Below are 144179 nucleotides of genomic sequence, written 5' to 3'. Positions count from 1 at the left end.
CTATATGAAAATTATACAGTTTTGATACATAATTTATATAATAACTGTACATTTACACTTCAAATTAAACTATTTCCTTGAAAATGACTATGGAATTTAAATTCCACTTTGTAGCCATTTTAATTTACTGACTGGTTCTATATCGTTTTTACACAACCTTTATATAGGTTTTATACAAATCTTATAAATAAATATTCTATACGAAAATTATACAGTTTTGATACATAATTTATATAATAACTGTATTTTTTTTTTACACGTTTTATACAACAATTATATAATTTGTATACACTTTCTATATATTGTACATATACATATTTGATAGAACTATATAATTTCTATACATATATCTTATATAGATTCATATTCTATTTAATAATTATATCATTTTTATATAATTTAATTATTATTTCTAAACAATAAAAAAAGTAGAATATTTGATCAATTTAAAAATTTATAGTAAAAAAAGATTGAAATATTTTTAAGAAGGTCAAATTGCCCAAGTTGAATATTGTGTCAGTATTGTATATAGACTGTATCAGTATCGTATATGGACTGTATATGAACTACGTGGATCAAAATGATCCAAATTGAGAAAGATTAGGAAATGACCATAAAATGACATTTATTCAGCCGACTAGACATTATTTGTCCAAATGCCAAACTTGGGCTATAATTGGGCTGTTATTTTTTTTAAAAGGTCATAGAGTGTCATTTTCCCTAAACAATACAAGCTATAAAAAACAATACAAGAATTAAATTGGGCCTTTAATTAGCCGAACAACAGAGCTGCCCATTTTTTGGGCTTGGGATTATGGACTTCAGTCCACTTTCTGAAGTGTATATTATGTGTATATCAGCCTCCTTTTCTTCCTGCATTTTTGTATATCTAGTGTATATCTGCGGAATACACGCATATACAGCCTTGCTTTTTGTCTCTCGATCCGTTTTTTGGACTTTGGTTGAGGCTCGGACAAGTGAAGTTCGAATGTGAGGATAAATGGAGTCCAAGTGGACTCGGATTCATGTCACATGCATCAAAGAAAAGATTAGAATTAGTAAACCATGAGGGAATGGCGCCACACACAACATGGATACACGTAAATTGCAACTACCATTCTTATGATAATATAATAGTAATGATAATGATAATAATAACAATAATGAAATTTAAACACCTAAGAAAATTAAATTATGTCATTAACAGGTCAATCCAAATGAACACTTTATGGGATAGAGGTGATATGAATTAGATATACCACGCTATCATTCCCCGTCTCAATATAGGTAACAAACAAATCTTTCAAGGGACCTAACTAAACTTACTTAAGTAATTGCATCAATTTGAGAGGTAAAGAATTACATTATGAATTATATCATGAGTGAATATGCATACTAAAGGTGTTAGTTCATCGTCATGCAGTATATGATAAACATGGGAGAATGGAGGCATCTATACAACAAACTACTATTCTTTCTTTTCAAAATTTGCGCATAATGGAATCATTAACGCCGATTTGACTGAATCCAAACAGTCTCGACCAATCCCGCTAATTAATTTACTTTCCCAACAGACAATTTGGAGTAACGAAACCATATAAAATAAGGGTTAACAGTAGTAAAGCTGGCCATTATTTGAATATCTGTGGGTTTTTCTCGAGGATAAATTTTGACATTTGCAAAGTTTTAAATTAGTCTCAAGGAAGTTAGAAGATGACTCCATGGTTTTACACAGGAGAGCAGGGAAATCAATATCAGCAGAGTCCAAATAAACACATCCTCTAAAACAACAAGCAACTAATTTGTTAAACACATAAACACACATTTATTAATCAACTCTATTCTAATTTTGACTATAATCCAAGCAAATCATACGTGACATTCCAAAACACATAGTCAATCATTGAGAATATAATACCATGTCAATTTCCCCATTCCACAGTAATATATCGATGACCAATAAGCAATTATATCAACGCCAGAAGTTGCAATCAGGATCACATCGAAGCGAGATGATGAAGAAATTTACCTTTTTTGGGGCCCAACGAACCCGAACAACGAGTTGACGATGACTTTCAACACTAAATTTAACTTCAATACGCACGAATGCAAAATAATTTCATCGATATTTGAATTAAGTTTCCTCGAATCTTTTGGTTTACGTAAGATTAGAAGCACGCGCCTCCCGAATCATCAATTTTCCCCCAAAAATCCTCCCATTTCCTCTATCCCTCAACCTCTATTTATAGGAGAAGCGATTAGCATTCGAATTTCAAAATCAATTTAAGTGATTTCTTGAAAAAATTTGAAGTCCACTATGGGATAAAAAAAGAATGTTGGGCATTAATTATTACCCGAAATGGTGTAGCATAGCTGAAAAAGATGACAATCGTCTGTTTTTTGGCCATTTTTGGCTGTATAGTGAGGGCTAAATGGTAAAATCGAGGGGACGGTCGAAGCTGTTGTTGACGTGTTATTCGTTGAACGCTGCTATGTTATGAGGTTGAACTTGTTGGTTTACTGTTGTCGATTGCAGTTGCTGTAAACGCGGAGGCTATTGTCGTCGGTATTGACTGTTGGATTTTTTTGTTGAAATCGGGTATGGGGGTCGACTGGTTTGGGTCGTTATTGGGTTAGGGTCGGCTTTTGGTTGAAGTCATTGCTGGTGGTCGTTTGCTGCGTTGAAATTGTTGTTGTTGGGGTTGGAGTTTGTACGGTGTTTGGTGATAACGTTGAAGGTTATTTGTTGTTGATACAATTATTGTGGCTGTTATGTTATACGGGTTAAGAAAAGGAGGAGGCCATTAGGCTGGGTCATCAGTACTGGGCCGGTGGGTTGGTTTTGTGAATTGGACTATTAGGTTAGTTGAAAGATTTTTTTTTAAATAATGGAATGGGTCCAACTAAATACTATAGTCAATTTATCTTAATAAAACGGCCATGACTGAATATATTTGAATAAAGTTGAGATGCAATTAATTTCTAATTAATTTGATGAGTTTCTCAAATTCAATAATTTCAAAATACCTATTAGATAAAACACAATTGTATTTTATACCTCTTTTTTTAAAGATAATAATAATAATAATAATAATCATAATCATAATCATAATCATAATCATAATAATAATAATAATAATAGATGAAAATTAAGAAACTAATTATGTCATCAACTTCTTATTTTCAATCGATCTTGAGAAAAGTAGAATACTTGCAATTTAATCAAACTTTTATTCTGAATAAATTCTAAGCATTTTTTAACTGATTATATAATCATGTATAATTAAATACTAAATATATTAATTTTATCTAAATTCAAAGGGTAGGGTTGAAATTTATTTCAAAAAAACTTAAAATTAACATTTTAAAACTATTTAAAATTGAGAAATTCAAAAATTAATTTGGAATGTGGAAGACAAAAATTGGGTATCAACAATGCCCCCTTTCTTTGGTTAGGGTGGATGGAAGTAACTCTAGGCAAAGGGAGTTTGACGTTTCTAATTTTTGTCCGGCCATAGATTCATCTCTTGGAAGAGGTTGATTTTCGCATAAGTTTTGGGAGCTATGGCCGAACCTCGGTATCAGGTTTCCTACATATCTTAGGTTCATGAGAATTCAGGCCACTTGTAGTTCATAAAACTTGATTTTAATGCACGATTTTCAATGAATTCACTAGCTATTTTGAGTTTCAAATTTTGGTGATATTGAAAAGTCGTGGAATAAGAGGATTGGGGGAGGTTGGAATGCAGTCGAGTTTTCTACATAGAGCTCAGCCTATATATCCCAATAATTCAAGAAATCAGACTACTTGTATTTCGACTCGATTGATAGAAAAGATATTCTTTTATTTTAGATAATCTTTGTCTTAGGAATGAGTGACAAATATATCGGGTTATGGAAAAGAGGCTTGCATTTATCTCAATCACAAATGAGGCGCCCCTTACACCCGCAACTAAGAGCTACATGGACATAATTTCCAAAGCTCTAGATATGTTGTCACTAGATTTTCAAAGAAGAGGAAGACTACCTCTTGTGCTGATTTAGAACTGCCCCAGAGGTGAAACTAAAACTAAAACATCCCAAGATACCCACATGCCTTCTAAGGGGTGTGGTCTGATGGTGGTGAAAGTCGTCCTTTAGCTCGCGTCCAAGGAGTTTGATATTCGTCTTTAGACTATGTCCCAGTTTGCTGCTAAAAAAAAGTTCCACGTTGTGCTGCGTCCCTTTTGGAGTCGTCCACACCTGTGGTTTTGATTTGAGAATTTCATCCTTTTGGATGCTCTCCACAACAACTCAAACAAATGATCAGTCGTAAATGTAATATTACACAAATGTAAATTAGTGCAAACCTATTTGAACATATTATGCAGAGGTAGTTGAATCAATTTTCACAATCACTTTGAATGAAATGATGGTCTAACACGTCTCATTGAATGACGGACGACCTATTTTAATATAATATGTCACTTTGAATAGAGTGACGGTCGAACGTGCCTCATTAAAAATGTAACGTGCCGCTTGAATGGGGTGACGACCCAACGTGTCTCATTAGAAGGTGGATGACCTATCTTGAATGTAATATGTCACTTAAATGGGGTGACGACCTAACGTGTCTCATTGAAAGAAGGGCAACTAATATTGAATATAACATAACACTTGAACAGGGTGACGACCCAACATGTCTCATTGAAAGGAGGACGACCAATGTTGAATGTAACATGTACTTGAACGGGGTAATGGCCCAACGTGTCTCATTAAAAGGTGGACTACCTATCTTGAATATAACATGTCACTTAAACGGGGTGACGATCCAATGTGTCTCATTGAAAGGAGGACGACCAATGTTGAATATAACATGTTACTTAAATGGGTAACGACCCAACGTGTCTCATTAAAAGGAGGACGACTAATGTTGCATCCAATGTGTCACTTTGAATGGGGTAACAACCTAAACATGATGAACTTTATCCTTTGAATCAGGAGTCCTTTAAAGTACTTGCGCATATCGTGAGATTCTAGATTGGATCCTCAAACTTTGAGAAGATAATTTTGCGTAATTTTTGAGGTGGTCTTGTATAACGTCACCTGTACAACTTGAACAACACTCATTAATAATGGAACAATTTGTTATAACTAGGTCAGGAATGTAACAAAAGGTAGAGTTTAAAGATAAAGAAGAAGTTGTTTGACTCATGGAGATTTCGAGATAGTAGTTTGGGTAATATTTCCATATCTTCGTTATTATGCCGGATCATTTCCCAATAAAATCAGAGAAAGTATTAGAGACCATAACGAAGTAATGGAAACATAAATCAAGATAAAAATGAGAGAGAGAAATTGTCTGGATTATTATGACAAGGTCACAGTGGATCTGATAATACCCTGTGTCATGCTTTAACGTTGTCAGCTTTGTGACTTCACTATTCCTGCATTTAAATAAAAATTCTTAGTTTTGAGAGACTGACTGTTTTGATTTTGTCTTGCTCTCCTGATGCACTTTGTTGATCATTGATTTGTAAATTTTTCTGATCTTGCAATACAGCTTCTATTGAATTTTTGAGGGTCTTTCTCAAAGATTCTGCCCTGATCTATAACATAATTCCCAAACTTTATTATAACATATAGTATGGAATTTTTGAGATCTTCTAAAAAATTCTGCTCCAGTCTAGAATGCAAAACACTTGAGTTGTATCCGACATAGAGTACTCTCAATAACGTCTGATTTTCAACTCTGTAGCACATGTGAAATTTTTGAGACCTTCTTAAAAATTTCTGCCCTAGTTACATGCTTTAATGTCATCTTTATTCAACTTGGGAAAGGATCCTTCTGATGAATTTTGAGATCTTCTAAAAAAAATTATCATAGTTACTATGAAACTTTTACGAAAAATATGACCGAGCCAGTGTAGTACCTACGCATTCCATTGAGGTAGGAAATGTAGTTCCAGCATAAAATGAGAAGTTAAATCTTCTATAGGGTTGACCGAAGCCGACATAGGCCACCAACATATCCCTTTTGGGAATTCAGGTCAAACGTAGTTAGTTCATACATATAATGAAAGGATAAGTTTTCTAAGGGGTTGACCGAAGCCGACATAGTCCACATACGTATTCCATAAGGGAAATTAGGTCGAACGTAGTTCATTACATATAATGAAAGGATAAGTTTTCTAAGGGGTTAACCAAAGACGACATAGGCAGCCTACGTATTCCACAAGGAAAATCAGGTCGAACGTAGTTCATTACAACAAAAGGGTGCGATTATAAGGAAATCAGATCATAAAGTGTGATTACAAGGAAATAATGTGATTGAAGGAAATAAAACAAGAAAGTACGATTACAAGAAAAGAAAGCAATGACTTCCAAATGCCGGGTAAAAGAACGCCAAAAGTGCGCCTTTTGAGGAAAATTTATATTTTTTCTCATGGATGACTCCGATGACTATTTCTTGTGATTGGGTAATGGATTGTTTTTAACATTAGCCGGATCTTCTTCAAGAATTATCACCTTGTTGTCAATCAGATCCTGAATTTTATGCTTGAGAGTGATACATTTCACTGTAGCATGTCCAGCAACTCCATAGTTGTAAGCACATCACTTGCTTGGATCATACCAATTAGTAGAAGTGTTCACAGGATTTACTTTTACTGGATGAAGTAGTTTTTCATCTTTCAACTATTCAAAAAATCGAGTAGAGATTCTGCCAACGGCGTGAAAATTCTAGAAGGCTTTCTTTCCTGATTGTCACGAGGAGCATTATTTTGATAGCTTTATGGAGGAGGTGGAGCATGATATGTCGCTTATGCATTGAAGATCGGATAGTGAGCATGTCGAGTATTGAGTTGATATCGAGGAGGTTGTTTCTTGTTGGAAGATTTTTCTTGAGTCATCACTCCCATTACCCCCTTCTCTTTTTTCTTTCCAATTCTGAAAGAGCCAGTCTGGAAGACCTTATAAGTTGATTGCAGTTTTGTCGAGTTTATTATTCTTCCTGTCTTGGGGCCATCCTCAATCATTTCTCCAGTCTTGACAAATACAATAAATGTTTTTCCAGCCATTGTTATGCGATCAAAATATTTTGGATTCAACGCATGGATGAAGTAACTGATCATTTCAGCTTCTTCCATAGGAGGATGTAACCTGGCCGCCTCTTCTCTACAGTGTATGGCATATTTACGAAAACTCTCATTTGATTTCTTCCTTAGCTTAGTGATAGGGATGATATCGATATGAAACTTGTAGTGATCCATAAAAGCATTTTCCAGGTCATCCCAATTGCGCCACTTAGTTACATCTTGCTTGGCATACTATTCTAGAGCCTTTACACTCAAGCTTTGACTAAATAGATTGACCCGTATTCCTTCATTCTTGCCTACACCAATCAACTTTTAACAATAAGTTTTCAAGTGAAAGAAAAGATTTTCGGACCCATCAATCTTTCAAACTTTGGGATCTTATAACCTGGAGGCAACTCGATCTCAAAAAATACACACAACTCTTCATACTTGACACTTTGATTATTCCTAAGGCCCCAAAGGCTTCTCATTGAATCTTCCAAGACCTTGAGCTTCCTGTTCACCATCTCATTAGTGGACACTCTCGGATCATTCTCTGTTTTAACATTATGATTAGCATTTAAGCGGTAAAACCTTGGTGTTTGTATTACTAGCGGAGTGAATACATAGGTATACACTGGCGGAGCATGGTGTGGTATGTTCTGAACCTTTGGACGATCAAATGTGTACCCAGAAAGGGCATTCTGAGAAACATGAGCAAAATGACTTTCCTGATCAACTCTTTCTCGCGTTGGAAACATAGGTCCCTTTTGTCGAGTATCAGGAGGCAAAGTCACGTTTAGAGGAGTCTGAGAAGGTGTTCTACTTTACATCACCATGTGCCTTAGCTCGGTAATTTGTTTCTCCAAATCGAAAATGAGCTCTGGGGTTATTTCCGTTCCTATCGAGGCACTTGGGTCCATTACCACAAAAAAAGTAGGAACTGACTCAGATGAAGTATTTGTGTTAATCAAACTAGGATCGATAGTTGAATGGGTCCTTCTATTAGCCCAAGCAAGAACTGATGAATCTATAGTTACCTTCTTAACCTTAGGCCGTGTGAAATAATGATGTTCTGCCAGCGATTACTTTACCTTTGTGAAACAAGCAAGTTTTGACTACCAATACAAATCAGCCTCTCTCTAAAAGGAAAGAATGATGATTGGCCAAAGTAATATACAAAACAAAAGACATATATTTGACTTGAAACAACCTAAGTACAGAATTTGAAGGAGAGGACACTTGAGAAAGTGTTCGAATGATTAGAACTTTGATCATTTAACGGATCTTGAATTTGATGGGAAAAATAGGACTTCGAACAAGATGAAATAGTTGATTTGAATAAACATACTAAAAGGCTTACTTGAAAGCTTTAAAGACAACATAGTCTTTTTATTAATAGAATGTCTAGATAGTTTTGACTATAATCAAATATGGAAAAATCAAATTGTGAGGGTAACATGATCAATGTGACTAGTCTTGTATGCCTATTAATGCTTTAGAACTTCGAAATAGGAATAATGGACTAGTCTTGTTTCAAGCCAAGCGTACATTCTTTAAACACACAGACAAGCAAGCATAGACAAGCAAAACAATACAACATTTTAGCACATAAACAATCATTACGCGTCCTAGCACACGTGGGACCTTTCAAGCCAAAGGTAAGCCTCGCATTAAATATCAATTTGAGATTCTGATAAATTGATTCAAGCTTCAATTAATAACCTTTATCGAGTTTGGAGTTAGATTCCCGAACTAAATTTGGTCAAATTTTGACTTAGATTAATTTATCATTATCTATGCACATAATATGAGGATCTTCAATGGGTCGTAAACCTAGTTGACATAAGGGCATTTCCTAAATTCAAGGGAAGATACCTTGGGTCAAACCACCTATGACTTATGCATGCATGGCCTAAATCAAGGGTGACAATGCTCTATCTTAAGTTTTGCTAAGATTTGGATAGACACGGACTTAGACTTCCTATATGAGAAGATACGTGGTCCCACAGCAGTAAAACTCCCGCTTACCCCACATATGCACCGACTCTCTAAAATAGGTGATTTGAAAGAATTTTGGAAAAGTACAATGCAAAATCCACATGTATAATGTGTGTGAGTGTCAATTTTCTAAAGTGGAGGAAATATGAACGAAATGCCAGTTTATATAAAATCAAAACAAATAAACACGTAATAATTAGCCATAACAAGTTAGAAAGTTTTTTTTTGGTTAGAACCTCGATAAATCCTCAGCAGAGTTGCCATTTCTGTTTTATCCCTTTACGAATTTTATTTGGCGAGAAAATGGTTTTGATCTTAAAACTATTTCAAAAAAGTTGAGAAAATTTTGACGTAATTTTAAGAAAATTTACAGAGCTGCCACTTGATTTTTATAGAAAAAATCAAGAAAAATTTTAAAGGAGTTTCAAAGGTTCAAAAACAAAAATAAACCTTTAAAACTAGAGATTCTGAGTAAGGGTTAAATTAGCGCCCTAAGAAGGTTTCTAAGGCACTTAGGAGCGTCCATTTAAAATGGTTTACCAAAAAAAAAAACTAACTTGACTAATTAAAGTGGCTGATTTTTGCATAGACTTGATTTTATAGAAAATATTAAAATTATTTGTTTAAACATTTAAAAATGACATTTATTTATTCAAATGAGAAATCAAAGCCATTTGATTATTGGATTGAAAAAACTATTATTGTAAGTAAACTCAATGAGACGTAAGAGATCATTAATTACCTTTAAAGTAAATTACAGAAGATCTTAGCATATCCTCTAAAGTTTGAATTTTCTGCTCTACCTAACCATCTATCTACAAGTGAAAAATTGTGCTAAGATTAACTTCGGTATAAAGACTCTTCTGAAATGATTTCTAAAGCTTTGGTGTGTACTAAGTACCCTTATTTGAGATGATAGATAAGGGAACTCCATGAAACCATACCAAATCTCTTATGTAAAGCATAACATAATCCTAGGTTGAATATATAGTATTACTGGAAAGAAATATGCTGACTTAATCTTTCAATCTACGACAACCCATATTGAATCATTCTATCAATGCGCGCCAGGTAATCCTGTGATGAAGTCCATATTTATCTTTTCCCGCTTCTAAGTAGGAATGCTAATAGCCTGAGTCATACCTCCCGATCTCTGGTGCTAAATCTTTATGTGCTGGCAGTTTAGTACAATCTACGATATCTTTCTTTATGTCATTCCACCAATAAACTTCCCATAGATCATGATACATCTTAGTGTCACATGAGTGAAAAGTAATGCCAAGAACTGTGAGAATATGTTAGCATCTATTATCTCAAATCATTAATATTTGGAAGACATAAGTGGCCCTGATAACGAAGTACACTATCTCTCTTGGAAGAAAATTGTAATGCCCAGATAGTACACTCTAGATGCCACATGGTTCTTACGGTCATGGAAGACTACAAACTAACCCATGAACAGGTAACTGATGTGAGCACTAAATAATATACTGATAATAAAAGATATTCACGAAAATAACTGATAATTCCATAAGGTTTTAGAAAAATAGAAAACAATACTGAAAGTATAACTGAAATCACAAGTCTAAACACATCTGCAAAAAGTACTGAAACATGAATGGTAAAACTGATAACTAACTGACTGTCTGAAAGCCTCTAACACTGGCTGAAAAGAATTGATGGAAAAGGCCCCAACTAACTCCAACTGACAACTGAAAGAAAGTACTAAAGTAAAACTGAAATAAGGTACCATGTCCTCGATAGATGAGGACTCACCACTACTACTGCTGCTGATAGGTTAAACTGTCTATGCACGGTCAGGAGCTTGAGTGTCTGAACCTATGATATTATAAATCATAACACAAGAAAAGAGTATGTGATCAGTACTTTGAACGTACTAGTATGAGAGATAAGATTAGGCATATATGCATGGTTTCATGTGCATAAATAATAACTGACTGAATGAATAACATGGAATGACTGAACACAAGTACATAAAAACTGTAAAATATAAGAATGCATGACCAAACATAAAACATACTCTGAAATAGTCTATAACTGAAGTACTGATAACTGATAACTGTATGCTATGGACAAACAAACCTGAATCTGGATTCTAAACTGAATACTAAACTGAGAATATAGGAGGTATTATTTAACTGACATTCCCCAATCTAAGCTAATTGGGGTCCAACCGGTGACCTAGTTGAAAGGGTGTTAGAACCGTGCCATGGGTACTAATACTGGCTGTGCAGATCCACTAAAGAGTCACCCTCAACTGGCAGGTGCTCTAATGAGATATGCGTCAACCCTCAACTGGAAGGTTAACATCTCAAACCTACACTGGCTACGTAGTTCTGGAGCACATAGATTGCTACTAAGATCCACACCCTCTACTAGCAGGTGAGCCCCCATCCCTGGGTTCGCTCGGTGCTAAATCCTACTCCCAAATGAACTTGTTACTAAGATCCACACCCTCTACTGGCAGGTGAGCCCCCATCCCTGGGTTCGCTCAGTGCTAAATCCTACTCCCAACTGAACTGACTCGGATTACTGAATTGATCTAAGCTTAACTGATTATGATAACTGTCTGGTTGGATAATGCTCATACATATCTAAAATCATTTTGAAAATACTGTAAACTATGTAAACAGCTAAGTTTTGGGTAATCATAACCCCCAACAGTGAATGTAATTAACAATATGGACATATGAAAGCTTTGAAGAACATGATAGGGGAACATAATTCAAAATTCATCTCTTAGGCATTTCATCAAACACTTGAAATTCATGGGCTTAAACATAGGAACGATTTAAACAAGTGGGGATAACATAATTATAACACTAAAACCATAATTTGGGGATTTAACATAGAATTTTCTTCATTCAAACATGTAAAGGGCTACTTTCAACGAAGATCACTTACAAACATCATGTATAATTTAAATTCTAAAAACTTCACAAAGATAACTCATTGTAAACATGTAAATTCATGAATTTTAACATAAAAATAGGTCTTGGACTCCATGGGTGAAAAGGGCCCATGGATGAACATCAAACATACCTTAAAACTTTAATCTTGATAGAGAATTAACTTTCTTGACAGTCCTTGGGTAGTGAAGCTTGAATTCTTAAGCTTTCTTGAAGGGATAATAATTGAACTTGATGAATTTAGGTGATGGTTGGGGTTTATTTTAGAGAGAAATTGAGGAAATTAGGCATATAATGCCCCAAATGACGACTTAATCTCGAATTTCCATGAATTGGGGTGGTGGGAAAAGACAAGATTGCCCCTCTGGATTTTTAATTCGTAACTGGAATGCTGATTAAGGATTCACCACAACACGCCAAGGGCCTCATCGCTATAAGCGGTGCAACATGATGCAATCGCATTGAGCTGCTGGAATTAAAATCCAAACATGGCCCAAACCTCGTCCAAAAAATCCAAAACTTCCTAAGACATGTTCCTTACACCCTTGAACATAAATTAACTTAAAAAATTACATCTCAAGGTTGGGAAGGTTACTTTAAAAATCATCGAAGTTAAAAGTCCAAGAATAAAACTAAGTCCTTAAAACTTAGCTAAATTTTCAGGTTCTAAGCCTCTTATGCAAGCACTATGGGCTGAACTGAGCTAAGACTAATATGAGTTATTACAATATCTCTCCCTTGGAAACATTCATCCTCGAATAAGACAGGTTAGGCTGAGAGTACTATACCGAAGTAACTGAGATCATGTACAAAATATGCATGACCTGGAACATGATTGCATAACTGATTCTAAAACATGATACATGAATTACCTGATTTCTTGAATACATGTAATGACATGAGACCGGTTACAAATATGAGATAGTAATGAGAGAATCAACTTATGAGTAACCCTTACCTCAAGCTAGATATGGTTTCGTAAAGAAAGTATGATAGGTTTAGGATATGAAAACTCAAGGTAATATCTCCCCCTTGGGATATTTCATCCCTTGAATGATAATGTCTTGGTTAAAATACTAAGGAAAAACTGTGATGATGCATGGGACACTTACAAACTGAATCATGTCTGAATATTTGAATTTGAAACACAATGCACAATGTATGAACTGAGCTAAATTCATAATTTACATGGATGCGATTAGTTTACCCCATGGAATGACCAATTCATGAAACTTCGGATCGTACGACTAGATTGAAGGATGGAAAAATCATAGGAACTTGCTTGTCTGACTGCTAAACTGAATTGTTGGCTATACGGACTGAATCATACTGAAAGCCTATTCTTAACTATACATTCCACTTCAAAACTGTACTTCACTTGAGGCTACTTAAAATATTCACTTGGGCACTGATAACTCTACCTGCTGAAGTCTGAGCTGAACTTAATTCTCCCACTATGTTCAAGCTTACTCGAATCAACAAAGTACATACATAACACTGTAATACTAGTTTGAATCATGAATTTAATACACCCTACATTTTTTCATAACTTCTCATCTCATAAATAACTCGTATTACCATTCCAACAACTACATTCCACCCTTACTAGATATTCACTGACGCACAATACATCCATTCACATATATATAAACAAGCCTATCATTATAACCACCTATGCACTTCTAAGCAAACACCTATAAAAGCATCTTTCTTATATCCTCCAAACCTTTATCATCAACAACTTCCATGCACTACCTCAAGGTAACACTCATAAAATTTTCAAATAACCAGGACATACATAAAAAACCTAGCCTCAATCTTACCTCACACTTACGCCTTATCTAAAAAAGCATACAATAATCTTTCATCAATAAGAAATATTTATTGTCTCCCATATAAACAACCATTCATCATCACTATCTTAATATTAAGGAGAGTTCACTAAAAGGTTAGAACATAAGGCTATGAAGCATGAAGGAATACTATGCATAACTTTGACACTTAACTAAGGTGTGATTAATAGAGTATTTGGAGCATGAATTCATAAAAGAAGATAAATTGAGGATATACATGACATAATCTGAATTTTGCTGTTTATTAAGAGTGTATCATAAATACCTGGAACTGCACATACTATAAACCATGACTACATAAGTCATGAGCTGCATGACCTGAATTTGGAGTTCCTGAATTCATGGAACATGATTCGTACTGCTGAGTGAACTAAAACTCCTCATACTAGGAACTGAGAGAGCACATGATTTTCTATAAGGTGCATGAATATGAGCTATGATCATAGAGTTGACATGTAAGGCCTGAGTAGACATTATGATAGCTGAAGTACAAATACTGAAATAAGCATGGGTCGGGCATCATCCTCCCTAATATTGTTCTTCAACACACTGGCATCACAACTAGCATCTGAGAGCCTCACTTAGTTACTGGTCCTATCATCTCCCCCCTAGCTTCAATCCATCCTTCTAAGTCAGTGGTACAGTAATATGCATAAGGATAAACTTACCTTAAAAGACTATGCCTGATAATATAAGACCAATTACTGGTAATTCCTTCTGATATACAAATTTCTAGATTTCTATAGCCCTAATAATCATCATACAATAATTTAAGCACTAAAAAACTTAGAATTTTCAAGAGTATCACCATACCATGAGTTCACACCATCTAATGCTTCAAATCTACTTTCTATTAGCTCAATCTTCAAAGATTCAACTTGGATTCTAACACCTAACATGGATATCTCCAAACCTTAATGAGCCATACTAACCTCCATCATAGCGTACTAATTTTACATCTTTAAACTTATCTTTCTCCCTAAACCATGCGAATTACCATTACAACTGGACACTCAATATCAAGATCCTATATCCCCTAACTTAGCTGATAAGAATGTTAATTATTACATTACTAGCGCCATTTAAAATTATCACTCAAGGGTACTACATAAGCACACCTACCGTTAAAACTTAAAAATAATACAATCCCATATCACCTTGGGTATACCACTAGATCATACACATATAATCATACTTAATTTTGAATCATAACTTAAATTCTTGCATGCACCATTTCAAGCCTACTGATTTCATCTTCATACAACTAGCCCCATGGATACATAATCTACTCAGTTTAGATAACACTACCCCTACTTTACTGCTGCTAAACTTTTGGGCTCATGCTTCTAACTCTAGATCATATGCTATTATAGGATTTTAAGAAAGGATCTAAAAATACATCTAACCCCTAGGAACTGAGTTACTACCCCTCTATTCAATGACTGGTTTATTAGGGAATTGAAACCAAATGACTCTATTTCTTCTATCAACTGAAGTGATTTTTTTGGGATACTGTAACAGACTTAACCACTAGGTTAGATGCTAAGAAAGGCTCTTCTAACATTTTTGGACTTACATCAAAATTGACAGCTATATAAAAGTTACAAAAGAAAGTGAAGCTTCGAGATCTAATAAAGCTTAAATATAAAGAAAAGACGTGTAACGTATATGTAGCCACATCAGGAGAACTTTTCTAATGAAGTTGGGACTGGAATGCACATAATTTGTTTTGGCATTGACCACTGGGTACACTGGGAGTGGTGCCCTACTGAGTCGGGCGACAGGCTGTAACTTGGGAACGACTGTGCTAACTATGCTGACCCACCTGCGGGCATAAACTGACTCTATGGCCTGGATTGATAGATCCCAAACACAAACCACTACCATCCCTAGACATACCCTAATGATTCCTACCATATTTCTAGCAAAGAGGATTAGTACGACCGCTATTCATTCTACCCTGGGGCTAGAGCCTAGCGCTTATCCTGATTATTATTCTTGAACTTTGGCACTTACGTACTAGCTGAGGAAGGAGCTGGGGCTGAGAATTTATTTCAAGATTGGGAACGAGTACCACTCTCTAACCATAACTTAAAACTACTAGTTTTGGCCCTCTTATTCTTTCTCCCTTTCTTTCTAAACCTTTCTCTCACTTTGCTAAGCATGAACCATAAGCCTAGTGTAAGACCCCACAAAGTTCCCTAGTAGTCTGAGCATTAGAGCATGCCGAATGAAGTGTAATTTCGACCCTAAAAGATTGAGAAGAGACTTCCCAAGTAATTAGTGTTTTAATTTTGTTAAATTTTCTTGAAAATGACTTCCTATAGTATGGAAAATGAGTTATCTTTCCAACGATACCTTTTTTGGTCAAAAATTAATGTCGGAGTAGAAAGATATAGCCTTTTCTAGAAAGTAGTAGAATTGCCCAGGTGCGACGGAGAGGGTCAATAGACCGTCGGACTAGCGACAGGCCGTCGCATCTCACCATTGTAAGGGGGTAAAAGATCAACTAACTAGCTAACTGCGATGGAGAGGGCCGATGGGCTATCGAACTAACGACGTACCATTGTACCCCACCATTATAGTCGAGACAAAAATTGAGTTTATGGACCAGGTTCGACGGTTAGGACCGACAGTCCATCGGGCCTTCGACGAACCGTCGCATCCCGCCGTCGTACAACCTGATCAAATTTTTAAGTCATTTTAAAAAGGGCTTTTTGGTCTTTTCCCACCCTTTTAACATTCAGATATATTCCAACGAAGCAGATGGCTTCATTCATCATCCCAACATAAGAAAGCTAGGGTTTTTCTCTCAAGAACAATCTAAAATCCTTCTCCAAAAAATTCAAGAATCCTTCATAGATTTTACAAGTTGAGTTGAAATTCAAGTTCCCCAAGTAAAGAGTTAGAAGAACCCTCTCTCAAGAGTAGGAAAAAGAGTTTAAAGCAAGCTTGTTCATCCAATTTCATAATCTAAGGTATGTGGGGTTTTGAACAAGGGTAATCCTTTTACCCTTGTGCCCAAAGGCTTATTTTAAACTATAATTTTCTGCAGTTTATGAGATTTTTACATGAAATTGAATTAGAGGTTTTCACCCATTATTATTGGTTGCAATATCTTAATGTTTCCCATGAATTGAAAGTCAAATAGCATGATTTTTACATGTTTCCTTAAGAAATTGAAGCTAGGTTTATACCTTATGTTGTTATTCCTTGAGAATTTAATAGTTTCAATGTTCTAGAAATTGAAGTACATGAGTATGTTGAGATTTTAAGGCAAATTGCTGTAACTTCTAGATTTCTACATGATTTATGAATCTATATGCTATCTAGTATGCATTTTGATGAGTCTTAACTTGAGGTTGAATCATGGGTCATTAAGCCCTACTTGAGATTTTAGTTTTATGAGATTTTGTGCTATAAGCACCCATGATATAAGTATTTTGAGAACATTGAGAAAGTTTTGACCTAATGGTCATAGTAGCTTTGAAATCCACTTTACTACATAAGATTACAGATTTGATTGTTGGGTTCTTTATGAACCATGAGATTATTTTAAAAGTGGATTTCTAATGAGATGAGCGAGACAAACTAAAGGGAGTAGTATTTAGAACTGAGTTGGGTAAGTCACTATGGTTTCTTACCCCAGAACTACGTGCCACCGTAGGATTGATATTTTGGGCCTGAGGTTGAGATGAGTATGCTCGAGGCTGAGATAAGTGATCACTGAGTTGAGGTTTTACTCCCTAGCAAGAGTATAATACCCCTCCTCAATGTGAGGTTTCCTTCTTAGGAGGACAAGACGTTGGACTCCATATAGCTCGTATGGTTTATGTTGGTTAAGAGAACCTCCCTAAAGTATTTTCCCTTGAGATGAGATTTTTCTAAAGTAAATAAGCAGTTTTTGAGTATTTTCCAAAGAAGAAAGTAGTTTTCTCTACTAATGAGAGTTGATCATCAGTTTTTAAACGAAAGTAATATAATTCTAAGTTCCAAGTGTTTTGAGTCCAAAAAATTTCTAAGTTCTTGAGCATTAAAGAAGTTTTACTCTCCATACTCTCCATGAGATATATGCATGAGTTGAGAGTATTGTTTAAAGTTTCCTTTAGCCTATGAGTAATGAGAATAAGAGGAGAGTACAAATTTTAAAGCTAAAGTATAATGACTCACGAGATTTGTGTTGCATGCTACATTCTACATAATTTACGAGCTTGACATTTTTGACTTATTCATGCTATGTGAGTCATTTCTAATTGCATACATGATTTGATTAAAGAGTATTGATATTTTTTTACATAAATTCATACACCCCCATGTACTCAGTACATTCCCAAGTGCTGATCCACATATACGTCTATGTGCTACATTGTCTTATAATGTCGGTTCAGGTGCTCAGTCCCAGCCTCGTCAGTGATTTTTGAGTACCTTTGCCTACATCTCTACCGTGGTGAGTCCTCATTATTCGAGGACCTAACTTCAGACATTTCAATATTTGAGTGGTTATGTTATTGCTTTCAATTTAGTTTGAGTCAGTTAGGGACCTGTCCCAATAGCTCTCTAGTTCATGGAGTAGTAGAGGCTTTGTCAGACTAGTTATCAGATTGTTGTTATGTTAAGATTTCTAGTATTGTGGATGTTTGGGCCAAGTGTTATCTTCGTATTTCCTTTCATTTGATATGACAATTCCAGTGTTTTGGTTTATTTCATCCTGAAATCAGTTATTATAAGTAGTAATAGGCTCAAAGGGTTATCTTGTGTCTACTTGTAGCCTTAAGCACCGTGTGACGTCTCAGGAGATAATTTTGGGTTGTTACACCTAGATAGGACAACAAAATATTGATCATTCTATACAACTATTGAATGAGCTAAGGTAGTAAAAGTAGCTTTGAATTCGGCATGAGAGACATGCTCATTCAAGGGATTTTCCTGAACAGGCAAAAGTACGGGCTGATTTCCATTCCTTCTTCCATTATTTTTTCTGGGAGGAATTTTTTGTAACAAAACAAAGGATGGATTAGAACGAGAGTATAAATTTAGCTCATTCTTATTCACACAACTTGAAAACTGAAAAGGGTAACTTTTTCTAAAACATTTTATAGACTCCTGTCCATAAGTATGGTGCACTTCACACCTATGTACAAGACTTTACTCAATGCAACCTTCTGACTTCCTAGGATACTTTAAAATCTTTGGCTATGATACCAAGTTTGTAACACCTCAGGAGTACACCTTGGATGCCACACGGTGCTTACGACCCTAGAAGACCATAAACTAACCCATGAACTAGTACCTGCTGTGAGCACTAAATAATATACTGATAATTAAAGACATATGCAGAAATAACTGATAATGCTATAAGGTTTCAGAAAAAATAGAAACAATACTAAAAGTATAATTAAAATCATAAGTCTGAATACATCTGCTAAAAGTACTGAACCATGACTGGTAAAATTAATAACTAACTGACTGTCTAAAATATCTAAAAGCCTCTAACACTAATTGAAAAGAATTGATTGGACAAACTGAAAGAAAGTACTGAAGTAAAACTGAAATAAGCTACCATGTCCTCGATAGATGAGGACTCACCACAACTACTGCTGCTAATAGGCTTAGTTGTCTATGCATGGTCAGGAGCCTAAGCATCCGAACCTATGATATTAAAATTCATAGCATAAAAAAAGAGTATGCAATCAGTACTTTCAATGTACTCGTATGAGAGATGAGGTTAGGTTGATATGCATAGGTTTATGTGCATAAATAATAACTGACTAAATGAATAGCATAGAATGACTGAACATAAGTACATGAAAACTGTAAAATCTGAGAATGCATGACACATAAAACATACTCTAAAATAGTCTGTAACTAAAGTACTAAAATACAGATAACTAAATAACTGATAATTGTATGCTATGGTTAAACAAGCTTGAATCTGGATTCTATACTGAATATTGAACTAAGACTGTAAGAGGTATCATCTAATCGACATGCCCTAATCTTAGCTAATTGGGGTCGAACCTATGACCCCATTTAGAAGAGTGTCAGTACCGTGCCACGGGTACTAATACTGGCTATGTGGATCTACTAAAGAGTCATCCTCAACTGGCAGGTGTTATAATAAGATATACGTCAACTCTCAACTGGCAGGTTAACATCTTAAACCAACACTGGCTACGTAGTTCTATAATGCAGGGATTGCTACTAATAGATACACCCTCTATTGGTAGGTATGCCCCCATCCCTAGGTTCGCTCGGTGCTAAATCCTACTCCTAACTGAACTGACTCGGATTACTGAACTGATTTAAATTTAACTGATTATGATAACTGACTGGTTGGATAATGCTTATACATATCTAAAATTATTTTGAAAATACTATAAACTATGTAAACAACTAAGTTTCGGGTATTCATAACCCCCAACAGTGAATGTAATTAACAATATGGATACATAAAAGCTTTGAAGAACATGATAGGGGGCATTGTTCAAAATTCATCTCTTAGGCATTTCATCAAACTCTTGAAATTCATGGGCTTCAGCATGGGAACAATTTAAAAATATGGGGATAACATAATTATAACACTAAAACCATAATTTAGGGATTTAACATGGAATTTTCTTCATTCAAGCATGCAAAGGGATACTTTCAATGAAGATCACTTGTAAACATCATGTATAATTTAAATTCATAAAAACTTCATGAAGATAACTCACTGTTAACATATAAATTCATGAATTTAAACATTAAAATATATTCTTGAACTCCTTGAGTGAAAATGGCCTATGGATGAACATCAACCATACCTTAAAGCTTTAATCTTGATAGAGAATTAACTGTCTTGAAAGTTCTTGGGTGGTGAAGCTTGAATTATTGAGCTTTCTTGAAGGGATAATGATAGAAATTGATGAATTTGGGTGATGGTTAGGATTTATTTTAAAGAGAAATTGAGGAAATTGGGCATATATTGCCTTAAATGATGACTTAATCTCATGGTTTCACTAATTAGGTTGGTACGAAAAGACAATACTGCCCCTCTGGGTTTCAAATTCATAATAGGAACGCTGATTAAGGCTTCGCCGCAATGTGCTTAGGGACTCATCACTATAAGCATCACGACACAATGAAATCACATTTAGCTGCTGGAATTGAAATCCAAACACAACCCAAACCTCATTTGAAAAATCAAAAACTTTCCCGAGACATGCTCCTTACACCTCTGAACATGAATTAACTCAAAACCCTATGTCTCAAGGTCGGGAAGGTCACTTTAAAAATCATCAAAATTAAGAGGCCAAAAATAAAATGAAGTCCCAATGCTCAGCTAAATTTTTAGGTTCTATACCTCTTATGCATGCTCTATGGGCTAAACTGAGCTAAGACTAACACGAGGTATTACAAAAACCTCCACTTTCAAATTATGGGCAACTTTCTTCAGCTTAAGCAAAATAGGATAACTATCCTGCTTTACCTTCACCTCCATTACTAATGAATATTTTGAATGATTATAAATTATAAACCTATCGCCGACTAAATCAACAAGAAGAACTCCCAAGAAAGTAGTCTATGAACATCACAAACTAATTCTATCTTTTCATCCTTTACATGGGCAACACTATTCATAAATAGTCTATTGAGGGCATCGATCACTAGATTGGTGTTATTCAAATGGGACAAAATGCTTATGTCATAATACTTTAATGACTCTAGCCATATCATCTAACAAATATTTAGATACTTTTAATTGAACACATACAAAAGTCTTTTGAGATCCATTAACAAATCCACATAAACTTTATAGTGCGTCCAGATCTTTAAGGCAAAACTTACAGCTGTCAACTTAAGATCATAAGTCAGTTAATTCATCACAAAAGCTTTGAGTTATTTATATGTATAAGTTATGAGCTTACTTTGTTTCATTAACACACTTCCAAGGTTAACTCTAGAAGCATCACAATATACAAACGACCCATTCGAACCCTATGGTAAAGTTAAAATTAGAGCAGAATTGAGTCAAGTCTTTAACTCATGAAAACTTTTGTCAAAAGCATCAGACTACTAAAGCTTGACTTTATTCTGAGTAAATATGGACATTGAAAAAGTAGTAGATGGAAAACCTTCTACAAACCACATGTAGTAACTGGCTAAGACAAAGTAACTTCTAATAATTGATGAAGAAATAGGTCTAGGATAGTTTCTAATTATTTTGGTATTTTATGGATCAACCAGAATGCTCTCACTGGAAATGATATGGTCAAGAAAGGCTACTGATTTCAACCAAAATTCATACTTGGTAAACTTAGTATATATCTGGTGACATTTAAAAGTCTGCAAATGGTCCTTAAATAATCTGCATGTTTTCCTCACTCCAAGAATAAATGAAGATGCCATCTATGAAGACAATGATGAACTTGTCCATATACTATTTGAAAACCCTATTCATTAAGTCTATAAAAGATACAATCATTTATTAGTCTGAAAGGCATAATAATAATGTTATAGTAACCATACCGAATTTTGAAGGCTATTTTTGAAATGTTATATTCTTTGACTCTGAGATAGTGATATTTGATTTTAAGATCTATCTTTGACAAAAAACTAGCACCAGTATCTGGTCAAACAAGTCATTAATCCTAGGAATGGGATACTTATTCTTGAGTATGAATTTGTTCGACTAACGATAATCCATGCATATTTTGATAAAACTATCTTTCTTATGCATGAAGAAAATAGGAGCACCCCATGGAGAGATTTTGGGCCAGATGAAACCTTTTTCAAAGAGGTCTTTCAATTGATCTTTGAATTCCTTAAGCTCAGGGTAAGCCATTCTGTAATAAGGAAAAAAGATATATTATGCATCTAAAGAAAGGTCTATTCCAAGATCTGTTTCCCACATGGGATAGAGTCTAGGTAGATGCCCAAAAAATACTTATAGATACCCATTAACAACTAGAACTGACTAAAGGGTTGGGTTCTTAGATTTAGAGTCCTTCACCTAAACAAAATGATAAGTTTAACCTTTAAAGATAATATTTCTCGCCTTAGGGTAAGAGAAAAACCAAATTATATGTAACGCCCCAAAAATGGGTCCCAAGACATCACACGATGCTTAGGATCACTAGTGATCCCAAGTTAACACTTCTACTGTCATAACTCATGAGCAACTGAAAAAATACATAAATTTGAACAAAATAAGCAAAAGATAAATATTTTATGAATCTAATCATTACAAAACTAAATTAAAATGATCACAACTCTGCTTTTACAAAACAAAACTTGCATTAAATACATTAACTCTACTGACTGTCTATGAAGCCTCTACTAGTATTGACTAAAGGTAGACAGGACATAAACCCCAGCTATCTCAAATTAATATGACTGAATAAAGAAAAATAAAATACTGCTCAAACTATATGACTAACTCGATCCCTTGAATTAAAAGGACTCATCACCTGTTGACTGGAAGCTGCAAACTATCTGAATATGGTGTGTGTGCTAAAACTCGTTCCTATATTATGAGAAAATGTAGCACATACACATATATGTGGATCATTAATTTTGTAATGTACTTGTAATGCCCCGAGTCTGTACCCCGGATACTACACGGTGCTCATAATTCTGAAGGACCACAAGTTAACCCATGACTGGTACCTGCTGTAATAGCTGAATAATAATACTGTAAATATGCAAAATTTAGGCGGAAACTTGCCATAAGGTTCAATACTGACATAAACCTGAATGCGGTATAGCAATACCAAAACTAAAATATTTGTCTAAAAATATGCTAGTCTGAAAAGCCTCTAAGTTGTCTGAAATATGGAGTGGATAGACAAGCCCCCAACTAACTCCAACTACTGAAACTGTAATAATAAAGAAAATAATCCTATCCTCAAACTATGAGGACTCACCACTAACTTTGACTGCTGAAAATCTGAACTACTAAGGGTGCTCGGGAGCCCGTGCGTCTGAACTTATGATATAAGACATCATAGTACAAGAGAAAAGTATGCGTCACTACTTTGAATGTACTGGTATTCTAAGTGAGGTAGGCTAAAATACATGGGTTCATATGAATGAACAATACCGGTGGAATGACATGAATAAAATTAAATGAGAGTACATGCATGAATACATATACTGTAACTGAAATTGTGACAGCTGAATAGTGATTGACTGATATCTGAGTTTACTAATAGTACACTACTGATAATTGAATGACTGTAGCTGACAGTCCTAATTCTATGGAACTATATTGAATTTTGTACTAAGCTGAGTAACTGTGTCTAACAGTCATAAATATGTAGAACTAAATTGAGTTCTGTACTGAGACTGAATCTAAAACTAAGACTTAGATGGTAATCATCTAATCGATATGCCCCTTTCAGAATATATTTAGGTCCAACTTGTAACCCTAGTCGAAAGGGTGTCAATACGGTGCCATGGGTAAAGACAAGCTGTGAGTTAACCCTCTCTAATAGGAAGTTCTTTCACCAACCCTCGCTGGCAGGAAAACTCGAATGAGATGTATCAACCCTTATAATATCTGGCAGGAAGATATCTCAACCTATGATGGCTACGTAGTTTGGTAATGCAGGGATTTCTACTAAGGGTCAAGACCTCTCCTGGAAGGAATGCCCTCATCCCTAGGTTCGCTCGATGCTGAATCCTACTCCCAACTGATGAACACTTCACATATATTGGTTGCTAAATTCTTAAGATTAATATTGGAATCTTGAACCTTGAATTTAAAATCCAATCACCTAGTTTTTTTGTTCTTGAGCAATTTGTGAAATAATGAGTGCATGTAGCAAATAGAGGGCTAGATTTTGTGTTTTTGGGGGGTTGAAGGACGTGGAAAAAAACCCAAATACCCCTAAGGACGTGGCTTCTAATGACTAAAAACTGAACTTTCGACATGTAGATCGACGTACTGCATTGGTGGGATCGACATGATAGACAGTGCGCTACATCGAGTTCATATTGGTTTATTGGAAATTTCACTGAGCTGAGCGAAAAATTATCTTTCCTTGTGATGGATGATGCGATGCATCGAGATCGCGTTGACTCACTGTTTTAGTCATTTGAACATTGTCTAAATGAGGTTCGAAAAATTTAAAACTTGTTTGAAAATACCTTATGACATTCCTGATCATGTATCAACCTAAAGATTGATATTTCAAGGTCAAAAGAGTTATGACATAGAGTTAACAACTTACGAAGGCTAAAATAATACTAAGTTTGAATACTTAGCTAAAATTTTCTAAGTCTGGGACCCCTTAATAAGTTTTTATGGACTGAGTTAAGCTTAGGATTTTGTGGGGTCTTATAGTATCTCCCCTTGGGAACATTCGTCCTCAAATGAGACTGACTAAGTTGAGAATACTAATAGACTGAATTTAGACATTGGACATGCACAACTAAAACATTACTTCATAACTGAAATTACTGATATACAGAGTTTATATACTGAACATGTATATTTGATGCATGAGTACATAGATGAACATAATTCATGGATGCATGGCTGGGATTACTGATAAGCTAAGTTTATATAATGAACATGCTTATCTGATGTATGAGTACATGACTGAATTAATTCGTCAATACATAACTGAGTATGTAACATTAATCGATACTAAGTTGGTAGCTATATTTGAATATGATACTGAGTAAATTCAAAGAAAAACTGTGACCTTTGGATGAGTCTGAGTTTGTAGAGTAGAGGTAAGGATACTTGGTCCACACGTCTGCTTCTGCTTCCCAAGTAGCTCCCTCAACGGACTAATTCCGCCAAAGAACTTTGACTAGAGGAACTTCTTTGTTCCTCAGTCTGTGAATCTGATAATTAAGTATTTTGACAGGGATCTCATCATAAGAGAGGCTATTCTGAATATCTATGTCCTTTATAGGGACTACGACTTCTGTGTCTCCTATGCTTTTCTTAAACAAGGAGACATAGAACACTGGGTGCACTAAAGCTAAGTCTGAAGACAACTCAATCTCGTAAGTTATCTTTTCAAAATGACTGAGAAATTTGTGAGGGTCGACATATCGGGGACTGAACTCCCCCTCCTTGCCAAACCTCTTTACCCCCTTCATGGGAGGGATCTTTAAGAATATAAAATTACCGATCTTAAACTTGAGATCCTTTACTGAACATACGTGAATGAGAATATGAGAATATAACTGAGTCTGTAACGTGATATATAAAATAAATATCATAAAATGAACTGAGCCCCTGGATACATAGCGTACGGCTGAGATTAGGATTGGAGGGTCAATTTATAAGTACCCACTACTCCAAACTAGATTTATTATGTAAAGAAGAGATGAAGGGTTTAGGTCATAAAAGCTCAGGGAATTATAGTATATCTCCCCATTGGAACATTATGCCCCTTCAAGAATACTGACTTGGCTGAGATACTGAGGAAAACTAAGACGATGCATAGGGCACCTACAAACTGAATTGTGATTGAATATCGGGGATCTGAAACTGAGGCATGCCACCTGAACTGAGTTGAACTCGCAACACATGGTTGCTCGGTCTTGGAATAATTATATTCCTGAGACTTCGGATAGTGTGACTAGATGGAAAGATAGGAAACCAAACCATGCGAACTTACCCGCCTGACTGCTAAATTAAATTGTGGGCTTTGCAGACTATCTTATGCTGAAAACTTATACTTAACTAAAGCCTCTCTTTGACACTCTTTCTATCGAGTTCTAGTGATTTTAGGGAGCAAGGAATCTTGACATGGGCTGAATAAAACATCTGAATAAGAAAATCATATCCTGGCTAAAATTTTGTAATATAAGGCGAGGCCTACAAATCATTATCTATGATAGAGTGACTAAGTCTTTTTGCACTGTCACTATAAATTTTCAAGCTTAGACATATTCCTCGAATACTCTCTCAACTCTACTCTCTACCTTAGTAAAACACATCACCTAAGACTACTAAAAATATTCACATGGGTGCTAAGCACGAGTGCATAAACACTAACTTATCTAATTATCTGAATGGCTAATAGCTGAATACTTGGTCATGGAATATTGAACTGTACTTAGTCTGAATAACTGTACTAGAACTATTGAGTATTATGCGTGTGAGAAAGAAACTGACTGAGTAACATGAGATAACTAAGCATGAATTCACAAAAATTGTATTATTTGAGAATGCAAGACCAAGAGTATAACATGATTCTAAAATATCCTGTAAACTGAGGTACTAAAATATTGATAACTAAATAATTAGTAACTCCACGCTATGGTTAAGCAAACCTGAAACTGAACTGAGTTACTGATCTGATTACTGAACTGAGACTGTGACTGTAACTAAGACGGTAACTGAGACTGTTACTGAGACTATAACTATGACCGAATGCTGGGCTTTGATAGCTATGTGATAGGAAATAACATGAATCGAAGATCTGAATAGACACTCACACTTTGTATTTTTTTCAACTTCTCATCTCATAAAAAAACCTGATTTCCCCCTTCAGCAACTAAATACAACCCCTTTCTGGCCATTTACTTGCACATTTCCCTGAAATTCAAGCCTATCTTTATAGCTATATCCTCATGTAAGACAAGCATGCAAAAATATTTTTGTATCATGAAACACTTACTCTCTCCCATATAAGCAATCGCTCATCACTACACCATTTTGTAAGAAAAGTCCACTGAAGGGTTAAAACATGAGGATCTGAAGTATGTATGAATACAATACAAAGCTCGACGCTTAACTGAGGTTGGAGAAATAGAATATCAACACCATGGATTTATCAAAAGATCTAAACTGAGGGTATGCATGACATAATCCAAATTTATCTGATTGCTAGGAATGTAACATGGGTCATGGGAACTGAGCATACTGTAAAGTATGACATGAGTACATGAGTCATGAGCTATATGACCTGAGTCTGAAGTTTTCTGTATTCATGGAACATGGTTCATAACACTGAAAGAACTGGAATTCCTTATACTAAGAACTGTAATCGTACATGACTTTTCAATAATGTCCTTGAATAAAATCCATGATCATAGAGATGACATAAAAGACATGAATATATATCATAATAACTAATAGTTTCGAGAGTTGAAGTATGATTCAGAGATGAATCTACATGATCATCCTCACTATGAAAATAGATAAGAATGTCATCGATAAAGAATATGATAAACATATCCAAGTTCCATGTCCAAGTTCTACTTGGACACGTGACTTATTAAGCCTATGAAAGCTACTGGAGCATTAGTAAGATCAAAGGACATGACTAGAAACTCGAAGTGAACATACCGAGTTTTGAAGGCTACTTTCAAAATGCCATATTCCCTGACACTAAGCTGATGATAGCCTGACCTGAGGTCTATCTTAAAAAAGTGACTGGCACCCTAAATTTGGTCAAATATTTCATTGACTCTAGAAAGTGAATACTTATTCTTGACCGTGACTTTATTTAACTGACAGTAGTTAATAAGCATTCTAAGATAATCATCCTTATTACACATGAATAGAGCTGGTGCATCCCATAGGGACACACTAAGTTTGATGAATCTCTTCTCTAGGAGATCCTTCAACTTCTCTTCTAACTCCCTAAGTTCTATTGGAACCATTCTGTATGGAAGAATATATATGGGCTGAGTATTTGGGAGAAGATTAATTCCGAAATCAATTTCCCTTTTTGGAGGAATTTTGGGAAGATCTTTGGGAAACACATCTGTGAATTCACATACTAATGACACTGATTCATGATTAGGGGTTTCTGAACTAGAGTTCTGGACTTGAACTAGATGGTACACATATCCCTTAGATATTATTTTTCTCACCCAAAGGTAAGAAACAAGCTGACCTCTAAGTGTTGAAGTACTATCCCTCCACTCTAGGATGGGCTTATTCATAAATTGAAACTGGAAAATTCTATTTCTAAAGTCGACTGAGGCATAGAAGGAATGAAGCGAATCTATGCTGAGAATGACATCAAAATCAGTCATCTCTAATTTGACTAAGTCTGCTGAAGTAACTTTCTGCGATACCAAAATTGGGCAGTTCCTGTATACCCACCTGGCTATGATGGATTTATCCACTGGGGTAGAGACTGAGAAAGGCTCTGCTAGAATTTTGGGACTGGCTCCAAAATCAATAGCTATATGGAGTAACAAAGGACAAAGAAGCTCCTGGATCTAGCAAAGTGTAAACATGCGAATGATAAACTTTTAACGTACCAGTGAACACATCAGGAGAACTTTACTGGTCCTTTTAAGACTGAAGAGCGTAGAGTCTATTTGCGCGTTGCCCACTGGTGGCACTGGATGCGGTACCCTACTGATTCGGATGACTGGACTAAGCTGGGGGATGGTTATGCTGACCCTAGGAACTTGACTTGGGATAATCTCTAACTCTATGACCTAGATTTCCATACCCAAAACACATATCACTGCTAGCTCTACATATATCCTGGTGGTTTTACCATATTCCTGACAAAAGGGATTTGTTCGGGTACTCTTTGACCTTGACATTTTGGCCCTCTTATTCTTTCTTCTCTTTTTCCTACGCCTCTCTTTCTTACTCTGTGGATCATGAGCCATAAGCCTAGATAGGATAAAAACCAGATGATTGTTATGAGAAACTATTAAATGAGTTAAGGAAGTGAAAACAGCTCTAAACTCAGCGTGGGAGACATACTCATTCAGGGGATTTTCTTGAATATGCGGAGGGGCTGACTGGTTTTTGTTACCTCTTTTGTTAGCTTCTCTGGAAGACATGTTCTTGAAGCATAAGGAAGATATGAATTAGACTAAGATTTTAGCTTAAGCTCATGCTCACTCGCATGACTTGAATACTTAAAGAAGGGAAACTTTTCCTAAAATACCTCATAGCCTCCTATTCATAAGTGTGGCATGCTACACACCCATGCACAAGACTACTAGATATGGATTTAAGACTTCCTAGGACTCTATTGAACCTTAGGCTCTGATACTAAGTTTGTAACATCCCGAGTCTATACCCTGAATGCCACACGATGCTCATAATCCCAAAGGACCACAAGCTAACCCATGACTGGTACTTTCTATAATAGCAGAATAATAATACTGTAAATATGCAGAAATTAGGAAGAAACTTACCATAAGGTTCAATATTGAAATAAAATTGAATACGATATAGCAATATCGAAACTGAAATATCTATCTAAAAATATTTTAGTGTAAAAAGCCTCTAAACTCTCTAAAATATGGAGTGGATGGGACAAGCCCCCAATTAACTCCAACTAATAAAACTATACTGCTAAACTAAAATTCTGAAGAAAATAATCAGGTCCTCAAACTATGAGGACTCACCAATAACTCTGACCGCTGAAAATCTGAACTGCTAAGGGTTCTCAGGAGCCCGTGCGTCTCAACCTATGATATAAGACATCATAGCACAAGAAAAAGGTATACATCAGTACTTTGAATGTACTGGTATGCTAAGTGAGGTAGCTTAATTTTATGGGTTCATATGCATGAACAATACCGGCTGAATGGCATAAATAAATTTAAATGAAAGTGCATGCATGAATATGTATACTATAACTGAGATCGTGATAGCACTGGATACTGAATCTGAATACTGATTAATTGATATCTGAGTTTACTGATATTGTACTACTAATAATTTAATGACTATATCCGATAGACCTGATCTGTGGAACTATACTGAGTTCTGTACTAAGCTGAGTGACTGTGTCTGACAATCCTAAATCTGTAGAACTAATCTGAGTTCTGTACTAAGACTAAATCTGAAACTGAGACTATAGGAGATAATCATCTAACCAACATGCCCTTTTCTGAATAGATTGGGTTCCAACCTGTAACCCCAGTTGGAAGGGTATCAGTACTGTGCCATGGGTAAAGACAAGCTGTGAGTTAACCCTCTCTGATAGAAAGCTCTTTTCGTCAACCCTCGTTGGCAGGAAAACTCAAATGATATGTATCAACCCTCATAATATCTGGCAGAAAGATATCTCAACCTACGCTGTCTATGTAGTTTTGTAACGTAGGGATTGTTTTTAAGGGCTAAACCCTTTACTGGCAGGAATGCCCCTATCCCTAGGTTTGTTCGGTGCTGAATGCTACTCCTAGCTAAATGGACACTGAACTGATTTTCTAGTTCATACTAGGCTTGACTGAACTATTACTGAGTTTAATGATTTTTTGTTGAATAATGGAATACTACTAAATTCTGTTAGCTGACTGAGTTTATTGAGGTTTGATATGAATACCAAACTAGACTGGACTAATACTGAGTCTACATAGTTTTCCTGAGTCCTGTAACTGACTGAGAGTACTATTGATTATGACATGACTAAGACTATTTTGTAACTGACACTGGCTCTGGGTAAACAGCTAAATTTTTAGGTCTTAAATACCCCCAGGACTCGATAGCATGAAAATAAAGCATCACATGAACTTGCTTAACATAAAATGCACACTTGATTCATAATGCATCTATAGAGGCATTTTATCAAACACTTGAATGGCATGAAATAGTATAATGCTAACATGATATAATCTTACTATTACATTCACATGAACAACTCATCAAACCCCTTGGAAGGCAATGTATATGCACATAGTACTAATCAAGACATGCGCATCACAATTTCAACACCAAGTTCACAATTTCAAGAATTCAACATGAATCCACATGATACTACATACGTAATAACTGTTTTACACATATATCTTGCACTTAGTCACGGATTTGAAACTCAATCAACATTATAATCGTGAATACACTTGAATCCAATCATAAAAATCATGAAATCACTTTGCTCAAAGTTTTAAAAAATTTTCTTGGACTCCAACGGTGAAAGGAACCCTTGGATGAACACTTCACATACCTTGGTTGCTAAATTCTTAAAGATTAATGGTGGAATCTTGAGCCTTGAATTTAAAAGTCAATCACCAAGGTTTTTTTTATTCTTGAGCAATTTGTGAAATAATTAGTTTATGTTATAAATATAGGGCTAAATTTCATGTTTTTAGGGGCTGAAGGACGTGGGTAAAAACCCAAATACCCCTAAGGATACAGCTTCTAATGAATAAAAACTGAACTATCAATGTGCAGACCAAAGCGTCGCATCGATAAGATCAACACGATGGACGACGCACCGTATTGAGTTCACATTGGCTCACTAGAAGTTGCACTGATCCAAGGGAAAAATTATCAGTAACACGATGGACGATATGACGCATAGAGATCACGTCGACACACTATTTTGGTTATTCAAACATGGTCTAAATGAGGTCTGACAAATCAAAAACTTGTTTGGAAACACCTAATGACATTCTTGATCATGAATCAACCTAAAGATTGGTACTTTAAGGTCATAAAAGTTATGAAATAGAGTTGCCAACTTATGAAGGCTAAAATAATACTAAGTGTGAATACTTTGCTAAAATTTTTTAAGTCTGGGACCCCTTAACAAGCTTTTAGGGACTAAGTTAAGCTTAGGATTTTGTGGGGTCTTACAGTACTGAGCATGTGGGAGTGAATGCATAAGTAAAACTGTAACTAATTTTGCATATAACTTGTAAAGAATACTTAATAAGTATAAATGACTCACATTGGCTTGAATAACTGAAAGCTAAAAATCATGAATCATGAATAATAAAGCATATTGAATAAATCTTGTGAGCCATAGTACTTAGTTCTAAAAGCTGTACTTTTATATTTTTGCTAGTGGACTAAGTAGAATTGAGGTTAAGTCTGTTTTCAAATCATGCAAGCTAAGTATAAAAGGACTCCCATTTTTCATCTGTAAACTAAAAGCTAAAATCTCATGGCTAATGATCTGTGTAAACCAATATCTGAATAAAACCGTGAGCCTTTACACTTAGTTTCTAAAAGCTTTTCTATTATTCTTTTCTATTAGGATTACTCTGTTCTGTAGGGAAATTCTTTAAAAACTATTCTTCAAGGATTTTCTATTAGGGATTTTCTTCTAACCGACATACACTATGTGAGATGTCATAGTGTCCAATGCCTAGTTCCCTTATGGGAAAAACTCATGTTGGGGAGAGGTGACTTACTCTTTCCAAGAAGTATAACCTTATCTGAGTGATCACATCTATAACTATCATCCATATAGAAATGGAAATAATCTAAATCTATACCTAGGTTGGCTCATAGTTTTGGGGAAGTAGGATGCACTAAACCCACACTTCCTGCTCGGTGTTAAATAGTACTCCCTTTAATCTGTATGCTCAATTTGTAGGAAATCTACTTTAAAAGCTAGCATAAAGGTTTGTAATGAAAAAACAATTTTTTATCTGTCTATTTTAAACTGTAATAAAAACTAATCTATTTTCTGTAAACTATAATAAAAATTAAAATGGGATTTCATACAAGCATACAATAATCTTTCATCAATAAGAAACATTTACTCATCACCACTATCATTACATAAGAAGGGGTTATTGAAAGGTTAGAACATGAGACCTTGAAGCATGGAAGGATACTATACGTAACTTGACACTTAACTGAGTCCTGATGAATAGAGGATTAACATCATGGATTCATCATAGAGATTTGAATTGAGGGCATACATAGCTATAAGCTGAATTTTGCTGATTATTAGGAGTGTAGCATGAGTTATGGGAACTGAGCATACTATAATGCATGAGTATATGAGTCATGATCTACATGACCTGAGTTTGGAGTTCGTAAATTCCTAGAACATGATTTGTACTGCTGAATGAACTAGAACTCCTTATACTAGAAACTAGGATAGTACATGATTTTCTATGATATGCATAAGAAGAACTATGATCATGGAGCTGACACATAAGGAATGAGTAGATATCATGATGACTGAAGTACTAATACTGAAATAAGAATGAGTTGGGCATCTTTCTCCCACACTGGCTTCATTCTAGAATCTGAGGATCTAACGTGGTTACTTATTGTATCATCTCCCCCTTAGCTTTAAGCCATCATTCTAAGTCTCTGAAACCCTTTTACTAAGATCTAACTGAACTACAACCACATTACTCTAGAGCCTGGGGTATAATAATACACGTAAATAATAGTACTTAACCCGAAAGACTACACCTGAAAGTGTAATACCCACTGCTAATACTTTCTTCTGAGATACAACTTTCTCTTTCTGTAGCCCCAATAGTCATCATATAATACTCGAACACTTACTGACTTATAATCTTCATAAGTATCCCCTTAGCCGGAGTGCAAACCATCTAATGCTTCAAATCTTATTTTTATTAGGTCAATATTCAAAGACTCAAACTTAGATTCTAACACTTAACATGGATATCACCAAACCTTTAATGAACCATACTACTTTCGTCATAGCCTACTAATATCATGCCTCTAAACTTATATTTCTAAACTATGTGAATCAAGATCATATCAAAAGGCTCAACATCATTAATCATAACTCCTTACCTTAGCTATTAAGAACACCATGTACTATATAACTAGACTTCTTCCACTTAGCAACTCAAGGGTACTACTAACCACACACGACATTTAATAACCTTAGAAAATAATGTAACCTCATATCACCTTGGTCGTACCTCTACATCATACCTACAACATCATAATTAATCTCAAATCAATAAACTTAAATTCTTGGATTCACTTTTTCAAGCCTATTAGTTCACCTCCATATAATAGCATCACTAACCAAGCAACTATTATATCCACCTTGATGATCATCCACTGTTCAAACTTAGATTCTAGGGCTAGGCATGATTAACAACCCAACCTCACATACTATTCTCACTTGGAAGTTATAAAACAAGACATCAAGAAATACTAGTCCACTAGAACCCTATAATAACAATAATTGATCATGAGCATATGTCCTATCTTATAATAATCCATTACCACATCCTCTATCTACACATCATTACTATTTACCCATCTATGCACCTAAATTTCTTTCATAGTTCTATAAGTTTCAACTAAAATCCTTCTTGCAACCTCAAGGAAAGCCTAAATTAACAATACTAAACAAACAAATACTTTATTAATAATCTATACTTTTCTAATACAATAATTATCATCAATAACTCCTTTTATACTTCAAGAAAACAATAATTCACCTTAACTTATAACTCCTTCTCTACCTTTCACTAAATTAACACACCAGGACATATCACTATAATGCAAAATCTATAACATGCATAAGTTTATCTCTATACTTTCTATCAATGGTCATTCCCACTTTTCTTGTCACTATATTTCTATACCTATACTTCCAACTATAAGAAGGTTCTACTACTTATGAATCATAACACTCCAGGTTGCAATATCCCTTAAATGCAAACTCTATTCAACAATCTAGGTTCATACTATTTTCTCTTATGAGCACTATCTGTATTGAATGAATAATAAAGAATCTGAATACATATCTTATTCTGTCTTAACTGAACAACTCATATGGATGAGGACATAAATTTCAATTTGAGGAAATTATAACAAACTAGTGAGTTTCTCTCAAGCCCCTTGTATGACTTCTGAAGTTACTAATAGTAAATCTAAGAGCATCATCTTAGGATGAATTGGAACTTGCTAATCATGTGATCTCAAGAATATAACATACATGAAGAATTATGAAGTGACATACGAATTAACAAAAGTTTCTGAGAGAAGAACTTTACAACATGATCTAGAGTATGAAAGAAAAGAAACTTTTCTTAAATGCCCCGTAGCCTATCAAAGAAAAGTATAAACGTCTCTGTACAATTCCGCAAGACTCTACTAGACACGGCTTCATAGACACCCTTGGACACTTGAAACTTGTGCTCTACACCAAGTTTGTAACGCCACAAAAATAGGTCCCGAGATGTCACACGGTGCTTAGGAGCATAAGTAATCCCATGCTAACCCTTCTACTGGCATAACTCATGAGCAATAGAATAAAATACATAAATTTGAATAAAATAAGCAGAAGATAAATCTTTTTTGAATCTGATGTATACAAAACTAAATTAAAATGATCATAACTCTGCTTTTACAAAATAAAAATTACATCAAATACATTAACTCTACTGAATGTCTATGAAGCCTCTACTGGTATTGACTATAGGTAGCTAGAAAATGACCCCTAACTATCCTGAATCAGTACGACTGAATAAAAAAAATAAAATACTTCTCAAACTATATGATTGACTCGAGACCTTAAATTAAAAGGACTCACAACCTGCTGACTGGAAGCTGCAAATTGTCTGAATATGGTGTGTGTGCTACAAATCGTACCTACATTATGAGATAATGTAGTACATAGACATATATCTAAATAAGTTCTTTTGAAATATACTGAGCATGTGGGGGTGAATGTTTAAGTAAAACTGTAACTAATTTTGCATATAACTTGTAAAGAATACATTCTATGTGTAAATGACTCACATTGGCTTTCATAACTGAAAGCTAAAAATCATGATCATAAATAATAAAGAATATTGAATAAATCTTGTGAGCCATAGAACTTAGTTCTAAAAGCTATACTTTTTCTCTTTCTGCTAGTGGACAAAGTAGAATTGAAGTTATGTCTATTTTTAAATCATGCAATCTAAGTGTAAAAGGACTCACCTTTGTTTTCTGTAAACTAAAAGCCGAAATCTCTTGGCTAATGATTTGTGTAATACAATATCTGAATAAAATTGTGAGCCTTTACACTTAGTTTCTAAAAGCTTTTCTGTTATTCTTTTTGTTAGGATTACTCTATTTTGTAGGGAAATTCTTTAAAAACTATTCTGCAAGGCTTTGCTATTAGAGAGGTTATTTTAACCGACATACTCTATGTGAGCTATCATAGTGTCCAATGCCTAGTTACCTTATGGGAAAACCTCATGTTGGGGAAAGGTGTCATACTCTTTCCAAGGAGTATAACCTAATCTAAGTTATCACATTTTTAACTGTCATCCATATAGAAATGAGAATAGTCTAAATCTATACCTACGTTGGTTCATAGTTTTGGGAAAGTAGGATGTGCTAAACCCTCACTTCCTGCTCAGTGCTAAATACTACTCCCTTTAATCTGTATGCTCAATCTGTAGGAAATCCACTTTAAAATCCAGTATAAAGGTTTGTAATAAAAAAGTAATTATGTATCTGTCTGTTTTAAACTGTAATCAAAACTAATATTTTTTTTGTAAACTGTAATAAAAATTGAAATGTGGATTCCATATCTAAGCTGAGGATCAAAAGATCAAATCTTTTTCGAAGTTTGAATATAAGCTAGTCATAGGGTTCTTAAAAGCAAAATCTTCTCAAAATATCAATACTTAACTTAGGGCTTCAAACCAATGCTTTGAAACACATATCAAATCATCACAAAGTTCATGATCAATAATCTTCTTGAAATACTTCAATAATTTCAGTCAATATAATGAAATCAAAATCACAATATGAACCTTATGGATCAAAATATTAGCATGCAAATCTTGATGCACTAAAGCCTTTGAATCTCATACTTTCTTTCATATAACTTGCAACATAATATCATGCTTAAATCTCAATTGAAAATATTTAAATCAAGCATAGATAGAGGAGAACAAGCATGCACTTTAACACTTAAATCACATTACAAATCAATAAACTCAAAACAAGATAGGTTGGGTATGAACCCTAAATTGACATTCATGTAAATTCCATTTTAAAGACTAGTTTTGGGCTCAAGGATGAAAGAAGTATCCTTGTTCATAACTCTACATGCCTTATTTGATTAATTGGATTTAAAAGCTTGATATCTGAATCTCTAATGGTATTCTTGAAGCTTCTTCTTAAAGTTCTTGATCCCATAACTTTGGATTATAAGATTTCTTTGAGTCGGACTTATGGGATTGTTCTTGAGTCTTGAAGATAGGACTTTATTCTTGGAGAAGAAAAAGATGAATAATGAAGAATCTTAGCTCTTTGGGGATAAAATTATGTGTTTTGGGTAGATTTGGGTGAGGGTAAATGACTCAAATGCCCTTAAATGACTCAAATGCCCCCTATAACCCATATTTAACACACTAAAATTGGCCATTAATGCGATCAGCGACGCATTGCATCGCTCACTACGATAAGATTAGCGATGCATCGCGTCGTATACATTGATACAACCATAGACACAGCATAGCGATATCGCATTGAGGTTCTATTTTGGCCAACCAAACATGTCCCAATCGTTCTTCGAAAATTTTGAAACTCACCCTAGAGGTACTATGGACTACCCTGATCATGAAATAACTTAGAAATTGACATTCCATTTTCGAAAAGGTTGAGAATAAAGTCATCAAAGTTTAGAGGTCAAAAGTGAAACTAAGTCTTCAACACTTAGCTAAAATTTTAGGCCCTAAGTCACTAATGTTCCTTTTTTGAGCTGAATTGAACTAGAAAGAATATGGGGTATTACACTATATGTGATGAGGTACTACAATTCTATTCTAGGACTATTTGTCATGCTCTGATTTCATAAGTCACGATGGCACCTACTTTATCCCACCAATAGGTAAGCCAAATCATAGCCCAAAACTACATGTAATGGGCTAGTTAGTGGAAAATAGAATAAATTCTAGAATTACACAAGTAACTAGATAAAAACACATAATACATAAGAATATTCATATAACTAAAGAGAAAGAAAAGTTTGACAATATCCCATGACCTAGTAAGGTTGGTACAAGAGCCTCTAGCAAAAGAACAAGAGTACTATCAATGTCAAATATACTATAGTTTTGAAATGGAAGGACCATTAAAACCAAAGGAGAGAAAGTCAACTTTGACTCTAAAAGATTTCCCTATATCCAAACTAAGATCTACAGTAATACAATGTCAATGACTATAGATGGTTCTTAGATCCACACCAGAAAAGGGTATAGATGTATAGTATGATGTAATGCCCCAAATTTGGTACCCAAAACATTACATGGTGCTCTTGACCCTGAAGGACCACAAGCTAACCTATGACTGATATCTGTACCTGTATACTTCATAATATATTATAAAATGTAAAAACATGAACTGAAAGGCCATAAGGTTCAAACTGTGACATAATATCTAATTAAAATAAAATATCTGAGTGGGGTATAAAATACCGAAAACAACTAAAATACTGTCTGAACACGATAGTCTGAAAAGCCTCTAAAACATCACTGTCTGAATAAGGAGTTTATGGGACATGTCCCCAACTAACTCCAACTAATAAATTAATTAATGACATAAATTAGTAATGATCATGTCCTTGAAAGATGAGGACTCATTTCTAACTCTGACTACTTAGACTAGAATGCTACTGATACTTAGGAGCTCATATGTCTGAACCTATGGTATAAAACACCATAGCGTAAATGTGTCAGTACAACTGAATATACTAGTATGCATGTGAGGTAGGCTAAATACATTAGGTTCATATGCATGAATAATAGTAATAACAGATTAACTATCATGAGCGTGAGAATACATGCATGAGACATAATAACTAACACTAATACTATGATAACATGATTACTGAATCTGAATACTGATAACATGAGTGACTGTATCTAGCAGTCCTAATTCTAATAGAACTATCTGAGTTCCGTACTAAGCTAAGTTGACTATATCTGACAGTCCTAAAATCTGAAGAACTATCTGAGTTCTTGACTGATACTGATACTGGAACTATGAGAAGTAGTTATCTAATTGACATGCCCCAAATGCGCTATAATAGCTGAGTTGGGATCCAATTATCCCCTGATTGGAAGGGTGTCAATACCATGCTACTGGTAAGGACAACATATGAATGACACTCAACTAGCAGGTTACTCTAATTAGAATGATGGAAAACTTTAACTAGTAGGTTAAGCTACCTCATCTACCCTCAACTAGCAAGTCTGATGTCTCAACCTATGCTAGCTATATAGTTTTAGAATGAAAGGATTGCTTCTATAAATCACACCCTCTACTGGCAGGTGAGTTTCCATCCTTGGGTTCACTCGGTGCTAATTTCTACTCCCATCTGAATAGACCCTGAACATGGAATTAATGAACTTGACTGAGTTAACCGAGTGCTATTGACTAACAGAATATTATTAAGATATAATAACTGACTGAGATTACTGGGGTTTCTAAATTTTTGCTGAGTTTTCTTGAGTTATATAACTAACTAAATTCTACTGAACATGGCTTGACTGAGGATATCATGAAAATATGGCACTGACTCTAGGCGCACAGATAAATTGTTGGGTACAAGTACCCCTAGGACTCGATGGAAAGAAACTGACAAAGCATGACTTTCTTGAATACATGACTAGCATCATAATCCATAATTCATTCATTGAAGCATTTTGTTAAACATGTGATATGCATAAACTTGTACATAAATGGGGATTTCATAATATCATACTAATTGGGCAATTTTCCTTCATATAGGCATTTAATCAAACACATGGTAGGCGTAGTATATGTAGACAACATTATACAACAATTAAAGATCATGATTCAATTGTAATTTCATCATTCAAGGGGTTAATCATAGGTTTACATGAACCTACACCTAAACTAATCAATTCCACATGAAATTTATCACCAAACATGGATTAGAATTTAATTAGTCATTATCAACATAAAAAACAACAACCCAACATGAAATTCATAAAGAAAATCCATAAACTTGAACTTAGAAAAGAGATTCTTGGGCTTCATGGATGAAAAGAGTCCATGAATGAACACTATACATACCTGGTAATGAGTTTCTTGAAGTTCTTGAACTTGAAGAATTTAAATCTCTTATTTCTTGGAGAAGATTTAGATTTTGTTCTTGGGATTAATCTTAGAGAGAAAAAAAACCTCAATTTTAATGTTGTAAATGGATAATAAATTTTTGAGCTTTGGTCGGATACTATTAGGTATATAAACGGGTGGTAAAAGGCCAAAAAATACCTATTAAAAATAACTTAAAATAATTGAATGAGACATACGATGATGGGGTGCGATAGTTCATCTCTGGGTTGACGGTTTGTCAGAATGACCATCGCACTGAGACCAGAGCTAGAGCATATTGCCTTGGTGTGATGGTGGGGTGCGACGGTCCATCGCTATCTCAATGGTCTAACGGACTTCTACATCGCACTCAGCTAGAGAGTGAACTTACTAGCTCGATGCGATGGTGGGGTACAACGGTCTGTCATTGGGTCGATGGTCCATCGCTGGGTTGATGGTCTGTCGGCTTGCTCCATCACACCTAGGTGATTCGGACTGCTCTCTATAAAATAGCCACAACTTCCTCATTCAATACCAGATTTTGATAAATTGGTATCAATAGAAAGCTTATTCGTTTTCCCATGTGATAAAAAGTGAAAACCTTAATATTCTTAAGATGATTTCAAGCTAGGAAAAGGTATGGGGTATTACATATGAGTACTAAATCAATGGGTACTTAGTAGGCATCATCGACCCACTGAGCTGAATCATAATATAAATATAATAAAATATGAGATAATAATCTAAGTTAGGGAAAAGGGAAAACCTAGATAATGCTGCATATACTGAAAGTAACCAGCCAAAATAATAATATTTAAGAGAACATAGCTATCTCTAGTAATACTGTGCCCTAATAAACCCAAAAGATGCAAATAAAAGTAAATGCTCCAACATGAGCCCGCATAAGCCCGATGGATAAAATCAAGAAGAACTAACAAAAGTAACTATTCCAACCATCCTAATCTTAAAATTATAGTCGTACATATTTACTTAACTTAAACACCAAGCTTAAACCGATTCCTAAACCATTACAAACAACCTCTGAATGTCAAACTTGAACTAAAAATAGTATCTCATATACCGAGCTTGAATCAGAAATAATATCATGAATAAAGGACTTGAACTGAAAGTAATATTATCATAGATGTTGGATTTGGACCAGTCTTGGTATCATAATTTGCCAGACTACAATTGGTCTTTATATCTCCCAAGTACAAATCAGAATCAATCCATACTATGCCTAAAACCTCCTTGGCTCAAGAATGTAAATAGGAGAACATGAGAAGGCCCATTGAGACTACAAGTAACTAATAATAATCTTGGACTAAGGTGGGATGAAGAGGATCACTTTTAACCCCAAAAGTCTATTCTAAGGCAATTTCTACCCCGATCCAGACTAAGGTTCTAAAATCCTGCTACAAGATTCTTCATAAGTGAAACACCCTGGATTTTGTCCCTAAAAAGTTCTTGAGATTTGGGATCATTTCCATGGACATGACTCGTGCTGACGAGTTGTGAGATATGGTTACGGGTCGAAGGACCCTAGTCGTAACCAAATTAGAAACTTAATGAAAAGGTTCTTCTCTGAGTACGAGAGGCTTAATATGAGCTGTGAGGATATGTTATAAGTTTCAAGCTTAAATTATGGGATGTCTAGTTTTCAATCTATTTGGGGTTCTATTTTGCTCACGACTAGACCTTACGAGTTATAAGATCTCATTAAGGGTGGGTTGGTGGAGTCATATGGTGGGTAGTGTATGGGGTTCATAGTCACTGTCTTAGTTATGATTCATGGTCATGAATCGTAATATATGGGTATGAGTCAAGGGGGTGACTAGTAACCAAAGATGGCTTTTTCCAGTTTTTAAGTTAAGGGCATTCTAGACATTTTCCCTTTGCTCAACTTAAAACCCACATCTTATAACTTCTTTAGGTAACATTAGCTATAATAAACTCATAAAATAACCTCTTAGAACACTCCCAAAGTTTCAAGGTCAAGAACACTTAGAGTTTTTATCAAACTAATCAATTGGGGCTTCTAAGGGCAATTTCTCTCTGTATTTCTTGGTGTTTAAGACATGTTACTCTTCCCTCAATGTTAATTTTTTTAAAAATATGCTATTTAAAGTTTTTTTCATAAAATTATTGTGATGGTTTGAAATAAAAGGTTGGGGTTTTTGAATGTTATAAATGGAATAATGTTTCTCATGGTTTATATATATGATTCTTATACTTTTGATGTAGTTTTGAACTTGTGGGTGCATGGGTATGGTAAATACACTTGAGAATTGTAATTTTCCCAAACTTGTGGCTTTTGAATTAGTTATAACACCAACCCCATAATGTAAAATTGGTCTTAGTTATGAGATGTGGGAATTTGTAAAATTGAACCAATCTTTAACTATCGTATGACATAAAGAAGTATTCAAAATACAATGGTATAATTTAATTAAAAAAGGGAGTCGCCCCAATGTGTATTGATGAACAAAGGGAGTTGTTCTCCCTCAAGTTAATGGAAATTATTTTGGCATGATGTGTTACCTTACAAATATAGTTGGTATGATGATACCAACATTGTATGCCTAAAAGTGTATCGTGGTTCATTGAATGAGAATGCATTCTAAATATTTTAATTAGGCTCTAATTAGGGTTGTGTATCTGAGTAGTAAAAGTGGAGGTCTGAGTGACCGATACTGGAAATTGTATTTGCCGATGTAGGGTCAAATTGACCAGGGATGTTCAAGTTTCCCTTATTGTTATTTAATTATTAGAAAGGTATGAGTACCCCCTTAACTCATTATATGATCGATTACTTAAGTCACCTTGGTATATGTTGGAGGGTTTGAGTCCTTTATGTGCATATATATGAGATTATTCTCTAGTTTGTGTGGCTACACGCTTTTGGGCCCGACCAGGGGGTGAGAGTTGGGGCTCATATATCCCGTGGGTATTATTATAATAATAGTTGAGCTACACAATCTAGGTTAAAGTTTTGACGAATATGTTAAGAGTTATTCTCTATCCCGACATGTGATATGTATATAATTATGTATATGTATTTGATTATGTGTGTTGGCTTTTGAATGATTTTAAACTGTTGATCATATTATTATACTATCCTCATCCTCGAGTTATATTCTAGCGTTCACGCTGCAAATCATCTTCAGATGTTGTATCCCTATGCGAGGCAAAATTGGTCATACTTCTACTTCTTCTACTCAGAGACTTGGATTTGGGATCAACTAGCGAATTAGATTGAAGTGGTGAGCTTCAATACTTCGAATGACCCAATTTCATGTTTATGGTTTTCTTTGTATTTTGACTGTTCCTTTGGTCTTAGTTTTTGGCTATAGTTGGGGCATATCCTAATTGGATATTCTTTTGTTTTGATTAGAGGATTTGTTTGGACTACTATTGGCATGTGATATGTTGGTATCGATATTGGTATTCGTGTTGGTATTGGCATTGATACTGGTATTGGTTGGCTTTGGTTGTAGACTTATTTTAATGTTTTTAAAATAGTATTCCCTTATCTTGTTATATGTTAGAAATTCTTCCTACTTTGGGGTGTGGTGTGTTAGGTTTGGTAAGGTATAGTGGGTGATCTCCGATCCACGTGGGACTTGAGGTACCCATCATGGCTAGGCCTCGATTTGGGTCATGACAAAGGTTGTATCAGAGCCTAGGTTTAGTGTCATTGGGTGTTCAACAATACCAGGTTGAGTAGAGTCTCTTTTATAGATGTGTAGTGCATCACACTTATAAGGGTGAGGCTATGAGACATTGTAGAATGTCTCCCTTTCTTGTTGTTTTGTTTCAAGCTATAGAGTCTAAGGTCTTGATTCTCTTTAATTCTCATTTGTTTGCCTTACAGTTCATGCCTCCTAGATGATTTAAAGATCATGGAAACTCATCTGTCCAACTTGAGGACAGTGCTGATGGGACACGCTCTGCTTACGGGGTATAGACCTAATCTAGGGGTCTAGTTCTTGCTCACCCTCCCAAAGTTCCACCAGTACCCTCTAATCATCCTCGATCTCCTTAGGCTGATTTGTCGAATGCAAAATTTTGTTAGTCTATTCAAATGTTTTCTCAATTGGCAGCTTCTTAGTTTGAGCATGTAGCTTTTATTATTCCTTCTTCCGAGGCCACAACGGTTAGCTACTTTATGAGGTTTAGCCTTTCTGTGTTAACTAGTGTTATGGTTGAGGAGGATCCTCAAGGTTTCATTAATGATATGGAGAGGATCTTCTGCGTTATGCATGCTACTAATATGTAGGGTGTAGAATTTGCTGCCTATCAACTGAAGGATGTAGCATACCAATTGTATGACGAATGGGAACAATCTAGGGGTGATGATACTGAGTCATCCTTATAGGATGATTTCTATAGTGCTTTTTTGGACCTCTTCTTTCCTTAAGAGTTGAGGGAGGAAAAAGCAAAAGAAAGTATTAATATGAAGCAAGGCAGGATGATGGTCAAGAAGTATGCCTTGAAATTCCATCAGTTGTCTTGATATGTTCCTGAGTTAGTGTTTAGTATAAGGGATATAATGAGAAAATTTACGTTTAGGTTGTCCTGTGATTTAATTCTAGAGAGTAAGTCTACCTTGTTGAACAAGGACATGGATATTTCCAGATTAGTTGTGTATATGCAACAGGTTGAGGAAGAGAATAAAAAGTAGGTTAAAATTGGGGAGAGGTAGAATAAGAATTTTAGATTTTTTAATTAGGGCGGAGGTCAACATCAGAGTGGTAGAGATGGTGGAAAGTGGTCTAAGAAGAAGTGGGAGAGTTCTGGATCTTATTCTATGACTAGTTCTCTTGATTCGAAGCCGTCGAGTGATCATCGTTCTTAGTATGATAGTGGATTTAGGTCACGGGGTGCCCAATCTGATGTTGGTGGGGCTCAGTCTACTCCGTCATATCCTCTTTGTAGATTCTGCATGTAGGTGCACCATGGGTTTTGTGAAAAAGAGAGGAACATGTGCTTTAAATATGGTTAGAGTGGTCACTTACAGAGGGATTGTTCTTCTAAGGTTACTACTGGGGAAAATAAGGTTTCTATTTCCACTTCATCCCTATACCAAAGAGTGCTGCTTCTGCTTTTAGTACTGGCACAAACAGAAATTGCTTGTATGCTCTTGCTACCCGTCAGGACTCTGAGGTATCCCTCTATGTCATGTAATATTGATCTTTGATTCGGGTAAAATTAGTTAAAGATTAGGGAGGTTTATATCCCTAAGTCTGACTTTCGAACCTGATATGGTCAATTTGAATTCTTAGTCATGTCTTTTGGTTTGACTAATGCCCCAGCGGCGGATGCTGGATGTATTTAGGCACTTTAGTGTTGCTTTCCTAGCTTATTTAACCTTGTTTTGAGGACTTCATGAGTTATTTATGTGTTAATAATGATATAAATAAGTATCAAAGTGTTTAATAAGTGAATTACAATGTGTAAAGGTGTTTTCAAGCAAGTTTGTACATAATTGGATCATTTAGAGTTCAAACGAGAAAACTAGTTTACCAGCTTGAGCTAGGTGTTATTCTAGTCTATTGTGATGGATTATAAGGTGTTTAATAAGTACCTATGGTTATATTGTGTAATTATATGTGGAACGACTTGTTTATAATGTGCAAAGTTCAATTGGATCAAGCAAAGAGTCGAAAACATGAGTTAAAGATCAATGTGGGCAAGCCTAGTCTTAGCTTGTGTTTTTAGTTAATCGTTGTGAATGTTGTGTTGTTTTGACCTCTTCTATTTTATGTTTGATCATTTAGGATTCTTGGTGAGTTGATTATGGTGACATATTGATGAAATACAAGCTGAAAATTGAGCGGAAACAACACCACAAGGAAAGGTATGGAAGGAGCAACACTTAGAAGAATATAGGCATCAAGAGGAAATTTCTGGTGATCCTACCACTCCCTCTATGAGATATACAACTACCCATTATTCTCTTTCCATGAGATATCCAATGCAATGTACCACTCCCTCCAGTAGGTTTGACCAATGCGATGCATTGCAAATCTCACACACGGCCAAATTGGTCTTTTATAAATAGGACTTGCTGCAATTATCCTATATACTTTTGGATGTATTTAGGAGATTAAGGAGGATCCTGAACACATTTTTTAGGGTTTATATTTTTTAAATTAGACTTTTAACTAGATTTAATCATTTATTCAAGTACTTGGATTACAATTATGTCGATTAGTGGCTAAATGCCCCCTTTCCGGGGTTAAGGCCAAGAATATGTTTGCTATCATTATGAATCAAATTTTTTTGGATTGCTTATCATATATGGTTTCATCTTTATTTTAACTATTTGAGGGTTCGTGACCCTTAGAATATATCTATTATATCTATTATAGACCTTGTGATCTCGGTAGGGGGAATAAGAAGATTGAACGTGGGGATGAATAGAGAAAGGTTCTTATTCGTTTATAAAATAAGGAAATTGAATTAGAATCTAGGACAAGGATGTACCTTGAAGCCTTTATTGGTTCACATGTATGACTATAAGTCCTTACATTTAATTGGATTATTACATCCCCGCTCAACGATGTAGTTATAATGTCCAAGTTAGGTAGACGATTAGAGGTCGGGAGACCATGATCATGCGATACACCCTACGAATCAATAACCAAGATAAGCAATCTAATGAATGAAGTTCAATAGCATAGCTGATTGTTTGAAGTGCCTTAACCCTAGGATATTCTCCATTTATTGTCTCAAGTCTTTACTTTAAGCACTGTTTATTTTACTTTTAGTTTATCAATTTCAAAACTCTTTTGGTTACGCTTGCACTAAGTTAATCTTAATAGTGAACTAGAATTTTACAGTTGCTTAACACTAGTCCCTGTGAGATTGATACTTGGCTTGTGAAAGGGCCACTATATTACTTGGTGATACCATGTACACTTGTATATGCGTTTGGGCATAACAAGTTTTTGGCGCTATTATCGGGGACTTGTAAATTGGCAACTGTTTTGGTTTTAGTGTCACTTTTTTGATTTATTTGGTGTTTTACACTTGATCTTGGTTTTGTAGTTGCAAGAAACTGGTTTTCAGGGTAGTAATCTAGCACGAGATAGGGATTTGGTTGAACCAAGCTTCAAATTCGAGTATGCTTTCATTAACAAAGGAGAGAAGCAATCCTTCTCCCCCATATTTTGCTAATAGATTAAGAACAACATGATCTTTCTCTCATGGATGAAGAACAATAAGCCCAAGGACAGTTTGAGAAGTGGAAATCCCACTACCGATAAATTTGACCTCCCCATTTTAGAAACCAGCTACTGTAGGTAACTTTGAGCTGAAGCAGAATATGGTGCAACTTTTGATAAACAATAGATAATTTACCGGACTTTCACATGAAGATCAACAAGTCCACCTGCAGAACTTTTTGTTGATTAGTAACATATCATCCCTATGGGTGTGTCAACTGACTATGTGAGGTTGACGCTATTCCCTTTTCACTATTGAGGGAAGTGAAGAAGTGGTTAAATGCTGAGCCAAAAAATTCAATCACTACCTGGGATGAATTAGCCCAGAGATTCCTCATATGATTCTTTGCGTCTGGCAAGACTTCGAGACTTCGCAGTAAGATTGTGTGCTTAAACCAGAAGCTAGATGAGAATTTATATTATGCTTGGGAGTGGTTCAAAGATCTTCTTCAAGACTGTCTACACCATCAGCAGCCCAAAGAGGTATAAGCTCATACTTTTGTTGAGGCACTTGATCATAACACAAAAATTTTATTTGATTCAGTTGCAGGTGGCCAAGCTATGAAGATGACTTATGATGAGCTATATACCTTATTGAACCAAATTACACAAAGTTGTCTTGCATGGCATTTAGACTCAGGAAGTGCTACAAAGAAAGTTGCTGGTGTGTTAGAGGGGACTATTTTACTGTTGTATCCGCTCATCTTGTTGCTCTAAAGAATAAAATAAGCAATATGAAGTTGGGGGTTACATTGCCTCCAACCATAGTTAATGCACTTTAATAGACTACAGTTTGGTGTGACGTTTGTGGTAACAATGGGTATTCAGTGGAAATGTATGATGCGAATCCTGAATCCGTGATATTTGTGGGCAATGCTCAAAGGATAAATTTATGGGAACACCTACAATCAAAAGTGGCAGAATCAGCCACTAAATGCCCTATGGAACAACCAACAATAGTTTCAACAGCTATAAGTATAAAATAATTAGGCCACAACTCAAAACAACAATGTGGAAGAGATGCTGAAGAAAATCATGGCTACCCGAGCACAACTGGCAGTAGATATAAAGAGCCAACAAATAGCTACAAGGAGCTTAGAGTTGCAAATTGGTTAATTTGCTGAGGCAGAAAACACCAAGCCTCAAGGTGGCCTGCCAAGTGATAGAAAAAATCCTAAACAACTAATAGCAATCACTTTAAAGAGAGATAAAGAGATTAATAAAGGACCTCCAAATAAAACTAAGAAGGTAAATATAGAAGAGATTACCGCACTGGTATCTGACCACGTTGCTAAAAATTTGAGAAAGTCTAAGTACTAAAAAACAAAAGTTGTTGAACAAGAAATGCCCAAGTACGCTAAGTACTTGAAGGAAGTGGTCACTAGAAAAGTTAAGCTGTAGGATATTACGACAGAAGCACTCACTGAGGAGTGTAGTTCTGTAGTGATACAGAAGATGCCATAAAAACTTAAAGATCTTAGAAGTTTGACTCTCCCCATTGAAATTAGCAGTAATGAGGTAATCTATGCACTAAGTGATTTAGGGGCAAGTGTTAATTTGATGCCCCTCTCCTTGTTCAATACTTTAGGCATAGGAAAGCCAAGACTGAGCTCCGTGATACTCCAGTTGGCAGACTGGACCCTAGTCCATCCTAAAGAAATTATAAAGGATGTTCTCATTAAGGTTGGTAAGTTTATTATTCCTACTGACTTTATTGTTTTAGATTTTCAGGCAGACAAAAGAGTACTAGTTATCTTGGGACGTCTATTTTTAGTGATGAGAGGAGCACCTATTGATATGAGAGAGGGCATAATCACAATGAGATTGGATGATTAAGATATGGTTTTGAAAGTGTAGAAACTGCTCAAGACACTATCCTACTACAAAGATTTATGCATGATTACTATGATTATAGGAGATAAGTGTGGGGTGGTAGAGTCTATGCCGCAAAAGACCTCTTCAGACTTCCTCATTGAGCAGACCAAGCCTCTAATACCTAAGCCCAACATAATGTAGATTGATGATCCTGAAAAGGCTAAAGTTGAGAAAGCTTTTGACCTTGGGAGTTTACACTAAATAGGTTAGAAATAAATAAGAAGATGGCATCTTAGAATTAGAAAGAGAATGGAGGACAATGATTGAGTCAGAGATTGTGTCATGCCGCGACACTAAATTAGGCTCATCTTAGGAGGCAACCCAAGTTAAGTAAGTAGGTTTTATTTTTGGTATTATAGTTTTTACTTCATTACTTTTTGTTATTATTGAGTCTCATGTTGATGGAAGGTCTGTAAAGAAAAACATGAGCTAAGGAGCATGTCAAAGACTAAGTGTGGGGTCCCGGGACTCTCCTGATGTATAAATATGATACTATCTAGGCCTAGAGGCCTCTGGGAGTATTTCTATCTCTACTTTTAAGTATACTTTGGGGACAAAGTAGATTTTTAAGTATGTGGTGGGGAAATTCCTATTTCTAGGGTAATTTTTTTGTTAGGAATAAATGTGGGATATTCTTGTTGGTTATATAGTTGATTACATGATGCAAGTGTTTTGGTTATAAAGAGCATGTTGATTGTGTGAATTGCTACTGTTGAGACTCTGAGGCTCATAATTATGACTCTTGTACTTTTTGGCTTAAAGTTGAATTCATGTGATTGTTTGGTTAAGAGTCTATGATGAACCTTCTTGAGTTGAACATGTGCCATGTGTGTGTGAGGTTTTGTATATTCCTTGTTTCATGTAATGTCTAGAACTTTCTTGGTGTGTGTGCAAAGCAAAATAAAGAGTGTGGGTTTAGGAGATGATATAGGCATTTCTTTAATAGCCATGTTTTATACCTTGTTTTAACTAACCTTGTGCGTAATCCTAGTTAAACCTCTATTAAGCCTTTAGCTTTTTCTTTAACAGCCTCATATGTAGCCTAATTCCTTCTTTGATTGACCATAGTTTTATCCAAAGCTCCTAAGCACTTTAGTGTAAAATTAATTGAGTTAAGGAGTTGGAAATTCAAGAAGAAAAAGGTGAAATTGAAGCCCTATTGATGTTTAGAAAAAAATTGATATGTGTTGTGGTTGGGAGTTAAGTAATGAAAAAAATAAAAATTTGTTCAATTTGAATAAATTGTGAATAAATACTCCCACCATAGTGTATGTGAATGAGCTTAATAAGATGGGGAAAACAGAAGATGTGGTATATAAAAGTGGTTTAATGTGGTTGTTGAATGTGAATTTATTAAAAAAATGTGATGTATTAAAGTGATTAGGGAAGATAGTCACTATTACTGGCCAGAATAGTTCTACCCATCCCTTAGCCTACATTACAACCCTTAAAGACCTATTTGATCCTGAGCTTCATCATTCCGATATTAGTGGAGTACTACATTAAGGGCAAGCCTATGGTTCATTATGTGCAACTTGTGAATTCCTTGTGAGAGTGAGCGTAACTTGATTCTTCTTCCCATTGAGTTCAAAATTGCATTTATATGAGGGATTATGGGTAACTATGATATTGTGAGAGCACATGTTTGATGAAAATGAGTGATTTGTATGATTTCCTTGAAACAATATGCATGAGTTTGCCAACTAGGTGAGTCAATTCTTGAGGGTAGGATGTTTTTAAGTAGTGTTCCTGGACTTTCAATTGTGTACATAACATGCTTATTCTAGAAACTTGCATTCTATGTAGTCATTATAGTACTAGATTGAGTGTCTTGCGTGTAGCAGAAGTGTGGAGTCTCCTCATCTTATTATTCTTAGAGTAAAAATTTGTTTGAGGACGAACAAGGCCATAAGTAGGGGTGGTGATGTTGGGTGTATTTATGCACTTTAGTGTTGCTTTCCTAGCTTATTTATCCTTGTTTGAGGACTTCTTGAGTGATTTATGTGTTAATAATGATATAAATAAGTATCTAAGTGTTTAAGTAGTAAATTACAATGTTTAAAGGTGTTTTCAAGAAAGTTTGTACATAATTGGATCATTTAGAGTTTAATCGAGAAAATTAGTTTTACCAGCTTGAGGTAGGTGTTGTTCAAGTCTATCATGATGGATTCTAAGGTGTTGAATGAGTTACTAAGATTATTATTATGTAATTATATGTGGAAAAACTTTCTTATAATGTTCAAAGTTCAATTGGATCAAGAAAAGAGTCAAAAACATGAGTTAAAGATCAATATAGGCAAGCCTAGTCTTAGCTTGTGTTTTTGGTTAATTGTTGTGAATGTTGTGTTGTTTTGAGATCTAATATTTGGTGTTTTATCATTTAGTATGCTTGTTTATTTGATTATGGTGATATATTGATGATATACAAGCTGCAAATTAAGTGGAAACAACACCACAAGGCAATGGATGGAAGGAGAAACACTTAGAAAAATATAGGCATCAAGAAGCAATTTTCAGTGAGCCTAGCATTTGGGCTGAAATGTGCCACTCACTACATGATATCTACAATACCCCATGCTTATCTCTCCTTGAGATATCCATCACGTTGCGCCACTCCCTCCAGTAGGATTGACCAACGTGACTCGTTGCAAATCCTATGCATGACCAAATTGGTCTCTTATAAATAGGACTTATTTCACTTATTCTATAGACTTTTGGACGTCTTTGGGAGCTTGAGGAGGCTTCTACACACAGTTTTAGGGTGTATATTCTTTAAATTTAGCTTTTTAATAGATTTAATCATGTATTCAAGTATTTGGATTACAATTATGTCGATTAGTGGCTAAACGACTCTTTTCCAGGGTTAAGGCCAAGAACATGTATGATATCATTAAGAATTGAATTTGTTTGGATTTCTTATCATATTTGGTTCTTTTTTCATCCTTTTTTAAAACTATTTTGAGGATTCACGAACCCTAAAATATATATATTATCGTCCTTGTGATCTCAGGAGGGATAATAGGAAGATAGAATGTAGAGATGAATAGGGTAAGGTTTTTATTCTTTTATAAAATAAGGAATTTGAATTAGCATCTAGGATAGGGATTTACCCAGAAGCCTTTCTTGGTTCACATGTTGGATGATAGATTCTTGTATTTAATTAGATTATTATATCTCAATCAATGATGTAGTTGTAATGTTCAAGTTAGGTAGATGATTAGAGGTCGGGAGACCATGATCATGCAATAAACCCTATGAATCAATAACCAAGAGAAGCAATCTAATGAATGAAGTTCAATAGAGTAGTATGATTATTTGAAGTGCCTTAACCCTGGTTTTTCCTCCATTGATTGTCTTAAGTCTTTACTTTAAGCATTGTTTGCTTTTCTTTTAGTTTATCAATTTCAAAACTCTTTTGGTTACCTTTGCACTAATTTAATCTTAATAGTGAACTAGAATTTGATAGTTTCTCAACACTAGTCCCTATGGGATTAATACTTGGCATCTAAAATGGCCACTATATTACTTGGTGAGACCACAAACACTTGCTTGTGTGCTTAGGCGCAACAACGACATTCATGGACTTAATGAATAAGGTCTTTTGTCTGTTTCTAGATTTGTTCATTATCGTATTTTTAGATAATATTCTGGTGTATTCCAAGAGTGAGGCAAATCATGTCGATCACCTCTATATTATGTTATAGCCGTTAAAAGACTAACAATAGTATGCTAAGTTTTCAAAATGGGAGTTATGGTTGTAGGCCATTACTTTTATGGGACATGTCATTTCTAGTGAAGGGATCATGGTGGATCCATAGAAAGTTACAGTGATTAATAAGTGGCCTAGGTCCATAAGTACAACTGATATTCAGAGCTTCTTGGGTGTAGCCGGTTACTATAGAATGTTTGTGGAGAGTTTCTCAATTATAGCTTCCCCGTTGACTAAGTTGAACTAGAAGAAAGGGAAGTTTTTATGGTTTGATACTTGTGAGGGTAGTTTTGAGAAGTTGAATGATAAGTTGACTTCAACTCTAATTTTGACTCTTCTTGAAAGAACTGAGAGTTTTGTTGTCTATTGTGATGTGTCCTGTGTAGGTCATGGTGATATATTAATGCAGCATGATAAGGTGGTGGCTTATGCTTCTAGGCAGTTAAAAGTTCATAAGAAGAATTATCCACTCATGACTTAGAGTTTTTAGCTGTGGTCTTCTCATTGAAGATTTGGCGTCCCTACTTGTATGGAGTCCATGTAGATATCTTTTCTAATCACAAGATCCCACAATATGTGTTTACCAAGAAAGAGTTGAATCTCAAGTAGAGGAAGTGTCTTGAGTTGCTGAAAGATTATGACATGAGTCTCCATTATCACCCAGGTAAAGCTAATGTGGTTGTTGATGCTCTTATCAGGTTATTCATAAGGAGTCTATCTTATGTGGATGAGGATAAGTGGGAGTTAGTGTAGGATATTCACCATTTGGATAACCTTAGAGTTTGTATCTTGGACTTTGAGGATGGCGATATATTTATGCAAGAGATGACGTTGCTGAGATAAAAGAGAAGCAAGTACTGGATCCTATCTTGATGAATACTAAGGGGGATGTGGGACAACAATAGGTTGTATCCTTTAAGATTGGTGGCGATGGTATCTTGAGGTACCAAGGCAGATTATTTGTTGAGGCTCATGAGTCGCGTTATGTCATTCATCCCAGTTCAATAAAAATGTATCATGATATTAAGGAGATCTATTGGTGGAACATTAAAAAGTGAGATATGGCTAGATTTATGGCTAAATGCATGGTGTGTCGATAACTGAAGGTTGACTACTTGAGGCTTGGTGGGTTGACTTAAGAGATTCAACTGCCTGTGTGGAATTGGGAAGTAATTAATATGGATTTCATTACCAGTCTTTCTCTATCTTGGATGACTAAGTATGCCCACTTTTTGTCAGTGAGGACTAATTTATTGGTAAAGAATTATACGAGGTTGTTCCTCTAAGAGATTGTGAAGTTGCATGGGGCGCCTATTTTATCATGTCATATCTTGGCACTCAGTTCTCATCACCTTTTGGCATTCATTTCAGAAAGGTTTGGAAACTAAGGTGAGCCTTAGTACTGCTTTCCACCCACAGTCGGATGGGTAAGAAGAAAGGGCTATACAGACATTGAAAGATATCCGTTGGGATTATTGACTATGGTGGTAGTTGGGTTGACCGTTTGCCTCTTGTAGAGTTTTCATAAATAATAGCTACCACTCTAGCATTGAGATGGTTCTATTTAAGGCATTGTATGATAGGAGGTGTAGGTCTCCTATTGTGTGGTTTGAGGTTGGTGAGGAGAAAATATTGGCTCAAATTTGGTTCACCAAGCGATACAAAGGTGAAGGTAATCTGTGATAAACGTAGAGCTGTACAAAGTCACCAAAAGTACTATATGGATGTGAGGTGTAGGGAGTTAGAGTTTGACGTTGGCGATTGGGTGTTTCTAAAGGTATCTCCCATGAAGGGAGTAATATGGTTTGGGAAGACGGGAAAGCTCAGTCCTCGGTATGTTGGCCCATACTTGGGTTGAAGAGGGTTGGTAAAGTTGCATATGAGTTGGAGTTGCCTAATAGTTTTATCTCCATTCATCTGGTATTCCATGTGTAAATTTTGAGAATGTTTTTGTGTAATCTGTCACTTACTATGCCTATAAGGATATTGGTATTTCAGATTCTTTATCGTATGGGGAAGGCCCGGTTGAGATCTTAGATCAGTAAGTTCGTCGATTGCAGATGAATGATGTAGCTTCGGTAAAGGTTATATGGAGGAACCACAAGGTTGAAGAGGCTACTTGGGAATCCGAAGAGGATATGAAGTCCATGTATCCATTCTTCTTTCCGCTCCAGGTAATTATACATAAGGTATGTGTTATTCTTAAACTGACTTTGATAATGGAAAGAATGATTTCCTTAGCATCTTTATTTTTTGTCTTTGTTAAAGGTAAGAGTATAGGTATATGGAATCAATTAGTGCCGATAGATGCCTTGTACCATTATTCAAGGACGAATGATCCAAGTGTAGGAAAATTGAAACACCCCAGATTTTGGCCCATAAAAATTCTTTAAATTTAGGCTCACTGCCTTAGTCACAACTCATGGTGACGAGTCATGAAATGTGGTTACGGGTCATAGAACCCCACTCATAAACAAATTAGAATCTTAATGGAAAGGTTCTTCTCTGAGTACAAGTGGCTCACTATGAGCCGTGAGGATATGTTATGAGTTATAGGCTTAAATCGTAGAATGTCCCATGTTTAATACATTTGGGAATCTGTGTCGCTCATGACTAGACCTTACAAGTCGTAAGATCTCATTATAAATGGGTTGGTAGAGTTGTAAGGTAGGAAGTGTGTGGGGGGTCTTACTCACTGTCTTGGTTACGACTAGTGGTCACGAGTCATAATATTTAGGTATGAGTCAAAGGGGTTGACTCGTAACCGAAGACGATTTTTTCCAGCTTTTAAGTAGAGGGCATTCTGTACATTTGCCCTCTTGCTCAACTTAAAACCCACATCTTATAACTTATTTAGGATATCATTAGCTATCATAAACTCATCAAATAACCTCTCAGAACACTCCCAAATCTTCACAATCAAGAACACTTAGGGTTTTCATCAAGATAATCAATTGGGGCTTCCAAGGATGATTTCTGTTCATACTTCATGGTGTTTATGGCATGTTACTCTTCCATTACTGTTAATTTTGTAAAAGCATGTGATTTAAAGTTTTGTTCATGAAATTATTGTGATGGTTTTGAAATAAAACGTTGGGTTTTTTGAATGTTATAAATGGAACAATGTTTCTCGTGGTTTATATATATGATTCTCATACTCTTAATGTGGTTTCAAAGTTGTGCATATGTTGGTGAATGAACTAGAGAGTTGTAATTTTCCCAAACTTATGGCTTTTGAAGTGGTTATAACCCCAACCCCATAATGTGAAATTGGTCTTAGTTATGAGAACTATGAAAATTTGTAAAATTGAACCAGTCCTGAACTATTGAATGACATAAAGAAGTATTTAAAATACAATGGTATGATTTAATGAACAAATGGAGTCGGTGTTCCCCAATATGTATTAATGAACAAAGGGAGCTGTTCTCCCCCAAGTTAATGGAAACTATTTTGGTATGATGTGTTACCTTCCAAGTGTAGGTTGTATGACGATACCAACATTGTATGCCTAAAAATGTATTATGGTTCATTGAATTGGGTTGTGTGCTAAATGTTTTAATTGGGGTCTAATGAGGGTTGCGTAGTTGAGTCATAAAAGTAGAGATCCGAGTGACCGATACTGGAAACTACTTTTGTCGATGCGGGGGTCAAAGTGATCAGGGAGGTTTGAGTCCTTCTTATTGTTGTTTCATGTTTAGGGAGGTTTGAGTCCTCCGTAAATTATTATATGATTGGGTTCTTAAGTCACCTTTGTATATGTTGGAGGTTTCGAGTCTCCCATATGCATATATATAAGATTATTCTTCGGTTGGTGCGGATACACGCACTGGGACCTGACCAGGGGGTGCGAGCTGGGGCCCATATAGCCCATGGGTACTATTATAATAATGGTTGAGCTTTACAATCCAAGTAATGTTTTGAAGAGCATGTTAGGTCTTTTTTCCTATGCCGACATATGATATATATATATATATATATATAATTATGTATATGCATTTGATTATGTGTGTTGACTTTTGAATAATTTTAAAATATTGATCATATCATTATGTTATCCTTATCCCTGAGTTGCATGCTAGCGTTCACCCTGCTAACCATCTTCGGATGCTATATCCCTATGCTATGGAGGAGCTGGTCATACTTCTACTTATCCTGTTCTGTAACTTGGATTTAGGATAAGCTAGCGAGTTAGATTGAACTGGTGTGATTCCATAATTTGGAAGACCCTATTTCATGTTTATGGATTCCTTTGCCTTTTGACTATTCCTATGGTCTTGGTTTTTGGCTATGGTCGGGTGTATGTCACGACCGGATATTCTTTGGTTTTGATTAGAGGCTTTGTTTGGACAACTGTTGGCATGGGCGTTGTCGGTATCGTTATTGGTATTGGTATTGGTATTGGCATTGATATCAGTATCGGTTGATTTTGGTTGTTGACTTATTTTAATGTCTTTACAATAATATTCCTTTATCTTGTTATATGTTTTAAATTCAGCCAACTTTACGGTGTGGTGTGTTTGGTTTGGTTAGGTATAGGGGGTAATCTCCGATCCACGTAGGACTTAGATATCCATCACAGCTAGGCCCTGGTTTGAGTCGTGAAAATATGTCTACTTAAAGACTAAGATAGTTATTTATCCTAAAGACCAGTTAGTCAAGTCAAATGCCCAAATTACAATCCGTTAATTGTCTAAATAAACCAAATTCTAGTAGATGTACCTCTAAATCTTGATTCCCAATCCAAAACTAGCATAATATCAAATCTATAATATAATTAATCTCAATCTAAGGAAAGGTAAGCCTAGCCTACCTGGACGTCGAAGAAAGCCCAATAAAGTCTGCTAAATTGGGATTTTACCCTTCTGGGAAGCCTCCGCATGATGACACTCTGTCAAAATAGTGATATACGTATTAATATAAGAATTATGATACCCATATTACATTTTTATGCTTTAAATCCAAAATCAAGTCAAAATCTCATGTGGGGCCAGCTTACGAACTTGCACTTTTGAAACTATCAACACATCCCTCTATGCTGAGCATTATTTACCCTAAAAATGGGTAAATTTTGAGCTAAAACGATACCAAAATCGACTCTCAAAGATAAAGGGATTTACGTCTAAATTGGAGAACTAATCCTAGAATTAGGTGAAAACTTACAAGGATTAGAACAAGGAAATGATATTCCGATCTACCAACACCCCACAATCACCCTACAAATTAGTCTCCTTCCACACTCTTTAGGTTTTTATGGCTATTGAGAATTGTGAGAAATGGTAAAAAATCAGGTAAGGGCTAAATTTAATTCCCTTTCAGGTACCTCTTAAGTGGTAACTTGGATGCTTAAGCGGTCACTGCTAAAGTGGCTTTTGGACCGCTAAAGCAATTCACAGCTAGGGCTGGCCTTTGCTAAAGCAGATAAGATGTCGGTTAAGCAACATCCACTTTAGAGGTAGGCATCCTCTAAATCAACTAAGGAGAGACTATCTTTGGCCGCTAAAGTGGCCTCTATTTAATTGACAAAAGGCTCGCTTAAGCAGATGCACCAACCGAGTCCACTCACCAGTTGAACTTTGTTTTTGCCAAGTCACCACCAATCCTTCGAGATTTAATTGGAATATCGTGAACACAAATAAACTATGATACCCTATTACATTTGACATTCTATACTCAATGACACCATCAAAATTTTTATCTAAATTTATTTTGATGACATATGGGCCCCACACCCAAGGGCTACTTTGACCAATTTTCATCCAATATCCCAAAATGAGTCCAAAGTCTTCAGACCAAAACCAAAGGTACCTCTAACCTATAATTGATGTTTTGGAGCTGATGGAACTGTCAAAATTGGCATATGAGGTCGTTAACCTAAAGTTTATGCTTGATAGCCAATCCTTACCAACAAAGACTTCAATAATATCAGGTAATCCATAGCTTTAAAAAACAAATGCACTATCCGGTAACTGAATTGTCAGCTCCACAAGTAACAAATGACTTGTGGAAACTATAGGAAATCTCTAATGGAAAAGAAGTGTCGAAAAGCAAAAATTAACATGGAGGGTCATTATAATATCCACTACTAAAAAGGACTTTTGTTTGCAAAAGTAAAGGGTTAAGATATACCTGAAGACTCCAACAACTAAGGATATTGGGTTTGTATATCACTCTTAATCTACCAGGTAGACTTCTCAACTGGGGAGTATTTCCATTGAACCTTTATAACTGGAATCTCCTTAGAGCGCGGCCTCCTGAAATCCTTGCCTAATTTGAGAACTGGCTCCTACACGAAGATCACTATGTAATCCAACTAAATCGAGTCCTATTGAAGCATATTTGACTCATCATGGATGTAATGCTGCAACATAAAAACATCAAAAGTGGATGAATCTCGACAAAATCAGAGGGCAAGGCAAACACATAATCCACCTCTCTAATTATGCAAAGTATCTCAAAAGGCCTAATATATCTGGGGATAAACTTTCTTTTCCTCCCAAACCTTATCATGCCTTTCATGGGAAATACTCAAAGTAATACATGATATCTAACTCTAAACCTCAAGGCACAAAGTCTACGATCTGCATAAGCCTTCTGCCTACTCTGAGCTGCCCTCAACCTATTCTATATAACCCTGACTCTATCCAATGACTCCTGAAGAAAGTTAATACTATAGGGACTAACCCCGGTGATCTCTAACCATTCTAGAAAAGATAAAAAATACCTACCATAAAGTTCCTCAAAGGGTGCTATCTCAATACTCAAATGGTAGCTATGATTATATGTGAACTCCACCAATGCCAAATGCTACTTCCACTAACCTCTAAAATCCATAACATAAGTTTGTAACATATTCTTAAGAATTTAAATAGTTCTCTCTGATTTCCTGTGGTTCTGAGGGTTAAAAGAGGTACTAAGATCTTCGTGAGTACTTAAATCCTTTTGAAAAGACCTCCAAAATCTAGAAGTGAGTATCAAGCTCCTATCTGAAATAATAGATATGGGCACTCCAAGCAGGTGAACTATCTCTATAATACCCTGCAAGATCCTAAAAAAATTTCCAGTTATTCATCACATGTTTAAAGGCCCCAAAGAGATTATAATAAACTAGAGTCAAGCGCTATGTCCTTTATAACACCCTAAGAATGATAAGCATTTTATTTTTTTCCTTCTCGTGTTTGAAATATTGATTTTTAAGTTATAATGTGTTTGGACTATTAAAAGTGTCATCGAAGAGAGTTACAAAATTTTCAAAAGAGGTTTAGGGTAATTTTGGACCATGGAGGTAGTGTCCCTCCGCAATTTCACCATGTCACAGAGGCCACCCTCTATGATAGGCAACGTGGCATGGATACTGTGGGCCTTAGTAATTCGTAGCATGTAATAGAGGCTACCCTCCATAATAGATAGCGTAACACAGACACTGGCCTCCGCGATAGGCATCATGCCATACTGATAGGTCAAAGTCGTGTAGTCCCTTAATGTGTAAGGACTTTTTAGTCTTCCTTTATTCTTTAAAGACCCCAATTCACGATCAAGAACCCTAAATAAGCATAATTTTCCCTATTCTCAATCAGCTAACATCATTTATCCCTTCCCCACTCTCAAGAACAAAATCAAGGGTTTCTTCCAACAATTAACCCTCCTAAGGTCTCAAATCCAAGTTCTCTTCAAGGATACAAGGAATTTAGGTATGTGAGATATTGATGAATGGGTTTCTTTCACCCATTGAGTCCTAAAGTTTCTTAAAATTCTCATATGTAATTCCCTTTTTAATTTAGAGTTCTATGACAATTATAAATTCCATGATTCCTCCTTGTAATTCTTGAATTAAACCATGAACAAGTGTTTTCTCTTGAATTCAAGAATTCTTCCATACTTTAATCATGATAATTTGTTACATTGATGAAATTGTTGGATTCTTGAGTTTAAGTCATGAAATTTCTTATCATGTCATTGTTTCAAATTATCAGATGTAACTATAGTTTTCAATACCGGTGGGTTATAAACACTCGATACCTAGATGATCATGCATGCTATAGTTTTCAAGATTTCAAGTTAATCATATCATTTTTATCCCATAAAGTTTATAATATTTTCGTAATGATCACTCACCAGTATTACATCATGCTAAATGTTTGAGTTTACATGTTCATGATTACTTTCAGATTTTGCATGCACTGTTGTTTTCAGAATACCATGACTTAATCATATTCATTATCAGTGCATGTACAGCTTATGCTTCAGTGTCTTTCAGTTGGGAGTAGAACTTAGCACCGAGTGAACCTAGGGATGAAGGCTCACCCACCAGTATAGGACTGAGACATTTAGTAGAAGTCCCTAAGTTCCAAAACTATGTAGCCAACATAGGTTATGAAAAGTCACCAGCCAGTTTAGGACTGACACTCTCTTAGGGGTCACCCACTGGTTTAGTACTGACACCCCACTTCTTCGGGACATCAGCTTAATGGTTCCACATATCTAGTGTTGGTACCAATGGAAAGGTTTAAACACCCTTCTAAATAGGGTTACAGGTTGGACCCCGATTTGCTCAGATTGGGGAATGTCATTTAAATGTTAGCTCCCACAGTCTCAATTTTGTATGCAGAACATATCAACTTAGGTTTGAATAACCATGGGATCAGATTATTAGTTATTTAGTTTTACAAATTATTTTAGCACATGTTTTAGTCTTGCATTTATTTAAAAGCCCAATATCATTTCCACAAGGAATATCATAGACATAATTCAAAGGTTATAATCTCGAGAAAATTATTATAATTTACCAATTCATTTAGTAACCTCATACTAAGGTTTACTAGTCTCAACTATGCCTAACATCCACAACTAAGTCCACAAGGCTAACACAAGTCTTGGCCTAAGTGGGTCGGACAATCCTACTTCTAATGCTCAACTTTCATATTTTGAAAAACTACACCCCAAACATGGAATTTTTAAGATTTTCACTTTTTTGTTGAGTAGAAAATTGAATAAGCTTTCCATCGATACCCATTTCATCCAAATCTGATATCGGAAGAGAAATTTATGGCCGAAATACAGAAAGCAGTCAAAAGTGCCCAGGTGCAACGTGAAGGCCGATGAACCATCGAGATGGTGACAGACCGTCACCCAAACCATCACAATAGGGGTAGTGAGACCACCTTCTACCTAAGAGAGATGGCTCAGGCCAATAGACCGTCGAGCTAGTGATGGACCATCAGCTAAGTGGTCATAAGAGAGGCAGTGAATCCCTATTTTACCAAGGTGTGACGGTCAGGACTGATGGACCATTGACCTAGTGCTGAACCATCACACCCACCATCGTATATTTCATTCGGTGATTTTATGTCATTTTTAAAAGGGCTTTCTGGTCTTTTCCCACCCTTTTTATCTTCATATAAAAGCCAAAACGAAGAACATATCTTTATATTCTTCAAAGACATAAAAAATTAGGGTTTTCTCTCTAAGATCAATCCACAAGAACAAGATCCAAATACTTCTTTAAGAAACTAAGAAATTCAAGTTCTTCAAGTCTAAGAACTTCAAGAAACTCATAATCAAGGTATGTCATGTGTTGATTCATAGGTCTCTTCCACCCATGAAGCTCAAGAATCACTTTTCAAAATCCAAGACTTGGGTATTTGTGAATGTTCATGATTTAAATTGAATTGAAATTCATGTTCATTATGTTGTGTGGTTTTGATTCATACTTTAATTTACATATTCCAATGATAGATCCTAGTATGTAAAGATTTGTATAATAATCATGATAATCCCCTTAAATTTGTAAATTTGTTTATGAAACCATAATATATAGATGCATTAATGATGGTATAACCAAAGTATGCTCCTCATGTGTTTGATTAAATGACTATGTGATGGAAAAATGTCATAATAATATGATAATATGAAATCCCTGTTCATGTACAAGTTCATGCATGTCAAGTGTTTGATGAAATGTCTTATTCAATGAATTATGGATATATGTGTGGCCATTGTGGTGCTTTAGAACTTGTACTTTATGAAATATCCAACTTATTGTATTATGGATTGTCGGTGTTGGTCACATTTTCAAGAATGTCATATTTTGCCAGTTTCCTTCTATTGAGTCCTGGGGGTACTTATACCCAAAAAATATAGCTGTCTGCCTAAAGTCAGTGTCATGTTTTTCACTATATCCTCAGTCAATCCATGATCCATAGAACTCAGTCAGTTATGTGACTCAGGAAAGCTCAGTAATCGAGTAATCTTAGTACTATTTTGTCAGTCAACGGAACTCGATTAATTTAGTCCAGTTTAGTTCAGTAATCCATGTTCAGTGTCTATTCAGATGGGAGTAGGAATTAGCACCCAGTGAACCCAAAGATGGGAAAACACACTGTCAAATGAGGGTGAGATTTTTAGAAGTCATCCTTACATTCTAGAACTATGTAGCCAGCATAGGTTGAGACATCAACACTGTCCGGTGAGGGTTGATGAGGTGGATAAACACTGTCAGATGAGGGTCCCACCATTTTAATTTGGGGACACTGTCAGATGAGGGTCACCCACAGCTTGTCTTTATTAGTGGCGCAATATTGACACCCTTCTAATTAGGGTCACAGAGTAGACACCAACTCAGCCATAATGGCGTATTAGAGGCATATCAGTTATATAACTACTTTCCATAGTTTCAATTATAGATCAGGACTATCAGATACAATCATTCAGTCTCAATAATAGAACTCAGATAGTTCTACAGAACTCAGGACTGTCAGACACAATTAGCTCAGAACAGAATGGAACTCAGCTAGTTCCACTTGAAACTAGACTGTCAGATACAGTTACTCATTATCAGTTATTTAAGTTATACAATTATCAGTATATTATGTTATCAGTACTCAGAATCAGTAATCATGTTATCACGACCTTAGTTATAGTTATTATGTATTGCTGCATGTATTCTCACGTTCATGTTATTCAGTTAGTTAGTATAGTTCATGCATGTGAACCCTGTTGTATTAAGTCTATGTCACATGCATACCAGTACATTCAATTGTACTGACACATTTGCGCTATGGTGTTTTATACCATAGGTTCAGAAGCAAGAGCTCCAGAGCATCAGTAGCATTCCAGTCTCATCAGTCAAAGTTAGCAGTGAGTCTTCATCCTTCACGGACATGATCATTTCTTTATTATTTCATTACTTTGTTTATTTTAGTATTTGGAGTTAGTTGGGGACATGTCCCATCAGCTCCTTATTTAAATAGTTCAGTTAGTTAGAGGATTTTCAGACTACAGTATGTTCAGAAAGTTTATTTTAGTTGTTTTAGGTATTTCATACCCCACCCAGATGTTATATTTTTTCAGATATTATGTCTCAGTTTTGAACCTTATGGCCTTTCAGACTTTATTTTTGCATTTATATAGTATATCATGCAGTATATAGGTACAGATATCAGTCATAGGTTAGATTGTGGTCCTTCGGGGTCATGATCACCATGTAGTATTCTGGGTACCAGATTTAAGGCATTACACTATGTTAGGAACTTCGACTAGAAACAAGGGTACTCATGTCAATTCTACCCAAATTATGAATTCAAGGCCACCACACTAGCCTAATGGAGTTAATTATACTAATTATGTTTCCAATACAAAAACCACATCCTAAACCTAGATTTGTATAATATCTATACTACAAACTAATCTAAACTAAGGAAAAGGCAATAGGATTCTAAAAGGTTATATGCATATTAACTTACGGATCCAAAACCCTCATTTAATCCCCACACATCAATAATCAAGGATAAGTTATTCAATTCATAATCAAGCCTCATATCCAAATTCACACGCAGTATATATCACACATCATCTATGAAGAAAAGTAGACGGAAGCTTACCTTAAAGCCGAACCACATAAGCATATATTATGCACCAATGCTCGTCCTTACTTTAAAGCCCCCAAAATGCCATTACAATATCAAAATAGTAATCTACTGATCAATACGAGTCTAACAATACCCATATTACACCATTGTGCTTCGGGTCCAAAAATGACACCAAAACCCTAAGTAGGTCCTACTTATGAAAAAATCATTTCCGAAGTAAAACCAATGTTCACACATGATCAAGGAATCACAATCCTCAAGAAACATGTAAAAACCAAGCACACTTCGAGATCAAATCAATCCCTAAGCTAAATTGGGGTTTTGGGTGCAAAATAAGGAATTCAAGCATGAATTCAAAGAATTCTTACCTTTAATTCAAAGATATTAGCAATAAAATATGATAAACAAGCTCCCACGTCTCCCACCATGATCAATTTTCAGTTATTATTCCTATGTAGGGTTTTAAGCTCTCAAGGGTGAAGAGAAAATAATCCAAATCGCGACTATGGGATCTATTTATAGACCCCCAAGAAAGGAGATGCCGCGATCGTCGAGAAGTGAGCTACAATTATTGTGTCCATGCCATGATCTCCGTCGCACTAGAATAACAATCTTGGAAGATTTCCAAGTTTCCATTGATGCCTCGGGATTCATTCAAAATCCAATTTTTGCAAATGAAATATGTAGCCACACTGAATTTGATGTTACGGACATATTGATGAAGTCGGATTTTAAATTTGAGATTGTTTCAACCAAATATGGATCAGACACCTAAACTTTTAAATTTTTAAATTTTTGATCGATAGGTCGAAATGAGCTCAAGTGCATCAGGAACCAAATCAAAGGTATACCTAGCCTAAAATCAATATTCTGAATCTTCTGGTGTAGTTGGAATTTACATCCAGGACTATTTCACTAAAGTTTTTGCTCAGTGGCCATTTAGAACCAGCTAAAACTTCTAAATAGGGAATTGGCTCTAAAAACCAAATGAACTAATTGATAACCTAACCTTCAGTCCCAACAAGTCATAAATGACTTAGGACAGCTATGGAGAAGTTCAATGTCATGACCCGAGAGTACCTCTGGTCACAGCAATGGTGCTTACTGCTATAAGTGAGCACAAGCAACCCATGGGCTGGTACCCACTACGAGCAGTGAATATAATAATAATAAAGGACATGTGACAAAATAAATTATATTCTATAAGGTCTAAATAGTAAAAATACAACTAAATTCACAAGTCAGAAATATCTATCTAGCTAACTGTCTGAACGTCTGAAAACCTCTAACTGACTGAGGAGTTGATGTGACAAGCCCTCAACTAACACCAACTGAATGAAAAATACTGAACTACTAAAATAAATGAAAAAATCAACCATGTCCCTGATAAATAAGGACTTACTACTGTTGCTGTTGAGTAATGCTGAAATATCTAACTGCGGTAGGGAAACTGAGCATCCAAACCTATGATATTAAACATCACAGTGCAAAGAAGTGTAAGTGATTAGTACTTTGAATGTACTGATGTATGAGATGAGGTTTGGCTGAAATACATGGTTTAACTTTATATGAATTAATGATGACTGAATAACATGAGATAACTAAACATGTGTGCACGAAAATTGAAATATCTGAGAATGCAAGCATATAATATTTCTAAAATAATACATAAACTAAAATATGTAAATCTGATAACTGAATATCTGGTAATATGTATGCTTTGTTCAAATAGACCTGAACTGAATTCTGTACTTAGTACTGTACCGAGATTGTGGGAGGTATCATCTGACCGACATGCCCCAGTCTGAGCTAATTGGGGTCCAACCTGTAACCCCAGTTGGAAAGGTGTCAGTACTATGCCATGGTTACTAACACTGGCTATGTGTATCCACTAAAAATTGGTGTCCCAAAGTACTAGGGAGTCATTTCTAAACTAGCAAGTGATCCCTAAAAGAGTGTCAGTCCTAAACTGGTGGGTGACATCTCATAATCCTACGCTGGCTACATAGTCTTAGAACTTAGGGACTGCTATTACGGACCCAATCCTAATGGACAGGTGAGCCCCCATTCATAAGTTCGTTCGGTGCTAAATCCTACTTCTAACTGAACTAACACTGATTAGTGGACTGATCTAAGCTTATCTGAACAAACAATTGATCATATATAACTGACTGAATAACAATGCTCATAGTTTATCTGAAATCATTCTAGAGATACTGAAATTATGTAAACAACCAGGTATATGGTGTTCATAACTGACCAACACTGAATGGAAATAATAATAAGGACATATAAAAGCTTTGGAAAAAATAACAGGGAATAATTATTCAAAACCCATCACATTGGCATTTCATCAAACATTTGAAGATCAAGACTTTAACTTGGGGATGCTCTTAAACATGAGGAGATAGCATGATTACATGACAAAAATCATAAATTAAGGATTTATTCTTACTCGTATAATCTTGATACGGGAACTACAATATTCAAAACATAATATAATCCATTCCACTTGAAAACATTAATAATCTTAACTTGAAGTTGAAATAACAAAAAGCTTCATGCAGATAGTTCAACATTATCATGTAAAAACTCATAATTTAAAAGTAAAAAAGGGCTCTTGGACTCCATGGGTGAAAAGGGACCATGGATAAACATCACACATACCTTAAACCCTTAATTTTGGAAGAGAAACACTAATCTACATGCTTCTTGGAGGTTCTTGGATTTAGGAACTTGAATTCTTAGTTTTCTTGGAGAGAAAGTAATGGAATTAATGATCTTGGGGGATGAGTAGGGTTTCTTTGAGAGGAGAATTGAAGAAAAGGGTTAAATAATGCCCTAACTAGAGATATAAGTCATGATTTGACAACTTGGCTTAAGATAAAAAGATACAATTTCTCCACAAGCAATTAAATTAGTAATTGAAGTGTGTTTTAATGCTTATCGTGATGCAGTGTATGCGCCATCTTTATAAGCACCGCGACACGGCACTATTGCAGTGAGCTGCTGGAATTATGATCCAAATATGACCTAATCCTCTTCTGAAAAATTTGAAACTTCTCTAAGACATGCTCTTTACACCCCTGAACATGAATTAACTTAAAAACCAGTATCTCAGGGTCAGGAAAACCTATTTAAAAAATTCTCAAAATTGAGATGCCTTACAAATGACTAAGTCCCCAACACTTAGTGAAATTTTCAAAATTTAAGTTTCTTATGTATGCAACTAGAAGTCGAACTGAGTTAAGAATATTACGGGGTATTGCACACAAATGGAAAAACTAAGCAAAATTATGGAAAATAACCTAAAGGGTCATTACAATATTTTAGGAAAGATTTCCTTCTTCTAGTATTCATGTCATGCGATGGAGCATGAGCTCGATTGAATTTTCTTTTTTCTAACTCATCCTTCATCTGTTTATAGAAAATATCTCCCAAAAGGAATAATGAAAGGAGAAAATGGGACCAACCCACCCACCTTATCCCTAAAAACCCTTTGAATAATCATGTCATCCATGTAGAATTCAGGACTGCTTTCATAGTTTTGGGCTAGTCTATGGCCACTCAAAATAATTAATAGCCTGTTTTCCTCGCTAATCTAGTAGTGAACATGGTAGCCGCTAGGATTTGTAACTTTACTCGAATGAATCCCCTAGTTTTCTCTGGATCCAAGTATGAGGAGGATCTCCGAGAGTTTTTTGATTGTGTGTAGAAAGTGACTGATATCATGGGTGTTACTCAGAGTGAGAGTGCTGGCTTAGTTGATTACTAGTTGCATGGAGTGGATCATACTTGCATGAAGTAGTGGAAGAAGGACAGAGGTACTGATGCCGGGCCTGTGAAGTGGGATGAACTTGCTACTACCTTCTTGAATATGTTATTCTCACTCTAGTTAAAGGAGGCCAATGTACAAGGGTATATGAACTTGAAGAAAGGCAAAATAAGTGTCAAATAGTACTCACTCATGTTTACAAGTTGGTGAGGTATGCTTCGACTATGGTGGCTGATTCTAGGGCCAGAATGAGAAGTTTATGTTCAAAGTTTTGGAGAATGTGGTCAAGAAGTATAGAACTGTTACATTGATTAAAGAGATAGACCTTTCTAGACTGATGGTTCATGATTAGAAAATTGAGAAAGAAAATCTCAAAGAAAATAAAAGGTAGAATAAGAGAGCCAAGACTTGTAGGTTCAACTTTTCTCAGCAGAAATCAAAAGGCGGTAATCATTCCAAATTCTACTAGAAATCTTCTGCCAGTGCTCCTATGCCTAAGTTCAGGCAGGAAAATCAAGATAAAGAACCAGGATCTAAGTCCTATGGGAGTGTGGATAGTAGCCATACAAATCCAGTATGCAAGAGGTGTGGTAAGGACCGCTAGGGTGAGTGCAGGGCAGACAGTGATACATGTTTTAGGTATGGCAAGTTAGGCTACAGAATTAGGGAATGCCTAGTGATTGCCCAGAAGGTATAGGATTTTTGTCAATAGGATCAGTCTAACTTCTTATAAGCTACAATAGGTTGCTCAACTCAGCAGGGTGCCACTTTCGGTGCCACTAGTGGGCAATGTTAGGATTGACTCTATGCCCTTCAAACTTGATAGGATCAGAAAGGTTCTCTTGATGTGGTTACTGGTACATTGTAAGACTTTTACCTTCATGTATAAGTATTATTAGATCCTGGAGCCACACTTTTCTTCATGACTCCTTATATAGCTGTAGACTTCGGTGTAAATTTTGAGATTCTTGTAGAACCCTTCTCAGTGTCTAATCTAGTGGATATTTCTATTACATCTAGACATGTATAAAGAAATTTCCCAGTCTCAGTGTCTCAGAAACTTACCTCAGAAGACCTTGTAGAATTAGAGATGACTGATTTTGATGTCATTCTTGACATGGATTGGCTCTACTCATGATATGGCTTAGTCGATTATAGAAATAGAATTGTCCAATTTTAGTTCCCTAATGAGCTCATGATAGAATAGAGAGGTAGTACATCAGTGCCTATAGGTCGATTTGTCTCTTATCTTAAGGCAAGTAAAATGATGTCCAAGGGTTGATCTACCATCTCGTCCAATTAAAGGACTCATGTTTTAGAACCTTGAGTCTTGAGTCAATCCCTATAGTTAATGAGTTTTCAAAAGTGTTCCCTAAGGATCTTCCCAGAGTCCCACTCGAGAGGGAAATCCACTTTAGAATAGATCGCATCCTAGATACCTAACCTATCTCAATTTTGCCTTAAAAATAGCTACAACTGAGCTCAATGAATTGAAAGAGTAGTTGAAAGACCTTTTATATAAGGGATTCATCAGGCCTAGTATTTCCCCGTGGGTCGGTCCAGATCTCCTTGTGTGTAAAAAGATAGTTCTCTCAAAATATGCATCAACTACCGTCAGTTGAACAAAGTCACAATCAAGAATAAACATCTTCTCCCTAGTATTTATGAATTATTCAACCAATTTTAGGGTTCAAATTATTTCTCTAAGGTAGACCTCAAATCCAACTATCAACAACTCAGAGTCAAAAAATATGACATTCCAAAGACAACCTTCAGAACTTGGTATGGTCACTTCGAATTTGTAGTTATGTCTTTAGGACGAATGAATGCCCTTGCAGATTTCATGGACTTGATAAATAGAGTGTTCAAGCAATACCTGGATATGTTCTTCATTGTCTTCATAGATGACATTCTTCTCTATTCTTGTAGTGAAGTTGATCATGCAGACCATTCGATAATTATTTTGCAAACCCTTAAGGATCACCGATTATTGGCTATGTTCAACAAAAGTGAATTCTGTTTAAGATAAATAGCTTTCCTTGGTCACATCATTTCCAATGATAGAATTCGAGTTGATCTTCAAAATACTGAAGCAGTAAAAAACTGGCCTAGACCCATCTCTCCATCATACATTTGAAGTTTCTTGAGTTAAGACGGTTACTATAGATTGTTTGTTTAGGAATTTTCTTGTATTTCTTCTCCCATTTTTGGTTGAACCAGAATAAAGTCAAGTTTAAATGGTCAGATTTTTGCGATAAGAGTTTTCAGGAGTTGAAGACTCGAATTACTTTTGCCCCAGTCTTGAATCTACAAGAGGGTTCAAATAGGTTTGTTGTTTATTTTGATGCTTCCAGAGTTGGTCTTGGTTTGTGTTAATACAGTGAGGTAAGGTCATAGCCTATGCCTCTCGACATCTCAAACCCCATGAGAAGAATTACTCGAATCATGACCTTGAATTGGCAATAGTTGTTTTCTCCTTACTGATTTGGAGGCATTACCTTTATGGGGTTCATGTTCATGTGTTTTCTGATCACAAGAGTTTGTAGTATGTATTGACATAGAAAGACCTAATCTTTGTCAGAAAAGGTGGCTTGAATTATTGAAATACTATGATATGAGTGTGTTGTATCACCTAGGTAAGAAAAATGTTATGGTCGATGGCATTAGTAGGATATCCATGGGAAGTGTTACTCATATGGAGGATGATAAGAAAGAATTAGTCAGTGAAGCTCATCAGCTTGCTAGATTGAGAGTTTGGTTAATTAATTTAGCTGAAGGTAGCATATAGGTTTAAAATGGTTTGAAATCTTCTTTGGTTTCTGAAGTAAAAGAAAATCAAGATAGAGATCCTATCTTGGTTAAGTTGAATAAGGCAGTTCAAGATTAGGAAGTTGAGGTTTTCTCCCAAGAGAAGATGGTGTGCTTCGTTGTCAGGGCAGGTTATGTGTTCTAAGTGTGGGCAATTTAAGGTTACAAATATTAGTCGAATCATTTGGTTTGTGATTTTATATTCATCTAGGAGCCACTAATATGTACCATGATTTTCGGGAAATCATTTGACTGAATGGTATGAAGAAGGATATTGCAGAATTCGTGGCTAAGTGTTCAAATTGTCAATAGGTTAAGGTTGAGAACTAAAGGCTTAGTGGTATGTGCCAGGAGTTTTGCATTCCCACTTAGAAGTGGGAGGAGGTGAACAAGTATTTTGTTATAGTATTACCTCATATGCATCGTCAACATGATTTGATTTGGGTCATTGTGGATAAAATAACCAAGTCAGCCCATTTCTTGCCAGTCCATACTTTATATTCAATCGAGGATTATGCTAGACTCTATCTTAGGAAGCTAGTAAAGTTGCATGAAGTTCTTTTTTCTATCATTTCAGATAGGGGTACTCAGTTTATCTCTTATTTTCGAAAGGCTTTTTAGAAGGGTCTTGGTACCCAAGTTCATCTCAGTACAACTTTTCATCCCTAGACAAACGGTCAGACAGAGAGGACCATTCAAACTTTAGAGGATATGTTGAGGGCTTGTGTTATTGATTTTAAGGGTAGTTGGGATGACCACTTACCTTTGATTGAGATTGCTTACAACAATTTCTATCACTCCAATATTTAGATGGCTCTATTAGAGGCTCTCTATGGTAGGAAGTGTACATCTCCTATTTGTTTGTTTGAGGTTAGTGAGGCTGCTTTGGTAGGCACAGATATAATATATGAGGTGATATTTAAAGTTCAATTAATTCGATAAAGGATAAAAACAACCCAAAGTCGTCCAAAATCCTATATGGATGTGAGAAAAAGAGTGATTAAATTTGATGTAGCTGATTTTGTGTATCTGAAAATTTTTCCCATGAAAGGGGTGAGGAGATTTGGTAAGAAAGGAAAACTCAGTCCCTATTATATTGGCCCATATAAGATGTTAAGCCGTTTTGGGAAGGTAGCTTATGAGTTAGAGCTGCCTGCAGAGTTGGCATCAGTGCATCCAATGTTCTATGTCTCTTTGCTAAAGTAATGCATTGGTAACCCAACTTCTGTCATTCATTTAGAGAATATGGATGTGAAAGATAGAATTTACTATAAAGAATTCCCAGTTCAAATACTTGATCATCAAATCCGTAGGTTGAGGAATAAAGAAGTTTCCTTGTTAAGTTTCTATGGAGAAATCAGTCCGTTGATGGAGCTACCTGGGAAGCAGAAGTAGATATACAAGCCAAGTATCCCAATATTTTTTCTACAAATTTAGATTCAACTTGAGGTAATGGTTTCCCTTAAACTAATTCTCTCATTTTCTATTTCATCTATCCCACCATTCTCATGTCATAGCATGCATTCATGAATTCAGTTCAGTCTATGCACCATGTTTTAGATTCAGTTATTTAGTCATGATTCTGCTCACAAGTATCTAGTCCATGATCTTAGTCTTCCTAGTATTTGAGTTTAGACAGTTTCATTCGGGGATGAATGATCCCAAGAGAGAGATATTATAATACCCTACAAGATCCTAGACAAATTTCCAGCTATTCGTCGTATGTTTAAAATCATTTGCGACACCCTCCAAATGATGAGCATTTTATTTTTGCCCTTTCCTTGTTTGAAATATTGATTTTCTAAGTTGGAATATGTTTAGGACTGTTAAAAGGGTCATCCAAAAAAGTTTCAAAATTTTGGAAGAGGTTTGGTGTAATTTTGGACCACGGAGGCACTGTGCCTCCGCAATTTCACTATGTCATAGAGGCCACTCTTTGTGATAGGTAGTGTGGCATGGAGGCAGTGTTCCTCCGCAATAGGAAATGTGCCTTGGAGGATACCCTTCACGATAGGTGGCGTGTTATGAAGATTAACCTCCATGATAGGTAGTATTTTGTTGCCTTATTCCACTCTTTATACATGTGCCAGATCATGGGTTAGATTGGGGTCACTTGTGTCCCTAAGCACCGTGTCACGACTAGGGGTAGTCTCGGGTCGTGAAAATCTCACCAACATAAATATGACTAACCTCTCGACACTAAATGACATCTAAATAGGAAGTAATTGTGCTAATTTGGTCAACTGATCTACAATGACCCAAATTCCATCAGAACCACGGGAGTAGGGAGGAAAACTGCTAACAATTTCCATGGTGATCCGCTCCCATTTCCACTTGGGAATAGGCAATCTCTAAATCAGGCCACCAGGACTTTGGCGCTCGGCCTTCACCTACTGACAACATAGGAAACAAGCCACAAAATCCTCTATATATCACTTCATGCCACTCCACCAATAATGTTGTCTGAAATACCTATACATCTTAGCTGTCCCAGGGTGAATAGGGTATCTGCAGTTGTGAGCCACACACAATATTCACTAAAATAAGTCACCAGCAATCAAAACATAAATGTGGCCATCATATCTAGAATACCCCTAGAATCTATGGTAGCTCTCATGGGCTCACTCCTCACCAACTTATCACGAATGACATAAAGTCCCCTATCCTCAAAGTGATGACTCCAAATTTTCTAAAATTAGGTAAACTTGGCCTCCACACTAGCAAGGATCCTTCTAGAGTCTGAAATATCAAGTCGCATCATCAAGTTGGTTAAGGACTAAATGTACCTCGCCAATATCCTCTCAGAAACCAAAATAAAAGCCAAGCTACCCATACTCACCGCCTACCGGCTCAAGACATCCACCACCACGTTTGCCTTGCTTGGATGGTATAGAATAGAGATGTCAAAATCCTTCAATAACTTTATCCATCTGCGCTACCATGAATTAAGCTCTCTTTAGGTCATAAGATGATGAAGACTATGATGATTGGGGTAAATGTCACAATGAATGCCATGTAAATAATGCCTTAAAATCTTAAACGCGAAAACTACCACCGCAGACTCTATATCATGAGTGGTGTAGTAGAACTCATGCACCTTCAGCTACCTCAACACATAAGCAATAACTAGCCCCTGCTGCATCTAACACAACCCAAGACAACATCATAAGCATCACAATATACAGTAAATACCTTATCCTCATTAGGGAGAGCCAATATAGGAGCTATAGTGAGGAAATCCATAAGCCTTAAAATGCTCAACTCACATTCCTCAAACTACTGGAAAAAAACCTACTTTTAGGTAAATTTGGTCATTAGAGTTGCAATAGTAGAAAAACCCTCAATAAACCGCATGTAGTAACCTACCAATCCTAAAAAGTCAGGAACCTTAAACAGATATAGGTATGGCCTAATCACGAATAGCCTCAATCTTAAACGGATCCACCATAATCCCATCCTTAGACACCACATATCCTAGGAATGTAACTAACTCGAGACAAAACTTACACTTTGAGAATTTAGCAAAAAGTCTATGATCTCTCAAACAGTGGAGCACAATCTTTAAATACTGCATATACTCCTCTTTACTTCAAGAATACAATCTTTAACAAATCTTGAAGGCTATATTTGCGATGTCCTCAACCTAAATCCTCAAATAATAGTAACCAAACCTTAAGTAAATATTAGAGAACACCAGTTCTTTCTAAAGATGATCAAATGAGTCATCAATACAATGCATAAGATATCTATTCTTCACCGTCACCCGATTGAGCTACCTATAATAAACACACATACACAAGAAACCATTCCTTTTATTCAAGAATAAGATAGGAGTGACACACTTGACCTAATAAAACCCTTACATAATGATCCTGAAGCTGAAAATTTAGCTCCTTAAGCTCAGTAGGAGCCTTTTGGTAAGGTGACATAGAAATAAATTGGGTGACCATCTCAATATGAATAATAAACTTAAAATCATGCTCAAGAATAAAACTAGGTAGATTGATAGGAAAATCATTAGGAAATTACTAACTATAAGAACAGAGTCAAGTGATGGACTCTCTACATTAACATCACAAATATACGCAAGATAAGACTCACAACCCCTAAATATAAGTATCCTAGCCCAAATATAATAAATATTACACATTTGCGCGTGGATAATAGATCTCTACCACATAACCAGAGGTATGCCAAGCATATCTAAGGTAATGGCCTTGGTAAAACAATCTAATACCATATGATATAGGGATAACCAGTCTATGCACAAAATTATATCAAAGTCCACCATACCGAATATAATAAGATCAGTCTGAGTTCAAACTCTTAAATGGTCATACCACATGATCTATAAACTTGATCCACTACTAAATAATCACCCATGGGAGTAGATATAAATAATATCACAATTAAAAAATCCAGGAAAACTCTAACCATGATGCATAATAAGTAGACACATAAGAATAAGTGAATCCTAAATCGAATAAAGAAAAAGTTTAATAAGGTACACTGAGATCATACCTCTAATAATAGCATCCAAAGACTTTGCCTCCAGTCTATCAAGTATAACATATAAATAACCTTGCCACCACCTGACAAGGCACCTAACTGATCACCTATCCTATCTGCCAGAGAATCTCAATAAGAACCTTGAGAACCAACTCGATGACCTTACATACCATCTCTCGCTGGGGTTGACATTGGATTAATCGGTGAAACACTCTGTACTATAGGCACAACTACCCCACACTGGGGACACCCTCTAGAGAAATAGCTGAAGGACCCACTTTTATAACATTCCCCTAGTGGAACACTGTATCTAGAAGATCTAGCTGGCCATAATAACCGCTTTGGATAGGAAACCTCAAACATGCCTCTCTCAAAGGCTTACCCCTACACTGGCCAAGATGATTATTATATATGGGTTGACCCCTATTAGTAAGTTAAAGTGTGACATGAATGGGACTACTAGACTTACCCTGATATTGATAATACTTTTATGGATATTACCTACCCTGTGAACCTCTACCTCTAAACCGTGAGCCACTTTAGCTCCCACTAAACCTACCCTGATAATATGACCTCATATTTCTTCCCCCTTAGTCCTCGCAATATATATCCTTCATGATCTAGTTATTATCAGAAACCTCAAAAAAAGATCTGCCTATGGCAACCAAACTCTGTGTAGCCATATAAAGAGGAAGTCTCGATCTCTAAACAAAATATTGAATCTGCTCATATAAAGAGGAAGTCTCGATCTCTAAACAAAATATTGAATCTACTTATACTCGGATAGAAAATAGATATAACTTGCCTGGCCAACTCAGGAAATTAAGCCTCATACTAAGAAACAATCATAAAACCCTACTCCAATCTTGAGAACTGATCTCTGAAGTTCTCTCTAAGGCTATGGGGCATAACTTCTCTAGGAAAACCGTGGAGAACTGAGTCCATGTCAAAAGTGGATATCCAGTTGTCTTGGAAACAAGATAACATCTCTACTAATGTTGAGTTGGCAGATCCAACTATGAGTAGTTGACCCCATGAGTCTCTACTAGGCCCAAATTATAGAGCGTATTCTAACAAGTAGTCAAGAACTTAAATACATCCTCATTTGGTTCCCCAAATAACCTAGATGGGGGTCAATATTAAGAATCTATTCAATGTATTCTGCTTCTCAATAAACATAGCAGGTTAGGGAACTATCAACTGAGAAACTATCAATAAAGAAAGGATATCAACTCTAGAAGCTGTACCCTTGCCTCGGTACCACTCTGATCCATAAACTGAGCACTATTGGATGGTACACCACTAATAAAACCTAATAACTAAATCAAAGCATCTATGAGCAGTGATAAAGAAATAAACCTCATTAGAGCCTGGGCTGCCCTTGGCCCACCTATGGTTGGGGTGGAGGAATCTCTAGTGTGGGAGAAGGAATAAAGCCTGGTGAAGGCTCCTTATTAGTATCTCTAGTTAGGGATGTAACTCTTATTAACCCTCGACCTCTAGGTTATCCACATCCTTATAGTAGTAGCTCATGTCCTAGCCATCTGTAAAAGAGTAAAACCAAATGATTCTTAGAAACCAACACATAATCTTACCAGAAAATAAGTGAAGAAAGTAAAGATCTCCTAAAAATAAACTATAGCCTCCCAAAAATAATAAACAGACGTCATTGTTCCAATCTGAACGACTCCAGTAGACACTTGATCTTATACCAATAGTACTATAGAACCTAGGCTCTGATACTAATTTGTCACGACCCAATTTTATGAGTCATGATGGAACCTACTTTATCCCACTTGTAGGTATGGCAAACCATAGATTGGAACTTCACATAATGGGATAGTTGGTGGAAATTAGCATAAATTCTAGAATTATGCAAGTAATTAGATCAAAGTCCAAAATACATAAGAATAATAGCATAACTAAAGTGAAATAAAGAGAAGAGTGACAATATCACCATCACTACTAAGGTCGCTACAAAAGCCTCTAGAAAAAGAATAAGAGTACTATCAGTGCCAAATATACAATAGTTTTAAAATGAAAAGACCATTAACAAAGAATAAGGAGACAAAGTCAAGTCCAAATCCAAGAGCTCACCCTCTCACCAAACTCTAACCTACACAAATATAGATGTAATAACCCGTATTTTTGGCCTAGTCTATGAACCATCATTCTTATGTGTATAAGCTATAATCCAAGTGATTCCAAGGTAAGTACAAGTTTAAAAATATTTATCCTCATGTTTTATTTGCTTTTGAGGTTAAAAGTTTTTATAGGAATCACTTAGAGCCAAGTGGAGCTTAGATCTTTTGATTCGCCCGAAATTCGATATTCGATTCTACAAGGGTATACTTCAAAAGTACATAACTATTTATATACAAGGAATTTTTCATTCCAAGACCCACAAAATTTCATATAATTGAATTATCTTTCCAACGATACCAATTTTTCAAAAATCTGATACCCGAGCGAAAAGTTATGGCCATTTTCATGAGAGAGGCAGTAGCTGTGCGCGATTAGCGTCCGACGCCCTCTTCGTTGCACGTACCCAATTTCCAGGAGCTTCTTTCCTATTTTTAAGGGAAAAAAGGTCCTTTAATTCACCTAAACTCATCCATAATAGATAATTAAAGCCCCCAAAATATTATTTACAACATTATTCAGCCTTTTCTCTCCAAAGAAAGCCCTAGCCCCCAAGAACACCAAGAAACTCCATCAAAATTTCTTCATGATAGTCAAGAATCTAAGTTTTCTTATTCAAGAACATCAAAGATTTAAGAACACCATTAGAGATTCAAAAGGTTCAAGATTTCACATTCAAAGCATCATAGGAATCCAAGATTCAAGCTTTCTCATCTAAGATCATCAATTAAGGTATGTGGGGGTTCAACAAGGACAATCCTTTTGTCCTTGTGCCCAAAACTTATTTTAACTTATAAATTACTGAATTTTATGTGGTTTTTCATGAAATTTAAAGTTAAGGTTTATACCCAATTTATATTGTTTGAAGATTATGAGTTTACAAGTGAATGAATATTGAATTGCATGACTATTTTTATGTATTTATGCATGTAACACAATTTTCTAGATTTTCAAAATTGAGTTCAAGTATGATATTGAGATTATTGATCTTATTATTTTGATGGTGTTGAAGTATTTTCAAGAAGCATATTGAGTTGGATATTTTTCTATGATTTTGAATATTTATATATGAGTTCTAAATTGGGATTCATACCCATTATCACTATTTACATGATTTTGAGTTTTTGAGAGCTGCTGAGGATAAATTTCATGAATTTGTTTATATTTTCATGAGCATTGCTGAAATTTCCAAATTTTAATATGATTTATGAATGTTTATGTTATCAAGCATGAATTTTGAGATATTTTGACATGAGTTTGAAGCATGAGCTTTAATCCCTCATGATTAAGACTTTCTTATGTTCAATTTATGAATTTTACATGTTTTGATAAACAACCATATCCTATTTCACGTTAATTCCATGTAAATCCTCAAATCATAATTTTAGTTATGTAAGCATACTATGCTCTCATGTTTTTAAGATATTCCCATATCCAAGTATTAATCTCCGTGTGCTTGATAGAATGCCCATGTGAATTGAATAGGGTAATCATGACATGTTACCATGTGTTCTCATCTATGTACAAGTCCATAACCTCCAAATGTTTGACAAAATGTCTAAATAAAAGCATTGTTGACAATTGACTATTGTTATGCTATTATGATAACCATATGCTTCATGAAATCCCCAACTTATTGTATTAGGGATTGTTGATGTTGGTCATGTATTCAAGAATTTCATTCCTTGTTAGTTTCCTTCTATCGAGTCCTTGGGGTACTTTTACCCAAAAATTTAGCTGTGTGCCTAGAATCAGTGTCATGTTTTCAAGATACTCTCAGTAAAGCCATGATCCATAGAATTCAGTTAGTCTCATGACTCAGGAAAACTCAGCAAATTCAGTAATTCCAGTAATCTCAGAGATCTCAGAAATTCAGTAATCTTAGTAGTATTTCGTCGGTCAACAAAACTAAGTTAACTCAGTCTAGTTTAGTTCAGTTAATCATGTTCAGTGTCTATTCAGATGGGAGTAGGATTTAGAACTGAGTGAACCCAAGGTTGGGAACTCACTTATCAATTTAGAGTGTGATTCTTAAAAACAATCCTTGTGTTTCAGAACAACGTAACCAGCGTATGTTGAGACATCTAACCTTTCAGTTTAGGATTGATGAGGTGTCTTAACCTATCAATTTAGAGTTCCCACCATTCTCATTTTTAGTACTTGCCAGTATAAGGTTCTCACAGTTCCTTACCAGTGGTGTGGTATTGACACCCTTCTAATTGGGGTTATAGATTGGACCCAAATTCAGCATTATTTGCTTAATTGGGGCATGTCATTTAGATGACTACTTCCCAAAGTTTCAATTTCAGACTCAGTTGTAGAACTCAATTCTACAGATTCAGGACTGTCATATATAGTCACTCAGCTCAATAGAGAACACAGTATAGTTCCATAAAAATAGGACTTTCAGATACAGTCCCCTATTTATTTGTAATACAGTTATTAGTAATCACAGATTTCACTCACTCAGTTATCAGAAATCAGTATTCAGTTCCTTTTTGAGTCTCAGTTATAGTATTAGTCACAGTCTTAGTCTAGTAATTAGATCAGTAACTCAGTTCCTTTTCAGGTTTGTTTGACCATAGCATACTTTTATCAATTATGCAGTTATCAGTATTTCAGTATCTCAATTTATAGACTATTTCAGAATCATGTTATATGCTTGGTCTTGCATTCTCAGATAATATAGTTTTCACGAATTCATGCTCAGTTACCTCACGTTACTCAGTCAGTCCCTTTCTCATATGCATAATGCTCTACAGTTACAATCCAGTTATTCAGACTAAGTACACTTCAGTTTTACATACCTAGTATTCAGTTTTAGTTATACTTATATCATTAAAGTAAGTTTTACAGAAACTAAATATAGAAATTCACCAACTTATCAGATCATGTTTGTTACTCATTTTTAAAGTTATGTCAACTTTTAGTTTACTCCAGCCTATTGGTGAGTCTACTTACACTTAGAATGCATGTTTTACTATTATATATGAAATCAATTTTACTTATTACGTCACCCCTACATACTCAGTCCATTCCATAAGTATGGATCTACATATACGCCTGTGTGGCTATATTTCCTCATAATGTAGGTACCGGTTATAGCCTATGCATCACGATCAGACAGTTGCAGATTCCAACCAGCAGGTGATGAGTTCTCCTACTTTAGAAACTCTAGACAGTTGTAATTCATGTACAGTTTATTTACTTTCAAGTGTATTGATTAGTGGTAGTTGGAGGCATGTCCCAACTATCTATAGTCAGTATAGTAGAGGCTTCATAGATGTCAGTCAAAGTCACTTACGCAAATTATAGTTTCATCCTTCAGATTTATCAGATTGTAAAGCTTCATCAGTATTGTATCTATTTTAGGTATTTAGTATGACTATGTTTCTGCATAGTAAACAATTATTTATTATGCCATAATTTAATTGCTTAATAGTATGCGAGTTCATGGGTTAGCTTGGGATCACTTATGATTCCAAGTGCCGTGTGACGTCTCGGTATAGATTTTTGGGGCATTACAATAGCGTCAATAGCGACAGCTATTACTCGAATCTACACCAAAAAGGGTATAGTAGTGTTGTTTAAGTATCAAAACAACGGGTACTCAGTAGACATCATCAGCCAATTGAGCTAAATCATAATATAAATATTATAAAATATAAAATAATAAGCTAAGTTAGGTGAAAGGGCAAACCTAGATAATGCTCCATATATAGAAAAAACAACCAAACTAATAATATTAAAGAGAACATAGCTATCTCTAGCATAACTAGGCTCCCATAATCCTAAAAGGCGCAAATAAAAGTAAATAATCTAATGCGAGGCCCCATAAGCTCGATGGATATAATCAAGAAGTAGTAATAACAGTAAACATTCCATTCATCCTAATCTCAAAATTATAGACATGGATCTCCCATAAGGTAAACGTCAAACTCAAACTGATTCTAAAACCATCATAAATAACCTCTCAATGCTAGATTCAGACAAAAATAATATCATGAATACCGGACTTGAACCAAAAGTACTATTATTGTAGATGCTAGAGTTGAACCAGTCTTGGTATCATAATTTACTAGACTTGAATCAGTCTTAATATCTCCCAAGTACAAATCTAGAATCAAGCCATAATATGCCCAACACCCTTTCTGCTCAAGAATGTAAATAGGATAATGTAATAAGGTCTATTGAGACTACAAGGAACTAATAGTAATCTTGGCCTAAGGTGGACTGGAAGGCCCTACTTCTGACCCCAAAAGTCTAATAAAGGTAATTTCTACCCCAAACTATAATAAGGTTAAAAAATCCTACTATAAGCTACTTGGATAAGTCTTCTTAAGCACTAAGATAGATATTCATACTAAAGAATGGTTAGTCAAGTAAAATGCTTCTAATTACGGTCTCTTAATTCGCTAAATAATCCAAATTCCACTAGACATACCTTCAAGTCTCAATTACCAACCCAAAACTAGAATAATATAATATCAATACTATAATTAAGTTTAATCTAAGAGAAAGATAAGCCTAGCCTACCTGAACACTAAAGAAAGCCAGATAAAGTTTACTAAATTGGTGATTTTCCCTTTTGAGAACCCTCTGCACGATGCCACACTATCAAAATAGTGATTTACGTATTAATATGATATAATGATACCTATATTTCATTGCTATGCTTCAGGTACAAAATCAAGTCAAAATCTCAAGTGGAGCTTGCTTGTATATTTGCACTTTCAAAAGCATTAACACATCCCTCTATGCTCAAGGGTCATTTACCCTTAAGAATGGTAATTCCAAACTCAAATGATACAAAAATCAACTCATCAAATAACTAGGGATTTATGACTAAATTAGAGAATGAATCCAAGAATTAGATGAAAACTTACAAGGATTACGACAAGGAAATGATCATTCCGAGCTCACCAATACCCCATAATCAGCCAAAGATTAGTATCCTCTAGGGCTTTATGGCTCTTGAGACTTGTGAGTAATGGGATAAAATTGGGTAGGGGATGAATTTAATGCCCTTCCAGGTGCAACTTAAGTGGTCACTTTTAAAGTGGATTTTGGACTGTTAAAGTAATCCCCGACTTGGGTTTACCTCTGCTAAAGCTAAAAGGATATCACTTAAATGACATCCACTTTAGCTTTAGGCATCCACTAAAGTGACTAAAGAGGGTACAGCCTTGGCCGATAAAGAAACCCTTTGGCCGCTAAAGCAACCAAAGATCTACTTAAGTGGATGCATCAACTAAGTTAATGCACCAGCTGAACTTGGTTTTGTCAAGTCTTCATTGACCTCTTAAGATTTATTCGTAATCCCATGAATGCAAAAAAAAACTATGCTACCAAATTAAATTTGACATTCTAGACTCAATAAAGCCATCAAAGTTCCCATCTAGAGTCATTTCAATTAAATAATGACCCCACAAAAAAGGGCCATTTTTAACAATTTCTGTCCAATAGCCCAAAATAAGTCTTGAAGCTTTAGGGCCTAAATTAAAGGTCCCCCTAACCTAAAATCAATATTTTAAAGCTAATAGAACTATTAAAATTAGCATACGAGGTTGTTAGATAGCCAATACTTACCAGTGAAGACTTAAAAATAAAAAAATTAGAATAAAAAATTAGCTCTAAAATCCAAACAAACTGCCCGATAACTGAACTGTCAGCTCTAGCAATTCATAAATGATTTGGGGTTAGATATTGGAAATATCTAAATGGTGACTTTATAAATCTCTCTTGGTACTTTTTTTGAAAATTAAGACTGGTCAATTCCTCAACCTTAGTTTGACTCAACTCATAGAGAAAGAACTTATCTAGAAAAGCTATTATAAAGACATCCTAATCTACTAGGGTTATATCTTAATAATAGATAACTTTTTACTTCTTAAACCATAATTGAGACATCCCTTTTAACTGATAAGAGGCCAAGTATGCACTCTCAATTAGTGTAATACCCATGACCCATACGATTTTTTGCACCTCATCTATAAAGTCTTTTGGATCTTCATCCATTCTCAAACCATGAAATTCTAAAGGTTTCATATGAGTGAAGTCTCAAACTCTAACATATATTAAATTTTCATTTGGATTTGCGGGTGCAACCATTTGCTGATTAACCTGATTGGCCATAGCATGAGCAAGCATCTGAAAAGCAGCCCTGAACTTTATATGGGTGACTTGTTCATTCAGGAGATTTTACAGGTGTTGGTGGGGCCATTTGATTTTGTTTCTTATTTCATTGGCTTTTTTATGAGGCATATTTGTAAATGTGGAGAGCACAAACTAGAAACATAAATAGAGTTATACAATAGTGCACAATATAAATATAAAAGATGTAAGGTTTACTTACAAAGTTTTTGACCTTCCTCTAATAAGAATGACATGCTTCATACCCATGAAGAATACAATATGTAAAATAACTTTTCGACTTCCTTGGACACTATAAAATTGATGGTGTGATACCAAGTTTGTCACGAGCCTAGTCTACACCCTCTACATAACATGGTGCTTAGAACCTATTAGAGGGTATTAATTTGAGTTTATGGGAGGGTATATTAATCGATATAAATTGATGCCTAATTAGTGGGCTAATTAAACTTATAGTGGCATGTACTTCTGGAACTTTGGATTAATTGGGTCCCTAGTCATACTTGGTGCTAAGTACTACTCTCAAACTAATAATATACTGATAGCAACTATAAAATTTATGTTCTTAAAAATGCACCAGAACCTAATAAATTTGAATGGTTTCTAGAAGATTGAATACTGAAAATTGATCATGCTTGTTCATACCAAAATTCTAATAGTCTGAAATATGCTTTGAAAACATAGATGAGACATATAAAATTTACTTAAAATCATACTAGTATTCAATTCATAATAGGTTTATATTATACTGGATGTAAAATCATAGAAAGCATATCACAAAGATATATAAATCATGAGAAGACTAAAATTTAATGGAAATCATAAAATTGAGTATGAACCCTAAATTATAATTCATGGATAACTGGAATTTATTGAGTTATTTTAGGACACAAGGGTGAAAGAATACCTATTGAAAAAATCCCAAATACCTGGAGTCTTATATTTTATGCTAAAGTCTTGAAATTTTGAACATGAGAAAAACCCTAGGTTTCTTGACATTAGGAGAGTTTAATAGCCTTTTGATTATTTTTCCTAAGTATTTAACAATGAATGGGGATAACGGATCGAAAACACCCTTATAATACTACTTAAAATAACCCCAAGTGATGTAGTTTAGGATTAGAATTTAAGGAAAACTTAAAAGTACCCTTAGTCAGAGTAGCTAAATTTCTGGGTTCACTCACCACGGGTGTATAGTATGAGTTGTACCTTGAATCCATGAGTCTTTCCTTGTCTTTTTGTTCATGGGATAAATTTGTTGTATTGTGTCATGACTCCATCTCATGACTCATGATATTTACCTATGATTCATGACAAGGACTATATCCTTGGAGATAAAATATTATCCCTTAGGCTTCTCTTTGGCACAAGTCACTTAACGGCTCGTACTCTGGTTCTATGATTGATGCCCCTAAATCATAGCAACTGGATGAAATATCTATTTTTTTGGAATATGATTTAGCTACTCAGAATGAGTCATCCCGAGACCCCTGACATCACTATACAACTCATACAATGATGTTCTAGTGCAAATTTCTAGAACCACTGACTAGTCTTCCAAATAAACCTCAGTTTACATACTAGAACTTTTGGGGTGTTACAAAAGGTTGAATGTGGAAAATAACCATTGTTAAAAGATCTTAGAGCCTTAGTATTATTAAGTATTTGAAAAATTTCCTAATCTCTTGGTTGATGTTTGGTTTCTAACATGAGTTCCTATTGTCATTATTTTGTATTAAAAATGAATATTTGACCTTATAGGAGAAAGAGCTGAAGCTTTTAAGAAAAAACCTTCCACTTTGGGTATTCAAAACAAGTCTCTTCTTTGATATGTTTCTCCTATTTGATATATTTTCTTTATGAGTTTATATGTATTTCAAATTACCCTTGAATTCTTATACTCTAAATTCCCAAAGTATTCATGATAGTTGCTGCCTCCCAAAACACACGTGTATGTTGTTTCAAATAAGAAAGTAATACTAAGAAATCAGGTATTATTGATCTCTCCTAGACTTAATTATTAATAAGCTAAATAATCTACTATTGTAGTTGTTAGAACATGTATTATCTCATTAATGAGAGTATATTTGATTTCTTTATTTTACTACTAATAAAGCAAACTATTGGAAACTAAAGGAGTTTGTTCACAGAATTATTAAGATCTAGGGTTATGTCACTCATAGGGTTAATTATATGGTCATTGTCTCTCTCAACCTCTAATCAGCTACCTGAATTAGCCTTTTGACTGCATCATTGTGTAAAGAAAGTCAAACTAATTTGAATATAAATAAGTTATCATCCTATATATGATCCAAGTAGGTTGATCCAAGTTTGTACCCATCCTAGCTTCTAATTCATCTAAAAATAAACCTTACTCCTCTTACTCCATGTCATATTTCTAGTGTGCATCTCTCGAGTCCTTCTAGAAATTATCCATTTGTCCTATTGGTAGTGAAGTAATAGAATACTATGCATAAGATTAAAAAAATAAAACATCATGGTAGATTCTGCAAAAATAGTCTTTATATTATGATTTTAATACTATGGACACAATCCTAGATAAGGGATTTTAGTCACTCAAAATACGGTTACAAAGTAATAATAATATATGAACAGTAAATTATGTTAAGCAAAAGTGTATAAGAGATAACGCTAGTTATGATGAAGTTCAATGCTCTATTTTTCTAATAACTTCCTTTACTTTGATATGAGTTAAGGGGATTTATTCTATTTGAAAACACCTGCATGTAAGGATAGGAAAAGAAGGAAAATTCCCCAACATTGATAATAGCTCGCACCGCAAGCTCCCTCTGATAGTCCTATAATAAGCTCTTTTTGCATGTGCGATGCATCTTCTCTTCAGGGCACAAATTTCTTAGAAGGTGTATTCTTACTCTCATTCATATTAAATCTCTCCCTACAGCCTTCTGACTTAGCTTTAGATATAAATTTGTGACTTTTTAGGTTTCTAAGCTCTATTTTTGTCTCTTTTTTTCTTATGTCATCAAAACTGCACAAAACACCTTCATAAGTGATAAATTATAAAGCCAAGAATAGCCCACTAGCATTAGCCCAATTATATTTTAAAAAAACTTAGAAATTGTAACAATCCTCATGGTTATTTTTCACTTTTCTATATTTTGATAGTTTTGCCCCTCTTCATAGTTGGTTTTACCATTTATGAATTATGGAGATGGTTGGCATGGTTCCCAAAGTGTTCGAGAGTCATTTATGTGATTTTGAGTATTTTTTAAAGTAATATAGTTAACTTTGATAAATATTTTGTGATTCAAGCATCGAATAAGAGTTTTGTCAATTCCATTAGATATGAAACATCTATTTAGGTTAGTAGCATGATTGTCTCAAGTCCCAAAACTATTCATTTTGATCTAAAAGATTTTTTAGAGATAAATAACTAACAATGACCTCTTTTGGAAAATTTGATGGTTTATTTAAATTTGTAAGGTCAAAATTAGCCTAGTAACACTATCGAGTTATTTCTATGGGGTCCTGAATGAATCTTAGGGGTTCATTAGGACATATTCTTGGTTTATTTCACCGCTGCTGCACAGTCTAGTGCACTGAGTATTTACTTGTTACAATTTTGTGGAGGGGAGCCATGATTATAAGGAGTCGTAATGTTATTCATTGCAATTTCATAATGGTTCTTAGTTCTCTTATAGTCTGCATTGGGTTGTTATCATGATCGCATGGCTATCTCCCATGATTGTGATTAGAGATTTTAAAAGTTACCAACATTGACCTCGCAATTGCATGAGAGGGTCACGATCAGAAGGCACTTTTCACTTTATAGTGTAAAACACCCCAATTTTGCAATTTCAATTCCATTTTCACCATTTTTGGATTTTGGGACTGCAAGTTAGGCGAATACAAAGAGTGTTTTCCTTCAAACTTGTTTAGGTAAACTTCAAAACCTAATTTATATTATCATCCGTTGATTATATTGCAAAAACACCTCCAAAACTTGGATTTCAAACTTGAAATTTTGGGTTTTACATGGTAAATGGAAAAATGAATCTTTCAATAATTTCAAGCTCATTTTTTACTTATTTTATGATAAAATTTCAGATTTAGAACTCTAAAAGTAAGGGTTACTTGATTCTAAAATTGTGTTTTTCTCTTTTATTTTGGGATCAATTTTCAAAGTGTTTTTGTACCCAAAATAAAAGTAATCTTATATGGGTATCAAGAGACTCCTATTTATGTGTAGACTGTTTTTGATAGATTAGGATTTGAAGTCACTTTGGAGGAAAACACTTTTTGTTAAAGGGTTTGGGCTCATGTTTTTTACTTTTAAGGTAGGTTATGACTTAACTTCATTCAAATCGGATTGGGTAGTAATATGTTCCTATAAACCATGCTATGGGTGGGAGATATCTTGTTGTTAGCCCTTCAATAGTTGAATATTATTATTATTATGTTGCCCATGCAGGGGCTAGAATTAATCATATTTGAATATTAATAGTTGATTATTTCTATCATATAGCCCGTGTAGGGTTTGGTGTTGGTCTTATTTGTGTATTATTAATGATTTTAGGAGATTATTATAGATATGTTACCCGAGTAGGGGTTTATATTGATTTTAATGGTGTCTTAATTACCTCTTTAGCTATTGAAATGCCCTTTTATGGATTTGTGTGGCTTTCTATCATATCTTGACTTGTTCCATATTTATTGAATAAGTGATTACTTGAGTTTTATCATACAATATTGAGAAATTATGATATATCATCGTGTTTTCCATGATCATGCACACTTACTATCTAGTTGTTCATAAAGTTGGCATTATCATTGATCTTGATTTCTTCACTAAATAAATGTACCACTTTATAAAACTTTATCCAAGAAAAGTGTTGGCGAGGTTAGTTGATGAGATTATTACTGGTATATAGGTTGCAACCCCCATGGTTTCTTTCTTGAAAGCTTATGTTAGGAGGGTGCATAAAAGTTGAGCATTAAACAATGAATTATATACCATATCATTGAGTTACACTAAATTTCACCTATTTTATATGCATGAATTTGTGATTTTGGGCTTTCTTATATATGGTGTTGATATCCTTAAAGTGTTGTTGAGTTTGAACTATTAAACTGTTAGGAGTATGTACGACTTGAGCTGTTGGAACTTTTCTATTTGCAGGTGCAAGAATTGCTCATAGTTTTCTTTATATGATTTGTTATCTACTTTAGTTTGTCAGAATATGATGCCTACTAAGTACACGTGGATCGAAATCACTCCTAATTTTATATTCCTTTTTGGTGTAGATCTATGTTTGAGTGCTACTCATGGTTTATGGTATTCGTGCAGCTTAGTCTCTTTTAAAGTCGTAGTGAGCTCCCTGTCCAGTGAGTGTTCCAGACTTCCTCTTTATGAGGTTATCTTTATTTCAGTTTCGAGACATACAGATATTTGTACTATATAATTTGATGATACTTAGAGTTGTTTATTACTTATGACTCTAGTTTCCAAATATTTTGAGATGTATATTTCAAATATTTGTCTTGTTATCATATTTGCCTAATTTTAATCGTAAGCATCATTTTATATTCTCGTATTCATCCTCTTGCAATATTTATTTTCTTTGATGTTGTGCTTACCTACTAAGGTTGGGAGATGTCACAACCCAGACTAGGTCCTGGCCGTGACGGGCATCCCAAGTCCATCGAGGATCGGAAACCACCAATAAGCCAATTCCAATACATCCAAGAACACCTAGACGCAAAAGAATACCAATATAAAGCAAGATATGAAAGATGAACTCAAAATTCTAAAATCAATATCAAAAAGTATCCACAACACCCACGTCCATAGTATCCATAAAGCCTCTAATAAAAATCTAGTACCAACAAAGTGTCGGGACATGCCCCTGACTATTTCCAATAACAAATCTGAGATAGAGTCCAAGACATAAGAAATCAAAACATGAAATATAGACTTCTGATGTATGGAAGCTCACTACTTCAATGTCAACTCACGAACTTATCCCAAATCCTAGTCACTATATGGGAGGAGTAGTAGTATGGCCAAATCCTGTATTGCATAGGGATATATCACCTGAAGATGGTTAGCGGTTGGAGTGCTAGCATGTAACTTAGAGATAAAGGAACAAATAATGCTATGATCCATAGTATGAAAAACAGTAAAGCCAAATGCACAACATCATATGGAATATATACATAATTATATATATATATATATACACACACACATATGTATAATATGTTGGGAAAAGAAATGAGGCTTAGCATGAACTTTAATATCTTAACCTGAACTATGTAGCTTAACCATCATAATAATAGTACCCACCAGCTATATGGGCCCCAACTCTCACCCCCTAGTCAGGCTCCAACACGTGTAGCCACACAGAAAGGAGAAAGATAATATATATATGCACATGGTGGACTCGAATCCTCCAATATATACCAAGGTGACTTAACCATCCAATCATGAATGTGATATGGTGGACTCAAACCCTCCAATCATAATAATATTAATAGGAAGGTGGACTCGAACCACCTGGTCATCAGCAAAGGACTTGAACCCTTAAGCCACATTGACCCCTACACCGACTAGCACAGTTTCCAGTGTCTATCCCTCTGGGACCTCTACTTTCCACGGTTAGATAAACAACCCTCTTTTAATCCCAATCAAAATGTTTAACACATATTCCCTTTTTATCAAACCAATTACATACCAAGGCATCATATTGGTATCGTCATACAAACACCACTTGCATGTTATAATCATCATGCCATGTTATTAATTCAACCAACTTGGGACTCGAACCCATAGGTCAAGAAGGTATTTAATAATCAATTGTTGGGACTCAAACCCACTTAATTAAATGAACCCACAAGGGTCCAATTTTACCATGGCCACCAAGGCCTTTCAAGGAAAACATACATATTCATTATACTTTTTATGTCAATGCATTATTACAAGTGGGTAAACCTAAATATGTGACAAAAGCCTTTTCAATGATAATTTGACAAACACATTGAGGGCATACAAATAAAAGTAAAATCATCAAATTGGGGGTTAACCACGACCCCTCAATTTAATCACCATTCCTATGCACCCCATAATATTTAAAATCATTAATAAAGAAAGAATATTGCAAAATAACCATGCAAAATCAATTAAATGATCAATCATGTCAAAGCCCCCAACTATACCAAAATCCACATCTAAAACCATACATTTTATGTCAATTTATGCCATTAATGAAATTATAAATTCAAGGGAAAGAGCTACATGCCTTAGACACAAAAAATTGGAAGAAGACAAATCCCTTAGGACCCTCGATGACCACCTCCTTGAACCCTAGCATTGACTTAAAAAGGGGATTAGAGAGAGAGGGTCTTTATAAGTGTAATAATTGATGTTATATCATAAAAACTGATGGAAACAGGTTAATATAGTGTTTAGGGATTGTTTATAAGTGAAAGGAATTCAATACCCATCCTACCAAGTAAAAAACCAAAAATTGGCCGTATTTAAACCATCAGCTCATTGTAGAGAGAAATCTCTGTGAGAAGCTCCGCACTGTGCTGCTATCACGAACCCTTACTGCCTCTTCACAAAAATGCTTATAACTTTCCTCTCGGGTATCGAATTAAGGCAAAATTAGATATGCTAGAAAGAGGACACATTTACCTATAATTTAGTGGGTCATGGGTCTCAAAATTCCATATATTCTAGAAGATATACATATTCAAAGTTTACCCTTGCAGAGTTGAATTCCAAAATTTGGTTGATAATGAAATTTTTTAACTCCACTTTACTCTAAGTGCTTACAACAAACATTCTTCCCCTTAAAAGCACTTTTTACAGTAGGATAATGATCATGACACTTATGTTTATACAGAAATATTTAGATTCAAGTTTATACACATAAAAACAGCGGTTTGAATTCTAGCCCAAAAATGTGGGGTGTTACAGGTGAGGGTAGGTTCCATAATGACCTCATTTTTTAATCATGAAAAAATTTGTAGGGAAGAATAAGGTACACCAGTCTCATGAGTAAAGAGAAAATTGTTTGATAGAGTCTAGCATATTGATCCTATGTCGTGCATATCTATCTTCAAGAGGCTATGGAATATTTTTAGGAAACTTCTCTAATTTGATTTCTTATCATGAATGTTGTTTATACTTGGTGTTCTAAAATTGTATCTCACTCTTTCAGTGTATATAGTGCAAACTTAATGAGGAATTATTGATGATGCTGAGCCAATACCCGGAGTAGGGATCTTAGTCAGGAGATGAGGAAAGGGTCATGGTTGAGACTGTGGTAGAGGTAGGTTACATGGAATAGCTTTGGCTAGAGGACATGCTAAAGTGCTTCTCCTAAGCTAGGGTTGATAATGTATCAGTGGAAGATATTACACTTCAGATGTAGAGTGTAGGCCATATAATAGCCAGACAAGTTACTACAATTCCAAAATAACCTGAGCTTCGATTCATGAAGCTCCACAAAGTGTACATGTATTTGAAATCAAATCTACACCATAAACAGTGTATTAAATATAGTATGAATATGAAATTATGTGTACCCAGTATATTTGATAGATCGATGATAAAGAAGAAGTGATAGAATTGTGTAAGAAATGATTCTCTAATTTACAAGTTCAAATTATATTTAACAATAAAATTTTTAGCAAAATCTAGATAATCAACGCTGCTAATTTTCAAATATTTATTAAGCCTATAATTAAGTAAGAATTAATAGTGTAATGCGATGCAATGCTCTGAGATGTTATGACTCAAACATCAAATATTCTATTAATCTTATATACATGACACTCCTAAAAAATCTATGGGAGGTTGTGATATCAAAAGAGACTCGTGAGGTTCATATACCAGCTCATCTGAGGTGGTTTTATACACTTCGGTATCATTATTCAATCTTATTTTGCCTTGTTTTGAGAATAACTTGAGTTCTTCACGTGTAATATTGATATAATTAAGCGCATAAGTGTTCAAATATGTGATAATAATGCGTAAATGTGTTTTCAAACTAGTTTGGATTTAAAACGGTCAATTAGAGTTCAACCGGAAAAACTAGTGCTACTTGCTTAAGCTAGGGGTTGCTCTTGTTGGTCTTGGTGGATTCTAGTGTGTTAAATAATTTCCATATTCTTTGAATGTGTAATTATAAGAGGAAAAACTTGTTTAGAGTGTACAAAGTTTTAATATAATGAGCCAAGAGTCAACAATAAGTTTAAGCATAAATTGGTCGAGACTAGTACTTTGATTGAGTTTATAGCGTGTTATTCTTGATGTCTCATTGTACTGCTCTCTAATCCATGGTTTTTGATGTTGTAGGATTCTTGTTGAGTTGATCATGGTTAAAAACGGATGTTAAACGAGCTGGAAATTAAAGGGAAAAAACACCAAAGGCTTGGATTGAAGGAACAACGTTAAAACACATAACCAAATTTTTAGATACAATTTTCAGTGATCACGGGTGATTTGCCCATGTTGCAGGCTCCATAGTGTGCTGATTTTCCTTGGAAAATATGGTGAGATGCAACTTCTAGTAGGTGCAGGTAAAATTCCCGCTATGCAGGCTCCATATCGATGCAACAATGCCCGCGATGCATGCTATATTGCGGTGCAATGATGAGAGTGACACATGCTTCATTTCAGTGCAACATTGCCCATGTAGCATGCTGTAATTTTGTTCTCACATAGTGAAATATTTTAATCCTACAAGGATTGGGATTTATTTATTATATATACACACGTTGCACACTTTATTAAGGAATTTTTTTATTCTTGGGATCTTTTGAATGTAGTGGATTATTATAGAGGCGACTGCTACTATTCTTTAGGTTTTATAAATTTTTCTTTAATTTTTTAATTATTTATATCATGTATTCATATTGGATCGTGATTATGAATATTATTGTCTAAAAACTCCCCTTTTTAGGTTAAAGCCAAGAACATGAGTATTATTGTTTTGAATTGATTTCGTCTAAATTACTTATCATATTTGGTTACCTTTTCCGATTTGCTTTAACTATTTTATGGATTAATCATCCATAAAATACATATATTGTTAACCCTATGATCTCGGGATAGGGAATAGGGAGATAGAACATGGGGATGAACAAAGTATGTTTTTTATTCTTTTATGAAATAAAGAATTTAATTGGCATCTAGGATAGGGATGTACCTAGAAGCCTTACTTGATTGAAACGTAGGATGATAGCTTTAATAACTTAATTGGATTATTACATCCCCGCAAAATGATGTAGTTGTAATGTCCAAGTTAGGTAAATGGTTAGAGATCGGGAGACCATGATCATTCAATTAACCCTATGAATCAACAACCAAGATAAGCGATTTAACGAATGAAGTTTAATAACATAATATGATTGTTCGAATTGCTTTAACCCTGGGATTTACTCCATTTATTATTTCAAGACTTTACATTATGCATTGTTCAGTTATCCTTAGTTACAAATTACAAACTCTCTTTTGGTTACTCTTGCACTAAATTAATCTAAACTATAAGCCAGAATTTAATCGTTGTTCAACTAATTCCCTGTGGGATCGATACTCGACATTCTTGAAGGGCACTTTGCTCCTTAATAGACTTCGTACAGAATTTTATTCTATCAAGTTTTTGGCGCCGTTGCCGGGGACTTGTAATTTAGCAACTGTTTATTTTAGTTTTGCTTTTTAGATTTCTTTCGTGTTTTTATGCTTGGTCTATGGAGTGAATTTGCAAGAAACAGGTATAGACTAGTAAGCTGGCAAGGGATCAGGAGTTGGTTGAATTAGACCTTGAACTCAAGCAAAATTTCCATCAATGCAGGAGAGAAGCAATCCTTCTCCCCCGTATTTTTCAAGTCACAGAAGATCAAGAACTCCCTACTCCAATGGATGAAGAACAAGTGGCCCGCAGGACAGTTAGAGAAGTGGAAATCCCACTTCCAACCAATTGATCTCCCCATTTCAGAAGCAAGCAGCTAGAGGCATTTTTTGAGTTTAAATAGATTATGGTACAACTTTTGATTAGCAGTGGATAGTTCATAGGGATTTCATATGAAGATCTACAGGTTCACTTGTAGAATTTTCTTGAAATCAATGACACATTTATTCCTACGGGGGTGAATACAGATTATGTAAGGATGATGTTATTCCCATTTTCACTAATTGGGAAAGCAAAAAGGTGGTTGAATGCGGATCCAAAAAATTCAATCACATCATGGGATGACATGGCTTGAAAATTCCTTTTCTGGATTTTCCCATCTGTTAAGACTGCGAGACTTCACAGTAAGATTGTGTGCTTCGAGTAGAAGCCAGATGAGAATTGTTATCATGCTTGGGAGAACTTCAAGGCACTTCTTTAGGACTGTCCACACCATCAATAGTCCAATGAGGTATTGGCTCATAGTTTTGTAGAGGCTCTTGATCAAGAGTAAAATTTTTTTGCTAGATTCAGCGGTAGGGGGTCAAGCTCTTGAGATGACATATGATGAGTTGTACACTTTATTGGACCGTATTGCTCAAGGGAATCCTGAGTGGCATTCAGACTCGAGGAGCGTTACTAAAATAATTGCAGGGGTGGTAGAGGTTGACTAATTTACTGCCATATCTACTCAGATCTTTGCATTGCAAAATCAAATAAGCAGTTTGAAGTTGGGAGTGACACAACCAGCAGTCATAGTCAATGCAATCCAACAAGTTGCAGATTGGTGTAAAGTTTGTGGTTACAGTGGCCATTCAGTAGCTATGCGTGCTGTAAAGCTAGAATAGGTAATGTATGTGGGTAATGTTCAAAGGCCTAATTATGGTAATGCCTAGAACATGAAGTGGCAAACTCAGCAACCAATTTAGACATAGAACGCCCCACAACAATAGGCTCTACTAAATTAGTCAACTGGAAATGTAGAGGAGACGGTGAAACAACTTTTAGATGATCAAGCACTATTGGATGAGGATATATAAATTCAACAAACATAATTAAGGAATCAAAAAGTGACCAAAAGAAGCTTAGAGTTACAGTTGGGGCACTTACAACAGACACTAAATACTAGGCCTCAAGGTAGTTTGCCATAAGATTCATAAAATCCAAAATAAGTAATGGCAATCACTTTGAGAGGTAAAGAGATCAACCAAGAACCTCCAAAGGAAACTAAGTAGGTAGATGAAGATTTGACTCCCCTCAGGTATCTGAAAAAGTTACTGAAAATTTGAGGAAGTCTGATTACTTAAAAGAAAATTTTTTTGCAGAAATGAAGAAGTAGATTTTGCAACTTCGTTTCCACTAGAGGAAAAAAAAGCAAAGGAGAATATGGAAACGGTAGCACTCACTGAAGAGTGTAGCACAGTAATGGCACAAAAAATGCCCAAGAAGCTTAAGGACCCAGGGAGGTTCACCCTCCTAATTCAAATTGGTAATACTAAAGTGGTCCACGCTCTAAGTGATTTAGGGGCAAGTGTCAACTTGATGCCCCTTTAATTGTTCCACACATTGGCCTTGGGAAAGCCAAGACCGAGATTTATACCGCTGTAGCTTGTAAATAGGAGCATAACCCTAGAATCATAGAAGATGTCCTTATAAAGGTTGGTAAATTTATTATTCCTACTTACTTTATTATTCTTGATTTTAAGGTAGAAAAATAGGTACCAATCATCTTGGGTCATCCATTTTTAGCGACAGGAGAAGCTTTAATTGATGCAAGAGAGGGAACACTAACAATGAGGTTGGAGGATGAAAAGACTATTTTCAAAGTCTACAAAATGCTCAAAACACTATCCCACTATAATAACTTGTGCATGATTTTTGTGATTGAGAGGGATTAGTGTGGGGTGGTGGAGCTTGTTCCAAGAAGAACCTCTTTGGACTACCTCATTGAGTGGCCTAAGCTGAAACCACTACTTCCAAACATAATGAAGGTTGATGAGCCTATGAATGCTAAAGTTGAGAGAGATGTTGACCTTGAGATTTTACACTCAAGAGGTCAGAAAAAAAAAAGAAAAAATGGCTCCCAAAGGGGACTAAAAAGATGAAGGAATTTGGTTGAGTTGAATTGGGTCATGCCACGATACTAAATCAGGCGCTGCTTGGGAGGCAACCCAAGTTAAGTAGGTATATTTTATTTTTAGTTCTTAGTTTTATTTCACATATTTTTTTATTTTTTATTGAGTCACAAATTAATAGAAAGTTTGAGTACCAAAAACCTGAGCTAAGGATCATGGAAAAGACTGAGTGTGGGGTTCTAAGACCCCCTTTATGTGTATAGATGCTAGTAGCTAGGCCTAGAGTCCCCAATTAGTATTTCTATCTCTTACTTTTAAGTTCACTTTTAGGACAAAGTAGATTTTTAAGTGTGGGGTAGGGAAATTCCCAATTTTGGGTTTAATTTAAAATTTTTTATGTAAGATATTCTTATTTGTGCTATGTTTGACTGTATGCTGCAAGTATTTTGTTCATAAAAGAGCATGTTGATTGCATGAATTACTACTTTTTAGACTCTTAGGCTCATGTTTATGACTTTTGTACTTGTGGCTTAAATTGTGAATTCATGTTATTGTTTGGTTGAGAATCTATGATGATCCTGTGTGAGTTAAGCATGTGCCATATGCGAGTGAGGTTATTTGTGTATTCCTTGTTGGATGTAATGTCTAGAACATTCCTAGTGTGTGTGCAAAGAGAAATAAAGAGTGTGGGTTTAGGAGATGATATAGGCATTTCTTTGATAGCCTTGCATTATGCCTTCTTTTTGACCTAGCCTTGAGCATAATCCTAGTGTGCCCCATTGAACCTTTAGCTTTTTCTTTATTAGCCTCATATGGAGTCTAATCCCTTGTTTTATAGACCTAAATTTGATCCAAAAATCTCCTAAGTGCTTTAATGTAAAATTGAGTAAGTAAGGAGTTTGAAAAATAAGAGGAGAAAGGAAAAATTGAAGCCGCAAAGTATAATTATCAGCATATGCAGTTGTTGTGGTGGGGAGTTAGAGAAATTATTGGAAAAATTTTGCAAATTTATCCCGAATATGTTACAATGAACCTATTTTGGCCCTATTCATTATTGGACATTGTGCACCTCAACTAAGTCGAATTGCTTAAGTTGAACTGGCTATCATAAGAGTACGTAGCGTAAAATGGGTACAAGAAGGAAAATTTTTGAAAGAGTGGCATACTCCCGCCATAGTGTTGTTAATTGAACTTAATGAGATGGGGTGAAAACAAGAGATATGGGTAGATAAAAGTGGGGTAAATTGGTTGTTGAAGATTGATCTTAATTGCATAATGTGTTATATTGAAGCATTTAGGGAAGATAGTCATTATTCCCAAATAGTTCCTACCCATCCCTTAGCCTTTATTACAACCTAGAAATACCTATTTGATCTTAAGCTTAACATTTTGATATTAGTGAAGTATGAAGCTAAGGGCAATCATATGGTTCATCTAGTGCAACTTGTAAATTCTTTTATAAGAGTGAGAGAAACTTGAGTCTTGTACCCATTCTATTTTAGATTACATTATTGTACCCATTTTGTGCAATGTGGGTGATTCAGGAGATATCTTTGATTTATAAATATGCATTGGTTTTCCAAATGTTGAGTCAATTCTCGAGGCTAGGATGTTTTAAAGTAGTATTCTTGAGTTGTCAATTGTGTATGTAACATGTTTAGGGTAGAAATTTGCATTTTATGTAGTCGTTGTAGTGCTAGCTTAAGTGTAGTTGTTTTATTAGAAGTGTAGAGTCACCTCATCTTATGATACTTAGTGTAAAGAGTTGTTCGAGGACAAACAAGGGTTTAAGCATGGGTGATGATCTGAGGTGGTTTTATACATTTTGTATCATTATTCTATTCTAGCTTATTTTGCCTTGTTTTGAGAATAACTTGAGTGCTTCACTTGTAATATTTATATAATTAAGCACATAAGTGTTCAATGATGTGATAACAATATGTAAATGTGTTTTCAATTAAGTTTGGACTTAAAACGATCAATTAGAGTTCAACCGGGAAAACAAGTGTTACTAGCTTGAGCTAGGTGTCCTTCTTGTTGGTCTTGGTTGATTCTAGTGTGTTAAATGAGTTATGTATGATTTTAATGTGAAATTATAGGAACAACTTGTTTATAGTGTACTAAGTTATAGTAGAATGAGCCAAGAGTCAACAATAAGTTTAAGCATAAATTGATCGAGACTAGTACTTTGCTTGAGTTTATAGCGTGTTATTCTTGATGTATCATTGTATCGAGCTCTAATCCATAGTTTTGATGTTGTAGGATGCTTGTTGAATTGTTCATGGTGAAAAATGGATGTTAAATGAGCTTGAAATTAAAGGGAAAAAACACCAAAGGCTTGGATGGAAGGAACGGCGTTAAAACACTTAACAAAATATTTAGATGCAATTTCCAATGAGCACGGGTGATTTTCCCACATCACAGGATCCATAGCATGCTTCTTTGACTTGGAAAATATGGTGAGATGCAAAATTGTGGAATTTCATGTTATCATGTCACAATTCATTCACTAAGGCTTTTGAACAAATACTTGCATGCACACAATTGGGGGGTTTCTAGTCAACATACTATAATGGATCTAATTCCTTCACATAAACATTTCATCAAACATATGGGGAGCATGCTTTGCTTATTCAATAATTTTTACACTTAAATGACATGAACACATCACTTAGCAAGCAACTTGAACAGGGTTTATCATGAACATCACATGAATATCACATACTAGGGTCAAAGCTTGTCAACCTTGTAAACAAACATGAATCAAACTCAATAATAACATGAACATCAATTTCAACCCACATGAATCATAAAAACTCATAAACATAAAATCTTTGAAATTTTGAAAAGGGTTCTTGAGCTTCTTAGGTGAAAAGGACCCAAGAATTAACATCTGCATACCTTAGGGAAACTCTTTCTTGAATGCTCTTAGAGAGATTCTTGATTTCTTAATTCCTCTTGATTTTTCTTAAAGAATAAAGAAGGGTTTTGATTTGTAAGAAACCCTAGTTTTTTATGTTGAAAAGGAGATATGAAGTTGTAAGCCTTGATCGAATATAAATAGTGGCTGAAAAGAGTAGAAAAAGACCAAAAATCCCTTTTAAAAATCATCTTAGTTCTGACCGGGACATGCGATGTTGGGGTGCGATGGTCCTTCACATGGTTGACGGTCTATCAGACTTACCATTGTACAAAACTAGAACTGGGACTAATTGCCTTAGCGTGACGGTTTGTCGGACCTCTCCGTTACACTCAACCAGAGATTGGGATCATTGTCTCGATGCGACGGTAGAGTGTGATGGTCCGTCGCTAGCTCGATGGTCCATCGGATCACTCTGTCGCACTAGGGAAATTCAAAATCAGACTTTTCAGTAAAATGGCCATAACTTCCTTGTCTGATGTCAAATTTTTACGAAATTGATATCAATGGAAAGATTATTCAATGATCTACATGAAAAAAAGTTGATATTAGGGAAATTATACATGGTTCAAAATATTTATCACTTCGTAAGGAACTTCTTAATCTTTTAGGACAGGATTTATGTTTCACTTGACACACTCTAAGGCTCAGACTTTGAGAAAATTTTATGGAGTCTTATATTCAAGCTACCATGAGATCTTTCCTTTATGTCATGATCCTATTTTTGGACACTATACACTTTATTTTAGTTTTGGGGTTGCATCATCTTCTTGAATATCTTAGATATTTTCGTACAATTAACTTTTGGAATCTAGTGATGGTTTTTTTGTTTATGTAAATTGTTTTCCAAGAAAGAGTACTTTCCGTTTTGTTTTGGATTTGGATAATTATTGATGGATTAGTTCTATTCATCCTTTAAGTTTTAATTATGGTCAGTTTCGGGGTAGTTGGTTCTCCTATCCAGTGAGTATTATGGGTGCCACTCATGATGGGTTTGGGTCATAATATCAACCTTCTTATAATGATATTGGGGTGGTGGAGGAGTAATTAACCTCTAACGAGCCTAAGCATCTATTTCCTAAGCTCTATCCGAGATGGGTATTACTCTCTCTCTCCCCCCCTTTCCTTATTTTTTCCCATTCTTAAACCTAAACAATCGATTCTACAGCTAAAGCTCTTGGTGTAAGAGATACAACTCTAGTTCTATTCAATTTAGTAATCATAATTCACAGACAAAAGAATAAAGAAGGTCAGGTACTAATTTGTATCACCCCTTAAATTTTGTTAATTCACTAATCAATTTATGGAACAGGTACTTGCTGATAAAGTACAGTTGAAAAGACCTAAAATAGGAAGGGAATAATTTGAACTTGACCTTAGGGTTTGGGGTGAGTTATAATTCCCAACACGGTAGGTCATTTTATTAATTATGTATTTGTATGAATGTTCTAGACTGAGAGCTTGCAAAAATTACAGGGAAGTGAAAAGCTTCGGCTTAAAGGAGTTGTGCAATCTTGGTCAGTGGTAGGTGATGGTATTATAGTTTAATATAGTTTGTACTATATTCATGGTAATTTTTTTGTAGTGTGGATTGTTAGTGCATGTTGTTTGGTGTGGCTAATGTATGTTTTTTATCTGTTGTATGATTTTAACCTACCTTATTGTTGGGTGTGGAATGTTTCTAGATTTGAAACATTATCATAAGTTATTGGTGAAATAAGGTTGGCAGAAACATATGTCTGGGGACTTAGTACATGTATGGAATTTATCCTCTGCAGGTCATGAATAGAGGGTAGATGTATCACCTGAGTGTGTATGTAAGAGGGTCAAGTAAGTTTGATGGGTCCTTAAGCTAACCAAGGAATATAATTATATATTTATGCTTAATAATTATTTATTTTTCTTGACCTTTCTTGACTCTGCTTAACTAAACGTGACTTAGTGATACTTTTTAAACTTGTAAATTGAAATTCTAAACTATTTAATTGGTGTTATGTGCTAAGTGTATGCTAGCTTTGAACATGTATTAACTTGTTGTACAATTAGTTAAGTTTTCATGTTCTCATCTTGGTTTTGCCAAATGATCCTACCAGTATATTATTGTTTTAATGTGTACTAATACTACACTTGCTCTTATTTTTGTGGGTACAATGCATATTCTAGCGGCTTCTACGAAACCTCACTTGTGATTCTAGTAGGTCATTTTAGATTTTAGAGTGAGCAGTATATCCGGGCTACCACAAGATCTTTCATTTATGTCATAATCCTTTGTTTTGGACATTATCCATTTTCTTTTTGTATTGGGGTTGCATCCCCTTCTTGCTAATCTTAAATATTTTGTTATAGAAGACTTTTGGGTCCTACAGATTTTTATTAAGTACAATGTTCCATAAAAAAGTATACTTCCAGTTTTATTTTAGATTTGAATATTTATTAGTGGATTAGTTCTAATCATCTCTTTAAATGTTGATCATGGGATAGTTTTGGGGTAGTTGGTTCTTCCACCAAGTACATTGTGTGGGTTCCACTCCTAATGGGTTTGGTTTGTGAGAAATTTGGTATCAAAGTCTAGGGTCGTCGATATTTTCATGCCAAAATAAGTCCAGTAGAGTCTTACAGAATGGTATGTGGACTTTTATACTTTTCTTTGAGAGTCTAAGACTTTAGGAAATCTGTCATTCTTGTTTCTTTTATGTTATAACATGATTTGAATTGGTTTTTGTTGATCCAAATTGGTATTTATTTCTTCACTCTTTTATTCACCAATAGTGAGCACTAGGTTTAATGAAACATGAGTAACAACCCCTGCATTAGCCACTTCAGCTAAGGAGCCAATCGTAAGAGAAAGATGACAAATGAGATAGAGAGGTACTAAAGGAAGGTGATGAGCAACACCTTCTAGGGGTAGAGCTTAGGTTGATGTTAGTCAGGTTCCTGAAGTGTTAGTATCCCTTCCCTCTCCTCAATATCATATTTAGGAAAAGAAAGCTAGTAGGGAATGACGCTCGAGGTAGCAGTACCAACTGGGGTTGCAGCCTTACCTCCTAAGTCTGTTAAGGTTGTTTAATAGGTGTTACCTTTTCTGAGTGGTTTGGCTGGGACTGGAGCCACTCCTACTATACCGGTTTGTCAAGCTTTGAACTTTCACCCTACTATTGCCATGGCTTGTAGGATGGATGAGGCTTCAGGGACTGATGTTTTTCCTTATTTAATTTTGGGTTCTGTGATGATTGGTACTAAATAAGATCTATTGAGTAAGTTTCTGAAGAAGAAACCACCTATATTCCAGGCAACTGAACTTGAGGATGCTTTTGAGTTCATCACAAGATGGATATGTTCAACAGCATGGGGTTAAGTTTTTGACTTTTCTATTAGAGAAGGATGCTAAGAAATGGTAAAGGTCATATATGGAATGCCGATACTTGGTTTTTCCTTCATTGAATTGTGAATAGTTTTATGCTTTATTCATGGAGAAAGATATGACTCGTGCTCCCCGTAATCACCAAAAAGTTGAGTTTTTGGCATTGGAGCTGGGTGAAATGTCAATTGTGAGCTATGAGGCTAAGTTGCATGCTTGGTATCACTATGCTACTCAGTTATTGGCTATTACGGAGGAGAGGATTATATGATATGTCAAGAGTTTGAGTTATGATCTTTAGGTTTAATCTGTGCATATGACTTCTATACGAAAGGGGTTCAATAAAGTGTCAGATTATATAAGAAAGTTGGAGGGGGTTTCGCAAGTGGGTCAATATAGGATGTTAGACAAAAAGTCCTACAACATTAGAATTTGAGTTGTTCTTACTATATGGGCCATGATTAGTAGGCCTATTTAGCCAGCGCAATTCAATAAGTCTTACCAGCTTCTACTATATGTCCAGCTAAAGTCTCTTCTTAACAATAGGTTGCTATAGGCCAGGGGGTTTCTTACTCTTCTACAAGTTGGCCCTCTCATGAGTGGAGATATTACTATTGTGTGTGTTGTCCACTTTAAGAGGGAGTATCCTTTGAAACATATGAATGCGCAGGCATAGCAACAGACTTTGGCTATAGTTCTAGTAGGCAGAGGGGAAGGAGGTAATGGTAGGGGCCATGCATAGGGTGGATGGGTAAATTAGGTATATAGTTGGGGTGATCAAGAAAACAACAGCGTAGGGGAAGAAGCACAGTTGAGAAAAGAGTTAGCTCAGATTGATGATCGGGCTCACTATTATTTATTTTATAGAAAGATTGGTGTCGAGGTTTATGATATGGTGATCATAGGTACTATTTATTTTTATGGATGAATGGCTTCTATTTTATTTGATCTAAGGTTTATTTATTCTTATGTATCTATTTAGTTAGCGGTGGGTCTAAATTTGGTCTGTGATATAATTGATTACCCTATTTATGTATTGATGTGTGAGCAGATGCTAACACATTTGAGGCTTTTAACTCTAAATAATTGCGAAGTCTTAAGAAACTTTTGGTTGTTCTTTATCGTTTTCTTATGATATTGCAGTTGTAGCAAGGATGGGAGGAAAATACAGAAAAGATGAACAAAATAAGTAAAATTTGGTACAAGTGAGCTGATATGAGTCTGATGGCATTTCTTGCAAGCCGTCAGAGATGTGGTAAGCTACCAAAAAAAAGCGTCAGGAAGAACAGTCAAGAAGATTTCCTGGATGAGAGTGACGACATTCTCAATATGTCATCACAAGTGTGGTAAGCCATTAGAATATGCCGTCAGAGTGAGGCACAACATGGTGAAATAAGCTGAAGGTCTGATGACATTTGCTACACGCCGTCATAAGTGTGGTAATCCATCATAGGACATCGTCAGAGTGAGGTAGAACAGGTTAAGATGGCATGACTTCTGATGACATATCTGACACGCCGTCAGAAGCCTGACAACCAACACCAATATGGCATCACCTAAATCCGAGCCCAACTATAATATTTTTATTTTATTTCCTTAATTAGGCTTTAGTATAAATAGCAGTTTTAAGGGTTTTTAAGAGAGAAAGTTTTCATTATTCAAAACAAACATTTTGGAGGGAGAAACACGTACATTGTCTCTTTTGCCAATTATTTTTAGTTTCTTTCTTATCAACTATTCTTGGATTTCTAACTTGGAATTTAATTGAAAAAATTATTCGTTGTTTTCTATCTATACATAAGTTTATCATTATAATCATGAATTCAACTTGTGATTTCCTTCGTTAAATCATGAGCGACTAATTTCATTAGCCGGGGGTTTGGGATCCAAGGATAAGGGTTTGATATGATGCTAGGTGTTTAACGGATTCAACGAGTAGTAGAACATCTTGAAATTCTATGGTTTTAACTGAAATCTAGTGGTTGCAAACATTAGATTATGCATTTGGTTTTATTTGCTTCTAAGGGAGAAATAGACTAGAGGACGGGAATTATCAACAGGGACTCAGAAGCTACCAACCTTCTGTTTAATGATTAATGTCGTAACTGGATTAATCTACTTGAGATAACATCCGATTGGATATAGATAAATTATCAAAGTTTGAGAGAATTAGATAATATATTGTCTGGTGAGGTCTAGAGATAAGTCAAATAGTATCATAGTCAGTGATATTCGGTTGTTCTACTCATTCCGAGGATCTCTAATATTACCTGGTATCTGTCAATACCCAAAACCTTTGGTGATCATAACCCAAGTTTCCCATTTGTATTGATAACAACTCTAAAAATTCAGAAAGTGAAGATTGATACATTGTGAACTTTAAACCCCTAACTTTTGGAAACAATAAACTACCAGTAAATTATTTTGTAAACAAATATACATTCACACACTATTCCCTATGGGATTCGACCCCAAACTCATTAGGTTTTATATTGACAACGATCACTTACACCCATTCAAGAGTGTAATTTGAGCATTATCAAAAATGGCACCATTGCCGGGGAGTACGGTTGTAGACTAAACACTTTGTGCGTAAAAATTTACTGATAGTTAAGTTTCCTTGATTTATGCTTGGTTGTTGTTTTCATTTATTTATAGGATATTTACTTTAGGTAGCACTAAGAAATACCCAATCTGGAACTCCATCACATAAGAAGAATGGTAGACCGACCACTATAGTATGAGGCTAAAGAGGATGACGATGTGGATGGAGCAGGTGCAACGGACGCAATCATTCCGCCACCATTGGCACCAGGAGCAAAGTTCAATATTACAAGCACAATGATCCAGCTTCTAATTATGAAAGGGTTGTTTGGAGGGCTTCCTAAAGATGGTCCTAATTTGCATCTGGTGAATTTTGTCACCATTTACAAATCTTTTGATAACCCAGGGGTGAGCCAGAGCACTATCCGATTGAGGTTGTTCCCATTGTCTCTGTTCTATGAGGCAACATTATGGATAAATGAGTTGATGCCTGATTATATAACTAACTGGAGGCAGTTGAGAGGATCTTTCCTAGAAAGGTTCTTTCTGCTGTCCAGGAGGATACAGTTTAGGGATGAGATCAATAATTTTAGGCAACTTCCAAATGAGGCTTTGCATAAAACTTGGGAGAGGTTCAAGAAGAAGCTGGCACAATATCCAAATCATAATATGACGAACATACATTTGATGAAGACTCTGTACAGAGTTTTTAACTCTGTGAAAAGTCCAATGGTAGACAACGCTGCTGGAGGATCATTTGTTACTCTTGCATTTCAAGATGCTACTAATATGCTGAATAGGATGGCCAAATTAAGTAGGGCTTGGTACACCAGTGATTCTGTGCTGACAAGTCCAACTGTACCTGTTGTAATAAAGGAGGAACAATAAAAAAGGAATGAAGAAAATAATCAAGACATAGCCCATCTAAAGACTCAAATGGACCTGCTCACCAAGCACTTAATGTCAGGAAGGACGAAACAAGTGAAAGCTATAATGACTTGGGACCGTGATGATATGGAGATTGAAGAAGAAGTCAACTATTTTACTAATCAGGTGGGTTTCCAAGGCAATAGCCAAGGGAATCAAGGTCAGAATGGGATTGACAATCCTAATCATAGAGACAGGAAGCAAGAACAAGGGAGATGCATCAATGGCAAAAATGTGTTGTATGTTTGTACAGGATATCAAAAAGATATTGAAACTAGTTGAGGAAAGTTTTCGATGAAAGATATGATAAAAGAACTATTGAAAGGAGAAGAGGCTACTAATGCAGGTATAGCTAGTGGGAGGAGTGAATTTTTCACTATGAGTCAGTTGGTTAGTTCACATTCAACTTCTGTCCAGTAGTTAGAGCAATAGATGAGTTTACTATCCTCAGCACTAAACCAGGGAATAAGTGGTACTTCACTTGATTAAGAAACTCAGAATCAGAAGATTGACAATTTATGTTAACAATCACCACTAGGAGTGGTAAGATTTTATGTGGCCTTGCTGTCGACAAATCTGGAAATATTGAGGAAATTGCAGATAAATCAGCAAAACAACTTCCAGGGGAGTTGAAGAAACTGAATAATTCTATTGACTTGTTAGACAAGGAGAAAGAGAAGGAAGTGGAGTTGAAACTCATGCCACGGCCACCACCTCCCTTCCCTCAACAGCTGAGAAAGAAGGCGGATGATGCAAAGTTCAGCAAGTTCCTGACAATGCTCAAGCAATTGACCATAAATATGCCTTTGATCGAGGCCCTTGAGCAAATGCCAGGGTATACAAAATTTATGAAAGATCTTGTGACAAAGAAATGAGCAGTGAGTTGCGAACTTGAAGCAGACCTCCACCGCTGTAGTGATATTTCCACAGAGACCTTGACACAAAAGAAGTTGGATCCAGGTGCAGTCACTATTCCCTGCACAATTAGAACTATGGAATTCACCAAAGCACTGTGTGATCTAGGAGCAAGTGTTAACTTGATGCCATTGACTATCTATAAAAAATTGAGTTTGGGAAATCCCACACCGACCAACATGAGGCTGGTAATGGCCAACAGATCAGTAAAGTGACCTGTTGGCATTTTGTATGATGTGATGGTTAAGGTTTCCAATTTCATATTCCCTACAGACGTTGTCATTCTGCACTGTGAGGTAGACTTCAAGGTACCCATAATCCTGGGTCAACTTTTCCTCGCAATCGGAAGTGTATTGATCGATTTGAGAGCAAATGAGATCTAATTCAAGGTGAACGATGAAGTGGTACGGTGTAACGTGGGCAAATCAATGAAACAACATGAGGAAATGAGTGTGTTCTTAATAGTTGATGTTTACTTTGAGGACGAAGTGATGAACTATCAAAGCAAAGGCATTGAGGAGTATGAAGAGACAATTTGTGCCCTGACCAACCTAGGCTCGTATTCTTATGCTCCTAAAAAGATCATCCTTGATCTGGCTAATCGACCAACACCACCAGCCAAGCCATTTATTGAAGAATCTCTGGTGTTGGAATTAAAGGAGTTGCCTGGTCACTTAAGATATGTATTTCTTGGAAAAGGGAACACACTACCTGTTATTATTGCAGTCGATTTGGAAGAGCGACAGGTAACTGAACTTATTTTAGTACTTCAGAAGCACAAAGGAGAAATCGAATGAACCAGCGCAGATATTATTGGTATTCCTCCTGGCATCTGTATGGAAAAAATCCAACTAGAAGAAGATTGTACTCCTACCATTGAGCATCAGCATCACCTTAACCCACCAATATAAGAAGTAGTTAAAAAGGAGATTATTAAGTGGTTGGATGCAGGAGTAGTTTACCCTATTTTTGATAGGAAGTGGGTGAGCCCAATTCAATATGTGCCCAAGAAAAATGGTATGACAATGGTTGCTAATGAGAAGAATGAGCTGATTCTACTCAGGCCAGTGACTGGGTGGATTGTCTGCATGGACTAGCGTTAGTTGAAATCTTAGATGCTGAAGGACCATTTCCTAATGCCTTTCATGGACCAGATGCTTGATCGATTGGCTGGCAGAGGGAGGTATTGCTTCCTAGATGGTTATTCTAGGAATAATCAAATCTGCATTGCTTCGAAAGATCAAGAGAAGACGACGTTCACATGCCCATATGACACATTTACGTTTAGGAGGATGCCATTTGGGCTATGCAATGCACCCGCCACTTTTCAATGGTGCATGATGTCTATATTCTCTGACATGGTAGAAGACACCATAGATTTATTCATGGATGATTTCTCAGTGGTAGGTGATTTATTCAAAATGTGTCTGGAGAATCTGAATGTAGCCTTGCAAAGATGTGTTGAATTTAATCTAGTGCTTAACTGGGAAAATGCGATTTTATGGTAAAGGATGGTATTGTGCTGGTCCACAAAATTTTTGAAAAAGGGATTGAAGTTGATCGAGCAAAGGTTGAAGTTATCGAGAAATTATTGCCCCCATTTTAGTAAAAGGAGTGCGTAGGTTTCTTGGTCATGTAGGATTCTATCAAAGATTCATAAAAGACTTCTCAAAAGTTGCAAGTCCACTTTGCAAGTTGTTGGAGAAGAAAGTTAAATTTCTCTGTGATGATAAGTGCTTGAAGGCATTTGAATTCCTTAAAAAGAAGCTGGTGGAAGCCCCCATTGTTATTGCACCCGACTGGGCCAAACTGTTTGAAATAATGTGTGATGCAAGTGGTGTTGTGCTAGGAGCTGTATTGGGACAAAAGAGGGATAAATTATTTCACCCGATATATTATGACAGCAAAGCACTGAATGGAGCACAAAAGAATTACACAGTAACTGAATAGGAATTGCTAGCCGTGGTGTTTTCTTTCGAGAAATTCAGGTCTTATCTACTTGGAACTAAAGTGGTAGTCCATACAGACCATGCTTCCATACGGTACTTGATGGCCAAGAAGGATGCTAAGCCAAGTCTTATTAGATGGGTGTTTCTACTGCAAGATTTTGATTTCGAAGTTAAAGATAGAAAAGGTTGTAAAAACCAGGTTGTAGATCATCTATCTAGAATGGAAGGTGGACAGGTAGTTAGTGATGAAACAAAGATAAATGATGTATTTCCAGATGAGGAGATCCTAGCAACTATTATGGAAATATTGCCTTGGTATGCTGATTATGCAAATTACATTGTGAGTGAGCTCCTCTCAGAACACTTTTCGTTACACCAAAGAAAGAAGTTTTTGCATGATGTAACACATTACTTTTGGGATAAGCCTTATCTTTTCAAGCTATGTGCAGACAATATCATACGAAAATGCATGCCTGAAGTAGATATACGATATATCTCCAGTTGAGGGTCACCATACAGGTGATCGAACAGCCAGGAAGGTGTTGCAGAGTGGATGTTATTAGCTAACATTATCTAAAGATGCCCATAAGTTTGTGCAGGAATGTGATTAGTGTCAAAGACAGGGATTGATATTTAAATGGGACGAAATTCCCTTGACCAAGATGCTTGAAGGGAAGTTATTTGATGTATGGGGTATTGACTTCATAGGTCTATTTGTAAGTTCTTACGGGATGAAGTACATTCTAGTTGCTGTTGATTATGTGTCCAAGTGGGTTGAAGCTATCGCATTGGATGACAATGAGGGAAACAGAGTCATTGCATTTCTCAACAAGAACATCTTCTCTCGCTTCGGAGTACCATGTACTATCATAAGCAATGGAGGATCTCACTTTTGCAACAAACTATTTTGAGCAGCTCTGGAGAAGTATGGTGTAAAACACCACAGAGTGGCTACTCCATATCACCCGCAAACCAGTGGGCAAGTGGAGGTCTCAAATCATGAAGTGAAGGCCATCCTATCCAAGACAGTGAATGCTAGCCGAAAAACTGGTCATGAAAATTTAATGATGCCTTGTGGGCATACCGAACTGCTTTCAAGACACCTATTGGAATATCACCATTTCAACTGGTCTATGGAAAAACGTGCCATTTGCCAATTGAGTTGGAGTACAAGGCCTTATGGGCACTCAAGAAGTTAAATTTGAACTGGAAGAAGGTGGTAGAAATGAGATTAGGGAAACTGAATGAGATGGATGAATTTCGTCTTAGGGAATACGAGCGACCAGATTTGTAGAAAGAAATAATAAAAAAGTACCATGATTGGAAAATAAAGAAATGAGAGTTTAAAAGAGGGGACTTGGTACTTCTGTTATTTCCAGGCTTAAATTATTTCCAAGAAAGCTGAAATCTAAGTGGTCAGGCCCTTTTAAGGTAAGCCAAGTCCACTCTTATGGAGTAGTGGAGCTTGAAAAAGAAGATGGCAGTACCTTCAAGGTAAATAGGCAACGGGTAAAGCTTTACATTGGACCAGAAGAATTAGTGAAAAGCGTCACCATTATTTCTCTCAATAAAGTCTGAAGTAATCGAGCCACGTGCGTCGTGCCATGATGTTAAATCAAGCACTGCATGAGAGGCAACCCATAATTTCTGAGAATAACCCTCTCCAGGTATAACCTAACCCTTAGTTTCATTTTGTTTTAATTTTAAGTTAAGGGTGTGAGGGTGCATTGTCATTGTACCAATTGTGTTAGTAACTAAGAGAAGTACTTATACTTGAAGCAGTCTGCATGCTTAATGAATTTTTAAGCACCTCTCCATTGGTTTGATTGCATGACTGTGTGAACTACATTAAATTGTGACCATATGTGAATCTTGTTGTGACATTAGTTCTTGTAACTTGACAATCACTGCCAAACATTTGCATGAAATGGATGAGTAGTAGCTGGTAATATGCTTATATGCCAAGTGTGTGTGAGGCTTTACTGCATACCCTTTGTATTGTATAATCTAGAAATTTCCCAATTTTTCTTACTGTAGTTGAAGGATAGGAGTTAGGAACGGATCATAGGCCTTTGAATTTCAGTCACTTTTAGCCTAACTGACCTTCCCTATTATACATTATACCCCTTGGTCCCCGTTTGCACCTAAATTGACCATTTTCTTTCTATGAAACCCATCACCTTTCCTTTTTAAATCATAATGAACCTGTTTTGGCCCTGGTCCTCCTTGGACACTGTGCACCTTGACTTAGGCAAACAACCTAAGTTGAGGGTGGCTATTATAGGGGTGCGTGAGATAAACTGGGTATGAAGAAGGGCAAAAAAAAGTTCTTAAAAAGAAATTGCTGGTTGGGTGTTGGTGAAAAATAGTAATAAAATGGAAATTGTTTGAATAAAAAGAAAGACCATACCCTGTTTTGCGATCAAGAGAAAAGAAAAATAGAAAACAAGGTTAATAAGTAGACCCTACAAGATAAGGTAGTGCCAAGGAGGTTAGTCACTCTAAATGCTATTTAATACCATACCAGCCCCTAGCCTACGTTACAAGCCTGAGAAAGTCCTATAGTGATCGTAGCTTACCTATCTAGACACCCCAGTAATGACTATAAGGGCATGCATATAGTATTTGGCATACACTGGTTGAACTTCATTTTGGTGCGAGAGCCTTTGTGATTATCCCCATGATTATACCTTGATTTCTAATAATGAGAGAAAAGGGAAATTTTTTTGCTGGGAGGGCGCAATAGGTATACTACCAGTTGTTGACTTGTTTTGGTGAATGTGATGTAGATGCATGTAGGAGTGTTGTTGCCGAATGGATGTTATACCTTGATTCCCATGAGTTGCATGGTTATTTTAAAAAATTTGGCACAACTGATTTTTAAGTTGATAGACCTTGGAGAGGATGCATGTGTTTTTGAGCAAAGTCGAGTGACTAGCTGCTAATTGTATTTTGTATTCTCTTAGTTGTGTTTTGGTTGCTTGAGGACAAACAATTGTTTTAATTTGAGGGTGTTGATATGTGAATAGATGCTAACACATTTGAGGCTTTTAACTCTAAATAATTGCAAAGTCTTAAGAAAATTTTGGTTGTTTTTGATTGTTTTATTGTGATATTGCAGTTGTAGCAAGGATGTGAGGAAAATATAGGAAAGATGAGCAAAATAAGTAAAATTTGGTACAAGTGAGCTGATATAAGTCTGACGCCATTTCTTGCAAGCCATCAGAGATATGGTAAGCTACCAGAAAAAGGCGTTAGGAAGAATAGTGGAGAAGAGTTGCTGGATAAGAGTGACAACATTCTTAATATGTCATCACAAGTATGGTAAGCCATCAAAATATGCCGTCAGAGTGAGGTAGAACATGGTGAACTAAGCTAAAGGTCAGACAAAATTTGCTACACGCCGTCATAAGTGTAGTAATCCATCATAGGACATCGTCAGAGTGAGGCAGAACAGGTCAAGATGGCATGACTTCTGACGATATATCTGAGACGCCGTCAAAAGCCTAACGACTAACACCAATATGGCGTCACCTAAATTCGAGCCCTGCTGTGATTTTGTTATTTTATTTCCTTAATTAGGCATTAGTATAAATAGTAGTTTTTAGGGTTTTTAAGAGAGAGTTTTCGTTATTCAGAATAAGCATTTTGGAGGGAGAAACACGTACATTGTTCTCTTTTACCAATTATTTTTAGTTTCTTTCTTATCAACTATTCTTGGGTTTCTAACTTGGGATTTAATTGAAGAAATTATTTATTGTTTTCCATCTATACGTAAGTTTATCATTATCATCATGAATTCAACTTCTGATTTCCTTCATCAAATCATGAGCGGCTAATTTCATTAGCCGAGGTTATGGGATCTAAAGATAAGGGTTTGATATGATTCTAGGTTTTTAACAGATTCAAAGAGTAGTAGAACATCTTGAAATTATGTAGTTTTAACTAAAATCTAGTGTTTGAAAACATTAGATTATGCCTTAGGTTCTATTTGCTTCTAATGGAGAAATAGACTAGAGGACGAAAATTATGAACAGGGACTCAGAAGCTACCAACCTTTTGTTTAATGATTAATGCCGTAACTGGATTAATCTACCTGAGATAACATCCAATTGGATATAGATAAATTATCTAAGTTTGAGAGAATTAGATAATAAATTGTCTGATGAGGTCGAGAGATAAGTCAGATAGTATCATAGTCAGGGATATTCTATTGTCTTACTCATTTTGAGGATCTCTAGCATTACTTGGTACTATCAATACCCAAAACCTTTGGTGATCATAACCCTGGTTTCCCATTTATATTGATAACAACTCTAAAACTTCAAAAAGTGAAGGTTGATACATTGTGAACTTTAAACCCCCAACTTTCAAAAATGATAAATTACTAATAAAATATTTCGTAAACAAATTGACGTTCACACCCTATTCCCGAAGGGATTCGACCCTAACCTAGTTGGGTTTTATTTGACAACAATCGGTTACACCCATTCAAAAGTGTAATTTGAGCGTTATCATGTATCTACTCCAATTAGTGAGTTAGTGGTAATAACCTATGTTTACCATTCTTGTTCCATATTATTTTTGGATTTTCACACTTGGGTAGACTTGATTTTTCTAGATAAGTTGGACATTGATGTAATTCTATCTATGACCTTATTATCTCTATATCATGTTATTTTAAACAGTAATGGTAAGATAGTGACTCTAACTATGTTGGGAATGGATGAACTAAAGTTGGATGGAGTGTATAAGGCCATATCTGTGAAAATTAATTTATTTTTCTAGTCCAAAAGGTTAGTGGGGAAGGGGTGCTTAGTATTTTTAGCTCATATTTGACATATAAGTGTGGGGTCCCCTTTTATTGAGTTGGTTTTAGTGATTTCCAAATTTCAAGACATGTTCCTTCAAACCTACCGGGTATGCCTCTAGATAGAGATATTTATTTTTATATAGATTTAGAGTTTGGCACTCGCTTTATATCAATTCCTCCTTATTGAATGGCTCCAGTAGATTTGAGAGCGCTCAAAACTCAAATATAGGAACTACTAAATAGGGTTTTATTAGTTTAAGTTCTTCATCTTAAGATCCTTTGATCCATTTTGTCAAGAATAAAAATGATAGTGTAAGGATGTGCATTGATTATAGATAGCTCAATAAGGTTACTATAAAAAATAAATATAACTTGCCTTCATAGATGACTTATTTGACTAGTAATAGTGTGTTATAGTGTTTTCTAAAATTGATTTGTGGTCGAGTTGTCATCAGTTGATAATTAGACCAAAGGACATACCAAATACAACTTTAGAACTCGATATGGTTGTTATGAGTTTCTGGTGATGTCTTTTGGGTTAACTAATGCACCTGCAACCTCTATGAGCTTGATGAACGGTATTCTTGAGTCATTCTTATTCTTTTGTTAGTTTATTTATTGATGATATTCTGGTCTACTCAAAGAGTAAGAGGAGCATGCAGGTTATCTTTGCATAGTCTTGGAGATTTTAAGAGAGAAGCGGCTATTTGCCAAGTTTTCAAAGTGTGAATTCTTATTGCCTTTTGGAGTATGTTGTTTTTTAAAATAGGGTAATGGTCGACCAAATAAGATTAAGGCAGTTAAGAATTAGATTTAGCCCAGTTTAGTGATCGAGGTAAGGAGCTTTGAGGGTCTTGTTAATTATTACAACAGGTTTATTAGAAACTTTGCATCCATTATAACACAATTGACAAGGTTGACTTATATAGAAGTGCCATTTGTTAGGTTAGATCAATGTGAATAGATCTTTCAGAAATCTCAAGACACTCTTGACTACAACACCTATCCTTTTGTTACCGGAGAAAGTTATGGACTTTATAGTGTTTTGTGATGCCTCACTTTTGGGCTTGGGTGAGGTGTTAATGTAGGATAGGAATTTCATTACTTATGCTTCAAGTGTCTGAATCCTCATAAAAGGAATTACCCAACCTATGACTTAGAGTTGGCATGAGTGGTGTTTCTATTAAAGATTTGGAGACACTATCTTTATGATGTCAAGTATGAAGTCTTCATAGATCACCATAACCTGTAATATGTAATTACTCAAAGAGATTTGAATCTAAGGCAATAAATGCGGATGGAATTGTAGAAAGATTATGTTGTAACTATTTGGTATCATTCAGTTAAGGACAATATGGTGTCAGTTAAATTGAGCCAAAAAGTTGGAAGATGGGTAGTTTGTCATTCTTGTGAGTGTCCAGGCAACCTTTAGCTAAGGATTCAAACTCTGGTATCTTAGAGTATGCAGTTTGGGGTCTTAAACGAGGTAGAGTGTTGGCTTGTGTTGAGGTGAAATTGACATTAAAAGGTTAGATTAAGGCCAAGCAATTTGATGATAAGAGGTTAAATGCACTTTAGAATAAAGTGGTGTGGGGGGAGGTGGCAGATGTCACTCTTGATATGAATGGGTATTGTGGTTTGAGAAAAGGTTATATGTTCCTTGGGATGGTGATTTGATTTGTGATATACTTTCACAAGTCTTTAGTTCACCTTATTCTATTTATTCGAGTACAACAAACATGTACCATGACTTAAGGAAGCTTTATTAGTGTCTCGATATGAATAGGGATGAAGCGGATTTTGTATTCAAGTGTTAAAATTGTCATAGGTGAAGTATGAATACCAAAGGTTTGAGGGGTTGCTTCAGAGGATACCTATACATATGTGGAAATGGGATCATACTGCTATGGATTTTGTGGTGGGTCTTCTAAGACTTTGGGAAAATATGACTCCACTTGGATGATAGTGGATCGATTGACGAAACCAACTCACTTTTTGCTGGTATAGATAGACTACAGCTCTCAGTAATTATCTAAAATATATGTCAAGAAGATTGTATACCTTTATAGGGTTCCCCTTACCATCATTCTAATAGGGATACGGAGTGCACTTCTAAATTTTGGTACAGGATACGTGAGAAGTTGGTCACTAATCTAACATTTAGCATGACTAGTCATCCTCAAATTGATGGGCAATTGAAGAGGAGGATTCAGGTTCTAGAGGATATGTTGAGATATTGCCTATTGATTTTGAGGATCATAGTGACCATTTTTCATACAATAATATCTATCACTTCAGCAGTGATATAGAATGGTTTGAGGCATACTATGAGAACATGTGTAGGTTGAATATTAGATTGTCTGAGACTGGAGATGCTAAACCTTTAGGCACTAACTTAGTAAAGGAGACTTAAGAAAAAGTGGAGTTTATTCAAACCAAGTTGTTGGATGCTTAAATCAGGCAAAAGGAGTATGCAAACCATAACATAAGAAACATAGATGTCAAGGTTGGTGAGAAAGTTTTGCTTAGTATCTCCTAGAAAGAGAGTCATGAGGTTTGGAAAAAGGGGAAACCTCAGTCTTCAGAATATTGGTCCCTTCGAGGTTCTTAAAGATATAGGTCTGGTTGTATACAAATTAGCTGTATTATACAGATTGTCAAGAGTATATCTGATATTTCATGTATCTATACTCAAAAGGTACCATAGGGATAGAGAATACATCATTAAGTGGGACTCGGTTTTTTTAGATAAGGATTTGGCTTACAAAGAGGAACTAGTAGCGATTCCAGATTGAGATCTTCAGAAATTAAGGATCAAGGAAATATATACAAATAAATTTCAATAGAATCAACATTCGATTGAGGAATCCACTTGGGAAACTGAGAAGGATATGTGAGACAAGAAGACTTAGTTGTTTGAGGATATAGGTACTCTCTTTTTTCCTTTTTTAGAATATTTTTTTCATTTGATCATTTGGGATGAATTTTTGGTAAATTAGTATTTGTTGTAATGACCATTTCCATAGTTGTAATGACCATTTCAATAGTTATGTATAAACCTTATATTTATAATTCTATGTTAAAATTATTCTTGGATTTGAAGTTAAAAAATTTAGATTATGCCATTTTTGGACGAAACTAGAGCGTGGCGTGGTCTAGAGAAATCCAAAAATGATTTAGGACAATTTAGTGGTGTTTTATTTTATTTATAGTTAGCTAAGATGATATTAAAATCATAGGAAGTTATGGAATTGAATTTGGGAAAGTAGAATTCCTAGAATTGATCTTAGAGTAAATGGCATTATTTGGAATGTCCCAAATAGAAGGTGTGTTGCAAAAATGAGGATTTTGTGGTGAAATTGGAAATTCTTTCCCATAGACGCTGCCATAGAAACTTTCATTATAGTGATGTTTCTGTATAAAAAATAATTACCGCCATAGCAACGGTTAACCCAGATCAACGTTCGCTATAGCGGATGTTTCTCTATAAAAATATAATTATCGTCATAGCGACGGTTAACCTGATCAATGGTTGGTATAGTAGTAGGTTCTGCTATAGCACCGCATGTTTCGCTATAGCGATCAAAATTATAGTTTGATATTTAAAATTCCACAAAAAAAATTATTTTTCTAAATCTCTGGGCCAAAGTAGGGGCGATTTCTACTAGATTTTCTTAGATTTTGTTAAGGTAAGAATTTCATCATGTTATCTAGTAATTGTTAATTTAGCCTTAGAATTTCTAATTTGAAAAGGTTAAGGAGGGTTTTAGGGATGATTTTAGTTATTATTTGATGCAAGGGAGCAAATTAAGTAACAAGTTATTGGGTTAGGACTATTAATGGTTTATTTACCCACTTTTCATTAATTCACTAATTAATCCATGAATCAATAGTTTTAGGTGAATTACATTAAAAAAGTCCTAGAATGGGAAGGGAATGATTAGGAACTTGATCTTAGAGGTAAAGTGTGAGTTATAATTCCCCATGTGGTAGGTAATTTTATTAATTATGTGTTTGTATGTGTAATTAATACCAAGAGCAAGCAAAAATTTCACGAAAGGACAAAGCTCTGGCTTAGAGGATTTGTCCAATCTTGGTTCGAGATAGGTGATGGTATCGTAGTATAATTAAATTTATCATAGTATAATTAAATTTATACTATATGTGTATGCTAACTACTTTGAGGTGTGGCTTGTTAGGGCATGTTATTTGGCATAGTAAACGCAAGTGATTTTACATTTTGTGTGATTTGAACCACCTTATTGTAGAATATGGAATGTTTCAGTATTTGTAACGTTCTCACAGGTTATTGGAAAAATAAGGTTGGCAAACAGTTTTTCTTGAGTCTTCGTACATGGATAAAATTTGTTCCCTGTAGGTCATGACTATGGTATAGATGTCTTACCCATAGTCTGTATGTATGAGGGTCATATGAGTTTGATGGAGTAATACCTCAAATGTTTTGACACATAAAGAGAGCTAAGAATAAGCCCACATGACCCCTAGATCGAGCATAAACCACTTTTGGATAGGTTTGAAGGGTTGGGATAATTTTAGATGAGAAAATAGGTTGTACGATGCAACGGAGACCCGCACTGTAAGGGCTACCATGAGAGGCCACTGCCTTACGTAAGTGGAGGGTCTCACACAGTGAGGTCTTATATGAGAGGCCATTACCTCACCTACATATAGGGCCTAGTACCATAATAGGTGCATATAACACCCTGGGTTTTCAAGCCTTAGAAATTTTCCTAGATTTCTGGTTTCTAGACTGGATGTGACTAAGGAGTGATGGTTGTATGTTGGGGTAAGGTTAATATGGGTTTGGTTGTATACTGACCAGTTTTGCTTGGAGGGTTGGATTGGTTTCTAGAATAGATACGACTTGGTGGATACGAGTCATATTGGCGAATACAGGTCATTTAGTTTGGGTTTTTCCTTTACTTAGTCTTAGACATGGTAACTTAACCTAGATATAAGTATGAGTGGCTCAAAACGAACCATAATCTAGGGTACAATTCATATCATGGACTCGTATAGTGGACAATATTCAATCCTTTTTTAATTCTATCTTGTTAAGGATACGAGTTGTATGCTTTGGGTATGATTTGGTTTGGGTAAGTCGTACCTTAGGTAGTGTTGGGTCCAAGAGGGTGGCATAGGGCATGAGTGGTGGCTACCACTCGTATTGGAGGGTATAACTGGTATGGTAAATCATACCCCCCTGATGGGAATTTTATGCAGTTTAAGTAAGGGAAATCTGGATATTTCCCCACTTAACCTATTAAGGCACCACGACTTTTAACACACTTGGTAGGTTATTTTCCCAATTATTCTAATCATTAACACTTTGAAAACACTCTCTAATCCTCTCTAAGGCTTTTGGGTAAAGAAAGGCTAGGGTTTCACTAAGGTGGTCGATTTGAGGCTTGTGTTGGTGATTTCTCTCCATCATCTTTTCAATTTAAAGCATGCACTCCTTTCCTCATTGTTAGTTCCAACTAAAGGTATATTTTGTGAATAGTTTTCATGGGATAATTACTATATATTTTGGGGTTTTCAAATATATATTGGGGGTTTGGGTTATAACGTATTGGTTATGGTTTTCCCATGTTTTAATGGTAGTTGTGGATAATTGGTTGCATGGGAATGTATATTTGGAAATTGGTTTTGATTTTGGAAATACTATTCCCCCAACATGTTTGATAAAATACCTATGATAATGATTTTACTATATTATTGGATATTTAATGGAACTATTGCATGGTATGGTTTGGTAATGAAACCCTAAATGGTTTAATTAGTTTGGAAGGGTTAAATGATATGGCTTGGTGGTCATGGTTATGGTTAGTTGAATATTCTTATGGGGTACAATGGGATCCCCCAAGTAAACATGTTAATGGAAAACTTGAGGGGTACATGGGACTTCTCCAAGCAAACTAAATAATGGCACACTTGTGGGATACGTAGGACTCCCTCAAGTTAACTTGGTAAATGGGTACACGGGAATCCCTTTACTTTAAAAGGATTGGCTAAGGACAATACTTGTTAATATAGCCGGTATGATGATACCACTACTAATAGCCTTAGTTAATAATAAATGGAATAATGGACTGGTTGGTTGGAAATGGTTTTAATTAGTAAATAATGGCAGGGAGTGATAGCTAGCCATGAAGGTGGGAGTTTAATGAATGAACACTGGAAACTATGTTTTCTAACATGAAGGGTTGGTCATGGCGACCATTTATGATACTATGAGGTACACGGGAATCCTCTAAGTACACTGTATGTATCATGGAGAGATAAGGGTACTTGGGAATACCCTACTCTTATGGTATCTCTGCTTCGTTCGACTATACACATCGAGGCCTGTTCAGGGGCTTACACTGGACCAATATAGCCCGTGGGTGGTTTTAGGATTTAAGCTACACATACCCAGGTTAATGTCTTTAAATGCATGCCAAACCCGATTTTCTTTTCATGTGTGGCTATATATATGTATGATTTTTATGTATATGTATGTTTTTTATGTATATGGTTGGTTTACTTGGTTTTACTAGATGACAATATTTTATCCTTATCTTGAGTTCATATTATCATTCACCCATTATCTCATCTTCAGGCAGTTGTATCCCCATGTGATGCAAGAACCGACTATTTTATTCCTCCTGTATAGTGATCAGATTTTGAGATCATATTTTGGATTGAAGTGGTGAGCTTTCATCTTTCTGGAAGGTTCTATTTCATGTTATGGACATTTTCATATACTTTGGTTATTTTATGGATATTGGTTGTGTCTATGGTTGGAGGCATGTCCCAACTGGATATTGGTTTTCTTTTGGTTAGAGGCTTTTATGGAACTACTATGAGTTAGTATGAGCGAGATCGGTATTGGTTTCAGCCTTAGTATTGGCATTGCTATTGGGGCTGATATCGTTGGACTAAATTTCTCACTCTTCCATCCTCTTTTATTTTGGGATTATGTATAATTATAATGGAACTCATTTGGTTATGGTTTTGGGTTATGGTTTGGTTTGGTATTAGTTATTGGATGGTATTGGATAGTTGGGTTCATTTGGGTGGTCACGTTCATAAACCTATCCCAAAGTCTTGGATTTTACAATAATATATCTTGTTATATCCTCAAAATTCATCCAACTGAGGATATGCCTAGGCTGGTCGGGTTAGGTAACGGGGGTGGTCTCCAGTCCCGGTTGAACTTGGGTTGCCTATTGCCACAAGGCCTTGTTTTGGGTTGTGTTAGTGCAATTCATGATAAGGGTTGCACCACGAGGTTGTCCCTACACGATGGGGGTCATGTTGCACCCCTCCCCTATGTAATAATAAGTTTTTGAAAATTTATGTACATTTAAAGGGCATATTGGTCCTTATACACCTGAAACCATCCCTTAGTATCCCGCTACATTTTTCCTAGGTAGGATTCACCCTAAATTAGCTTTAGAACACCCTCCTATCCCTCTTTAAGTCAAGAAGAAAGCACAATCAGTAGGAGAACTTCCAAGGTAAAGTTCGCTCAATTTGTGCCTATAAAATGGTATGTAGAACGACCTAAACGCAATGGGGTTTTGAATCTACATTTTCCTAAACTCTTTTTGTTGTATAATTATGGTATTTTGTTTGAGTTACAAGAAAATGGTTTCAATCCATATTTGTACCTCAATTATGAATTTTTGCTAAGTGTATATATATATATATATATATATGATTTACAATGGTTGATAAAGAAACTAGGGATTTGAATATTTTCTTTACTTGATTATCCATTCCATGTGAATGGTTTTAAAGAGTACTACTTGTATCATTGTTAGTGACGTTTTACTATGATGTTGATTTGCATACAATTGTAAAGGGTGAATCCTCTTAATGTTTTCACAAGTTTCATGAATGAGAAAATGTCTTTGCCTAAACCATCCCATTGATTTAAAGAGAATTATTATTTGACCCTTAAATTATTTTATGGTGGTCAATGTTTCATAACATGTAAGACATGAAACAAAAAGTATAAAATTAACTTGCAAGTCTTATTATGACGATACCAAATTAGAAAACTTCCATTTAGATTGCAGACTAATTTTTAAGAAAGAATCATGTTTCTAAGAGACTAAAATATTTGCTTAAAGAGAGTTAGGTTATAACTAAGAAGGCAAGGCTTTGAAAGGTCCATTGCCTGAAATCGTGTTTTTCTGATGTGGGATTGATTTTGTCTTGAAATATGGATAATCTATGTATACTTGCTTTATGCTTTGGTATACTAATCTCAAACACTCCAATCCTTGCGGCAAACTTGGATTGGAGGTTTGGCCAACGAGTTAAAGTTGGACCCTGCATAGCCCATAGGGTTTTTCAGACCATGTTGGGTATGCCACCTAGCTCAGAACTATAGAAATTAGAATTGAGTCTTCAAACTCAGCATTTGAATGAAAACTTATGTTTACATGTCGTTATGATAACTTGAACCATATATTATAATTTGTCCAACATTCTTACGGCTAGTATTATTTAAATGTTATTTTATTTGGTTGTTCTATATGCCAATACATTCCAAGTATTAACCATCCTCGGTAGGTTGCCTTGTCTTATAATGTAGGTTCTAAGGCATAGTCTGGTGGTTCACACAGTGGTAGAATCTCCTAAAACATCAAGATTGTTGAGCCATCCATCTTTCAGAAGGCCTTTTATTTAGACTTTTAGTTCCTATTAATTTTATGGTATGGTCGAGGCCTTGTCCTAGTCAAGATAGTTTATTCATTGGTAGAGGCTTCACAGATTGGGTTTGATAGATGTTTTTTTATGACATTATTTATAGACTTTGTTTATAAGATTTCCCTAAACTTAATTATGTTTTTTTTTCTGCATTCTATACGAATTATGCTATTGATAGAATTCTAAGAAGTTTGTTTATCAGGTGTTCATAGTTTGAGCTACACATTGAGACTAGGGTCTCAGCTTGGGTCGTGACAAGCTTGGTATCAGAGTATAGTTCAAGGTCCCAACGTATCTATGAAGTCATGTCAAGTAGAGTCCCTTCTATGAGTATGTAGCGTGCCACACTTATAAGGGGAAGCCTATGAGGCATTTAGGAATATTTTCCTTTCTTCATGTTCTAGTCATGCTAGAGAGTCTAGTTGTAATGGAATTCTCCAAACTTTAGACTTTTTGAGTTTCCAATCATGCCTCCATGAAGGTCAAATGGTCAAAAAAACTTGCCGAAACCCTCATCCCTACCGAGGCAAATGCTCTTGACTTCACTGCTCCCCATAGGGTTCCACCAGATCCGACTAGTCCTCCTCAAGCTCTTAGGGCCGATAATAACCATACTTAGTCTCCACAGAGATAGGTTTCTAGTGCTGAGTTCTATTAATTCATTCATATGCTTGCATATCTTATGGCATAGCAGTCTCACCAGTTTGGAAATATTTTTTCTACCACTGGTTCATCTGAAGTCACTTGGGTTAGTCAATTCATGAGGGTAAACCCACTAAATTTTACGTGGTCCAAGTTTGAGGAAGATAATTAAGTTTGTGGATATGGTGGAAAATATATTTAGAGTTATGTATGCTAGTGATATAAAAGGGGTGGAATTTGCAGCCTATTAGTTAAAAGGGGAGACTTATCTGTGGTATGACAAGTGGGAAGAGTTAAGAGGTGAAAATACTTAGCCTATAGTATGAGGAGAGTGTTTTGATGCTTTTCTTGATCACTTCTTTCCTTAAGAGTTGAGGGAATCTAAGCCTAAGGAATTCGTGAATCTAAAGCAAGGTAAGATGAGTGTTAAAGAATATGCATTAAAGTTCACCCAACTATCTTGTTATTCCCAGAGTTGGTGTCAAATATGAGATTTCATATGAGAAAATTCACGTCTAGTCTTTTTAATGATTTGGTGCTGGATTATAAAGAGGCAATTTTGAATAGTGATATGCATATATCCAATTTAGTAATGTATATGCAGTAGGTAGAGAAAAATAAGAAAAAAAAAGACAAAAGAGGCAGGCTAAAAGGGTTAGGTCGGCAAATTAGGAATACAGCCAGAAATAGGGTGGTAACTAAGGCAAGAAATGGTCCAAGAAGAAATTTTGGGGTAATGTGCAGTCATCAGGTAGTGCACCAACACCTAAGACACTAGGAGATCAGTAATTTAATCTTAATAATAGGCCAAGGTTCTAGGTCACTTGGTATCAGGGTAGTGTAGTTCAGCCAATTAGGTCGCATCCTCATTACAGCACTTGTGGGAAATTTCACCCAAGGAAATGTTGATATGGAAATTTGTGTGTTGTGGTTGTGTCAGGCCAATTATATTCAAAGAGGTTGTCCCTCATCCAAGGAAACCTTTGGGGAATTCCTAAGCTACTTTTAATCCCCTCTAGATAAGGGTGTTACTTTCGATACAAGAAGAGGGTATAATTGTAGGTATAATCTATTTACTCACCAGGACTCAAAGGCTTCATTAGATTTTGTTATGAGTATGTTACATATATTCTCCTATGATTGTTATGTTCTATTTTATCTCGCATCTATTCTATCTTATGTAAATTCTTATGTGGCTATGAGTTTTGGCTTTGACCCATAAAATATTTTTGAATAATTATGTTTACAGTTTTTTCAGATGGAAGTAGAAATTAGGACCGAGTGAACCCAAGGATGGGAACTCACCTTCCAGTTTAGGGTGTGATTCTTAGAAGCAATCCTTGTGTTCCAGAACTACATAGCCATCTTAGGTTAAGGCATTTAACCTATCAGTTTAGGGTTGATGAGGTGGCTTAACCTGTCAGTTTAGGGTTTCCACCATTATCATTTTGAGTACTTGCCAGTATAGGGTCCTCACAGTTTATCCTTACTAATGGAGTGGTTTTGTCACCTTTCCAATTGGGATTACATATTAGACCCCAACTAAGCTATAATAGTATATTTGGGGAATGTCAGTTAGATGACTACTTCCCACAGTTTCAGTATCAGTCTCACTAAAAAAACTCAGATAGTTCTTCAGAATATTAGGATTTTCAGATACAGTAAACTCAGTTACAGTACGAAACTCAAATAGTTCCATCAAAATTAGGACTATCAGATACAGTCACCTATGTTACCAGTTATATCAGTCATATTAGTTATCAGTAAACACATGTTATCAGTACCCATACCTAGTTATCATGTTATCAGGACTTCAGTTACAGTTACTATGTATTTATGCATGTATTCTCACATTCATATTATACAGTCAATTAGTATTAATCATGCATATAAACCCCATGCATTTAGCCTACCCCGCATGCATACTCAGTACATTCAATAGTACTGACGCATTTGCGCTATAGTGTTTTATTTTTATTTACACCATAGGTTCAGAGATGCAAGTTCCAGATCACTAGTAGCATTCTAGTATTCAGCAATGAGTCCTCATTCTTTGAGGACAGATTAGTACTTATTATTTCAGTTTAGTTTTGCTAGACGGAGTTAGTTGGGGACATGTTCCATCAACTCCTTCTTCAGATTATTCAGTTAAAGAGGCTTTCTAGACAATTATGTTTTAGAGTTTAGTACTTTCATCTTTGTTTTGGGTATTCTATTATCCCACCCAGATGTTATATTATTCAGATTATGTTCAGTATTGAACCTTATGGCCTTTTAGTGCATGTTTCCGCATTATTATGTTGTATTATGCAGTGTACAAGTACAGATATTAGTCATGGGTTGGCTTGTGATTCTTCAGGGTCATGAGCACCATGTAGCATTTTGGCCACCAGGCTCGGGGCGTTACAAACTGGTATCATGCCAGTGAGCATAATCTCAAGTCAATCTCTCAGTCTAATCCTTTTCTTCTCTTTAGGCCTCCTAAGAGAAGAAATCAGCCAGCGCCTCAGCCCAAAGAACCTTTGGGCGATCATATTTCTCATGCGGATTTCAGGACTGCATTTACTACTCTTGCTTAGTCAGTCACTAACCAAAAAGAATGACCAGCCATTATTTCAGCCAACCCAGTGGCTAATTCAGCTGTAGCTAGAATTTGGGACTTCACCCGAATGAATCCTCAAACTTTTCTCGGGTCTAAGACAGACGAAGACCTATAGGAATTTCTAGATCAGGTTTAGAAGGTGACAGACATTATGGGGGTGGCTACTATTTAGAGTGTTGAGCTAGCTGCCTATCAATTATAGGATGTGGTTCATACTTGGTTCAAGCAGTGAAAGTCAGAAAGGGTAGATGATGCAGGGTCTGTTGAGTGGGAAGAGCTAGCTTTAGATTTTCTTGATAGGTTCTTTCCCTTAGAGCTTAGAGAAGCTAAGGTACTAGAGTTCATCAGCCTTAGGCAAGGCAATATGATAGTGAAAAAGTATTCTCTCAAGTTTACTCAATTAGAAAGATATGCCCCTTATGTGGTTGCAGATAGCAGGGGTAAGATGAGTAAGTTTATTTCAGGGGTGAATGACAATATGGTAAATAAGTGCAGATCCTCCATGCTGAATAGTGATATGAATTTAGCTAGGTTTATGACTCATGCTCAGTAGATAGAGGAGTAGAAAGTTAGGATAAGGGAGAGGCAGAATATGAGAGTAATGTCAGGTAGTTTCAACTTTACTCAGCCCAAATCAAAAGGAGGAAACCGTTCTCAGTTTCTTCCTAAGCCATTAGTTTCAGCTCCTTCTTTAGCCAATGCTCCAATTCCTAAGTTCAAAGATAGAGTGCCAGGCTTTAAGTCTCAGGGCAATGTTAGCAGCACCGACACTTATCCCCTTTGTCAAACTTATGGTAAGAACCATAAGAGTGTTGCAGATCTGGTGGTGATATTTGTTTTTGATATGGCAAGCCAGGCCACAGAGTTTAAAAATGTCCTCAGACAGGTTCCTATCATAAGTAGAATCATTCTGCAACTCAATCCGATCGCCTAAATCAACAGAGTGCCACTTCCAGTACTACTAGTAGGCAACACCCAAATAATCTTTATGCTCTTCAAACTCGACAGGATCAGGAAAATTCTCCTGATGTGGTTACTGGTATGTTATAGATCTTTTATGTTCATGTTTACGCTTTGCTCGATCTAAGAGCTTCTTTGCTCTTTGTCTTCTGTTACTCCTTATAAAGAGGTTGATTTCGAAATAAGTCCCAAAATTCTAGTAGAGCCCTTTTCAGTCTCTACCCCAGTGGGTAAAACCATCATAGTCCGGTGGATATACAGGAATTGTCCGATTATGATATTTCAGAAAGTCACTTTAGCAAATCTAGTTGAATTAGAGATGACTAATTTTGATATCATTCTCGGCATAGATTGGCTTCATACCTACTATGCCACAATCGACTGCAGAAACAGAATAGTCCAATTTTAGTTTTCAAATGAGCCTGTCCTAGAGTTGAGGGGTAGTACTTTATTTTTCAGAGCTCGGCTTGTTTCCTACCTTTACGCATAGAAATTGATATCTAAGGGATGCTTCTATCATCTTGTTCATATTAAGAATTCTAGTTATGAGACTCCCAGTCTTGAATCAGTTCCTATTGTAAATGAATATTCAGATGTCTTTCTTGAATATCTTCTAGGAATTTCTCTTGAAAGGAAAATGGACTTTGGTATTGATCTTCTTCCAGATACTCATCCTATCTCTATTCTGCCATATAGAATGGCACCAACAGAACTTAGAGAATTGAAAGAACAGTTAAAGGATCTCTTAGATAAGGGATTCATCAAACCCAACATTTCCCCATGGGGCATACCAGTACTACTCATATGCAAGAAAGATGGTTCTCTTAGGTTGTACATAGACTACCGTCAACTCAATAAGGTCACATCCAACAACAAGTATCATCTTCCCAGAATTGATGACATGTTTGACCACCATCAGGGTGCCAATTATTTCTCTAAGATAGACCTCACATCCGACTATCATCAGCTCAGAGTCAAAGAATGTGACATTTTAAAAATAGCTTTCTGTACTCGATATGGTCACTTCAAATTTCTAGTCATGTTATTTAGTCTTACCAATGCGCTAGCAACTTTCATGGACTTGATGAACCGGGTGTTTAAGTAGTACTTGGACATTTTCGTGATAGTCTTTATAGATGACATCCTTATTTACTTTCGCAATGAGCAAGACCATTCAGACTATCTTAGAATTGTTATTCAAACTTTTAGAGATCACCAGTTATTCGCTAAATTCAGTAAGTGTAAATTTTGGCTAAGGTCAGTAGTATTCCTTGTTCATATCATTTTAGGTGATGGCATTAGAGTAGATCCTCAAAAGATTGAAGAGGCAAGAAAGTAGACTCGCCTTGTATCTCAAATAGATATCAGGAGTTTCTTGGGTTTACCAGGATATTATAGGTATTTTGTTGAAGGATTTTCTTCTATTGCATCCCCTATGTCTAGATTGACTTAGAAGAAGGTCATGTTTCAATGGTCAGATCCTTATGAGAAGAGCTTTCAGGAGTTAAAGACTCAACTAACCACAGCTCCAATTCTAGCATTACCAGATGGTTTAGATGGGTTCATAATGTATTGTGATGCATCTAGAGTGGGTTTAGGTTGTGTCCTCATGCATCATTGTAAGTTCATAGCCTACGCCTCCAGGCAGCTTAAACCCCATGAGAAGAATTATCCTACTCATGATCTTGAGTTAGAAATTGTAGTCTTTACCTTGAAGATTTGAAGGCATTATCTCTACGGAGTTCATGTAGATGTCTTCATCGATCATAAGAGTCTTTAGTATGTCTTTTCCAAGAAAGATCTCAATCTTTGTAAGAGAAAGTGGTTAGAGATCTTGAAAGACTATGACATGAGTGTCCTTTATCATCTAGGAAAGGGCAATATAGTGGCCAACACTCTCAGTAGACTATCCATAGGTAGTGTTGCTCATGTGGAGAACAGAAAGAAAAAGTTAGCTTAGGAGGTTCATCATCTGGCCAGACTAGGCGATCGCTTAGTCGATTCTTTAGAGGGTGGTGTATGTGTTCTGAGTAGTTCAAAATCACCTCTAGTTTCTAAGGTGAAAGAAAATCAAGATATAGATCCCAGCCTTGTAAAGCTAAACGAGTCAGTCAGATATTAGAAAGTAGAGGTTTTCTCCCAATGGGGAGATGGTGTTCTTTGTTTTCAGGGTCATCTCTGTGTCCCAGGTGTAGGTGACTTGAGGTAGCAAATTCTTGCAAAAGTGCATGGTATGCGATACTCTATTCATCCAGGGGCCACTAAGTATACCGCGACTTACGAGAGATCTATTAGTAGAGTGGGATGAAGAAAGATATTACAGAGTTTGTTGCTAAGTGTGCTACATGCCAACAAGTTAAGATAGAACATTAGAAGCCTAGTGGTCCTATACAGGAGTTCATTTTTCCTACTTAAAAGTGGGAAGAAGTGAACATGGACTTGTGATGGGTTTCCCTCAAACTCATCATCAACATAATTAAGATTGGGTCATTGTAGATAGGATGTCCAAATTAGCTCACTTCCTTCTAGTTCATACCTCTTATTCAGCTGAGGATAACGCCAAACTCTACATCAAAGAATTGGTCAGATTTTACGGTGTTCTATTGTCCATTATCTCAGATAAAGGTACCCAGTTCACCTCTCACTTCTTAAAAGCATTCTAAAAGGGTCTTGGTACCCAAGTTTATCTCAGTACAGCCTTTAATCCTCAGATAAATAGTCAAGCAAAAAGGACCATTCAGACTCTAGAATATATGCTAAAGGCGTGTGCAATTGATTTCAAGGGTAGTTGGGATGACCACTTGCCTTTGATTGAGTTTGCATACAACAACTATCATTCCAGTATTCAGATGGCTTCATTTGAAGCTCTCTACGGTAGGAGATATAGATCTTCGATTGGTTGGTTTGAAGTTAGTGAGGCCTCAGTCATAGGGCCTGACTTGGTATTCGACGCCTTAGAAAAAGTTTAGTTGATTAGAGAAAGTCTTCGGGTTGCTCAGAGCTGACAAAAGTCTTATGCAAATGTTTGTAGAAAGGATCTCAAGTTTGAGATTGGTGATTATGTCTATCTCATGATCTCCCCCATGAAGAGAGTGAAGAGATTCGGCAAGAAGAGAAAGCTCAGTCCCCGATATGTTGGCCCCTTCAAGATTCTCAGTCATTTTGGCAAAGTAACTTATGAGCTCGAGTTGCCTTCAGATCTAGCCTCAATTCATCAAGTTTTCCATGTCTCTTTGCTCAAGAAGTGCATAGGTGACCCATCAGCCGTAGTCCCTATTCAGAGCATTAATGTTCAGAATAGCCTCTCCTATGAGAAAATTCCAGTTGAAATTCTTGACTATCAAACTCGTAGGCTGAGGAACAAAGAAGTCCTTCTACTCAAGGTTCTATGGCAAAATCAGTCTGCTGAGGGAGATACTTGGGAAACAGAAGCAGACATGTGGTCCAAGTACCCTCACATCTTCTCTGCTAGTCCAGATCAAGCTCAAAGTAATAGTTCTTCTTAAGCTTATTTAGCTTCACATTCTGTATGCAGTACAAACTTGATATTCAGTTTCATGCTCATGTTCTTATTATAAACTTGGTACCAAGTACCTTTGCATATTCAGTTATGCATACATGTATCAGCTCAGTTATATAATCATGCATCAGATATGTATTATCATTGCGTGAACTTTAGTTATCATAAACCTCAGTCATACATTCATAAAGAAGTTACACATGCATTAGATATGCATATTTAGTATGATATATTTAGTTTATCAGTCATGTCAGTCATGAGATCATGTTTTCATCCTTCATGTTCAATTCTTATTCAGCTTATTGTCTCCCCTCTCAATTAGTCTTATTCAAGGATGAATGTTCCCAAAGGGTAGATATTATAAGACCCCATAAAACTTTTAATTTAAATACAACTCGTTTAGCTCCTTGATGCTCAATAGAAGGCCCAACACTCAGAAAATTTAAATAAGAGTTCAACATTTAGCTTCATTTTAGATCTCTGAACTTTGGAAATTTATTGATGACCTTTTCGACCTCCAATTTTTATTTTCTAGTTGTATTATGATGGGACAAGGTCGTAGTAAATTCCGGTTGAGTTTTGGAATTTTTGGAGTGGCGTAAGTGCACATTTGGTATGCCAAAATAGTAGCAAAAGGCTATAGGACTGTGCAGCCTTTCTTAGACCACTGGTCTGAGCAGGGCGCTGCCCAGGCTAGACTGGGGGTCTAAGCAGGGCGCCGCCCTGGCCCCAGCCTTTTGCCCCAGTTTTTAGCATTTTTGTTCCATGCTTTAAGGGGAATTTTGGTCAATCCCCCACCCCTATATAAGCAAATAACATGGTATTAAGGCTTAAAAACATCAAACTATACTCTCTTTTCATGAATTCTTTCAAGAACAAGAACAAGAACAAGGGTTTCAATTTGAAGACCCAAAACCAAGCGATTTCACCATTAGTTTTTAGATAAATTCCAATTAAGGTATGTGTTGTGTTGATTCATGAACTCCTTTCATCCACGAAGCTCAAGAACCCTATTTTAAACTATATATCATGATATTCATGTTGTGACTTGATTGTTGATCATGTTTATGTGTTGAATGATTCCAAGATGGAATCTTTATGTGTTTCTATGAAACTAGGATGGCATGTTAGTAGAAATATATGAATTTTTGGTAGTTTGAATTGTCAAATTGATGAATACACCTATGCCATAAGGTGTGCATGCAAGGTGTTTGATAAAATTCCTAGGAGACTAGAATTTATGTTTTTATGACCCAATAGTACCTAAATAACAAGTCTATGTTATCCCTTATGATCCCACATGAAATCCAGGCTATTATTACGTGTTGTTGTTGTGATATGGAATATTCATGAAATTGGAGTTATGCAAGTATTTACATATTATATGCATCCCCTTTTAGGTATAAGATGTAGATAACAATGTGTAGTATGAAATCCCCTACTTATGGCATTATGAATTGTGAACTTTGTTCCTATGATCAAGAAGTGTCATGTGGTGTCAGTTTCCTTCCATCGAGTACTGAGGGTACTTGTACCTAAAAAATATAGTTGTGCGCCTAGATCTCGGGTCATGTTTTCATGATATCCTCAGTCAAGTGACTCAAGAAATCTCAGAAATCTCATAATCTCAGTCAGTTATCAGACCTCAATAGTATTCCATCAGTCAACGGAAATTCAGTAAATTCAGTCCATGTATAGTTCAGTAATTATGTTTAGAGTCTTTTCATATGGGAGTAGAAATTAGCACAGAGCGACCCAAGGATGGGAACTCACCTGCCAGTTTAGGATGTGATTCTTAGAAGTAATCCTTGTGTTCCAGAACTACATAGCCAGCGTAGGTTGAGACATCTAAACTGTCAGTTTAAGGTTGATGAGGTAGATTAACCTGTTAGTTTAGGTTTCCCACCATTCTCATTTTGAGTACCTACTAGTATAGGGTCCTCATAGCTTGTCCTTACCAGTGGCGTGGTATTGACACCCTTCTAATTAGGGTTACAGATTAGACACCAACTTAGCTATAACAGCATATTTGGGGCATGTCGGTTAGATGACTACTTCCTACAGTTTTAGTATCAGTCTCAGTTAAAGAACTGAGATATTTTTTTAGAATATCAGAACTACTAGATATAGACAACTCAGTTTCAGTATAAAACTCAGATAGTTCCATTAGAATCAGGACTGTCAGATACAGTCACCCATGTTACTAGTTATATCAGTCACGTTAGTTATTAGTAAACACATGTTATCAGTACTCATACCTATTTATCATGTTATCACAACTGCAGTTACAGTTACTATGTATTCATGCATGCATTCTCACATTCATATTAGATAGTCGGTTAGAATTAATCATGCATATGAACCCCATGTATTTAGACTACCCCACATGCATACTCAGTACATTCAATCGTACTGACGCATTTGTGATATGGTGTTTTCTTTTTATTTTACACCATAGGTTTAGAGACGCGAGTTCTAGATTAGCAGTAGCATTCCAGTATTCAGCAGTGAGTCCTCATTCTTTTAGGACACGATTAGGACTTATTATTTCAGTTCAGTTTTGCTAGACGGAGTTAGTTGGGGACATGTCCCATCAAATCCTTCCTTAGATTATTCAGTTATAGAGGCTTTCTAGACTATTATGTTTTAGACTTTAGTACTTTCAACTTTGTTTTGGGTATTCTATTACCCCACCCAAATGTTATATTATTCAGATTATGTTTAGTATTGAACCTTATGGCCTTTCAGTGCATGTTTCTACATTATTATGTTATATTATATAGTGTACAGGTATAGATAATAGTCATGGATTTGCTTGTGGTCCTTTGGGGTCATAAGCATCGTGTAGCATTCTAGGCACCAAGCTCGGGGTATTACACTAACACACCTACAACTTTCATGGATCTTATGAATAGGGTGTCCAGGTAGTTTTTGGACTTATTTGTCATAGTTTTCATTAATGATAATCAACTTTACTCAAGAAGTAAGAAGGATCGTGCCAATCACCTATGGATAGTACTTCAAACTCTCACTGACAAAGAATTGTATACCAAATTCTCTAAGTGTGAATTTTGGCTTATTCTATAAGTTTTTTGGGGCATAATGTTTCTAGATAGGGAATTAAGGTTGATCCACAAAAGGTTAAGGCAGTAAAGAAATGACCTAGACCTACGACTCCAACTGATATCAGGAGCTTCTTGTGTTTGGTAGGATACTACAGGAGATTTGTAAAATATTTTTCATCTATTGTTGCTCCACATATAAGATTGACTTAGAAGAAGATAAATTTCTTAGAGTTCGAGACTTGTGAGAGTAGTTATGAGAGGTTAAAGGACAAGTTGACTACTATGCCTGTTTTGACCCATCCTGAAGGCACTAATGGGTTTGTTGTGTATTGTGATACATCTAAAGTGGGACTTTGTTATGTACTCATGCATCATGGTAAAGTGGTGGCGTATGCATCTAGGTAATTAAAAGTTCATTAGAAGAACTACCCCACCCATCATCTTGAATTAACAGTTGTAGTGTTTATTCTTAAGATTTGGCATCACTATTTATATGGGGCGTATGTTAATGTATTCACCGATCATAAGAGATTACACTATGTATTCACTTAGAAGGATCTGAATCTTTGACAAAGGAAGTGACTTTATTTGTTGAAATATTATGACATGAGCCTACACTATCATCCAGGAAAGGTAATATGGTTGTTGATGCTCTTAGTAGGTTGTCTATGGGTAGTATTTCTCATATGGATAAGGAAAAGAGGAATTTTGTTAATGATATTCATTGGTTTGCTAATTTAGGGGTTCAACTCTAAAACTCCGACGATGGAGGATTGATCGTTCAGGAGGTGGATAAATCATCCTTGTGTGTTGAAGTTAAGAAGAAGAAAGCAAATAACCCCATATTAATGCAAATTAAGAAAGATATTCACGAATAGAGAGGATCTTGGCTTCTGAGATCGGAGAAGATGGTATATTGCAGTATCAAGGGAGGTTGTATGCTCTTGATGTTGATGGACTGTGAGAAAGAATATTGACTGAAGGCCATGTTTCTAGGTATGTTGTTCATCCTAGTTCTACTAAGATATATCATGACCTAAAGAAGATTTATGGATGGAATAACATAAAAAGAGATATGCTAATTTTGTTGCTAAGGGTGTAATTATTAGCAAGTTTAGATTAAGCATTTAAGATTAGGTGGTACCTCCCATGACATAGCATTACCCATGTGGAAGTGGGAAATGATTAATGTGGATTTTTTATTGGTCTTTACGGTCTCAAAACCAGTATGATTCAATTTGGATCATTGTTGACAGAATGACCATGTCTGCTCACTTTCTGCCTGTGAGGACTAATTATTCGGAAGAGGATTATGCAAAAATATTCATTCAAGAGATATTTCGGTTGCATGGACCACCATTTTCCATTATATCTAATTGAGGTGTGAAGTTATTTTAATCTTTTTAGAGAGGTTTGGGAACTCAGGTGAACCTTAGCATTGCTTTTAACCTTTAAAAGAATGGGAAAAAGGAATGTACTATTTAGACTACAGAAGATAAGCAAAGGGAATGTGTGTTTGACTTTAAAGGTAGTTAGGTAGATCACTTTCCACTTATAGAGTTCGCCTACAACAATAGTTATCATTTTAGCATCCAAATGGCTCATTTTAAGGCTCTTTATGGTAGAAGGTATGGGTCACTAATTGGTTGGTATGAGGTAAGTGAAACCCGATTATTTAAACCTGATCTGGTACATTAAGTGATGTAAAATAGTAAAGGTTATTAGAGGGAGGTTAAGGCCGCCCTAAGTCGCCAAAGTCCTATGCCGATGTGAGGCGAAGGGACTTAAAGTGTGAAGCTGATGATTGGGTATTTCTAAAAGTCTCCTCTATGAAGGAAGTTATAAGGTATGGGAATAATAGAAAGATCAGTCCTCGTTACATAGGCCCTAACAGATTACAAAGAATATTGGTTGTGTTGCATATGAGTTAGATTTTACTATGAAATTCTTTTTCCATTTCTATTGAGGATATTAGTGTGAAAGACTTTTTTCACATGAAGTGTTGTCCATTATAATCTTAGATAGACAAGTTCAAAATTTGAGAAGCAAAAAGATAGCTTATGTCAAAGTATTTTGAAGGAACCAAAACGTAGAAAAATCTACTTAGGAATCAGAAGGTGATATGCATGCTAGATATCCCACATTATTTGAATCTTCAAACAACATCATGTAATGTATCAATCCAATCCTATTTATTTTGTTCTATGCAGTTCCTTAAATCGTGCTTAGCATATTCTGAGTCATTATTCAGGGATGAATGATCCCAAGAGCGAGTAATGTAACACCCCGAGTGTTTTGACATATAAAGAGATGTAATAATGAGCCCATGTGACTCCCTAGATCAAACGTAAACGACTTTAGGGGGGATAATTTAAGACAAGAAAATAGGTCATGTGATACAATAGAGACCCCATGTGATAGCCTCGTACTGTGAGAGGCCACTGAATCACTTATGAGGAGGTCTTTGTACTATGAGGGGTGCAAGTCATAATGGGGGGCTCACTACGAGACTTCCCCTATGTGATGGGGGTTACGCCACACCCCTCCCTTATTTACTGTCAGGATTTTAAAATTTTAGGTATTTTTAAAGGGCATTTTGGTACTTATACACTTTAAACCATCCCATAATATACCACCATATTTTACCTAATTCCGATTCACCCTAAATTAGAATCAAAAGACCCTTCTATCCATCTTTGGGCCGAGAAGTAAGTAGAATCAATTAGAGAACCTCCAACGTCAAGTTTGTTCAATTTGTCTCCATAAAATGTATGTAGAATCACCTAAAAGCTATGGGGTTTTGAATCTATATATTCCTATCCTCTTTATAATGTATAATTATGGGATTTTATTTGAGTTACAAGTACATGGTTTCAATCCACATTTATACCACAATTATGAATGTTTACTAAGTGTATATATATATATATATATGATTTACTGTGGTTGATAAATAAAACAGGGAGTTGAATATTTTCTTTACTTAATTATCCATTCCATGTGTGAACGGTTTTGAAGAGTACTACTTGTTTATTGTTAGTGACTTTTTACTATGGTGTTGATTTGCATACAATTGTAAAGGGTGAATCCTCTTAATGTTTTCATAAGATTCATGAATGAGAAAATGTCCTTTCCTAAAACATCCCATTCTTTAAAGAACAATATTATCTTACCCTTAAATTATTTTTACAGTGGTCAACGATTCATATCATGTAAGAGATGAAATAGAAAGTATAAAATATCTCATGTGACTTCCAAGTCTTGGTATGACAATACCAAATCGGACTATTTCCATTCAGACTACAAACTAAGTTTTAAGAAAGAGTTGTTTTTCTAAAAGGATAAAATGTCAAAGTTAGTGAGCCATCCATATTTCGGAAGGCCTTTCATTTAGAATTTAGTTCCTTTCTATTTTATTGTATGGTCGGGGCCTTGTCCTGGTCTAGAAAGATTACTCATTAGTAGAGGCTTAGTAGACTAGGTTTGATAGATGTTTTGTTATGACATTATTGATAGAGTTTGTTTATAAGATTTCCCTAAACTTCATTATATTTTTTCTGCATTCCATATGAATTATGCTATTGATAGAATGCTAAGGGGTTTCTCAGGACTTCATAGTTTGAGATACCCATTGTGACTAGAGTTTCAACTCAGGTTATGACAGACGGTTCCTTGTGAAAACCAAGGAATATAATTATATATATACACACTTGATAATTGCTTATTTGTCTTAACCTTATTTGACTTGGCTTGACTAAATCTGACTTGGTGATATTTTGTTTATTTGATGGCTTAAATCCTAAATAATTTATTTGGTGTTGATGTATTATGTGTATGTTAGTATTGAGAGCGGATTAACTTATTGTGCTGTATTTTATTTAAGTATCTATATTATTATTTTGGGTTGGCCAAATTACCCTACCAATACATTGTTGTTTTCTTGTGTACTGATACTAGACTTGCCATTACTTTTGTGAGTTCAGAATATATTCCAGTAGCTCCTACAAGACCTTATTTGTGATTTTAACTAGTGATTTCATGCTTCAGGGTGAGCAGCATCTTGAGGCTACCATGAGATCTTTCCTTTATGTGAAAGCCCGTTGTTTGGGACATTATGCGCTTTCTTTTAGTTTTGGGGTTGGATGCTCCTCTTGACAATCTTAGATGTCTAAGTACAAATGACTTTTGGGTCCTAGGAATGGTTTTTTTAAGTAAAATGTTTCACAAAAAAATGTACTTTCAATTTTGTTTTAGACTTGGATAATTATTGATGGATTAGTTCTAATTATCTCTTTTAAGTATTGATTATGGGTTAGTTTTGGGGTAGTTGGTTCTCCTACCCTGTAAGTAGTGTGAGTGCCACTCATGATGGGTTTGGATCATAAAATCAACCTCATTGACCTCTGATGATCCTGATCAGCTATTGCCTGAGCTCTACCCCAGATGGGTGTTACTCTCCCTCTCTCCTTTTTCCTATCTCTTCCCCATCCTCACCCTAAACGGTTGGTTTCATAGTTAAAGCTACTAGTGAGGAAGCTGCAACTCTGGTTCTATTTCATTTAGTATTCACTATATAAGTACAAAAAAATGAAGAAGGTCAGATAATAATTTGTATCACCAAATACTAATTGGAATCAATTTATAGCACGAAAGAAGAAAGAAGTGATAGTTTCCTATAGTCCTATCGCCACTCGAAGAAATGTATAGACGTTTTTGTACCATTCTATAAGACTCTAATCTACCCATTTTATTAGAACAACATCAGCGAATCTAGGTCTCTAAAACCAACTTTGTCATAGCCTAAACCTATTGTGACGGAACCCATACTAACACCTGGTGAGATAACTATCAAACCGAAATATGCAACCTAACACTTAGAAAAAATAGGTAAAACTAGCTATTTTGCATAAATTAAGATAAGTCATTAAACAATCTAATGATAACCCTATGGAAATAATCAACACTTAAACAATCTCCTAGAAGACGAAAGTCATTGTACAAAAACTATAATAATGTCAATAAACGGGTTCAGCCCAAAACAACTGAAAATGTCAAAGTCCAAAATAATGTACCAAAAACTAAATAAAGAACTCACGGCAGGCCAAAAAAGTGTCTCTTGAGTTTTAATGTTATCTGCTCTACAACAGAGGTCTTGAAATAGTCTCTGAAAAATGCTCTGCACTCAATTAAATAAGAGTATATGTAATATAGTATTCACAACAGCAATGTAAAGATTAGATCATTGGTCAACCTAAAATTCCAAATATAAACAAGTAACCATATCTTATTAGTAAACTCTCTTTGTACAATAGTAACGATTGCTAACTTTCGCCTCAACGTGATGGTGAGGTGACGAAAGACAACGGTAGGGCCACCAATACTGCCGTAAGATCTAGTAACTACTGCCAAAAACATCAAGGATAAACAATAACACCTGATTCTACTCTACCCCCATACTTTTTTTTCATGGAAACTATGTAGTTCGTTACCAGGTAAGGAGAATGACTTTAGGTGGATTTATACACCTAAGTGTCATTATCTGTGCTTATTTAGCCTTATTTAGAGGACTTCTTGTGTGCTTAAGGAGTGGTTGATAATATAATTGAGAATATAAGAGTTAAAATAATTTATTATAATGTTATTGTGTGTTTGAAATATGTTTATAATCAATATGGTCACTTAGAGTTTAGACGAGAAAACTAGTGTTACTAGCTTGAGTTGTGTTGTTCTAGTTGATCTCGATGGATTATAGGGTGTGTAATGATTTAAAAAGCATATAAATGTGTAATTATGTGTGGAATAACTTTTTTATGGTGTTTAAATTTCAATTGAAACAATCTAAGACACTAAACATTGAGTTAAGGTTCAATCATGAAAACTAGTACTCTTAGCTTGAGCTGTGTCCGTTTTTAGTTAGTCGTGTTAGATTTAATAGTGTTTTGAGCTCTAATTTATGGTGTTTGATGTTTCAATATTCTTAGTGAGTATATAAATATGATATATGGTTGATATGAAAGCTTTAAATCAAGAAAAAAACTCACCACAATGCAAGGAACAAAGAACCAAGCACATGGGGTACAATGTGACTAAATCTGGAAATTTGGGACTCAATGGTGTGCCACGGACCTTAGGCGGCCAGACACTCCCTTGGGGACATGGAAAAATGTTATTTAAAGTATCTCACCAAGATCAAAATGTGCCACAAACTCTAGGTGATAACGATTAGTCTACAATAAAGAGAATCTAATAAGAAAATTGAAAGATAAAAGATAGAATGATAATGATAGGAAGATACACACAAAGAAGATAACAAAAGGGCAACCTAAGACCTCCCTTGTTAGTTACTAACAAGCACATAACTCTTACATTTACTGCAAGGGAATCCAAACACCCCTACAACAACCGTTTCTAAAAAATTATCAGCATTAGTTTTTCTGAGCACTCAAAACACTCTCTAAAAGAGTTTCATCTTAATCAATATCCAAAAACTAAGAAAATAATCTATCTCCCAAGTACTTATAATTTAGGCTGATTGTTACATTTTTAGGGATAAAAAGTGACCCAATGGAAAGAAAATGCCCACTAGGGGCTATTTTGATCCGCTCTTGAAATGCTAGAGCAGATCAAACGCGGATCCAAAGCGCCTTGGGTACATATAACTTCCAAGGTACTTTTGAGCCCCGTTTTGTACTCCTTCAACCTCGTCAAAGTCCTTTGAACCTATTTAATGGTAATATTCATCCATGTGGCATATTTTAATAGAACTAAGGAATCGCCAAGCACCTCGAGCATCATACATATCCCATCCAAAGGTTTGGAGTCAATTTGGCTTGTATCATCCTCCCCTTCTTGAAAAGGATTCAACCGCAAATCCAAACCTTGAAAAATCTAAGAAAGTACAAACAAACATAAAATCCTCATGATATGAGGGTTATGGTTAGTACAAATAATCATAGAATCATGCCAAGGTTGCGCACACTTAAGATATAAGCAAGGATCCCTTCTTTTAATCATAATAATATTATTTAAAAGGTTACAAAGGAATTGGCTATGATGAATATGAAGAGGTAAGGTAACTACAAAGGTCATAATGTCCTCAATAAGCCAATAATGTGAGACTATATTCATATTAGGAGCCATAAGACACAATTTCTTCATTATTTAATCAAGAGACCACACCAAATATGTTACCACCAATGTTCCAAAATTCCACGAGGCTTATACGGAGTCAAAGATGTGAATAACCCACATAGCATTATCACTTAACCAAGTGGACCAATCAATAAGCTTATTACCTCCACATAAAAAAATTCCAAGACTAGCATGGATATCATCATAGGCAACGAGGTATTATATAAAGGAATCAAGTATACAAGCATCATCCACGGTGTTATTATCTATAAGAAGGCTATTTGGTTCAAAATATTCAGCACATAATGCACACAAGGATGGAATCAAATAATTTAAGCACATATTACTTTTTCCTTTCAAAGAACTTCCCTTAAGAAAGAGGCCACCAACTATAAACAAGTCACAAAGAAGGGTGTCACATTCATGGAATTCATCCAAAGTGTTTTCAAGAGGAAACTATCCCTTGACCTACAAGTAGTGCAACTTTGGTCAAGAATAGAAACACACAATGTTGAATTATCTTGGATATCTTATTTATTTCTCTTCTTTAATGAATGCTCATATATTTTGGAAATTACTCCCATACACAACTTGGGTCTATCAAGTGGATTGTAAATCCTCAAGAAAGACTTTCCATCCTATGGAAGGGTCCCAATATCCTTATTTAAGATTTTCTTTTCATCTAGACCAAGAGTCAAGTTGGGTGTATGGAAATCACCACATCTTATTTGGTCACCAGGGTCAAATGAAAGAAATAACCAAAAACATAGGTCATGGCAATACTAACTTTTCACAAAGGTGCAATTTTTACCATTAGGTATACCCTCTACATGACAATTGGCAATTTCATAAGAAAATAAAGGGTAAAGAAAGGTATCATAAGAATTAACTTTAGGTAAGGTATCCTTATTCATATACTTATTATTGAATTCAAGATCATAACCACGAGCATTCTCATCAATAGAGGAACACAAAGAAGAAGGAACAATTTCCAAAAAGGTAACACATTGTATTTCAAGGGGTGAATCCTCAAGTAGACACAAATCACCGTTAATATCAAATGAGTTATTACTCAATTCATCATAGGAATCAAGCAATTCATCCTCATAATTATCAAACAAGTGTGGGGTATCACATAAAGGATCACAACCACAATCATTTTCATAGGAACAATCACTAATTAGGTTTCTCAAATATTCAAGTAAATAAAAATTATTATCACCTAATTGATCATCCCTTTCTAAAACCTTACATTCCTTTCCCTTAAGAGTACTCTCATCTTTAAGGAAGAGATTTCCATCTATAGAAGGAATGTTATCACACAATAGTGGGTTGTCATGTAGAATATAGCCCTTAAGATAAGATACACCATCAATAATATCCTACTACTAGGTAGTGTATTAGGAGTGGTTTGATCATCTTCAAACAATATATTATAATTAGAGTGATAAGGGGAATTTCATGAAAAAAAAAATTAGAAAATGCAAGTTCAATCTCTAAAAGACAACTATCAAGTGTCAAATATGTGTCAAACACATGATTATTTCTAGGATACAAGTACAAGGAGCACCAAGAGTACAAGCTATTGTCCAAGGTTTAAGCTTTAGAATTGGCAAGAAATTGAAGACTTTTTTGGATAATTTTGAAGCCCTGGTCAAGAGAAGAAAAGAGGAGGGACTTATCCACTCAAGAGCCACCTCAAGTGAAGGGAAAAATTGAATTTATACCCTACATTTCAATACTCAAGAGGTGCCCCTTTTCCTAGCCCTCATTAAGGGTATTTTTGACATTTGTTATGTAATAGTATAAATAGAAAAGTAGCCTTCTATTTTCACTAGTTTTTGGAGATAATGAATTGAGTGAATTTTTAGATTGTAATCTTAGTGTTAGATTGTAGTCTTCTCCTTCTCCTTAAGAGAGGAAAACCAAATTTTGAATCTTGAATGCAATTGAAATTAGTTTTTCACTTGTAATGGGTTATTTTGAAAGAAAGGTGTGATTGAGGAAGTGTGAGTCCTTTATTCCACCCAAGAGGAAAGTTTGAGCTTCTATTGGTGAGGTGTGTTTGAAGGTTTGAGAAACCTTCTTGTGCTATTCATTTTATAGAAGTAAGGGTCTTTCTACCTATCTTTACTTTTTATGCAATCTTTTTCTTCATCCTCTTTCTAGTGTGTTGTTTTCTCTTTGTGTGCTTGCTGATTTTTGCCTTTTAAGTGTCCATTTCGTGGATAGCCTTCCTTTAGGCTATCATTTGGTATCAAAGCCTTGTTTATGGTTGTTCCAACATCCCTAAATCTTGGTTTTAGTGTTCTTATTAAGAAAATCTAAAAAAAAAAAGAGTCAAAAATCCAAAAATACAAAAAGAATAAAGTGTTGTGTTGTGTGTTTATTGTAGATCCGAAATTTCCAAGTGATATATCCTTTCTCTATAGCACTTAGGGAGTCTATATCTAAGTTTA

The sequence above is a fragment of the Capsicum annuum genome, chromosome 1, assembly GCF_002878395.1.
Source record: "Capsicum annuum cultivar UCD-10X-F1 chromosome 1, UCD10Xv1.1, whole genome shotgun sequence".
NCBI lineage: Eukaryota > Viridiplantae > Streptophyta > Magnoliopsida > Solanales > Solanaceae > Capsicum > Capsicum annuum.
Note: the sequence above shows the minus strand (reverse complement) of the source record.